We start from the raw sequence: 144,179 nt of genomic DNA, 5'->3' as shown, positions 1-144,179 counted from the left end.
TTTTTTTTAGGAACCATTCTGAGCTTATTTTGTAGACTATATTTTTTTTTTAAATATAGTTACACCAATTTACTTTTGAGTCCATGTAATGGGTTTGCACTGACCTCTAAACAATCCATGATTCTTTAATTGTAACGGTTTATTTCTTCCTCTGTGATATTTTATCCTAAGGATAATTTGTCCCGGTAATTTTTTCCAGGCATGGTATTTCACAGGTTGATTTTTACCAGAGAGGTGAAAATCCATCTGTGTGATGCGGAAAGTATGTACCGGTATATATTTGCCGAACTATATTTCACAGAACCATGTGAAATAGAGTCCCATTAACTACTATGTAAGTTACTTGCAATCAATATATACCTGACTAAAATTATAAAATGTTTCACAAAGGTAGACCAAATTTGCATAATTTATCAAAGGGAGGTAATTATGAGAAATTTATATTTTAAAGATATTAATATAATATATTTCTGAATCTATTTTATAGCGAACGTTTTCCTTGAATCTTATTTTTTAAAGTCATAAGAAACGAGTGACCGGTGAAAAATAATGTTCTTTCAATTCTTGAACCAATGCATACAAACATCATAAACTTAGTCTTCTGTGCTCGAATTTATCATTTTTTTCGTGTAAATTTCGTATAATCGTCAATTTTTTTTTCAATCGGTCAGTGTTGTTGTGAAAATATGGCAGGTAATTAAAGTTCGTGTTTTGAAGCCGAAGTTTAACGATTGTCACCTGTTTGTCAACAATTGACGAAAAATAAACAGAAAAGCATGGAAATTGAGCACGGGTTTAACATGTAAATTCAGATAATAGTTTATTTTAAGAACATCCATGCGTATTGTGGTCACCGGATTTTTACGAGATGGGTCACACTGAGGTCACCTTGCATACGGAAAATATGTCGGGGGAATTGCTTGCTGGAAGGAAGCAATTCAAATAAAGTAAACTTCTTCTAAATATGAATAAATTAAAGAATTTTCTTCAGAAAAAAGTATATGTACATTAGTTTTATAATGAAAACTATCCATTGAGTTATAAAAAACATATGCATTATTTTTTTTTGATTTGAGGTTTCTCATGACTTTAAATATTCATTTATATAAAAAGATGACTTACAACTACGACAGATAACATTTCACAGGTAAAAACTATCCAGCTGTAAACATGCTTTTGTTTCAATATATTGTTATGCTATGATTTATCTGATTTCCATATAATCCTCAACTCCCAGACAAAACTATTCATATAGTTAAAAATATTATCATAAATCAAATTCTTAATTACTGTTAACAGTAGTAATGCAACTATATTTCTACCTTACTTTTTATTCGTACTGAGATCTGACAACAACTCACTTTCACAAGTATTTCACTAACCTTATTTAATCATGATATTATTTTCACAATTACGATCTTTGAAATTACTTCTGGTTATCTTCCCTATGTTTCATGATAATTTTCATTTGAAAGGATGATATTGACTTGAATATTTCAGGAAATTTGTTCACGGTTAATTCGTGAAATTGTTTCCCATTATAATACATTTTTTTTTACAATTTCGCTTTATTTCAAATACACTATTATTATTTCATAGTACTTCTAAAGGATAAGGTTTTTTTTCTAATTACTATTCAATAAGTTAAGTACCAAGATAGAATTTCACAGCAAAGGAAAAAATATCACAGGGAAATATTTTCCTCTGGATAAAAAAAAAACAACAGCCACTGTGACATTTTTTCTTCCGGATCAAATTTCACTTTATATAATGAAGTCAGTACCAAAATTTCTTACATCATTACATGTTTAATTTCAAATCCTTAAAACTGGAATATAAACAGATGTTTTGTTTTATATTTTCAAATATTTGAACAATTTGACATTATTCCATACTTCAAATATTATTTTTTGAAGAAGAAAAGGATGCTGGTAACAGAGTTAATTTTTGTTTTACAATGTGATATCAGTGCCTTTTATAGCCGACTATGCGGTATGGACTTTGCTCATTGTTGAAGGCCTTATAGTAAAGTTGCTTATGTCTGTGTGATGTTGGTCTCTTGTGGATAGTTGTCTCACTGGCAATCATACCACATCTTCTTTTTCATAAATAAATTTGCTCTTTTTATAAATCTGATAATTATATAACTTCACATGGTGAAAAGAAGCTTAATTGGTAATATATCTAGAACCAATTCCGTTAACATTTTGGATATTGTTTCTAAAACTGTTCGTAAAAACCGTTCTCACGGTTGTAGAACAAATCGCAATCAAAGAAAATTTCGGGCCAATCATACCAATATTTCGGACCTTATTTCTATTTCAAAAAACAACGGCAGACATTATCTGTTAACAAAACTCTGTTCGTTACCGGTTAATAAGTTAAATAAAATTTTGGAGGATTGCAACACAATTTCATATAGCAGTCCTAAGTATGAAATTGTTCAAATTATCATGGCATATTGTTATTCTAAATTATTTCCCAAAATTGATCGCCCTGAAGATCATAAAAAACATTTTATTAAAATTAAGTATGTCAACAAAGGCTTTGATTTTGTAAATATTGCCGGTATATTTAACGACCATTCTGTTAAAGAACAAATTCCTGGATATTTTGACAATACTGAGCTACCTCTTATTTGTTATATTTACAAGAAATCTACCCGGAAATTTGTGTTTAATTATAGTCAATTGTGTAAAGATGTTAATATCAGTGAAAATACACCTACTTCATGTAATTGCAGTAATTCCGAATATATTTATGGACCCATTTCCCATGTTATAACAGGAGATCTTAACATCGTTCAAGACCGAGAGTTAAAATCATTTCTCAGTAAAGGACCTAAATATCGTCCCCCGTCAATTATTAATTGGAATGAGTGTCGTAATATCATCCACGACTCACTCCTTACTTACTGTATGAAATGGATAAAACGGGAAAAAGCTGACAAAAAATCTTTGGACTCTTTTTTTAATTCAGTAATGAAGATAGTTGATATACGTATTCAACATTTTAAAGAACATTTTACTATTAACAATAACCACAATAAACCTATTTCTCGTATCAAACATAAACTAAAAGAACTAGCCAAGGAATTTGTTTTTGTCCCGGCCGATAAAGCTGCTAATAATATTATTATTGTTTGACGTAAATTTTACATCGAGGTTCTGAAAAAGGAAATCACCAATTCACCAACATTCCAACTGACTCCATTTTCAGAAAACGAAATCTGTAACAAACATAAACTTTTAGCCACCGCTTTACAAGCAGAGCCAAATACAATGAAAGTTCCAACTATGTATTGGCTTCCGAAGCTACACAAAACCCCTTACAAATATAGATTTATTTCGTCTTCAAGCCATTGTTCAACTACTAAATTGTCTATTATTCTTACCAGCACACTTGGTACAATTAAAAACCTTATAATAAATTGTTCAAATAAGGCCTTCGAAAATAGTGGAATAAATTACTTTTGGAGTGTCAAGAACTCGTTGGAAGTACTTGATAAATTGCATGCTTATATTGGTGATTTTGAATCTGTTCAAAGTTTTGATTTTTCTACCCTGTATACCACATTGCCTCACATTCTCATTAAGAAAAAAATCACACATCTAATTAAATGGGCATTCAAAAAATCAGAATGTGAATATATATGTTCAAACTCTTTTAGGTCATTTTTTAGTTGCAATAAACAAAAAAACTATGTTAATTGGACATGCTTTGATACTATATATGCCCTTGAATTTTTACTAGATAACATTTTTGTTCGCTTTGGGGATTCCGTATATCGTCAGATTATCGGAATTCCAATGGGGACTAACTGTGCACCACTTATTGCGGACCTCTTTTTGTATTGTTACGAGTTACAATTTATGACAAAAATAAGCAAAGACCCATCAAAACAACATCTGATAAACAAATTTAATAATACTTTTAGATATTTGGATGATATTTTGGCTCTCAATAATGACGACTTCAGTATGTATATTAATGAAATTTATCCTGGTGAACTCACTTTAAATAAAGCTAATACTAACAACGACCACTGCCCTTTCCTCGATCTTGATATCTATATCACTAACGGAAAGCTGAATACTAAAATTTATGATAAAAGGGATGATTTTTCATTTCCTATCGTTAATTATCCGTTTTTAGATGGTGACGTTCCCTTGTCACCATCTTACGGTGTTTATATATCTCAACTTGTACGATTCGCTCGTGTATGTAACAATGTCTTAGATTTTAACGAGAGAAATTTATGTATTACTGAAAAATTATTACACCAGGGTTTTCGATATCACAAACTAGTCAAAACATTTACTAAATTTTATCATCGGTATAAAGACATCATTCGTAAATATAGCTCAACATGCAGACTTTTTATACGTTCAGGTATTTCACATCCAATTTTTTATGGAAATATTCTTTATAAAGCACAAAGGTGTCAGTATTCACCTCATAAACTTACAAAACCTTTGAATAGACTTATTAAGAAGGGATATAATTACGATACTGTTGTCAAGTCATTAAAGATTGCATATTTTGGCGTTAATATTGAGTCACTGATAAGGTCTTTGCGTCGGAACTAAACACATTTATTCTAAAAACAGTTGTTGGCATGACACGGGTTATGTTCTTCTCATATATGTTATGATGGTATGATACTAAACCCCTTACGGGAAGGATTGTGCCTGATGTTCATATGATGAAATCATAATCTTTCAGTCAGTTTAATTGAAGTCTGGAGCTGGCATGTCAGTTAACTGCTAGTAGTCTGTTGTTATTTATGTATTATTGTCATTTTGTTTATTTTCTTTGGTTACATCTTCTGACATCAGACTCGGACTTCTCTTGAACTGAATTTTAATGTGCGTATTGTTATGCTTTTACTTTTCTACACTGGTTAGAGGTATAGGGGGAGGGTTGAGATCTCACAAACATGTTTAACCCCGCCGCATTTTTGCGCCTGTCCCAAGTCAGGAGCCTCTGGCCTTTGTTAGTCTTGTATTATTTAAATTTTAGTTTCTTGTGTACAATTTGGAAATTAGTATGGCGTTCATTATCACTGAACTAGTATATATTTGTTTAGGGGCCAGCTGAAGGACGCCTCCAGGTGCGGGAATTTCTCGCTACATTGAAGACCTGTTGGTGACCTTCTGCTGTTGTGTTTTTTTATTTTGGTCGGGTTGTTGTCTCTTTGACACATTCCCCATTTCCATTCTCAATTTTATTGAAAGATTTCTGCAGCTTTTTTTGTTGAATACATGTAGGTGCAATTTGGTTACTGAGTGCAATTTTGGTACTGTGATGTTATATAACCAAAGTGTGTATTGCCAAATAGGTTGAAATGTGAACCTGATAGTGATATAGTACTAGGTAGATTGAAAATGTTATGATCAGGTTTAAACTGATGCGTAACATATACAGGCCACTGCTGCAGCTTATGTAATGTTAATGTAAATTTTAGGATGTAGTCCACACACTTCCAAGTAACATGCCCTGTATATACCTACCAAAGTCATGGTATTCTCATGAGTTATCATAATAACTCCATCTTCCCATAAAATCTAATTTTGGACAATATGGGAGTATACAATATACATGTACAAACTGTATACAGTCAGTTCTATATTAGTCCGAGATTACTCTGACGTGCAACGGCTGTTATGCCAGACAAGCTTGGGCCGTGGGACGTCAGAGCTTGTCCCGTATCAAATAAAGGCAACAGTAGTATACTGCTGTTCAAAACTCATAAATCCATGGACAAAAAACAAAATCGGGGTAACAAACTAAAACCGAGGGAAACGCATTAAATATAAGAGGAGAACAACGACATAAAAAAGTGGATATTTGAAAAGTGGATATATGCCCACCCAAAATTGATGCGCTACTTCATCGCTTCTGGAGCCGACTGAGGGCCTTGGAAATATATAAATCGGGCATCAATCTCTTAATCTTTCATTTATCTTTTCATATATGTAAGTTTCACCTACCTGCCAAACTTTATTTTTCTATATTTTAACAGTTTTTACAGAGACCCGTCGGTTTATGCATTATGTCTTTCATTTTCAAAGATTATCACGTGACCACGAGAAAACAGTGCAAATAGCCATAATCTAACACCTCGTTCATTTACGATGCAAGTTACCTAAATTTCCGAGAGCTTCCCATTGTTATCGTGGTCGGCACTAGATGCTTACTACCGACCTCCTATAAAGGAGGTGAAAAAACGTGGTTGCTTCTAAATGTTAACACATCAGTCTCCTATAAAGGAGGTTAAAAATATAAATATTTGCATATTTTAGTCTCGAGGCCACGAACTCTCACGTAACTTGACGTCCATTTGAAAGTGAAAGTCAAAATGTATAAACCGACGGGTCTCTGTAAAAACTTTTAAAATATAGAAAAATAAAGGTTGGCAGGTAGGTGAAACTTACATATATGAAAAGATAAATTAAAAATGAAGAGATTGATGCCCGATTTATATAATTCCAAGGCCCTCAGTCGGCTCCAGAAGCGATGAAGTAGCGCATCCATTTTGGGTGGGCAAATATCCACTTTTTGATACGGGACAAGCTCTGACGACCCACGGCCCCAGCTTGTCTGGCATAACAGCCGTTGGACGTCAGAGTAATCTCGGACTAGTTCTAAATGTACTACTCAGACTCAAGTCTCATTTTTTTTAATTATGAAACTTAGAGAGAGAAAACCAAAAAAACAGTGTCCATCTCCTGGGACTTATAAGACAATAGACAATTGATATGTGACATAATCAATAAAAAGATCTGTTGAGAGTTTGCCAAAGGAAGTACAGATTTGGAAGATTGTGAATTATTTGAATGTTTCTTTTTTGTTTTAATTTTTTCTAAGTTTTGAATTAGTCTGTGGGTTACAATAGGCGGATCCAGGGAGGGGGGGGGGGGGCTTTCGTGGAAAAAAAACCTGTTGATTATATAGCCTATAGGGCATGACTGGACCCCTCCCCCCTTTTCCCTTTTTCAGGTCATTCAATTCTGAAAAGTTCTGTATTCGCCAATGGCTACATGAAAAACCGTGATCACATTCAACAGTATAACCAACGTCATTGTCACTGTTCCTTGGTGTGGGGAATTATAAGTAGTCAGTGCATCGGAGTTTACCCCGCATGCCGCATGGCCATTTAAAAAAAATATCAAAATGCATAGCTTGCGGAGGTTTTTCTGTGTTCCCATGGCTGGACGGAACTTTTACGCTAAATATATTATCGTTAATTTTGATTTTGTGACTTTTAAAGGAAGTACCTGTGATTATTTAAGTAATTTGTTTCGACCTCACTGAAGGTCGAAGCAGACGAAACATGGCGTCAAATGTTGTTGTCCTAATTTCGGTAATTTCCGTGGTCATTGTGGTACAATAAAATTTAAAATTAACTACACAAGTTACGAAAATTTCTGAATTCTTGCTTTTGAAAACAAATAAAAATTCATGTCGTATTTAACATCGAAATTCTTCCAATCTGTCCCGTTTTTTTCAAGTTCGCGTTGAAACGTTAAATTCGGTCGCCATAAAAAAAAATCGTACGAGATTTCACGAGAGTGACGAAACATTTTAGAGGGGTCGTGTAGAGAGAGTTATCGTTCTTTATTTCAAAACGATGCTTCTACCATAAGTGCCAGCTAAAGCTGGCATATTAACCCTTTTTAGCATTCTTGATTCTAGCATCACTGGTGATTTTTTTTGGGAATTTGTTGTCGAAACGCACGTCCGACGTAGACATTTGTAGTCCTGGTATTTATGATGAGTTTATCTAAGTATCTAAATGCTTTTAAGAAAGAGTATATATAATTTTTAATAAATACAATCGACTAAACTATTGTTAGTTTTAAACGTGTTTCGTTCATTACCTTCATCAACAATGCTATTTACTAATTATTTGGTTAGCAAAATAAAAAAAAAATAGAATATATAATGGAAACCAAAATGGCCACAACTCGAAAGTCGAAACTGTTCAAAAATTGTCATAGGAAAAAATATATATATATATAAAAGTCAAAAGCCAAAGAGGCAATGTAAAATATTTTGGAGTGAATCTTATGCTTTAGTAATATCCTCATTTTTTTAGTAATCTTGTAGATAGCTATTCATAAGAGGTAAATTTGGAGATTTATTTCCCCGAGGGTATCACCAGTCCTTTTCGTGCAGACATGAATTATCATTGATATGTTATATTTATAAATTAACTGTTTACAAATTATTTTATTTTTAAATACTAAGGCTTTTCTACCTCAGGAATAGATTACCTCAGCTGTTCTTGGCAAAACTTTTAGGAATTTGGTCCTCAATGCTCTTCAATTTCGTACTTTATTTGGCCTTTTTTCCTTTTTCTGAAATCGAGCGTCACTGATGAGTCTGTATGGCGTACATACAAAATTTAGTCCTGGTATCTGTGATGAGTCTATTTATCATCCCAAAAACAGTAAGATTGCACATATTACATACTTTGGGGTAATACCTTTTTTATAACTTCCATGGGGTATAATCTTAGGATTGCAGTTACCTCTAGTTTGAGGACTACATATATCTCCGCCTAAGAGATCTTCATAAGAATTAAGTATCTTTTCCTGTGGGACGATTATATGATTGCAGATATCTCCCTAGGAAATGGTATTACCTTTGAAAATACCATACTATTTCAAATAGTCTAAGGGATACAGATATCTCCGATTTCGTTGACAAATATGTTAGTTTTTTTTTAATAGTCAATAGGATTATAACACAATGTTGACTGCTGTACGCTTATTTTTGATTGTTTTACCTATTATGTCTGTTTGTTTTGTTCACACATCGTTGTCTATAAAATGAAATTGTATGCCACTGTCATACAAGTGAAGGTTTAGCTAGCTACAAAACGAGGTTTAATCCACCCTTGTATTTACAAGAAATGCCTGTACCCAATCAGGAATATGATAGTTGTTATTCTTTCGTTTGATGTGTTTTGGCATTTGATTTTATCACTTGATTATGGACGTTTTTTTGGGTATTAATTTTTAACTTTCAATTGTAAATTACCGTCTCTTTTAAAATAATCTTATTATTGGAGATAATATAACGCTTGCAGTTATCTCCCTTTTTTATATAGTCTCAGGTACCCGGCCACGTCCACTTGTGTTTTTGTCCATCTGATGAGTTAAGCCTTTTTCAACTGATTTTCATAGTTCTTTCTTATATTTTACTGTTATAACACTGGCTCAGGTTAGGGGAGGGTTGGGATGCCGCTCACATGTTTAACCCCGCTACATTATGTATTTATGTGCCTGTACCAAGTTAGGAGCTTGTAATTCAGTGGTTGTCGTTTGTTTATGTGTTACATACTTGTTTTTCGTCAAGTTTGTGTACATAAATGAGGACTTTAATTTTATCGTATGAATTGCTTTACATTGTCATTTTGGGGCCTTTTATAGCTGACTATGCGGTTTGGGCTATGCTCCTTGTTGAAAGCCGTAAGGTTTCTGTATGTGTCATTTTCTTGTATTTAATGCGTTTCCCTCGGTTTTGGTTTATGACCCGGATTTGTTTTGGTCTTTAGATTTATGAGTTTTGAACATCGGTATACTACTGATGCCTTTATCTATAGTTGTTAATTTCTGTGCTAGTTTTGGTCTGTTGTGAACAATTGACTCATTTGCAATCATTCCACATTTTCTTTTATATATCGCCATCCTTAGATTTATTCGTAGGCTAAAATGACCATAAGACATTTTTCCAATTATACACATTATATTCGTTAAAGTTTTTGTAACGGTTGCATTGGTGGACATATGGTATAAGCACGTGTATTAAGTTGAAGAATGTACACTCCCTCAATGTGTCTTTTATCTTTTCATGTCGTTCGGACGCTGTCCAATTGCCATATATCCAATAAATCTTTTTATTCATACTATAATTAATAGGCTAGATTATTTAAATTGTTTTCATCTGACTTCATTAGTTCAATGTTCTTTCTTTTGTGCACAGTCACACCCGCACTATTATCAAATTTACCATTAGTGCATTGTCGTTTTTCATTTTCTTCATTAATTTCAATCGGTAAAAAAATCTTCAAAGTGTAAAAATCCACAAGAAAAAAACCCATCAATATGCGTGTACATCAATCAAAATACTCATTGATTCAGATACACCCTTGTACAAATTGTGAAAGTTTGTAAAATATTAATGGTAGAATTGGCAGCTAAATAGATAATGTTACTACAACAATCTGTGCAAGAGCTTCTAATAGAATTAGATTACTCGCCTTTCGCGTCCTAATAGTACTGATAGCGTCTAAGTCAAGGATAAAGAGATCTGACGGGCAATTAAAATGAATTATTGCAACTTTTAATGAAGGTGATTTACTGACAAAAGACAATCAAATTGATAATGTTTTACTGTTATGATATATTAATGGATATTTATATCATTTGTAGCGTACTTCTCGTAATAAAAAATCTTTAAGAAGTAATTTAGGCTATTATATTTCATAACCGTCTTATTAACAGAACAGATCTAGTCAGTCCGGTTCCAGTATCAGCTCTCCAATAAACCGTATGAATTGAAAAAAGAAGAAACATATCTTAGATCTAAGAAGGGACACACTAGTTAATATCCAGTGGCATTTCGTAAGTGACAATAAGACATGAAATAAATATGAAACGAGAAAACAAAATTCAACCACTGCATCAAGTGTGTACCGATAATTCTCCACTCGAGACAGTTAGATTTTAATATTTAAAGCGCGAGGCTTGTCGACCAATTTACATAATTAAATTTTAGCTATTGAAAGTGGAGAAATGTCATAATAGACTAATAAAATTAGTGGAATATGTTTTTCTTATGATTATTGATGGATGACTAAAACAATTTTATCCTAAAAGCCCTTCCTTTTCTTTTGTGTGCCAACTTAGATGAGAGAACAGGAACTGAGTGAAGATTTTTTTAGTAATCTGTGACATTAGAAATCTAAAACGAATCAACTCCTCTAAGGAGTTCATTGACGATTTCTATCAGATAAATATTTTGGTTAACCTTAATTATCCTGTCGTTCAAACTAGGGGTTTTACAGTGTCTCCATCATTGCTTTCAAGATAATCTCCCAAAAAAACGGCAGACAGGGACAAACTCACTACTACAGGACAACAAATTATACAAAAAATGGAACAATTCGGTTGTGTTAACTTATATTAAGAACGGTTCGTGCTGTTAATTTCAACAGCTCACAGTTCCTCTTTTATTTTAAGTTATCTAAGTGAAAAGTATTTATTTGGTATTCCGATCAGTAATAAACGAATTTATAATACATTCTATATATATGTCGTATTAATGGAAACAATCCACACGAACATTTCGATTTTGTGATGGACAGTGGCGCTTACTATCCTAACAGTTTCTGAAATAGAAACACAGGCAACATCAAGAGTAATCATTAGCCATCTCGTATTATTTATTAATAGAAACACAGGCAACATCGAAAGTAATCATAAGCTAACTAATATCATTTATTCATTTGACTTTTTGTAGTCAGAGAGAGAGAGAGAGAGCAACAAATTTTGCCGACCTTCATAATAAGGAGAAACATTTTAGAAAAATACAGCAACTGAAACTTTTTTCTCAATTTTTTCTATAGTATCTCCTTAGTCTTCTATCATTCAGTGTGATAAAGTTATAACATAATAACGTAGTAAAAACTTATTTAATAGTAAAGCGACATTCTTACTGACCTTGACCTACACCATAATATGCTGACTTTTTATTACATCCTATGAGTAATAAATTTGTATGAAAAGTAATGATAACAGCCAATTACTCGAGTTTACACGGATAAAAAAAAAGAAAGATGCACCATTAATTTGCAATGTCAAAGACAAAAGATTTTTTTTTAATTGTCTACTTTCTAGACCATAATGGGGAAGAGCAAGAAATTTACTTTGTTGTTATCTCGTGAACTATTTGCCTGGAATACAGTAAACTAAATTTATATTTTCAAAAGTATGTGCGAAGCGTTTGTGTGTGGAAAATAAAAAATAGTAGAAATATCTCCGATTAGGTCTCTTTGTATGAAAAAATCAACAAAGTGAGAAAATATAGAAGGCAACTTTTAACAAGGACGTTATAGTCCAGTCAGTCTAACATAAATTTGACCCTAACTCGAAAGTAATTGCAACAGAAGATTTAAAAGTTTTAATCTTTAGCATTATACCCCAAATATATACAGAAAAAGTCCCATAAAATCTTACTGGAGGAAGACTACACAAATCATCATTAAAAATTCCTACAGAGATTTGCATTGAAAAGGGAGATAACTCTTGCAAAAAAGGCAGAAATATCAAGAAAAATTGATACAAAATTATAACTCTACCGCTTCTATTCATCAGAATGTATTGATTCTTGATTTTTAGCTGTCTTTAGAGTATAACAAACAACTCTAAAGGTGTTTTCATATATTTTATCTAGCAATAATCTAGATTTCGTAATTCATTAGTTGACCATTTATTAAATTTTTCAACATGTCAAGGTTAAGAATCTCAAATTTAATAGAAATAATTAAGCATGTATTTTTCTTTTTGTGGTTTAAAGTTTCTTTAGATAAGTAAGTTTCTGAAAAAATATAATAAACAGATATAAACAATACCAAATTTTCACATTATTTCTTCAAAATGGTTACAAAGCTTCAAATTTGCAATTTCTTTAATGAAAAATGCACGAAAAAAAAAAAACTACTCATAACACTTCGGTTTTTGACATTTCATGAGCAGAAGATTATATTATTTAGTCAAATACAAACTTATTACCCCATCAAAGTATCAAACTTTACAAAAAAATAAAAACAAACCCACCAAAAATTGATAAAAAAAAAAGAATTTTTGCAAGATTTAGCTCCCCTTACACTGTTAATTTCCATAAGAAATTGAAAATGCTGACTTTTAGTGTTCCTCAAGTTAGATTTTATGGGACTTTTTTCTGTGTATATTAAGGGCATACTGCTATAGAGCAGAACAAAAATATTTTCTGTTGCAATTAGTTGGAGGTAAAATCTTAGTTTGACTGGACTATTAATACGTGTAAAAAGTTGAAAGGTATCTAGGAAACATAGTTGGTTTACCAATAAGCTCTCCCCTAATGGAATAGTCGAAACCGTATAAGGTGAAGACAAAAAGAAGAAAAAATATCTAAGATCTAAGAAAGGACACACTAGTTAATATCCAGTGGCATTTCGTAAGTGACGATAAGTCATGAAATATGAAATGAGAAATAAAGATTCAACCACTGCATCAATTGTGTACCGATTATTCTTCACTCGAGACAGTTAAATATTAATATTTAAAGCGCAAGGCTTGTCGGCCAATTTAAATAATTATATTTTAGCTATTGAGAGTGGAGAAATATCATAATAGACGAGTAATAGTGGTGGACTATGATTTTCTTATGATTATTGGTGGATGACTAAAACAATTTCATCCTAAAAGCCCTTTCTTTTCTTTTGTTTGCCGACTTAGATGAGAGAACAGGATTGTTAAAACAACTGGATGAATAGTGTTTTAGTAATCTGTGACATTAGATATAAATGAAAACTCCCCTAAGAAGTCCATTGACGATTTCTATCAGATAAGATTTTGGTTAACCTTATCCTGTCGTTCAAACTAGTTTTTTTAACAGTGTCTCTCTTATTGCTTTCAAGATGATCGCCCCAAAACGGCAAATAGGGACAAAATCACTATTATAGGACAGCAAATCATACAAAAAATGGAACAATTCGGTGGTGTTAACTTATATTAAGAACGGTTCGTGCTGTTAAATTCAACAGCTCACAGTTCCTCTTTGATTTTTACGTTAGTGAAAAGTATTTATCAGAAGCAAACGAACTTATATTACATTCTATATACATGATATATATGTCGTATTAATGGAAACAATCCACACGAACATTTCGATTTTGCGATGGACAGTGGCGCTTATTATCCTAACATTTTCTTAAATAGAAACACAGGCAACATCGAATGTAATCATTAGTCATCTCATATCAGTTATTCATTTGACTTTTTGTTTTCAAAGACCAAAGTGAGAGAGAGAGAGAGAGAGAGAGAGAGAGAGAGAGAGAGAGAGAGAGAGAGAGAGCAACAACACGTTTGCGACATCAATCAAATTTTGCCGACCTTCATAATAGTGAGACACATTTTTGAAAAATACAGCAACTGAAGTTTTGTTTTCAATGTTTTCTATTGTCTCCTTAGTCTTAAATCATTCAGTGTGATAAAGTTATTACATAGTAAAACCTCATTTAATAGTAAAGCGACATTCTTACTGACCTTCACCTACACTATGATATGGTGACTTTATATTACATCTTATGAATAATAATTTTTTTATGAAAAATAATGATAACAGCCAATTACTCCAGTTTATATTGGTAAACAAAATTGCATCATTAATTTGCAATGTCAAAGACAAAAGATAAATTTTTGAATAGTCTACTTTCTAGACAATAATGGGGAAGCGCAAGAAATTTACTTTGTTGTTATCTCGTGAACTGATTGCCTGTAATACAGTAAACTAAATTTATATTTTAAAAAGTATGTGCGAAGCGTTTGTATGTGGAAAATAAAAAAATAGAAGAAATATCTCCGATTAGGTCTCCTTTGTATGAAAAAATCAACAAAGTAAAAGAATATAAAAGGCAACTTTTAACAAAGACGTTAAAACGGGTAAAAAGGGAAAAGGTATAAAGAAAACATAGTTGGTTTACTAATAAGCTCTCCAATAATGGAAAAGTCAAAACCGTATAAGGTGAAAAAAAGAAGAAACAGTTAATTTCCAGTGGCATTTCGTATGTGACAATAAGTCATGAAATATGAAATGAGAAATAAAGATCCAACCACTGCATCAAGCGTCTACCGATAATTCTCCACTCGAGACAGTTAAATTTAAATATTTAAAGCGCGAGGCTTGTCGACCAATTTAAATAATTAAATTTTAGCTATTGAGAGTGGAGAAATATCATAATAGACGAGTAATAGTGGTGGAATATGTTTCTCTTATGATTATTGGGGGACGACTAAAACAATTTTATCCTAAAAGCCCTTCCTTTTCTTTTTTGTGACGACTAAAACGAGAGGACAGGATTGTTGAAACGGCTGAGTGAATTGTTTTATAGTAATCTGTGACATTAGATATCTAAAAAAAAAATCAACTTCCCTGATAAAGAGTCCGTTGACGATTTCTACCATATAAATAATTTGGTTAACCTTATCCCATCGTTCAAACTAGAGTTATGTTTACAGTGTCTCTATCATTGCTTTCAAGATAATCGCCCCAAATCGGCAAATAGTGACAAAATCACTATTATGGGATAACAAATCATATAACAAATGGAACAATTCGGTTATGTTGACTTATATAAAGAACGGTTTTTACTGTTAATTTCAACAGCTAACAGTTCCTCTTTTATTTTACGTTAGTTAAAAGTATTGACTGGGTATTACGCTCAGGTATTATGATCAGTAGCAAACGAATTTATATTACATTCTATATATGTGTCGTATTAATGGAAACAATCTACACAAACATTTCGATTTTGTGATGGACAGTGGCGCTTATTATCCTAACATTTTCTGAAATAGAAACATCAAAAGTAATCATTAGTCACCTCATATCAGTTATTCATTTGACTTTTTGTTTTCAAAGATCAAATAGACACAGTGTGGGAACGGAACTGTACGGTTTTCTAATAATTTAGTCATTCGGGAGACTGTCAAGCGGTGCTCCGACATTCGAAAAATAACAAGTTGCTTGATGGAAACTTTGACGAACTCTTATGTTCCTATATAACGCTTCTGCATCAAGTTTTGATAGCTAAAACATTCTTTATGTAAATATGAACCAATAAAATAATAAGAAAGATATATGCATCGAAACGTTTTCCTTAGAATGGCGGAGCTCCGTGTAAAAGGATCAAAATTGTCACACAACAGCGATCAAAAATGTCAAATAAACATCGAAAAATCAATGTTTGCTACCTGGATTTTCACATGTACCTTTTCTGATATATAGTCTTACCTGAATGAAAGTTTCAAAGCCATTGTCCCAGTAGAAATCCAAATATATTCAATTTCTCCATGTCGGATATTTTTATTGACTGTACAATCGCTCGCAAGTTGACTGTAATATCACTCGGAGCCTTCCTGTACAATCACTCGGAGCTTTTCTTTTCATCGTTTGGCCAACTAGACTACTCCGATAGGAGGGTAACCTACTTAACCTTCTTATGACTTCACGGTCCAGCTAGCAAGCAAGCTAGTCAATGCATTTTGCTGTAATAGTTTCTAGTGGCATATGACTAACTATAACTCTTAAGTAGATAATGCTAAACTTCTTTAGCCACATTCATGATCAGTTTATGTTTTCCATGATACTTTTGTCATCTAAATATTTATTAAAACTACTGCAATCCATTGCAATATATGTCTGTTATGATTTTTCTCTCCTTTTTCTGTTACGATTTTTGGTATTGTTATCGATTTTTGTTTTAACCTAAATTACACACTCAAAAGTGTTAATGATTTTTGAACGTTTTATTTGAATGGCTGCAGCCTGCATTAGCGGATCTGGTATGCGGGGAGAGGGAGTTTTTGGTGGTTGAAGCTAACCCGAATAATTCAGTCGTTATATTCCGCTGATCTACGAAGGCTACATTAACGCCTGAACGTCTTCCTCGATCAAGTCCGTCAACCGGAAAATTCATAACGCTATGCAATATGGGAATTTTGATTTAAATTGGCAGCTAAGGAAGGAGGAGTTCCAGATGTTAATTGATGTTAAATGATGTTAACTGATGTTGATTGATGTTAATTAATTATTATCGGGTTTGTGTTAATTGAACACACGTGCTTGGTAAGACAATAACAAGACAGTTGCGCAGACTCATTATCCTGATCGCCGCCGATTGTCTCTCTCTCACAGAGAGCAGGCGACGCGGTCAATGATCACGAGGAGTTCAAGCCCTCGTGTAGGAGAAAATCGGACACGGACAGGGCTTGAATTATTCGAGTTAGGTTGAAGCCTATTTTTTTCGAATTTTATATGTTCCGTGGTTTGGATCCCCCTTTGTAGAAAGTCGGGATCCGCACCAGGTCTGATATCGTCAATGATAGTATGATGATCCGATTATTCATCTGATTTTTATAGTTTGGTCTTGTGCTGTGGTAGTTTTGGGGAGAAGTAAGCGCACTCAAACATTTTTACCCTTGCCAAATTCTTTATGTACCTGTTTTAAGTCAAGAGCTCGTAGTTCAGTGGTTGTCGTTGGTTCGTGTCTGTCATATATGTTTTTCGTAAATTGTTTTATTATGAATTAGGCCGTCAGTTAAATTCGAAAGGTATTGATCCTTATTTTTCTTTTCGAGACCTTTTATAGCCGACTATAATTGCTTAAATCCATTTATTTTTTTAACTTTTACAATCATATCACATGTCCTTATTTTTATGTTGAAAATATAAATGTGGTTTGATAAAATGTTGTTTTCCCTAAATAAAAACAACTGTTTCGTTCGTTTGTCGGATGCTATAGTTGGGAATATTAAAAAGTTCCTGAATCGTGACATTGGTATAAAAAAAAATGTTGAAGAATTTTATGTTTTCTCTGTCTTTCAGATAACAAGTCCTCTCCCATCCTTGATACCATTTAATTTTACTGGAGCTTTTTCTATCAGTAGCTACATGTATAGCTTGTAATAAACAGACATTTCATTTGTAATTATACCACATCTTCTATTTTAATATCATGTTTATTGACATATACGTGTCTTTTCTTGGGTCAGTGGCTAGCTACCACAATTCCACATTCGAATTCCTTGTTATACCAAATTAAAAAGTGTTGGGTATGTGTAGATCTATACACCATAAGAGAGGCTAGATTTCACGATAAAGCTTTGCTTTGAAATTTAGTTCATCCTATGGTGTATCTACACATATAGCCAATCACTTTTTTATTTGGTAAATGACATGTGTCAAAGTTCTCAACTGATATCACAGGAAAGAAAATGTATTACAATGAAGTTTCTTGCTAAACGTGTGAGGTATCTAACATACACCACATGACCATTTTCAATCTTCTGGTAAACCAATCAGAGGGTCGATATGGAACTGTGGTGTATGTGTCGATTCCCTCACACTTTTTCAAACAAACTATGGTACATGACTATTTGCATCCCTACAATAAAATAATAGTATCTTTTTTAATTTCCCACAGACAACATCTCATTCCCGTTGTCCAGCATTGAACCGAAGTGTGAGATGTGAACGTTACCCAAAATTTAATCAAGTTACAATATCCCGATCCTGTGCTGACAAATTCTTTATTGTATTGTTCAAATATGTATTCATTATTTTTCTAAAATTGCTGGTGAATAATAGATTAAGTAAAATTCAAAATATGCCTATTAATTTTCCAGAGAATCTTTTCAGTATATATAAATATTTATTTTGTACGAGGATTATTTTCATTCTTATTTAAGATTAGACTCTTAACATATTTTGTACTGTCCTTTTCTTTTTGTCTTGTATACTTATTCAGTGGTTGTTTGTTTATGTGTTACATATTTTTTTTTCGTTCATTTTTTGTACATAAATAAGCCGTTAGTTTTCCGAAGTCGTTTTCCATTGTTATTTCGGGACATTTTAAAGATGACTATGCGGTATGGGCTTTATTCATTGTTGACGACCGTACGGTGACCTATAGTTGGTAATTTCTGTGTCATTTTGGTCTCTTGTGGAAAGTTGTCTCTTTGGCAATCATACCACATCTTCTTTTTTATGTGTAGTGTACACGTTTTGTTTTTGTCTCTGATATAGTCACCTTAAATGGGTTCCTTGATAGAATCTTAATTGTCAACATGACTGGTTTTGTGCTTATTTTCACTTCAAATACCATAGATGAACAAATAGGACGACAGCAATAAACAACCAATGCAATGCATATGCAATGTATTTAATAAATTTGGCCAAGCAATTCTACAGGAAGGCTCCAAGTGATTTACAGGAAGGCTCCGAGTGATATTACAGTCAACTTGCGAGCGATTGTACAGTCAATAAAAATATCCGACATGGAGAAAATGAATATATTTGGATTTCTACTGGGACAATGGCTTTGAAACTTTCATTCAGGTAAGAGTATATATCAGAAAAGGTACATGTGAAAATCTAGGTAGCAAACATTGATTTTTTAATGTTTATTTGACATTTTTGATCGCTGTTGTGTGACAATTTTGATCGTTTTACACGGAGCTCCGCCATTCTAAGGAAAACGTTTTGATGCATATATCTTTCTTATTATTTTATTGGTTCATATTTACATAAAGAATGTTTTAGCTATAAAACTTGAAGCAGAAACGTTATATAGGAACATGAGAGTTCGTCAAAGTTTCCATCAAGCAACTTGTTATTTTTCGAATATCGGAGCACCGCTTGACAGTCTCCCGAATGACCAAAATATTAGAAAACCGTACAGTTCCGTTCCCACACTGTGATAGAAAGAGAGAGAGATGGAGAGAGACAGAGAGCAACAAAACGTTTGCGACTTCAATCTAATTTTGCCGACCTTCATAATATGGAGAAACTATTTTGAAAAATACAGCAACTGAAATGTTTTTTTCAATGTTTCCTACAGTATCTCCTTAGTCTTAAATCATTCAGTGTGATAGTTAGTATGTAGTAAAACCTCATTTAATAGTAAAGCGACATTCTTACTGACCTTGACCTACACTATGATATGCTGACTTTTTATTACATCCTATGAGTAATAAATTTGTATGAAAAATAATGATAACAGCCAATTACTCCAGTTTCTATGGGTTAAACAAACAAAAAAATGCACCATTAATTTGCAATGTCAAAGACAAAAGATTTTTTTTTAATTGTCTATTTTCTAGACCATAATGGGGAAGAGCAATACATGTGCTTTGTTGTTATCTCGTGAACTGATTGCCTGGAATACAGTAAACTAAATTCATATTTTAAAAAGTATGTGCGAAGCGTTTGTGTGTGGAAAATGAAAAATAGTAGAAATCTCTCCGATTAGGTCTCCTTTGTATGAAAAATCAACAAAGTGAGGGAATATAGAAGGCAACTTTTAACAAAGTTTTTTTAAAAGGCTTAAAAAGAGAGGGGTATGTAGGAAACATAATTGGTTTACCAATTAGCTCTCCAATAATGGAATAGTCAAAACCGTATAAGGTGAGAAAAAAAGAGAAGAACAAATATCTTAAATCTAAGAAGGGACACACTAGTTAAAATCCAGTGGCATTTCGTAAGTGACAATAAGTCATGAAATATGAAATGAGAAATAAAGATTCAACCACTGCATCACTTGTGTACCGATAATTCTCCACTCGAGACAGTTAAATTTTAATATTTAAAGCGCGAGGCTTGTCGACCAATTTAAATAATTAAATTTTAGCTATTGACAGTGGAGAAATATCATAATAGACGAGTAATAGTGGTGGAATATGATTTTGTTATGAATATTATTAGAGGATGACTAAAACAATTTTTATCCTAAAAGCCCTTCCTTCTCATTTGTGTGCCGAATTAGATTAGAGAACAGGATTGTTGGAACAACTGAGTGAATAGTTTTTAGTAATCTGTGAAATTAAATATCTAAAAAAAATCAACTTTTCCAAGGAGTCCATTGACGATTTCTATCAGATAAATATTTTGGTTAACCTTATCCTGTCGTTTAAACTAGGTTTTTTTTTACATTGTCTCTATCATTGCTTTCAAGATAATCGCCCCAAATCGGCAAATAGTGACAAAATCACTATTATATGATAACAAATCATATAACAAATGGAACAATTCGGTTATGTTGACTTATATAAAGAACGGTTTTTACTGTTAATTTCAACAGCTGACAGTTCCTCTTTTATTTTACGTTAGTGAAAAGTATTTACTGGGTATTACGCTCAGGTATTACGATCAGTAGCTAACGAATTTATATTACATTCTATATTTGTATCGTATTAATGCCAATAATGGAAACAATCCATTCGAACATTTCGATTTTGCGATGGACAGTGGCGCTTATTATCCTAACATTTTCTTAAATAGAAACACAGGCAACATCGAATGTAATCATTAGTCATCTCATATCAGTTATTCATTTGACTTTTTGTTTTCAAAGACCAAAGAGAGAGAGACAGAGAGAGAGAGAGAGAGAGAGAGAGAGAGAGAGAGAGAGAGAGAGCAACAACACGTTTGCGACATCAATCAAATTTTCGGACCTTCATAGTAAGGAGAAACATTTTTGAAAAATACAGCAACTGAATAAAATTTTCAATGTTTCCTATAGTTTCTCCTTAGTCTTCTATCATTCAGTGTGATAGAGTTATTACATAGTAAAACCTCATTTAATAGTAAAGCGACATTCTTACTGACCTTCACCTACACTATGATATGCTGACTTTTTATTACATCCTATGAGTAATAAATTTGTATGAAAAATAATGATAACAGCCAATTACTCCAGTTTATATGGGTTAAACAAACAAAAAAATGCACCATTAATTTGCAATGTCAAAGACAAAAGATATTTTTTTTTAATTGTCTACTTTCTAGACCATAATGGGGAAGAGCAAGACATTTACTTTGTTGTTATCTCGTGAGTTGTTAGACTGAAATACTGTAAACTAGATTTATATTTTTAAAAGTATGTGCGAAGCGTTTATGTGTGAATTTTCGGACCTTCATAATAAGGAGAAACATTTTTGAAAAATACAGCAACTGAATAATTTTTTCAATGTTTTCTATAGTAATTCCTCAGTCTTAAATCATTCAGTGTGATAAAGTTATCACGAAGTAAAACCTCATTTAATAGTAAAGCGACATTCTTACTGACCTTGACCTACACTATGATATGCTGACTTTTTATTACATCCTATGAGTAATAAATTTGTATGAACAAAAAATGATAACAGCCAATTACTCGAGTTTATACGGATTAAAAAAAACCCAACATTGCACTAAAATATGCGTTGTCAAAGACAAAAGAGAAATATTTAGAAGTGTCTTCTGTCTAGACCACATTAGGGAAGAGCAATACATGTGCTTTGTTGTTATCTCGTGAACTGTTTGCCTGGAATACTGTAAACTAAATTTACATTTTTAAAAGTATGTGCGAAGCGTCTATGTGTGGAAATTAAAAATAGTAGAACTATCTCCGATTAGGTCTCCTTTGTATAAAAAATCAACAAAGTGAGAGAATATAGAAGGCAACTTTTAACAAAGTTTTTTTAAAAAGGGTTAAAAAGAGAAAGGTATGTAGGAAACATAGTTGGTTTACCAATTAGATCTCCAATAATGGAATAGTCAAAACCGTATAAGGTGAAAAAAAAAAAAAGAAGAACAAATATCTTAGATCTAAGAAGGGACCAACTAGTTAATATCCAGTGGCATTTCGTCAGTGACAATTAGTCATGAAATATGAAATGAGAAATAAAGATTCAATCACTGCATCAATTGTGTACCAATAATTCTCCACTCGAGACAGTTAAATTTTAATATTTAAAGCGCGAGGCTTGTCGACCAATTTAAATAATTAAATTTTAACTATTGAGAGTGGAGAAATGTCAGAATAGACTAGTTATACTGGTGGAATATGATTTTCTTATGATTATTGGTGGATGACTAAAACAATTTTAACCCAAAAGCCCTTCCTTTTTTTTTGTGTGCCGACTTAGATGAGAGAACAGGATTGTTAAAACAACTGAGTGAATAGTTTTATAGTAATCTGTGACATTAGGTATCTAGAAAAAAAAATCTACTTCCTTTAAAAGGAGTCCATTGACGATTCTATCATATAAATATTTTGGTTAACCTTATCCTGTCATTTTTACAGTGTCTCTATCATTGCTTTCAAGAAAATCGGCCCAAATCGGCAAATTGGGAAATAATCGCTATTATAAGACAGCAAATCAAACGAAAAATGGAACAATTCGGTTATGTTGACTTGTTTGAAGGACTGTTCTTGCTGTTAATTTCAATATAGTTTCCTATAGTATATCCTTAGTCTTTGATCATTCAGTGTGATAAAGTAAAAACTTATTTGATAGTAAAGCGACAGTCTTACTGACCTTGACCTGTACCATGATATGTTGACTTCTTATTACATCCTATAGCATCCTCTGAGTAATAAATTTGTATGAAAAATAATGATAACAGCCAATTACTCGAGTTTATATGGTTTAAAAAAATAAGTATTGTACTATTAATTTGCGATGTCAAAGACAAAAGGGAAATATTTTGAAGTGTCTACTTTCTAGACCATATTGGGGAAGAGCAATAAATTTAATTTGTTGTTATCTCGTGAGTTGTTAGACTTGAATACAGTAAACTAGATTTATATTTTTAAAAGTATGTGTGAAGCGTTTGTGTGTGGAAAATGAAAAAAAGTAGAAGTATCTACGATTATGTCTCTATTGTATGAAAAAAAATCAATAAAATTAGAGAATATAGAAGGCAACTTGTAACAAAGTCGTTAAAACGGATTAAAAAGGGACAGGAATCTATGAAACATAGTTCGTTACGGACATGAATTATCATTGATATGGTTATATTTATAAATTAGCTGTTTACCCAATATTGAATTCTTGTAATACTAAGGCTTTTCTACCTCAGGCAAAGATTACCTTAGCTGTATTTGGCAAAAACTTTTAGGAACTTTGGTCCTCAATGCTCTTCAACTTCGTACTTCATTTGGCCTTTTAACTTCGTTGGATTCGAGCGACACTGATGAGTCTTTTGAAGACGAAACGCGCGTCTGGCGTATATACAAAATTTAGTCCTGGTATCTTTGATGAGTTAATAACTACCACTGGGTCGATGCCACTGCTAGTGGAGATTTATTTCCCCGAGGGTATCACTTTAGCGCGGACATGCATTATCATTGATATGTTTATATTTATAAATTAACTGTTTACCCAATATTGAATTTTTGAAATACTAAGGCTTTCCTACTTCAGGCATAGATTACCTTAGCTGTATTTGGCAAAACTTTTAGGAACTTTGGTCCTCAATGCTCTTCAACTTCGTTATTTATTTGGCCTTTTAACTTTTTTGGATTCGAGCGTCACTGATGAGTCTTTTGTAGACGAAACGCGCGTCTGGCGTATATACAAAATTTAGTCCTGGTATCTTTGATGAGTTAGTTACAATAAGTTACAAACACAATCGTAGGTAAGAGTATAACTTTGAAAGTCAGGGGGGGCAACCATTTGTTAATTTTTGTCAAGTATTTTTGGGGGGAACAGTAAATTAATTTTCATCTGTTGCTAGTTTTGCCAATTTTTTTACACTTTAGAATTAATGTTATTATTGTTTTATTCAAAATGTGAAATTGAAAAAGTCGGTGTGATACGTTTAGATATCTTCACCATTGTTCATATCTCTTTTAATACTGACAAAACATTGTTTCTGCTGTAGTAAAATATATTGTAAAAGAAGACATTTTAGTTAATACGGTAAAAATACCGAAATCCCGATGAAATTTTAAAACTTAAAGTTCAAAATCAAATGCTCAAAGACGTCATACGAATGGATAACAATTGTTATATTCCTGACTTGGTACAGACATTTTCCATGTAGAAAACGGTGGATTTAAACCTGGTTTATAGCTCTTCCATAAAAGCATGCAAAAACAACAAAAAAAAGACTTGCTTGCTGTGTTGCTTGGATGTTTGCAAACAATAGGTAAGCAGAGTTTCAGTCTGTTTTATGTATACTGCTTTTTTATTAAACAATAAAAATTTACCTGAAAGGAAGTTAATTTCTATTGTCCAATCAAATTCAAGTATATAATAAACAGACTGAAACAGACTACTGTTGTTTACAAATACCCCAAAAAAATCATAGCAAGCAATTTAATCAAAGATTTGCTTTGCATGCTTTAAAAGAAGACATATAACACCTAGCTAAACCTCTTACTTATATGACAGTCGCATAAAATCCTTTTCATTGACGACAATATGTGAACATTAAAGCCAATAGTAATATACTGCTGTTTAAACATACATAAATAAAGGCAACAGTAGTATACCACTGTTCAAAACTCATAAATCCACGGACAAAAAAAAACAAAATCGGTGTAACAAACTAAAACCGAGGGAAACGCATTAAATATAAGAGGAGAACAACAACACAACACCGAAACGCAACACACACAGAAACGGACCAAGCATCAGACAAAATCCCACGAGAATAACAAATATAACAGCTAACCCAAATACATGAAATAAATAAATGTCAAAAATAGGGATACAGCAGTCAACATTGTTTTATGATACTGTAAAATTAATAAATATTTAACAAAGAAATACAAAATGACATATATGCAAAAAAGAAAGACAATAACTCAAAATTTACCATTAAGCTATCTAATAACACAATGGCGGGATAAATAAGTACCGAGCCACGTAAATGATGAATGTCAATTAAGTACAGCAAAAAGGCATATGGACAAAGCACATTAGCAAAAACGAGAGACAAAGTATATCTTCTTTCAAACGCGTCATAAATAGTAGTTTTAAAAGTTAGAAAATGATCACTTGTTCGACTTACCTTTCTTACTCAAATTTTCTGAAGACAAGTACATTTCTAATTAGTTATGTAAAACACTTGGAAAAAAACACCCTATGCAACTTGAAAAGTTTATACCCGATAACTTAAGTGATATCTGAAACACCCCATACTACAAAAAATATTTTCTTCTCTACAGAGTTTGATAAAAACTAATGAATAAAATAAATACGTAAAATTCGCAAGATGAAAACATATTTTACATAAACAACAATATTCGTATTGGAGGTATTTAACGACATTTCAATTGTAATACAATCTGCACATCTTGCCTTATTATTCATTAACTTTAGATTTAACTGAAATAAACACCTTTTCAGCTGATTTATAACTATTTAAAATCTAATTTTAACAATCCTTCAATGCAGTACTATCATTTTTAAAGTACATTGATATTCTTATCATAATTAATATCCATTAATTCATGTTAAAATTTATACCATTCTTTAGGTCGAATGTAAGATCTAGGTAAGAATCCATACATCTCTCTGTTTAAAGCTTTTTGAAAATAGGTCTCCGATATGAGGATTACAAGGTAAGGAATACATGTATATTTAAGTTATCGTTATCACTGAAATATTAGCAATATCATACAAGTGAGAGGTTTGGCTAGCTATAATAACCCGGTTGAATCCATCATTTAATACAAAAAGAAATGCCTGTCCGAAGTCAAGAATATGACAGTTGTTTTTTTCATTCTTTTGATGTGTTTGAGCTTTTTGTATTGCCATTTGATAAGGTGCTTTCCGTTCTGAATTTTCCTTGAAGTTCCATAATTTTGTTACTTCTTTTATTCTTCACCATTGTTAATTTTGGCTTATAAATTAACGATATCGGTGCAAAAAGTACAATCACAAAAATACTGAACTCCGAAGAAAATTCAACACGGAAAGTCCCTAATCAAATGGCAAAATTAAATGATGAAACACATCAAACGAATGGACAACAAATGTCATTTTCCTGACTTGGTACAGGCATTTTCAAATGTAGAAAATGGTGGATTGAACCTGCTTTTATAGCGTTACACCCCTCACTTGTATGACAGTCGTATCAAGTTCCATTATGCTTACAACGATGCGTGAACAAACAGAAATAATAGGTAAAATTGTCAAAATATGGGTACCAAATAGTGACCTGATTAAGATACCGTTTATGGCTCTGTATGAATCAAAATGAAATGGTGAAATGTCATTGACAAATATTAACGGATATGTCATTCAAATTCTAAAATAGAAAATCGGGTCTAATGTTTGCAATATGATCCAATATTTATAAACGAAAAACGTTACTTGATGCATGAGCAGTTTTATTTAATCTTAAATTTTATTTTTTTTTTTTGCTTTTGAGTTGCAAAAAGGTTAATGCACTGTATTAGGTGTTTTAATCAGACAAAACGTCAAATAAATCGCATATGTTAGCTCTTGTTGAATTATATTGTATATATATTACATGAATTTATTTAAACATCATTATCGTTGAAGCATGAAATGTATTACAGGTATAATTTCAGGTGCATTAAATGTTATATTAATAAAGATAACAGGATTCTGAGCATGACAAATTTCTTCAGGTGTACTAGAAGTTTTTCCCACGATCGAAAGAAAAATTCTTTAACATTAAAAGGAACAATCAAAATGTTTGTCGTGTGCTTTTGAAATTATTTAACAAGTGATAAAGTTCGAATAGCTACATGTCAGTCACGGATAGTATATCGCTAGACGATCTTTTAAATCATTTCCAATGACCTGCCGTATCAAGAAGATACAGCCGGTGATTAAGTGAAACATATGTGATCTTTTTAATAGAAAAAAATATAATATTGATAATAATTTCTTTAAATGAGGCTTTATTTTGTGACATTGTGTGGTTTTCAATCAATATACCGATGTATTTCTGAAAAAATCATTGGATACCGCCTTGTGTGCTAATTCAATATAATTACAACTGGATATGTCCGAGTCGTGCAGTCGCGCGAACAACGCGTGCCAAGAAAAATCTATACTTAGGTTTGGATTACTATAAATACTACGATTTTACTACGAGATCTTGATTGTAGTAAATATGTGAAACTTTTGATAAAAATTTTACAAATATGTGTAACACATGGTGATAGTAGATAAAACGTTACTGGGACAATTGTAAAAAGAGTTTTGTTGTTGGACACAACCTAAAATGATGACAGATTTAATTATAAAATTATATTTTCCACAGTTAGATACAAGGTAATGATTGACGAGGAAAAATGTTGTTTAATTATTGCATAAAACCATATACTTAATGGAAGTGAGATACAGAAACTTCAAACGGACAGGCTTTCCAACAGCATTAGTTTGTAGGAATGGTTTTCGAAGATTTTTGTGGATATGTGCTTGTATTTCACCCAAGTGTAACTTTGCTAACAGTTTTAATGGTTTGTAGAAGAAATACATGTATGCAATCCATTTATAAGTTTAGAAAATATGTTCCTCTTCTATTTGAACATTTTGCTTGTTATTTTAGAATTTGTACAAGGATCGGGCTATTTTGAAATACAAATAATAACAATTCATAACCCCCGCGGGGAAGTGATGGAGGGTGAGTGTTGTGACGGGGACAGGAACGGGAACAATAGGTGCGTTAAGGAATGTAACACAATGTTTCGTGTGTGTTTAAAGGAATACCAGAGTGTTATAACTTTTGATGGAAAATGTACTTTTGGAAATATAACGAGTTCTGTATTTGGCGGGAATTCATTCACATATCCGATAGGGAGTAACAATAGCAGGCTAAAGCTACATTTCGAGTTTGCTTGGACGGTAAGTTCAATATTTTTATGTTCATTAGTATAGATATACATACCACAAAGCCTGTTATACAAGGTCTCAAAACGTATGCAACATTTTTTGTGCCATGTAAACGCCAAAACCAAAGTTTTTTATTTACTAATTTAAACTAACCCTTAGATATTTGACACTGTTTAACCGAAAACTTCTCGAATTGCTATAATGCCGTTGATTGTCATATGAGCCATCGTTTTAATATGAGTCTTTTAGTTTTAACTGTCAATGCATGGTCCTAATTCTCGGTATGTGTTTTGCTTTTTGTTTTTCGCCTGGAAGAAACATGTTGACGAAAGGGCAACTTGATGCTTACTGTAGAGATAGATTTGTTATTGTTTATGTCCATTTCGATTATATAGCTCTTCATGTTATAGAGTCTAGGTTAGGGTCGTAATACAATCTTGCTTGGTTTTCAATTATAAGGGTACGATCGTTCTTTATGAATTGAATTAAATGAATATATGAATGAATGATATGTAGCTGTAAATTTTAATGAACTTTTGACATGATGGGTATTATATTTTTCCATATTGCCAATCCATAACACCATATGACGCCAACTAGTCAAAGACATTACGTGCATGCTCATGAATTCCATCACAGCAGATGCATGTAGTGAATGAGAATGCTAAATATCGTCATTATTTTCATTAAAAGCAAAACTACGGTCATGTATGTTTGTTTATAGCATAATTTAACTGGATCATGATTTAAAATATTGAAATAAAATGCTTCCAAATGATGCTCACATGTTTTCATACGAGCATAACTTAACTGAATCATAATTAATAATATTGAAATAGAATACTTTCAAATGATGCTCACATGTTTTCATACGAGCATAACTTAACTGGATCATAATTGATAAAATTGAAATAGAATATTTTGAAATGGACATTTTCTAACCCACAAAATTCAATTCATTGCGACGAATTAAGTAACCGTGGGAAAGTGACTTAAGATTGTCAGGTAAAACTTTTAAAGGTGTAAGTAAGGAGTACCGGTGTACACTTTCAAATGATAATAGGTTTCTAAATGGGTGAACGCTAGCCATAGGAGTTAAATGTAATACAAACAATAGTATAATACAGGGGGTACGACAGTCAGACTGCTATCATTACTAACAAATCATTTCTATTTCAATGAATGACAGTTCAATTCTTAAATTGCTTTAATATCCTATAATAACCAATACAGATGGCCTTGGTTTGACATGGTTTTGATATTAGAGAATATTCAAGTACACGATGGGCGTTTTCTAACTTTATAAAGCATTTAATTTTTTCTCCCATATAAATATAATATGTTATTAATAAGGACTTCAATTTTTTCTCTTTATTTGATAAAACATCCTTTCCTTCGGTTTTAGTTTGTTACACGGATTTGTTTTCTTTAAATCGATTCATGACTTTTGAACATTGCCAAATGAAAAAAAAGACGAATAAACAAACAATAGTACACAAAAAATAACATAGAAAACTAAAGACTGAGCAACATGAACCCCACCAAACACTGGGGTGATCTCATGATCTCCGGAAGGGTAAGGAGATCAACTTGTTGCACCCGTCAGCAAAATTAGTGAACGGATTACCCCAACTGACAGCGGGCAATGGATACACCTGCAGATATCCGTCGCGAGTAGTGGATGAAAAGGTGGTAATATGCATATCAAACTAAAATACCATAAACTCTCAATTTATTAATCTAATAATAACATTATACATGTATATATGCACCTGCTTATCTTTTATTAAACCTAATTACCGAAATGAGATTTTCGTCGAATAAAAGGTACTCGTCAGATTTAATAAATGCTTGACACAAATAAAAGAGAGACGAAAGATATCAGAGGGACAGTCAAACTCATAAATCGAAAATAAACTGACAACAACATGGCTAAAAATGAAAAAGACAAACAGACAAACAATAGTACACATGACACAACACAGAAAACTAAAGAATAAACAACACGAACCCCACCAAAAACTAGGAGTGATCTCAGGTGCTCCGGAAGGGTAAGCAGATCCTATTCCACATGTGGCACCCTTGATTTTCACATTTGTACCATATCATGTAAGATATTAATATGAGTCTAAACAGTTCAAAATATCATTTGGTCATAAACATTCAGATAAGCAGTAAACTTCAAATTTAATGATTTATCCTGTGTTTCTTTGAATATGGAAAATCATTAAAGGCAGATCAGATTTCCAAAGTACTTATAGGATTCCTTTTAATTTCACGTATTATCTACACGATATAAGGTAATTTTCTCGAACTTCATGTCGTTTAACCAAAAACGTCCCAGAAATTGGGCTGGCAATTTTTGTGTTCGAATGAAGGCAGGAAATACAACTATCTTTGTTGGCTTCATTTAAGTTGGAAAATACTCAGGGACTGCAGAATAAGTCTTAAATTTTACCAAATCTGAATAAAGACTTGTTCAGACAAAGTTGACCCGAAGTGGTTTGAACTTTTTGAGCCTACTATGGGTCAGAACTCCCGATGTATTTTTCAATGGTCCAAAGATGTGGCTAAGCATTTGGTTTTGCTCCAAAGATGTGGCTCAGCATTTGATTTTGCTCCAAAGATGTGGCTAAGCATTTGGTTCTGCTCCAAAGATGTGGCTTAGCATTTGGTTTTGCTCCAAAGATGTGACTAAGTATTTGGTTTTGCTCCAAAGATGTGACTAAGCATTTGGTTGTGCTCCAAAGATGTGGCTAAGCATTTGGTTGTGCTCCAAAGATGTGGCTAAGCATTTGGTTTTGCTCCAAAGATGTGGCTCTTGGTGATCCTAATGAAGACTTATCCAAAATTGGAGTCGTTCGTTATACGTGTACAACAAAACCGGTACCACTGCTGATTAACTGTTTATTTCCCGATGGTATCATCAACAACCGGTACCACTTTTTGTTGTGTAAGTACTCGTCGGATAAATTTAAGGAGAACTAAAGGTTTAAACTACCTCAGGCAATTTTTAAGTTTGACTTGGTTATGGAAATTCTTTTCAGTTTCTTTTAGTTATGAATAGACCTATTAGATTTGTCACGTTTTACCGTCCTATATCGTTTGTTTACAGATAGAAACATTGAATTACTGGTAAACGGAAAAAAAGTCACGGGAAAAAAAGTCACAATATCCGTAGGAAATAAAGTCACAGGAAAAAAAGTCACAAGAAAAAAAAGTCACAGGAAAAAAAGTCACAATTTATATGTGTTTGAGTAAAATTGATTATCAGAAGTATGTTTGAGTGCATATGAAAAAGTCACTTTGTACATGTATGCATAAAAATTTAAACAAGAGTTTTTGAATGTTAAGTGCTAAATTAAAAAAAAAAACATAAAGCCAGGGACAATTTTATTTTTACTCATTACATGTGACATAATATAATAAACTAAAAAAAGTGCAATAGAATCTGACAAGTTCTTTTTTTCAAAACTGACTTTTTTATAAGCAGGAAACTCTGATTGTTTCGTTTTATCTAATATTGAGCTTAAGTTGTATTTCATTGAAATGGTTTCCTACCAAGACAAGAAGTGATAGGTCTATCAAAAGGGTTATTGTGTCACTAGAAGCCACTAATCAATATCAACAGTCCCTATAAATACTAAAATATTATGACAATGAGTTGTTTGCATGTTTAATACTAAATTGAAGGATTCTTATCTTCAAAATTCAAAATAACATGTGGTCAAACCATATACTGAATTTCTTATTCTAAATCAACTTGAAGGAAATTGTTGCTGTTTAACTTGTATCTCCTTCTTAAGAGATATATAACAAAAATATTTATAACACATTCATATATATATGTGGGGCCATATGACCATTTTCATAAAAACAACTATTTATATGGATTTTTTCTCCTATTAATACATGTATGTGCAGACCATATGACTATTTCATACAATTATATATGTATTGTGACTTTTTTCCTGAGACTTTTTTTCCTGTGACCTTTTTTCCTGTGACTTTTTTTCCGTGACTTTTTTCCGTGACTTTTTTTCCTGTGACTTTTTTTCCTGTGACTTTTTTTCCGTGACTTTTTTTCCGTGACTTTTTTCCTGTGACTTTCTTTGCTACATTCGAATTACTATAACACTGGTTCATTATCATCGATTGTGTTATGTTATTTCCGTCTCATATTCTAGTATATAGATTGATTGTTGATTGCTCAACGTCCAGTGGCAAATATTTCATGCATATTCAAGACGCCTTCTATCTGAATTCTAGGTTATGTTTCAACATAATTACATACAAATTTTCAAAAGCTTCTCAACTGCTATGTTTTTTTAAACATTTTACGAGAACGTTGGCCAAAGTAAGACATTGTGTATTTCTATTCAGTTTATTTCAATATAGACTCTTGTCGATTACGAGTTTGAAATATGGTATATAACTGTATTTTGTTGAAGATTCTGTTGCCCCGTATAATATATATGCCTTGTTGGCTATGTGCGTCTTTCGGTCGCTATCTCATGAACGTATACCTTAAATCTCTTAATTCATATTTTCACAAATATCTTCTTTATTTTCTTTTTTGTAAATATACACGCCATAGCATTGCGAACGTTTAAGTTGAAATTACAACATTTTGATCCGCAATGTTTTTCGGAACCATATATACGCCCTATAGTTTTGGTGGAACAATTTTGTAATATGTTACTACATTTTAGTTCGAATAGGAACTTTTGGGATCGACTTGCTTTTTTAACTGATTAACCTGGCGAAATATCTTCTTGCAGATTTATTTATGTCAGTTGTCCCAAATAAAGGACAACTAAAATGTTACCTCATTTCATGACAATCATAGACAATCGAACTGTAAAATAAAGAACCAGTACAATACAAATATATTATATTCTTTTAACGTGATTGTATAGGATGGTATACAGTGAGAATAACCGCAGACTTGAAGCAATTCGTCTTTTATTTCCAAGTGCTATTTTGCATTTCAAAAGCACGATATTGTAGTTTTTCTTCTGATCCGACAATAAAGGATTGTACAATAGAAAGAAATTTAAATTTATCGATGCCATGCCGCAGATAGCAGTAGACATTCTGAGTTGACAAAACGTTGGATAGGCCCAGACAGATTAAAAGTTAACGAAGTGCTATAATAGGGTTTGGTCTGTCTGGCCTTGAACATATCAGTGCTCCGATCGATCAAAAAGGCATTCAACTTTTAAATATGCAAAGTAATCATTTCAGATTTCGCAGCAAAAATAAAACTGTGCTTATGGAAGATAAAATTGAAAATTGAAATTAGAAATCATGTCAAAGAGACAACAATCCGACCAAAGGGTCTACTTTTTGCGCAGACTCACAGTTTTTCTCTCTCCTGATTATCACTTGTTGTATTGCGGTCCTAACAATGAAGGATTGTCACGTTTCGTGAATGGGGACAGGGCGCTATCCGGGTGTATCGTAGATTGCGAGTGAACTGATAACGCATTTTACCAAGAAAAAACTCCAGAAAAAAATCGTTTATTCCTTAACATATATATTATAAATTCATTGCAAGTTGACCAGTCGATATTTTTTATGATTTATAAAATAATGACTCTTTTGTCTTTCCGTACTTACAATTTCTCTCTTGAAATTCACAAGATAAGCGCATGTAATCTCATATTATATTTGATAATTTGAGTGCCTGGATAGAACTATAGGAAAACTGACAATCTTACAGTCAATTAGAATATGAGTCGAGCGCACCTACGATATGTAAAATTCTAGTAGGCTGTTTTCTGCTTTGGTCGTGTTATTGTCTCTTTGTCTTTGACATATTCCTTATTAATGATTTTCATTTTCAATTTAAACCAACAACCCCAGTGTTGACAGGCTAGGGTCTTAAAATGCATAACGAAATTTAAGTTAAAATGGACTTTCATGAAATTTTGTATGACGATTTCAATGAATATTTTGAAATCATAGATTTGTTTAATGTGATATTCTATTCAGGAGTGTGTTGTTGCAAAAACGCTTTATGGACGAACGTTAACTTGAAGGAAGATTGAGGCTAAGCTCAAGCTTCTACTTCTAGCTTTAAAACACATGTCCGTACAGTAAACCGTTGTCAAAAATACAAATGGAACTATTCATTTAAAGGCTTTTAATAAGAAATAAACAGTAATAATCAAATAATAAAGAAAAGAAAAGAGTACTGCCCTATCACTATAAATTAAACATGACACAGTTTGATACTCATATCTATTCCTAATCATTTGATCAAAGTAAACATTGGTATCAGAATAATTATTGTTCTTTCTTCGATCATCAGGAACAGTAATATTTGTTTCAGGTGAGAATATTGATTTGAAAATGTATGACAATAATTAAACTTATTCAAAATCGACGAAGAATTAATGATTTCTTTACAAAGGGCGGATTAACATCTCAGTCGATTTTCATTTCCGGTATGACAACTTTCCATATCCGGTATGACACCTTTAATGACAAGATTAAGTCTTCCCATTTCCTTTTTCTTAACTAGATTTACCTTTATTTCCACGTTGTGTCATCTAAAATCATCAAATAGAATAAGTAGCATGTGATTAATGGTAAATCACTTTATTCTGAACTCGTTTTCATCCTTTTTTTCTTATTTTTGATCCGATTGAGATACAATGTCTGGGAAGGCTTTCACTGTCGGATTCCTAATCCTTTAATGTAGTGCATTCAATAAACTTAGTTTACTATTTTTTGTACCGAAACCAGGACACAATTGGTCCGAGTACACAGTTTTTTCGTAGCGCATTTCTTTTAGACAATTAAATGGTTTCTTTACAGAGTGTGGTACAACTTTTGGGACAAATTATATCAAAATTATAGAAAACTTCATCGGCTCTAACTCAAAATATGGATAACATTACGTTAAGGGGTTTTTGAAATCTTTGGACCACTAAATCCAAAGTGCTAATTTAAAAAAAAATCAGCTGTACCCAATCACTTCTTTACTGAAAATTAACGACCCATATTTTTTTTACAGTGTCATTTCTCCCCCCCCCCCCCCCCCTACTTTCTATTCGAGGCATAAATGTAGAGAAATAAATATGGAAGGGGTATAAAAAGTGGCTAGTAACACACTGTCCACACTAAAGAATATGGACAAGGAAAATCAAAGGACGACAACTGTACACATACTTAGAACTTATTAGTAAATATAGGAAAAACGGGCATTAAAGCAATATATGTATGTTCTCTCAGCTTTCAAAAGACTTTTTTTATATACAAAATACAAAACGTCTTGCATGGGCAACACGACGGGTGCCACATGTGAAGCAGGTTCTGCTTACTTTTCCAGAGCACATGAGATCACCCCAATTTCTTGGTGGGGTTCGTTTTTCTATGTTGTGTTTTGTATACTATAGTATTTGTCCGTTTGCCTTTTTCTTTTTTAACCATATGGCGCCATCAGTTTATTTTCGATCTATGAGTTTGAATGTTCCTCTAGTATCTTTCATCCCACTTTTGAGGCGATTATGTTTAATTAATGTTAATAGCCAGGCTTCTGTACCAAAATATATCGAATCCAGCTGTGTAAAGTTTGAGAGCAAAACGAAAAGATATAAAAGTAAAACATGGCAGAACATAAAGACTAACACGTGTGTCTTGTATACTATTATTTGTCTGTTTGTATTTTTCTTTTTAGCCATGGCATTGTCAGTTTATTTTCGATCTATGAGTACGACTGTCCCTCTGGTATCTTTGTCCCCTCTTTTGCAATGTAGCATATATTTTTTATACGAAATTTGAAAATCAATTGAGGACATATTGTAGTAAACAAAACGAAGACGACGTTTTCTATGCACGGGCAGACATGACAGATGAGCATTTGAATGGGAGCATATAGCTGGAACCCCCCCCCCCCACCTTTTACTCTGGGTTAGGAACCCCTTTTTAAAACGGCTGGATCCGCCCCTGGATGAATTGAAATAAAAAAGACTAAACTAGAACAACTATATATACTTGTTCATTTATGTATGTATTGAAAGGCAGGTGTATCAACAGCCATTAAACATGTCACATCATTATCTATCAGTTGATATATACCCATGAGTCTTTGTTTAAGTATAATAGTTCCGTCATCGATATTTTCCGTATAATTCAGTCTTTCTATGTTATATTGTTATACTATATTGTTTCAGAAACGGGAGATTGTTTGGTACCATTATAAAGTTTAGTTCCGCTGCAAATGTACAGTAGTTTTCGTCTGTTGATGTAGTTCATAAGTGTTTCTCGTTTTCTCGTTTTTATATTGCCTAGACTGTTGGTTTTCCCGTTTGAATGATTTTACACTGGTAATTTTTGGGGCCCTTTATAGTTTGCTGTTTGGTGTGAGCCAAGGCTCCATGTTGAAGGTCGTACATTGACCTAAATGGTATACTTTAATAAATTGTGACTTGAGTGGAGAGTTGTCTCATTGGCGCTCATACCACAATTTCCTATATTTATACTTTATTATTTGCCAATCGCTTACTGACTGCCAAAACATACATTTGCACCAGGATAGATACTTCTGTTGAGGATGTGGAATTATTGACCTTTCCGGGGCATGTGTTTTCATCCTTTGTTTCGGTTGGACTTGTGCTTTTATTGTCGTAAGTATCATCTATAGCACAAGGGCTCGTATCAGAGATGTTTTTTGGGCGGAAGGAAATATAATGCCAGTCGACTGTTATTATATATATGCGTTCTATAAGAAATCCGCGAAAATCACCATGTAGAACGCATACCAGTCGAATGGCATATATTTTCGCCCCAAACATCTCTGATATGATCCACTGCGCTATATATGAGCAACTGTTTTGTCGGTTACGGCTTCTTGTTAGTTAACGGCTATATTTGTGCAGCACCATTCTTAACTAACAACCAATCAAAACTTCAGCCTGCGCATATCTTCAACTAAGGGGGCAACTTTTCCTCTGGTATATGTACTAAATCATGACTTGAACATGGGTAAGGGTCGGGAGCAGTCATTTTGGAGTAAATGACTGTTGGTGTATTCTGAAATAAAAAATGTTGTTGAATTTCCACTAATGTGATTTTATTTGCACATAGGATGAGAATCCCGCAGTTTCATATACTTTGAACTGAATTCTATAAAGTCAGTAATCACAAATTAGAAATTATTACATTTCATACATCATTTGACAGAAGCTAAATAACAATTTCTGTTTGATTAACTTTAACTAACTTTTTCATTTTTGTGTAATCCTCTTTCAACAGATTAACCGAATATATCTTTAAGTTCATAGGATAAAAAAAACCACATCTGATAAACATCGAGTTAATATTCAAATTACGATTTTGTTTTGTATCTAGATACCTACATGTATAACAAAGCTAGAAACTGTTACCTTAAATTAAGACACCACATACTCAATATTTATAATTACTACAGACTACTCAAAACTAATAGTTCTTTAAATTAGAACCGTTCACCTCTGAACTTTCTCGATTTGAATTCCACTTGTTGGTCTATTCTAATACTCAATTTATCAATCAAGTCTGGAATTAATAGATATAAAAGCTTAAATAATTCCTAAAAATAGATAGACAAATAAAATAAATTTCCTACTGTAATACCCTATACAAACTTCTTTTAACATTTTTTTTAAATCAAAATTACTGTTTCGAATAACTGTTATTCCAAACTGGTTGTGTGTAGAAAGGCGGAGCGAGGGAAGAAAAAGAGGGGGAAAATACACTTAAAAAATATACCATCTGTTCACTCCTATTTTGGTAGGGTAAAAATACGTAGAACCAAAAAATATATATGGTCTGGCCTTCATGTAAGTTATTGTGTTAATAACATATTTATGCGATCATTATTAACACATATCTGTCTGCGTGAATAAAATGAATGGAATATCAAGGAAGTGATTAGCTCACGTGCTCACGTGAGTGCAGATTAACTTAAATATGTCCGATAAAATCACATAATACCTGACTGCATGTGATGCATTAATAGTAATGAGAACCCCTACAAAGAACTTTATCATTTACACATGTCAAGAAAAATGAAAATTACCAAGATATTGGAATGACACCTCGCATGGAGATTTAGCATTGATTTTGTTGTGAATGTGTATTACAGAAAACCAAGGGGATCTGAATATTTAAATAATAATGTACTGAAAAGATTTACACCAATTAGATATGTATTCATAAAATCAAAATGTTATTCAATTTAAAGGCATAACGTGACATTCACATTGAAGAAAATTCCGTTACTTTTAAAATGTTGCATATTTTAAATTTTTGTTGAATTTTGCATATAATTGATTGATGCATGTTTAATGTCCAGTGGCAAACATTTCCTGAACATTCAGGCCGAAACCAAATGAAAGGTAGATCGACAAGAATTAAAGTCAGGAAATTGCGGAAGGCAAATAGAAAATGAGGGCATTTTAACCAGCATAAAATACCTAGCATCAGACACCCTACAGACACCAGAAGAGGGCGTAGCATTCACCTTACTCGGGACATTGTATTTTATTCCGATCGGACGTGGCTTCGTAATTATGTGTCCCGCAATGATCAATCTACGCCCGACTTTAGTAAAGGTGTTACTGCCGAACGGAAGAAGTCAATGAGTAACTATATTACTTTACCAAAGTTAACCCTTGGGGTCTTACATCGAAATACCGAAAATACATAAATTATCTTCTGGTAGAATTTGAAATTTCGTTTTGAATAGTTTATTTTTTCTTTGATAAATACTCGATTTTGCCTGCTATCAAAATTGCATCTTAAGGCTATCCTATAATGTTGCATCTGATCATTACTCCTTATATGAATTCTGTAAGTGATGAAAATGAAGTCCGTTATATGCTTCGAATATTTATCAATGGACGTTATAAGGATGTATACAAACTATATATAGATATGACACCTCGCATGGATATATATATATGAAAAGATGAAAAGATGTATATACCCACTTCATATATATCTTAACAGTTCGATTGATTGATTGTTGGTTGCATCACTTCCAGTGGCAAATATTGCATGTAAAGATGATCATGATATTATATATCAATCTTTATAAATGCACAGTCAGCGTATGTGCATCTCAACAGATGTACAGTTTACGTGCATCTCAACAGATGTACAGTTTACGTGCATCTCAACAGATGTACATGTTACTTGCATCTCACCAGATGTGCAGTTTACGTGCATCTCACCAGATGTACAGTTTACGTGCATCTCAACAGATGTACAGGTTACGTGCATCTTAACAGATGTACATGTTACTTGCATCTCACCAGATGTGCAGTTTACGTGCATCTCACCAGATGTACAGTTTACGTGCATCTCAACAGATGTACAGTGACGTGCATCTCAACAGATGTACAGTTTACGTGCATCTCAACAGATGTACAGTGACGTGCATCTCAACAGATGTACAGTGACGTGCAGCTCACCAGATGTACAGTTTACGTGCATCTCAACAGATGTACAGTGACGTGCAGCTCACCAGATGTACAGTTTACGTGCATCTCAACAGATGTACAGTTCACGTGCATCTCAACAGATGTACAGTTTACGTGCATCTTAACAGATGTACGGTTTACGTGCATCTCAACAGATGTACAGTTTACGTGCATCTCAACAGATGTACAGTTTACGTGCATCTCAATAGATGTAAAGTTTACGTGAATCTCAACAAGTGGAAGGTTAGGCGGCCAGTAAACTTTACATGATGCAACCCTTCGCTTTCATTCAAAGGTGCTTGTACTAGTTTAAGACAGTGTCAGCAAAAAGTGTAATTATTCCAATGAAGATCGCGTGTATGAAGATATTTCTCCCCTGAACTTCCTTGTTTAAATAATTATTATAATAAACCTTGAATTTCAGACTGTTTTAACCTTTACATCTTTGCAGACACTTTCAGTTTCGTTGACTATCTCATTTACATTCATAGATGCAGAGTACACAGAATGTTTGTGTTTGATATATTGATGCATCAAACTTGATTAGATATACTAATAGTACAAATTGTCTCGCAAGGTTGCAAAGTAAATATATTTTGTTCTGACATTTTACATTTATCGTTTGATTATCAGTGCAGATCAGCGGACATGCACGCAATATTTCCCGAGCTTCAGAGTTATATGACTACATGAGAACGAAAATACAATGTGTTAAACAATTCCGTTGATGTTTCAATATATTATAATTGTGTTTTTATGCCCCACCAACGATAGTAGAGGGGCATTATGTTTTCTGGTCTGTTCGTCCGTTCGTCCGTGCGTCTGTCCGTCCGTTCGTCCGTCCGTCTGTCCCGCTTCAGGTTAAAGTTTTTGGTCAAGGTAGTTTATGATGAAGTTGAAGTCCAATCGACTTCAAACTTAGTATACATGTTCCCTATGATATGATCTTTTTTATTTTAATGCCAAATTAGAAGGTTTACCCCAATTTCACGGTCCACTGAACATAGAAAATGATAGTGCGCGTTGGGAATTCGTGTACTGGGGACACATTCTTGTTCATGTATTTGTTTTTCGTCGATTATTCATGTAGTTGTGTTTTTCGTCGATTATTCATGTAGTTGTGTTTTTCGTCACACGTTTACTCAGAAAATACCAATGAAAATTCATAAGTGAAAGAGGAACTAACTATGCCAGGGCATAAAACGAAAGGCGACAAAGTCAACAAAACCTTATATAAACCCTGGAGTGATCTGCAGAACGGCAAGCAGACCCTGTTCAATTAGTGGCACCCGTCATGTTGCTCATGGCTAGCACAAACTATCGGTGCAAAGTCCCAAATGTCAATGTCCTAAACGTAGTTGTGATAGTTCGTCACTTGTTTCCACCGGAATCAATTGTACATATAGATAATTGACATATATCCCGTCGAACTCTATTGAAACAACTGTTAAAGAACGTTAAAACTTAGTGTATAATTGACATATATCCCGTCGAACTCTATTGAAACAACTGTTAAAGAACGTTAAAACTTAGTGTATAATTGACATATATCCCGTCGAACTCTATTGAAACAACTGTTAAAGAACGTTAAAACTTAGTGTATGAAAATAAAGAAACATAAATACCGTCAGCTGTTATATTCAATGACCAGTTCATGCTAGTACATCCATTCAATAATGTATTTGTTCAATTATTTTCTACTCTTAACTCTATACTCTAATATTTACAAATACATAACGACAAAAATCTGTGAAATTTCAATCTATTATTCGTGACCATATGTTACATTCAATTAGAACTGTAACAATGTTCTCTTGGTATTACAACCATTCAAAAGGCCATTATAGTTGAATTTACATAGATTTTCTTCCTGATTTATTGTTTGATAAATCATTAAATATCTGGTATAGTTGTATGTTATGACTTATTGTATATACTTACAATACTATAAGCTTTAAAAACAAATATGCCAAGAAAGAATTGTTATTATGATGCAAAAAAGGTAAGGTTACAATACCATAAGCTTTAAAAACAAATACGCCTAGAAAGAATTGTTATTATGATGCAAAAAAGGCAAGGATCTCTAAAATAAAAAAGTTTGTCATAGTGGTTGTCACACAGATAATCTTCTAGTAATATTGTTGACAATCTATGTAGAATAAAGGGATCATACTTATACTAATGTTAACAATCTTTGTTAAAAAATGTGACCCCAATATTGTTGATTTTCTCCCTTTTATGCATTTCCACCAACTGTTTCCCACAATTTTTGGATTTTGAATTAATAGATATAGGAAGATGTGGTGTGAGTGCCAATGAGACAACTCTTCATCCAAATAACAATTTATAAAAGTAAACCATTATATGTAAATGTACGGCCTTCAACACGGAGCCTTGGCTCACACCGAACAACAAGCTATAAAGGGCACCAAAACTACTAGTGTAAAACCATTCAAACGGGAAAACCAACGGTCTAATCTAATACTCCATAGTTTCATTGTGATTGAAGTAAAATCATATTACGTGACTACTTCGAGTTTATATTATATTTTTTTCTCGTTTTAGTTGACTTACAGTCTTACATTAGAAGCCTGGGATCAAGACGTGCGTTCAGGTGAGTTTTTTCCTGGGCCGCATTTAATATCGTAGCTGCTACGTAGATTTTGCCTATCGAACGTGTAGCTGTAGACTAGTTGATACATAGATATTGACAGCAGCGGTTACGTAGCTGCTACGATATTCAACTCAACCGTGTACGCATGTTTACATGCATTGCATGCGTTTATGTCTTAAAAGAAAATTATATAATTATAAATCATCCTTCTTGGATAATTTTGTATTTATCACATCATTAGAATATGACGGGTGTCGTTTGCGAATCAGGATTTGCTCACCTTTAATTCCGAGATTTTCTACTGTCGAAGGCTTTAGCTAGTATACTTAGTTTTAGCTATTTGATTTCCTTGTCTTTGTTCTTATTAATAAATTTTATCGTTAAACGCATGACAAATGACAAATCTTTTTTTTTGTGAAACCGACTCCTGTAATCTATATATCCTTTTGAGGGGAAGCGGAGCGTAAATGCATGTATCCGGAATAACATGGTTGGGAGGCTGGAGCAAGTCCGAAACTACATTTTTATGTTTCCTAACAATTCTATCATAGAAAACTGAAAACATTGATGTTCCTTATTATCAATTACTTGATCAGTGTGGCGTCATAAAGCAATATCGCGTTTAGGGAATGCAAACACAGTCCGGTACGTGATTTTTCATGGTATAAAGTTTACCGTGAGAATTCTAACATCAAGTTCCAATAAAGAGGACAAAACATAATTTTTAACGTTTGATTGAAAAAAAGTAAGTCCAGGGTTATAAAGAAAAGGATGTTTTTAAAGTTTTGGAAAATTACGAGAGAGAATATCTATGTATATGTTTTTACATTTCTTGATATATATAATAACTTATCCTATACAGCTGGTTAAAACTGTAAACTGTCGATAATATACTCAAGATTACATCATAACAGCATTTCAGACATTTCTTCTATGCAATCTCACCATTTTTACGCTATCGTACTTTGAGGGTCTAGAATTTATTTCTTTTTTTTTTTGGGGGGGGGGGGGGGTCTTTTAATTGTTATACCCTTTTCTTGTTGTCTGTATTTTAAGAGTGGTCTACAACTCTTTATGCCTATTTTCTGTTGTCTTTATTTTGTTTAATTTGCAGATTACTCTCTTTTCTTTAATTTCGGTCTATTTTTGTTAATTCTCCATTTTTTAGCCATAAATTTCTATTGATCAAACCCCACCTACACCCTCTACGTTGCATGTAGTAAATTCGTTGCCAAAGAAATATATGAATTATTGATACAGTTGTTTGTTTTATTCATTTACATGATACCGTTAACACTCAAGATACAATTTGCACTCTCAGAAATTTATTTCGAGTTATTCAGTATATATCGTAAAATATTGTAAATATTTCGGATAGGAATTCAGTTGATACCGAACTTGTGTTGTGGCGTACATTTCTTACTATAAGGAATGTAACGTTTTGTGTCTCAAAAAGACACAAAAAACATGAAATACATATCTAAAGCATAGGATTGCGATGTTATTGCAATATTACATCCTCCTCTATTTAAAAGGAATTTTCCATATCACACTGTCGCGGGGATATGCAGCTATTAAAGCTGAAGGTTTAAAAAAAAAAATACGATTTAATTACAAAATAATGCCTCAATTTTCGATATACATGTACGTGTATTCTATGATCGCCTTATGATCAATTTCACACATTAATAGAAATTTGTAAGGAATTTTACAAAATTGTGTGATTTTCTAAATACCAACGTAATAATGTCAAAGCTTGTCTTGAAATCTAGAAAAAAGTGGGAGTGTGATATGAAGATAGAGATGTGAAGCGATGCTGAGATTGGATTTCATATTTAAAGGTGTTTATACTTAAGAATTGAATGCTTCTTTTTGTAGCTTCAATGGAGTGTAAAAACGTTGACCGAAGTACATTTTGTACAAAGCGCGGAACTTTTTTTATTTAATTCACCTGTGCACTTCAGTGTTGGACCTCGTGTTATCGTGCATGATAAGTTTTATTGAGTAATGCAATAGCTTAAGGAATAACACGTGATGTACGCTTAGCCAATCAGAATAATGTATTATAATGAAGCATACATCTTACGTAATTATTAATCCTTAAAATAACTGGTGTCTTTTTTTTAAATTTGTTAGATTCCTGGAGTCTCATTGATACGGATGTTTAACCTGTAGCTAGTTGTACTGAGAACTAAATACATTCCTACAAGGCAGCACTCGCACCCGCAAAGTGGAAAGGGATTAATATAAGTTGCAAAACTTGTTTCACCAATCCACTATAAATAAAAATGTTTAAACTAAATGCGTTCCTTCAAAATGAAAAAAAAATCATCAATTCCAATAGATCGCCGTTTCATATTAAATTCTTAAATACAAGAATATGATTATATCAATATTATTTCCGTTTGTAAATAAAAATAAGCACTAAGCAAATATTCAGAACAAGAATTAATCAGTTTAATCCCATTAATGTAAACAATGATTTGCCAGATAAAACTAAAGTTATAAATGATATGTTGTCCGCCATTAATTTTGTAATGTTATAAATGTCAGCTTTTTACATGATGAACATCATCGCTTGTTACTAAACTGACATATTCATTTTATCTTCCAAAATTATGAATGAAGGATTCCCCTAATGCAGTAGTAATTTTCATTTTCATTTATCAGAAGAAAAAAAATCGTATAGTTAACTTATTACGTTTGTCATGGTGACGCACTTTGAAAATCTTTGAATAAAGGATCATAGATTAGAAAGATATAAAATGATTAAAAACTAAATTCTGTTTCACCCGGCAGGTAAGGCATTGGGGGGGGGGGGGGGGGGGGGGGGGTCATGGAAAGTTCAATTAATGTTAGAAAACTATATTTATTGATCACAACCTTTAGTATTCTTCTAATTATCGAAAGAAGTTGTCTTCCAAATCCCCCCCTATGAATTTAACATTACAGTAACTTTCCACTAAAACATCCAAGGATTTTAGTGGGTACTTTGAAATTAACATACGAGTGTTGTTTTCGTTCTTTTGGCCATTCCGAAGGGATGATAGTCAAAAAAGTAAACGTGCATCTTTTTTTTTTTCTTTTTGTGTAAGATCATGGCAAAATTATTGAACGCGCATCTTACTGGTTTTTATTTTTGCTGTTTTTCTGACCGTTGATGGTAAAATTATCGAAAGTTCTTTTTCTTCTTATTATTATCTTTGTTATCTCTCAGTTGATGGCCAATGTATAAGATATGCTTCTGACTTTTCTTTTTTTCTATTTTCTGACAGATGATGGTCGGATTATCGAACGTGCATCTTACTCGGGTATATTACTACCAGGACCAGACTGGTACACACGGACACACAATGGACCTACAGCTAGTCTTATCTATAGAATACGGGTGGTTTGTGATATACATTATTATAATACAACGTGTACAAAATTCTGTCGACCACGAAATGATACATTTGGACATTATAAGTGTGATTCTCATGGTGACAAAGTGTGTATGGAGGGCTGGATGGGATCGGAATGTGATAAAGGTTTGTATTCTTATGGGGATAGAGTTTGTATGGAGGGCTGGGATGGATAGGAATGTGATAAATGTTTGTATTCTCATGGGGATAGAGTTTGTATGGAGGGCTGGGATGGATAGGAATGTGATAAAGGTTTGTATTCTTATGGGAATAAAGTTTGTATGGAGGGCTGGATGGGATCGGAATGTGATAAAGGTTTGTATTCTCATGGAGATAGAGTTTGTATGGAGGGCTGGGATGGATAGGAATGTGAAAATGATTTGTATTCCCATGGTGATATAATGTGTATGGATGGCTGGATAGAATCAAAATGTAATAAAAGTTTGTATTCTTATGGGAATAAAGTTTGTATGGAGGGCTGGATGGGATCGGAATGTGATAAAGGTTTGTATTCTCATGGAGATAGAGTTTGTATGGAGGGCAGAATGGGACCGGAACGTCAAAATGGTTTGTATTCTTATGGTGATATAAAGAAATGTGTATGGAGGGCTGGATGGGATCGGAATGTAATAAAAATTTATATTCCCATGGTGATATATAATGTGTATTGAGGGCTTGATGGGATCAGGATGTGATACATGTTTGTATTCTCATGGGGATAAAGTTTGTATGGGTGGCTGTCTATCCTTCGGAGTTCCTGTTTCATACCAGGCCCACAACATGTGTACTGTTAAACTTATGTTAATCAAAACTTGGTATGCAATTGCATCATTAATGCTTGTAAAGATGTATTGTAAGTCCCGCTATTCCAATCATAGCAAACAATAAAAGAAATGACCCTCAATAGACAAATCGTGTGATTGTACATGACTTGTTAATGATTCCTATCGGATTGCTCAACTTTTATGCCCAACAACACTTTTTTTTAATATTCGTATAAAATTGTATCTAAAAAAACCATAAATACTTTTTCAGCTATATGTAAAACAGGTTGCAGTCACGGGTCCTGCGACACTCCTGGAGAATGCAGGTAGGGGTTAAACAATAGTAAAATTGAGCACTTAGTTCACATTAATATTCCACTATTTTGTAAAGAATAACATGAATATTTCAAGCCTAAAGTGAAAATAGCAATTATCAAAAAGACCAATTATTTATGCTACTAAGTAGTATATGTCTTTGTTATTGGGATGTACAAGTACCCAGCCACGTCCAACTTCTAGTTTTGTTTTTTGTATTTCTATTTGTATCCATCTGATGAGTTACGCCCTTTTCAACTGATTTTTATAGTTTGTTCTTATGTTGTACTGTAACACTACTGTCCAAGATTGGGGAGGGTTGGGCGCCCATTAACATGTTGAACACCGCCACATTATGTATGTGCCTTTCCCGTGTCAAAAGACTGTAATTCACTGGTTGTCGTTTGTTGCTGTGTTATATATTTGTTTTTCGGGCGCACTACGTTTGCGCGCATTTGGGAATTAAAATATTTTACGTTTGCGCGCAGCTTTTGATTACATTTGCGCGCATTCATTTTACAGGTAAACTCAGGTAAAAATATAAATAAGAATTAAATTTAATCATAATTTACTATAATTTCGTTTATCTTTAAATAAATATGACTATCAATTATTAATTTTGAAAATATTTTTTAATTCAAATTATGTATTGTTCATCTTGAATAAAGTGATCATGACAAATCCCATTTTAGCTAAAGGCATACATATAACTGCATTGCAAATACTTCAGAGTGAATAAGGTTTTAACGAATAGTGATCGCTTTTAAAATTTGTAAATATATTGTTATTTAAGTTAGTTTGTAAAGTTGCACAACAATGGAGTTGCGTTTGTCTTAAACAAATCGAGGGAAAAAATCATTAATATACGTATTGATAGAACACTGAAGTATGGGGATATATCTTGTAGATGCACTGTTAAGGATTGCAAAGGCAGAATAAAATTTGATGAACATTCAACAGTCATTCTTAATGCCAGACCCGTTGCTCGAAATCCCACTTCCATCTCCTCGTTAGTGAGCAGGGGACTTAGACTAACGGAAGGGGTTCTTATATACTTAAATAATTTAACGAATTAATAAATAAATAAGTGTTATTGTCTGTATTTTACCTGAGTTTACCTGAGTTTACCTGTAAAAAAAAATGCGCGCAAATGTAATTAAAAGCTGCGCGCAATCGTAATGATTTTTTCGCGCAAATGTAATGGTAATGCGCGCAAACGTAATGCACCGTGTTTTTCGTTCATTACTTAGTACATCAATTAGGCCGTGAGTTTTTCTCGAAGGCCATACGGTGACCTAAAGTTGTTGATTTCTTTGACATTTGGTCTTTTTGAAGAGTTGCCGCATTGGCAATTATACAACATCTTTTTTTTCTATTAGAAATAAATAACAAAAACTACGAGGACTCTGAAAGGGAATTTCCGTTTAAAACCATTCACTTGTCACAGAGAATTTAAATTACTCTCGTCTGGAATTCTTTTGCAATATCATGTCGGAATAATCTGGAAAACAAATGGTTCTCTGTATGGTTGACCATTTTAATTATCAATAAATCTTTGTTTTAAAAATCGAAATGTCACATCATTTTAAATTTTTATCATCATAATTTGGAAGTATACAAATTGATGTCATTAGGATGAAATATTTGCTGATTTATAACAAGAAAAAACATCCATCATTGAATATATAAATATTACTAAGATAATTCAATTAGTTATTAATTGAGATTGTAAATAACTGATCAACAGACTGAATTGGAAAAGTTCTTTATGCAAAAAAGATGGTTGGGGTATTCTGTTTGATTCTGATGCTGAAATATCTTGAATGATTTTGTTCTCTAATATATTTGTTTTCAGTGTTTTTATAAGTACAAGTAGAGTCATTATGATTTGCCAATGACACATTCACCATTAAAGACCAATAAACAAATATTTGGTCCAGTACAAGCCACTATACCGCCTTCCACAATGAGCAAGAAACAAACCGTATAGTGAGTTTATAAAAGTGACATGATGACAAAATTTGAAACATTTGAAAAAATCAACCCACAAATGTCACGATTTATACTACATCAATCGAAGAAAAACAATTATTGGAAACAACAAACAAAGACAACACCATCTATAACAGGCTTCTGTCTAGTACATAAAAACTGAGGTGAAGTTAATCGTTGTGAGATTTCTACCCATCTTATAAGCCAGGGACTATGATGTAACAACACAACACAATAAACTTTAATAATCAGTTAGAAATAAATTCATCAAAGATAAAAACTAATTGTGAGCAGACACCGATCTGTGACACTGGATCTGAAAAAATAAAAAGGCCAAATAAAGAACGAGGTTGAAGAAACAAAACTTCTGAAAGATTTGGTCAAATACAGCTTTGGTATATAGGCTTAAAAAGGGAACAGCTAGCTTAGGCTCCGTGTTGAAGACCATACTTTGATCGATAATAGTTTACTTTTTACTAATTGCCAGTCAGTGGCGAGTTGGCTCATTGGTTCTCATACCACATCTTATATCTGTTTACTTATCCAAGCACAAACACAAATATCGATAGACACAAATTATCGATTTAAGAATGCTAAAGCTAGTTCAAAGTTAAATTTTAACTAATGATTAAATTTAAGTCTTCATGATTTAATATTCCAGGAAACGTGTCTTGCGCACAGACATATGTATCCGATATGTTTCTATAACTACTTTTAGGTTTAAAGGGGACTAAACCAGGTTCAAACCACCATTTTTTCCCCTTTAAAAATGTCCTGTACCAAGTCAGGAAGATGGTCATTGTTATATTATTGTTCGTTTCTGTATGTGTTACATTTTGACGTTGCGTCGTATGTTTTCTCGTATTTTTTTAGTGTAAATTCACATTGCGATAAGACGTATCACGGTACTTGTCTATCCCAAATTCATGTATTTGGTTTTGATGTTATATTTGTTATTCTCGTGGGATTTTGTCTGATACTTGGTCCGTTTCTATGTGTGTAACATTTCAGTGTTGTGTCGCTGTTCTCCTCTTATATTTAATGCGTTTCCCTCGGTTTTGGTTTGTTACCCCGATTTTGGTTTTTGTCCATGGATTTATGAGTTTGAACAGCGGTATACTACTGTTGCCTTTATTTAGCATAATTCTGGTCCACGTGGGTCAAGTTATATGTTTCTGTAATGATTTTGACTGTCAAATGCAATTTCGTTTTTAATTGTGATATTCTGACGGCTGAATTTAATGTAAATAAACCTCAGACTTTGTTTTGTGAGTTAGTATGATTCCGTAAGATTGAATAATCAGAATACCGGAAACCATATTTCTACAATTGATTCTACAAAATGCACATAATGCAAGCAAACAATCTCAAACTTGAATTTCGATCTTCTACCGCTCAGCTGCTTGACTACATTTCGGTTACTAGTCTTTGCGGACATTTCTAGATGTAATTCCAATTCTGGTGTTCAATATCGTGATATTTTTAATCGAACGCTCTTATCAATTTTGTGCAGATTTAAAAGAAAACATGAAAATATATAAGATAAAATCAAAATCTTATTTAAAGTTTACTGTTATAATTTTAAATCCTTTTTATATGCCAAAAATGACGAGTATGGCACCTGATGAAAAAATATGAAAATTTTAATTTACTACTGAAAGCAGATGACATGTTTATAAAGATCTTAACACTAAACATCTTGTGGTTACTTGATGCAGATCACTTCTATTGAAAGCAAAGACATCTAACTCTGTGTGTTGTTCATGTTAGTAAAAATAATATATTCAAATTCATATGATAATGCATTCCATAAGCCATTTTCTGACCTTTTCCCATGCTTCTTTATGCTAATTTGACACCTGAATGCTTATATTATTATTACCTATATATGTAAGATGCATACATTTTAATGCATTGAATGCAACGAGTATTTAATAAACGAAGCTCTGTTAAACATCGAACTTTCATTTTATGATCTACTTTATAAACATTTAAAGTTTTTAGAGGAATAAAGATAATGCTAAACATTAAGTTGGATAATTAAATTGTGACACCAAAAGGAATTCAATTCAATTCAATATTTTATTTACGTCTCATTTTATGCATACACATATACAACATCATCATAACATATAATACATTATTTTATCCATAGCCAATTACAAAGATTTATGGAAGACTGTATAATACATATTACAAAAGGCAACAATAAACAATATTAGCTGTATTTGGCAAAACGTTTAGGAATTTTTGGTCCTGAATGCTCTTCAACCTTCGTACTATATTTAGGCTTTTTTTTGTTCGAGCGTCACTTGTGATTCATTTGATGTAAATGCAAAATTAAATCCTGGTATCTATGATGAGTATTTATAACCACTGGGTTAATGCCACTACTGGGGGAGTTTTTATTACCGAGAGTATCACCAGCCCGATAGTCAGCACTTCTGTGATGACATACAAGATCATTAATTTGATCATAATCATAAATTAAATGTTTACAAAACTTAGATTTTTTTAAATACTAAGGCTTTTCTACCTCAGGAATAGATAATCTTACCTGTATTTGGCAAAACTTTTAGAAATGTTGGGTCCTCAATGTTCTTCAACTTTGTAATTTATTTAGGCTTTTATATTTTTTATTCGCGCTTCACTGATATGTATTTTGTTGACTAAACGCGCGTAAATACAAAATTTAATTCTAGTCTCTATGATGAGTTTATTTAGTTGTCGGTGGTACTTTCAACAAAGATTCCCTATCTATATATTTTCAAAACACATTTAAACTAGTTGACTTCTTATAAATACACCAATAATATAATATACTCTTAATTCAAAATGAATTCAGTTCTCATCAATTTGAAAAATTCATCTATGCTTAGCCAAGCAATCTTGTTGACCATCCACATCTGAAAGGAAAATCTGAATCATCAATCATTTGAATTTGAATTAATACTCTTCTAAGAGATATAAAGATTTTTTTTTTTAATGAAAACAACAAATTTAAACAGTTGTTACACCGAATCTGGTGCGTTCAAAAGACATATTAATGTCGGTCGTCTTTGGAACCTAACGTTGGGCCGATACCCCTAAATTTCTTATTCTCAGAATCGAGCATTGCAAAACATTTCTATACAGAACATAATGTTGGGTAAATACATTTTACTCGTTTGTCCTCAAAACTTAAAGTTGGGGAAGGTACCTCAAGTTCACACACCCTCTGATCATTGCATTTGGGAAACATTCCTAGGTATCTTGTCATCGCTGTTGAACGTTCGTTTGAAAAATAAAGACAACAGTAGTATAAAGTTGTTCGAAACTCATAAATCGATTGAAAAAACAAATCCGAGTTACTTACTTTAACTGTGGAAAACGCATCAAATATAAGAGGAGAACAACGGCACAACAGAAAAAATTGTAACACACAGAAACAGACTATTTTGGGGCCCTTTATAGCTTGTTGTTCGGTGTGAGCCAAGGCTCCGTGTTGAAGGCCGTACTTTAACCTATAATGGTTTAATTTTTAAATTGTTATTTGGATGGAGAGTTGTCTCATTGGCATTTACACCACATCTTCCTATATCTATATAACAGAATAATGGCCATTTTCCTTACTTGAAAAAAGATCTTTAATACATAGAGAAAAAATGAAAAAAAAAGTAAAAGAGGCCATCTAAACTAAAATCTAGCGTTGGAAATCAATTTTGACTTGCTTTAGTTGCAACCATAGATTTACAAAGAAAAAGAAATTGAACGAAAAAAAATAACAAAAACCAACGTTGAAACAACACATTGTATAACAACTTCCTCAGAAACTCATAGTCTCAGTTCCATTCTCAGTTTAATAAAAGGGAACCTTTATTTTGCAACTGATTTGGGAACAGAAAATTTCAATTATACAATTTTAGAGTTACCTCCCCTTTATATATATTTTTTTTTTATTAGTAATTTGATGAGTCTTTTCGTAGACGAAACGCGAGTCTGGCGTATACTAAAATTAGTCCTGGCATCTATGATGAGTTTATTTTCATTCCTGCATTGATATTTGTTGATCGGATTGAAAATTAAACCTATTGTTTCCTGCTATTATGGCGGAAGCCTCTCATACTACCTGAAAGAAATTATGTATGTACATTTTTGGCATTCATAATTGATTTGAGCTTCCTTTCGTTAAATATTTTTATTGCTTTATAAATGCGTATGATTATTTGATGTGAATTGGGATATCGCTATAAAGGCAAACAGAAGGCCTACATAATTATTATTTTATTTATGCAATTTAGTATGCAGAAAGGTATGATTAATTAGGAGTGATACACATAATTAAATCCGTATAATAGTTTGAAAGAAGTGTCACGCTATTGATATTATTATCATTTTCGGGGGTAAAGACAATAATAATTGTTTAATTTTACATTGAAATGAGTATACGGCTGTCATTTGTATACCTGTTTATATTTATGATTTATCATTTTCTGCCAAAGATAAACAACAGCATAGTATTAAAGCCATATTTTCCCGTGTGAAAGTTTGCTGGTGCGTGTACGATCTAAGCGTGAAAGTCTACTACCTAAAATTAATTACCGTATAGTGTGTGGCTTTATCAAATTTGTCTATACATTATGTTTACAAAAGACATCATTCCGGTTTTACATGTCAATTTTAACAGAAGAGCGACTTTCTGATCTGTATAGTTCTTCATTTGTAGTTAATTTGCCTTATAAACAGGATAATTTGTAGTGTTTAAACATGACCTTTAAATTGAAAATATGACGTTTTGTAAAAAAAAAATTGAAATTAATGTATTTTCTTTTGTGATGATTTACTTTTGTTAATAAACACATGGCGCCATTTTCTGTCTAGATGATAAAAATAACCATATAAAACTATGTAACTATTTGAATAAAAATAAATAAATAAGAAATATGAATAGGAACTATAAGCAATATATCAGAATTTCTTATAAAAACATGCAATAAGAAGCAAAAAAAATAAATAAAAGCAATACATCAGATTTTCTTATAAAAACATGCAAAAAAAACCAAAAAAAAAAATCAATACGAAATAAACATTCTGGTATTAAAAAATCTAAACCAAAGGAATATCATTATTTCTAGGCTATGTTAAAGCAATTGTGGAAATGTGAGTATTTGAGTTTTCCCTTTAAAAACCTCACTTTTTATCTTTTTTTTAAATACTTAAGAATAGACCGAAATTGGACCAGACATCCATCTGTTCCGGGAAGGTGTCCTAAATAAAACCGACTTTACATTATTTTGTTCATTTAGTCCAGTATGAATAGCATGTGAAACTTTGCCAAAATCTTTCTTTTACTTTTATAGGTGTGCCTATGGGTGGCAAGGTGAACTTTGTGACCAATGTATTCCATATCCCGGATGTAAGCACGGGTCATGTAACGGATCACCATGGCAATGCTTTTGTGATTTAAACTGGGGTGGAACTTTATGTGATCAAGGTAAACCTGAGTTTGTTTTATGCCCCATCGACGAGATAAGAGTGGCATTTATGCTTTCTGGTCTATTTGTCCGTTCGTTTGTCCTTTATTCTATTCGTCCTTCCGTCCGTTCGTTCGTCCTTTATTCCATTCGTCCGTCCGTTCGTTCGTTCGTTCGTTCTTCTTTTCCCCTTCAGGTTAAAGTTATTCGTCAAGGTAGTTTTTGATAAAGTTGAAGTTCAACCAAATTAAAACTAAGCACACAGTTTTTTATGAATTTTGTTTACGGATAACAATCAGGACAAATTCGCTTCCGCGAGCTACATTGAAAAAGTTTTCATAGCTTTCAGTCAAATATAATAAAGTGTAAACAATATTTTTCAGACAACCTCTATTTTTGCTTTTGATCCACAAATTAATAACGATTTTTTTTTTCCAGTTTTATTTGCGAATCCCTCTCGACACCGTTACTGAGTGACTGGCATTGTTTTATGTAAATTGATGCAGTATAACTTAATTAGTAAATGAGGGCAAAAAAATACCAGAGTGACAGTCAAACTCATAGATCGAAAATAAAGTGACTACGCCATGGCTAAAAAATAAAAAGACAAACAGATGTGACCGTTTTTATATATTTTTTGTTTATCTGAAAACTGATTGGAAGCAAATTTACAAAAAAAACAAAAAAAACACGTAAATGTTTACATAATTATTTTATTTTTATGCTCTCAAACATAATATGATTTGCCAAACCAATGTATTCCAGTAACAACCGTCTAGAGTATCATAGTTTAACTTTTAAACACGGAAAACTTATGACTGCTATGCAGCGTTTTACCCTTTGGATTGTGTTATTTTGGAGGTTTTTTTAGACCCTTTAGGTTTTCATGTCCTCAAGCATGTCATATTTTTTGTTCTTAAACCATATCAAAATGAAACTGAAAAAGGTTTTCGTTTGACAATTCTAACTTAAGAGAGAAAGTTTATATACTTTTTTATGTGTATTAAATTTTGTTTTAATGTTTATATGTTTAAAAACGAACATAAAAGCCGAGTTTGGTTTTTGTTTTCAATTTATTTTAAATATTTATGTTTGATACAAAAATAGGAGAAAACATGTTTCTTTTGTTTTTATATTTTTGTTTAATATGAAAAAAACAAAAATCACGTAAATGTTAACATAATTATTATAAATCATAGCTACGTTTTTATTCCATTTAAAATTGTAGACGATTTTTTTACTTTTGATAATATTTATGTCTTTATTGTCTGAAGGCTTTAAATTTTCTATATTTGTAACTAAATAATCGTGATTGTATCTTGGTTATTGTTTCAAAATTCAACAACTCGTTTTTGCAAAGTGAGCATTCAAAGTCGTATATCATGTTAATTGCCAACATAAATTTCAATAGAGAAATAACTAACCGTGAAAAAGTATGATATTATCGGAAAAGTTTTTAGTTAAATTTTTAAAGCAATACAGCAGTGCAGATGTTGTTTCCTGTTTTACAAAATATTATTTGAAATTTTTAATTTACAAAGTAAGAAGTATTACTCAAACTCAAAAAAAGAAGAAAAAACCACGATAGAAATAAGATTTTGAAAATAAAGAATGCAACAACATGAATTCTTTTGAAAACATTAAGACTAATATATTATACTCATTTGCTGTCAAAAATTATCTAATTAAGAGGCAATGATAGTAGTTTATCGATGTTCAAAGATCGCAAATCAATTTGAACATACAAAACAATTGAAAACAACAAGGAGAACCACACGAACTTCAAAAGAAGCAAGACAAGGTATGTCGACAGGACAAGCGGATCTTGCTAGGTATTCATTACCCGCCATGCAAATCCAATAGATTAAGTCAATCTGTTCATTCAAAGAGAGGGAGGGTGCGGAGGTGGTCCTGATCCCGAAATCCCGGCCTAAAAATCATGAAAGCCCGAGGTTCCGAATTAAAAAAAAAAAAAATCCCGACATCCCGAACTTCGAAAAACGGATTCACGGATCCCGAAAGGTTCACTCCCGAAATCCAGAGCGTAAAAACACCCGATCCCGACGACCCGAAAAAGGTCATCCCCCTCTTAATAGACATTGAGTCTATTTCACAAAAAATACTTACGACTATGATGTATTGTATACTGAATTGTTCATGACATTCGATCAATCAATTTTGACACCGCCTTAAGACGACTAATCCGGTATCTTTAGTTGTAAGAAGGCGAAAAAATACCCGTGGTGATTTGAGACACGGGCACATCGCTTCGGTCAACCAATTAGTGCATGTGATGTTGACCATAAAATGTGTGTATTGACGATTTCTGTCGCTCGTTGTCGTATCATTGTTGGAGAAATTTGACTTGCCCCTGAAATATAACGGATCAGATGAACGTTACACGCATTTCCCATAGAAAGTGGTGGGTTAAACTGGTTTCCATACATGTGTACATACACGTGCGTCACATATCAATTGCAAAATTTAAATGCCAAACGATGGATCGAGTAACTTATCCAGAATGTTGAAAGGGAGCGTAAATCCCAAAAATGATATATAAATACAGTTCGGTATAGCGCATACCTAATTCGCCCTACATATATGTGATACAATTAAGGCATCCACTTTCAGTCCTGCCTTGTTTAAAAAGTGCATATCTATTATCTGCTTTTTTAAATATATTGGTTTTAAGGGCACCAGAATAATCATCTGATTTGAAAAAATACCGATTGCGTCATATACCCGGATATTACATTTATACGTCACTTAAGATTGGCTTGGTGGGTGATGGTTGCATAGAAAAAGAGACATACACCACTAGCTCCACAATCTTTTGAATGCATGCATTCGTGCAGGTTTTCCCCCTTATTCACATGATGCAGTTAGAGAATTCCGGAAGAATTAAATAGCTGAGAACAATGGTAAACTACTATTGCCTCTAGCTTATTACGTAGGGGCCTATTGTTGCGTCAAACTTTTAAATGCATTTGATACTATTTTGCTTATTTACATTTTTGTTATAGACCTGAATTTCTGTGGTCGTCACCATCCTTGTACAAATGGCGGAATTTGTTTGAATTCTGCACCAAATCAGTATGATTGTAAATGTCCGCCTGGTTATTCAGGCAATAACTGTCAAAGAAGTAAGTAAATAAACTCATCATAAATACTAGGATTACAATTTCATATTTACGCCAGACGCGCGTTTTGTCTACAAAAGACTCATCAGTGACGCTCGAATACAAAAATGTGAAAACGGACAAATAAAATACGAAGTTGAAGAGCATTGATGACCAGAATTGCTAAAAGTTTTGCCAAATACAGCGAAGGTAATCTATTCCTGAGGTAAAACGGCCATTAGTATTTCAAAAATTCAAAATTTGTTAACAGTAAATGTATAATTATGAACATATCAATGATAACTCATGTCAACACAGAAGTGCTGACTACTGGGCTGGTGATACCCTCGGGGAAATAAATCTCCACCAGCAGTGGCATCGACCCAGTGGTTGTTAATAAACTCATCATAGATACCAGGATTGAAATTTCATATTTACGCCAGACGCGCGTTGAGTCTACTAATTATATAAAAGTACTTATATGAATTTGAAGTATTTTGAATAAACATTGAAACTTATCATAATACCAGGCTTAAAGTCGCATGTTTCGTTTCGTCTACAAAAGCCTTTCAGTGACGCTCGAAGCAAATCATTCACACACAGAATTAAGTATGTAAATCTAGTAGAATTACCTTGCAAAACAATGATTTGATTTGAGAATGATTTGCATTAATTTTGAAATCCGTTATGTCATCAAAACACAAGTGCAAAAAAGTACCTTCTCTAAGATAAATTTAAAAAAAGTCTGACAAAATCAGATGCAAGACTATTCAACCGATGGCACGAATGGAATACAACTGTCATACTCCTTACAACATTTATTTACAACACAGTTTTTATGTTAGAATGTAGACATTTATATAACAAAAAATACATAAATCAATTAACTACTGATTGAAAAAAATATTGTTAAGAAAATGGCTCATGTATAATGAAGAAAGCATTTCTCTACAAGTAATCTTTGAGTTAATACGATGACGAACGTGAAAGGAAATTTCAGAAGTAGAACAATTTTCGCGGCTGTTCTTGACCTACTCTTCTCAAAGAAGGTCAGGACGGATGAACAGACAGCTAACAAAACAATTTCAAGTTAGGAAATAAATAAAACGCAACTCAAATAAAAGCTTTCTCAGGCAGGTTAGCCTTGCTTGATTGCTTGCTGCACTACCCTTGTAGACGATATCAAACCAACGTTAAGGGAACGTCAAATCTAAAAATAGGCAAACAGGTTTTTTGGTTGTATGATATGAAAATCAAAAGCCTGAACACATCAAACGTTGTGGTATAATCATAATTACCAGAACAAAAGAAATATAATTAATTATCTACTATTTTTATAATTATTTCAGCGGATTTGGCGTGTACTTCTAGTCCTTGTTTAAATGAAGCTACATGTGAGAATGAAAACGGCGGATTTAGATGTCATTGTCTTCCTGGCTGGTCCGGAAGTTTATGTGAAGAAAGTAAGCCCAATAACTGATATATTCTTGTCTCGAACAACTAATTTTTTAACCTGAATGTGTAAAATATAAAAAAAGAAGATTTGGTTTGATTGCCAATGAGACAACTATCCACAAAAAACTTTTTTATGGTAATATAAAGTATATCAGTTAAAATTTAATACGATAAAAAACTACATTGGGAAAGGAAAAAGAAACGATCGCAGATTGGAAAACGTTGACAATGATCAAAGAAGGGGTTTATAGTGGACTTTGACTTTTTCATTTTAAATGTATTGATAAGTTCTCCAGTTTCTAACTTTGGGAAGAAGTTCCTATGAGTATTTGATTTATTGTGGTTTGCTTTACGTCCAGCGGCAAACATCATACATGATCAGGACTAGGACACATTTAAAATCAACACAACAGGTAATTAGTGTAAATGGGGTCGACTATAACAGTCGAGAAACACTGGAAAATGATAGTTAGACGATGTTATGGCAAAAGTAAAGAAAACAAAATACCATAAAAAGTATGAAAAAATTCACGATGAATATTTTTTTGCAATTGTGATTCCTTTGCAAAATGATATTTACCATCTTTTTCTTTACAGATATAAATGAATGCCAATCTAATCCTTGTTTACATGAAGGCACGTGTGTTGATGACGTCAACGAATATCACTGCCAGTGTATATCAGACTGGCAAGGTCCTCAATGTCAACTGAGCAAGACTGAGTGTAGTGGAAGTCCATGTGTAAATGCTCATACTTGTGAGGATATGCTTGGAGATTATATATGTCATTGTTTGAAAGGCTGGAAAGGCAAAAACTGTGATATAAGTATGTTTAATTTTTAACAAGAAAAAAGTGAAATAGCAAAACTATCGAACTAATGGCAAAATCAAACGATTGAATAACAACTTATATATTTCTGACTTGGTACAGGCATTTTTTTATGTAGAAAATGGTGAATTCAACCCGGTTTTATAGCTAGCTAAACCTCTCACTTGTATGATATTCGCATAAAATTACATTGACAAGGATGGGTGAACAAAACGAACAGACTTTTAATACTTTTAAACTAAGGATTTATTTATTCCAGGAATAGATTGTCTTAGTCGTATTTTTGGGAATTTTGGGCCCTCAATGCTCTTAAACTTTGTACTTTTTTGGCTTTATAACTATTTTGATCTGTTCGTCACTGATGAGCCTTGCGTAGTCGAAACGCATGTCTGGCGTATTTAATTATAATCCTGGTACTTTTGATAACTTTTTAATAGATAAAAATTGTGTAATTATCTTAATCAAGAAAATATTGTGTCTTTACAAGAATCAATAGTTGCCTCTGATGTGTTTGAGAGTTTAGCTGTTTTGAGATGTTCATCATATACTTATTGGTGAGACACGGGTCATAGATATTGTATTTTTCTAAAAATTACGGCTTAATTTTTGAAACTGATCAAATTTTTTTGAGAAAGTTTACCGTTAAATACAAGTGCATTTATTTCCTAGAAATATTACGCGTTTGAAAACAATATACTAATAAACAGAAAACAGCCTTATTAAGCAATTGAAATTACCTTTTTGATAACAGGATAAATTAAGTCAACAGTACTTTACAATTGTTCTAATATCTGAATATATGTCTCCTGCTATAATTGCATCATCTGCCGAACGACGTTTTCAAAATATCACTATTGGAAATAGGACATTATTGGTAACGTTGAAGATAAGAAGACAACTTTGGTATCTAAATATTTAAAGAAACCCCATTTCAATAATGTAGGAATAAAGAAAAAACCCGGGATTTAGTATTTTGCATACGCGTTTTTCTACACAGTGCTTAGTATTGGTCGAATCAAAACATTTAAAAACTCAAATTAATTGAGCAATTGAAGAGCTTTGAAAACCTAAAATTCCAAAACAATTGTTTAAAGTGAAAGATGCTACTCAAAGACACAATATTCATAGAAGGTATTTTACGGTTTTCTACAACAGACAAGACTTGAAGTGTCTTTGCCATATGCAAATCTCTAGTTTGTCATTCCAAGTGTTTAATAAAATTTAGGTACCAAGTCAAGAAGATGGACATTGTTATATTATTGCTCGTTTCTGTGTTTGTTACATTCTAACGTTGCGTCGTTTGCTTCTCTTATTTTTGAGTGTAAATTCACATTGCGATAAGACGTGTCACGGTACTTGTCTATCCCAAATTCATGTATTTGGTTTTGATGTTATATTTGTTATTCTCGTGGGATTTTGTCTGATGCTTGGTCCGTTTCTGTGTGTGTTACATTTCAGTTTTGTGTCGTTGTTCTCCTCTTATATTTAATGCGTTTCCCTCTGTTTTAGTTTGTTACCCCGATTTTGTTTTTTGTCCATGGATTTATGAGTTTTGAACAACGGTATACTACTGTTGCCTTTATTTAGGAACAAATTGACCGAGCTTTCAGACAGATACCATGAATACCAATTCCATCGCATTAAGATAAAGCTGAAGCCAACCAATGACACGATTGCTGACTAAGAACCTGCAATCTTAATCATTGATGATTTAGAATAGTACTCCAACTACTTTCTTCTAATACTCAAATCCTTGTATTCTCAATGACGTGCACTTGTTGTAAATATTTCATATTTGGCTTTTTGGCTGTAAACAATTAGAGTTTATCAATAAGTAATCTTTTATTGGCTGCCGGATTGATCAATTCAATTGCGGCATTTAGTATGATAGAGTTTTGGAAATTGCAAAAACATGTTCAACTTAAAATTTGTCGTATATAGATGTAGACACAAACAGTATGCGTACTGATTATTGCATAACACAATTCTTACCAGAGGTACAGATTTCTTGTTTGCCTAAAAAAAATGTCTATTTCTTCAACTTCCTGTATGTGGAGTGCAAGGGTAAAATCAGCCTTACTTGATATGAAGACCTAGATGAAAAATGACTAAATGTTTTTATGCATGTACTAAGAAATGTTTTATTTATGACCTGCTATTTCTTTGTAATTTTTTATTTCTCTGTGGTCTTTTCTTGCTTAAGTCATGTGCTGTCTATTATATCATGTATAGTTTTCAAAAAACATATTATTTTTGTCGAGTTTTTCATTTCAGCAATAGGTTTAATCTGATACTATTTTGTTTAATTTGTGTAAAAATATTTTTAGCACGTTAATTATTGTAGATATCAACGATTGTCAATATCAGTGTCAAAATGGTGGACGATGCATCGTAAGTAGATAATATTTGGTGAAAATAAAGCTAATTATAGAATGTTCTTCATCTCAATAACAGGAGATGTAAGGATAAAAACAATGTCCATGTATTTGAAGGGAGAACTCTTTAGAGTCCAGTGGTCTAAGCTTTTTAAAAATCGGCTTATGATTCTTAAATTAATTATGTTGTTTACCTGAACAAATGATTCTCACACACATCCATATTTTGCAATATGTATAATACCGTGCCTAAAAACTCACAGCACGAATCGCAGAATAAACTTAGACAATCGTAATTTAAAGATGTTCAAATTTCATGAATCGGCGTTGAGAAGATGCATTAAGTTAACGAACAAAAAAATGAAGGAATAACAAAAATCGAAAGGTGCAAGATTAGTTGCGTCGACAGAAGTAATTCATTACTTCTATGCACTGGTATATCCACCGTTCGAATCAAGACACAATATATCACAAACTGTTAAAGGACACAACCAGGGAATTACATATTATATTAAGGCGACAGAAGGTTACTGCTGTTCAAAACTTATAAATCGATAAAGAAGAGACAAATACAATTTAAAAAACAAACCTGCTGGAATTGCATAACCTCCAATCGGATGGGCGAACACATGTCTCTTGTGCGGTGGGACATACATATCGTAACGGTCACGTAACGGTCAACCCATTTGTGATGTGAAGGTGACAGTAAAAGATTTAGACACGATATCAAGATATCTGATCCATAAATAGACCAAAGAAGAGTACAACATTCTCGTAGAAGAGATTTGAGAGTTACCAAAGATGCACAATAACCCAAAGTGACATACAATGATACAAGCTCAAATGAAAAAACGGACCTGTTATGCCAAAAAAATGAAAACACGGAAAAACAAACAATTTTGCACAAAACACAACATAGAACGCAAAAGACTTAGTCCAACCAACCATATCCTAAGGCTTAGCTGAATTGTTATATATCGTGTTATATTTCCTTCTAGTCGATATATAGTGTCGTATTTTATTCACGTTAAGACATGTTTTCGAGTCGATGAATCTTGTTTCCCAACATGACGCTATTATACGACAAATTTATTTATTCCTAACTTTTATTGTCACGTTTATGATAACAATGAAACATTTGCAGATGGGATTAAATAGCAAGCAGTATTGCATTGAATAACTGCTCGATGCATTGTTTTTATAATTTTGTAATTATAATTGCTCTTTGCCTGTACCAAGTCAGGAATATGACAGTTCTTGTCCATTCGTTTTTGATGCGTTTTGTTATTTAATTTTGCCATGTGATTATGGATTTTCCGAATTGATTTTCCTCTAAGTTCAGTATTTTTGTGATTTTACTTTTTGCAGGATCTTGTTGCAGATTACCATTGTTCATGTATTTCCGGTTATACAGGACGTAACTGTGAAAATGAAATAATGGAATGTAACAGCAACCCGTGTAAAAATAGAGCAAAATGTCATGACAAAATAGCTGGCTATAGTTGTGAATGTGTTCTTGGTTACTCGGGCTTTAACTGTGAGGTAAGTGCAAAAATGTAATAAGAATTTATAAATCACATTTATGTGGAAGGATCGAAATCAAGAGTTTGGGAAGTTTACAGAACTTCAAAAACACATAATGAATGACAGATTTTAAACTGAACACCACACAATCGTGAACGGTCAACGGCAATAGTAGTTTTAACTTATTCAGCATTGGCACAGGTATACATAAATACTTAAGAACCAGATGGGTTCAAGTGCACGCGTCGCCAAGTTCTTGAATAATCTTCATCAGCTTTAAATTCATATCAGTTATTGAGTTGGATCATTTCTAGTCGGAAAATAAATCTACTAATACACTCTTCATATATACCAGGATTGAAGTTTTGTATTTGCGCAAGACGTGTGTTTCGTCTACAAAAAACTTGTCAGTGACGCTCGAATAAAAGAATGTTGAAAATGTAAAATAGTGTATGAAGGTGGAGAGCATTTAAGTCCAAATATTCTTAAAAATTCTGAAAAATACAACTAGGAAATTAATTCCTAAGTTCGAAAAACCTTAGTATTTAAAAAATTCAAAGTTTTGTAAACAGTTAATTTTCAATTATGACCATATCAATGTTAATTATGTCAACACAAAACCACTGTGAGTTGCTAGTTATGAATTTTAAAACTTCATAATGTTTGAAGACAACAAGCATCTAAATGTGTTTCATCTAATTTTGTTTTTAATTCAGATTGACATTGACCCATGCTTTCCCAATCCGTGCAGAAATGGTGCTAGTTGTTTTAACGTTCAAGATGACTTTTACTGTCATTGTACTAAAGACAGGAAAGGGAGATTTTGTGATGAAATCAAAACAACATGTGACTCAGATACATGTCAAGGTATAAAACACTACTGTCCTGTAAAAAGGAGGCAGGCAATACACAAGGAAAATCTAAACACAAAAGTCAAAAAGATACTGACAAAATCACGGCCAAAAAATCTCAACAGTCTACAAAACACTGCAGTGTTAATTTTTTGTTTTAGTTTTTTTTTTGTGATAACAGGAATGAGGAAAAGAGAACAGTAGTGTGACCACTACAATTTTAACATATCCATGGTCGTCTGTGACACTCACATTTCAAAGAGTTTGATGTACACAAAATACTAGCATATCTGGCGTACCAGTTTTACGCCTGGTTTCTTTGATAGTATTTTTTAGTCGACATATTTGGTTAGTCCGGATGATGATTGAAGTATCTTATAAAAATACAAAAATCGCTTGCATAATAAAAAGACACTTTACTGTGTACAAGAAGTGTTTATTTTCTTTTAACTTCAAATATTTACCAACTTTAATTTAAAAGAAAAAAACATTTTTGTTGTTGTAGTGATTGACAGCTGTACAATAGCTTTACCAAATAACAATTCCATAGGAGGAGTGCAACTGATCTCATCAAATGTTTGTGGAAAGCACGGGATCTGTATAAGTAGACCTGGCGGCCAGTACAGCTGTGTTTGTGATACAGGATTTACTGGAGCATATTGCCATGAAAGTAAATACAAAATATGTCACTTAACGCGTTATTCTTTTATTAGAATATACTATTATATATCTTGCTTTATAAATATCAATTATTCTGAAAATAAAACCCGAAGCTTTTTGCAAAATTTACAAGTAGACTTTTGAACTCAAAAGCGATTACTTAACTTTTTTTTGTTTTTATTCAAACTTGTTATAATCTTGATTCACATTATTATTGTTTAAAGTATATTTGTTTAAGTGGTACTGACTACAAATGATATACTTATCTAAAATTGAGAATTGAAATGGGGAATGTGTCAAAGAGACAACAACCCGACCATTGAAAAAACAACAGCAGAAGGTATCTGTATGCCCAGAAACTTCATGAGCTTATTCATAGCGACCGATAATGTTTGCTTATGTTTTGTAATCATTGATGTAACTAAATACATTTTGATACAAGCCATACGACAAATTTTGTTTCCGTGCACGTGGTACTGCTAGAGATGCAGAGGTCGAAATTTTGTAAAACAAATACTTCTGAACTTCTTTATACATTCCTATTTTTTGTCCCCCCCCCAAATAAAAAAGTCCAGCAGTTTTTTTTGGGGAGAAAAAATAGAAAATTAGGGTTGATAAAGATTACCACAGAAATTATAATATGTGTTTTTAGAAAAAAAAGTCGAACTATTACAACATTTTTTATCTATCGATGTAACGGATAAAAGCCATCTTTTAAAAAGATTCCACATGTATTGTCAATCGATCACTTTATTTATAAGAAATATGGAGGTAGTTATTTTTATTATTAGTTTGTTATGCTTTGCATTTCTCAAGCAAAATAGTGTAATTTTCTATAGTTGTATCACCAATATTTATCTCATTTTCAGATATCAACGACTGTCTCAGTAATCCCTGTCAGAATTCTGGCACTTGTGTAGATATGGTAAACTCATTTCAATGTATATGTAAAGAGGGATACGAAGGCCTACTGTGTAACAACAGTAAGTAATACATGTTTTAATTTTTTTTAGAACTATCCATTGACTTAGGTTGAGTTTGTTCTTGTTCAGAAATATGATAAAACCCAAAACTGCAGGTCAAAGTCTGTTTCTAAGTTTTGTTACAAGTCTTGCACAAGAAAACAACCTCTTGGAAGGAACAAACTATCCTGGTTCTGCTAAATCACGTTTTGCAATTATAGATCAACCTAAGACTTAGTTATAACACATAGAATACTCAGGATGAAACGTATTTGTGTTATGAATATTATTTTTATTAGTACTACAAACGATATTTCAAAAGGAACGTTAAGAAAAATGGTACGGATAATCATAACTCGACTTTCCCGATTTTCATTGAATAAGATATACGAAATATTTTGGCGGTTATTATTTTGGCGCATTTAAAACTTTTATGAAGACCTTTGCAAATGCACTTTTAAATTAACGGAATTTATTTTGGCGATTGAGTTCTATCCACGAAAGCAGCCAAAAATTACACCCAGCGAAAATAACCCGCTATACGGTATATAACCTAGTAATAACACTTTCGTTGATGACTAAACAGCTTAAAAGACGCGGATACAAAAAATATTTGTATATGACATAAGCACTCATACCACATCTTCCTATATCTATTTACTTCAGGGGTTGTTTTTCGTGCTGTGTGGATGCAGTCGAGTGTGTCCCCGTGCTGTTTTTTCTTTTTTCAGTTGTGGGTTGTTTGTCTGTGAGAGAGCTCTCACATGTTTGTTTTACTTGAATGGAGAGTTGTCTCATTGACACTCATACCACATCCACCTATATCTATGAATAAACAGAATATTTTCTTCAATATAACTACTTTTTTTACTTGGTTTATTTCAATATTTATTAAATCAACATTGCTTTTTTTTTTTATCAATGATTGACTGTATTGAATACATTGACTCTTTTTGTCCCTGAAATATGTCGTTGAACTTCTTATAAGATTGTCTGTCTACTGCATAATACTACCATCCCAGTAGCAAGTGCATCGATAACGGTTTTGTTCATTTGGAACATTCTTATTGTGTGTTTTATTATTACAATTTATGTGATGTAATTGTATTTAAACTTAAGCATGAAGTAACAATTGGCGTCTAGTCCACACACTTCTACGTCTGTTTTTATCTTTGACCTTCAATAAACATCATTCCTTGTTTGTATTGTTGACCATGATTTTTTGATAACCATCCCAGTTGTAAGTGCATCGATACTGGCTTTATTGAAGTGGCACCTGGATATTATTCTTGAAGTTTGCTAAATACGTGTAATTAAGGAGAGGCGAAAGAATCCAAAGGACATTCAACCTCGTAGGGAGAAAATAAACTGAACTCGTCATGGCAAAAACAATTACAGACCAACAGACAAACAGACAAACAACAGTACATAAAATATAAAACAAATATTTGCGACGATTTTTCTTTTCGCGAAAGTCGTGAAAAAAACAAACAAAATCGCTCGCGAAATTATACGGTTTTTAGAGAAAACGATTTTGCATCATAATGATGTTTTGTTTTCATTGTATTATTTCTGACATTTATTCAACAGATAAAAACGACTGTTATCCTAATCCATGTAGAAATAGAGGATCGTGCTTGGATCTGGTAGCTGACTTCATTTGCCAATGTTCAAACAATTGGAAAGGGAAGACATGTGCCCTGAGTAAGTATTTTGGTCAATTTTAGTAACGAAGCTACAAAAGAAATGCAAGCGATATATATCGTCTTGATGATGCAGGGAAAAGTGTATCTTTCAGTTTCACGAAATGCAAGCATATTTATTTTAGAAACAATACCAGGATTATAATTTAGCACGCCATACGCGCGTTTCGTCTTCACAAGACTCATCAGTGACGTTGATAACAAAATAATTATAAAGCCAAACAAGTACAAAGTTGAAGAACATTGAGGATCCAAAATTCCATAAAGTTGTGCCAAATACGGCTAAGGTAATCTATGCCTGGGATAAGAAAATCCTTAGTTTTACGAAAATTTCAAAGTTTTGTAAACAGGAAATTTATAAAAATGACCACATCATTTATATTGATGTCAACACCGAAATGTTGACTTCTGGGCTGGTGATACCCTCGGGGACGAAAGGTCAACCAGCAGTGGCTTTGACCCAGTGGTGTAAATAGTTATCAAAAATAACAGGATTATAATTGTAATCATATATTACAGTGGGTATTTGAAGTTTTGTGAAAAAAATATATCCCAGAACGGAGATTTGATATGCAAAGGTCAAAATATAGGGCTGTACGGTATATTTTCAACATTTATATGCCCTGAACTTCTAAGAGTTTAAACTTATACTAATATTCTATACTAACCTTACTTACCTTTTGGACCTCCTAAGAATAAAATTTTAGGCGCTACCATGGTTTTCTATACTGGTGACATTTCAAAGTGATGTCTCTATGAGACTAAACACAGAGATTCTAACTGGGAACCAGTACTTAAACAAAATGAATTTTCTAAGAATAATACATATCTTCCCAAAAGAGGCGTGGTTTATGAAACAGCTGTATTTACAAAGTGCAACCAATAAGCAGCGTGTTGATACATGTATAAGGTTGGGTTTTTTACAAAATTTTGTCATTATTTATAAGATTGCTAAATGAATAATATGTCTATGGATCTTCTTTCCTTCCAACTCATGTACGATCTGTCCCGTTGTGTATTTGTTTTGTTGGGGTTCATGTTGCCCAGTGTGTGATGTTCTGTATGGTATTTGATGGACTTGTTTGTCTTTTCATCATTTTCTTATTTTTTTTATTTTTTGTTTGTTCACTTACAGGGGACTCACATTGTGATAATTCCACATGTCTTAACAAAGGAAAATGTATTGACTTGGAAACAACTTTTACCTGCCAGTGTCCAGATAATTATGAAGGAAGCACTTGTCAAATTCGTAAGCTACTTCTCCTTTATTATTTTCAAGTGCTGAATTTTTGAACGCGGTTTGCAATGATAAATGTTTTCTTCGTTGATACATATTTATTCATTCCTTTAATAGGAATATATTGATGCATATACTTTACGAAATTAAGGAATATCTACATTTTGATTGTTATTAATTTACAAATTCTTCTAAAAAGCAATAAATCCTTTAGAAATATATTTAGTTATTTTGAAAAAGAAAACTAATATATATAGTTCGTTATAAAAGTTGCTATCAATGGATCCATTATCTTAACCATGAACACAATTTTGAAATAGAGATTAGAAGAATTATAAGTTTTGTTTTAATTAATATTGTCCAGTTTGAAACACGTGTTTTTTTCAACATGTAGGATCAATCAATGCATGTGATAATTCACCATGTAGAAACCATGGAACATGTGTGAACAGTGGAGATACTTTTACTTGCTTATGTAAGGAAGGATTCGAAGGATCTATGTGTGAAATCAACATTAACGATTGCAATCCGTTTCCATGGTGAGTTTCTAGATTCCTTAGTTACAATGTTATGTTACATTTTCCACAAAATTTGCAACAACAAAAAACAACAAAACCAAGTAAAATCTTCAAAAAATTTTTTAGTTGATAAAAATCTTTAACCTTCAAACTAGTTTGTTACAGAAAACTACTACAATATGCGATTGCCAAATGTATTCCTTCGTACTTACATAAATTCTGCACATACTGGATTATCTATTTAGTCATTTCTGTGTGCAGTGTAACCAGTAATAAAGTTAAGTAATAGGCTGATTCATCAACGGCGAATTTTGGAACCACATGCATATATTACTGATGCGTTTAATGCATCAAGCCAGTACCACAGTTTTGTCTCAAATCACACGTTAACATATGCTGATTTTCAAAGTACTGAATAAATGGTAATTTGTATGTCACTCATAGTTATATTTAAAGTTTTGGTTATTTTATTATTGTTTGCTAATTTCTAATTTGTACATTTGAAGCTATAATGGTGGCCGATGTATTGACGGAGAAAATTGGTATATTTGTGAGTGTGCAAATGGCTTTGCCGGACCAGACTGTAGAGTCAGTAAGTGTTAAGACTCTTTGCTCTGAATTCCACCAGCTATATTAAATACAAGTAATTTTATTTCAAATGTGCTATTCAGGGCAATCCTCATCTGAGACACATTTCAAATTAAATGGTAATTTAAGTTAGACACAAGCTAAATAATAATGACCACTATGTATACAGAGCCAATATTTCTGAAAGAATGTACAAATGTTTTATGAATAAAGGTAATATTATTATATCGCTGTTAAATAGTGTCATTGTTTGTTTGGTTGATCAACTTTAACCCAACCAAAAAACCGGGGATGAATTCAATTACTGCGTAGTGGTCAAGGCTTTATGCTATACAGTGGCACATGCATAGCGGTTACTCTTGCAATGTGTAAATATATATCTACCGGTAGTTCACTTTCACAAATTGTGACTTGGATGGAGAGTTGTCTTATTTGCACTCATGAAACACCGTCGTCAATTTATTTTCGATCTCGGAGTTTGACTGTTCTTCGCCCCTCTTTTCTTGTATCTGCACATCATTTTGTTTCTCCATATTATCCGTTATTTACCGTCAAGTTAACATTAATGAAAGATAAACCAGTGTATGATTTCTTGAGAAGAGTCTATGAATATAAAATGACATTGTTTCAAACTGTTTCACCGTTTAAGGATGCTCCAAAAAATCAGTAAAAATTTAATACTTTTTATTTTGTTTTCTACTAAGTACTAGTATTGCATAAGGTTTATCTATAGAAAAATATATCAAAATCCTATATATCCTTTAAAAAAAATTATACCCGCGAGCCCCATTCAGCAACTTTAATACTTCTTTAATATTACTATGAAGGTTACATTACTTGTATAAACGGCAACTACTTTTATCCAATGAATTATTGTCCTTTACTATCTAACAGATATGACAATATACCGTATTGTGCCTCAACAAACATATATAGCAGGAATAAATGAATGAGAGAATGTACTTTTTCAGAAGCATATGCTTGCATTGCCAGTGAAAACAACAAATAGAAACAACTACTTCTTCTCGGGAACCTAATCAGATTATTCGACGAAAATGAATTTTATCATGATATGAAATTTTCTTTTATATGTCATCGTAATTCTTTCAATACCTCGAGAAAACACATGCCACAAGTTTTTCTCATTTTTTTTTATAGATATAAATGAGTGTATATCAGATCCATGTACATTTGGCAGTACATGTGTTGATGGTATTGGATCTTTTAAATGTATATGTCCACCTGGTAGGACAGGAACATTATGTGCGGAGGTGGCGGGAAAAATGCCCTCACCATTGTCTTGTCTGTTCAATAGACGCACATATCCTGATAAATCAAAATGGGAGCATGAATGTAATTCTTGTAGCTGCGAAAATGGTCTAGTTACTTGTAGCCAGGTAATAGCAAAACTTTAATATTTTGTCGCTTAGATTTATTTGCTTGATTTTTCATACAACATAATTGTTATAAATGTTGCCATAGCCTAGATCATCCTTAATGTAAGATATCAACATTATGCCAAAATTGTAGTCTTGTAATTATTTATTGGATATAATTTACATATATAAAATATTGACATGTGGTATGATTGCCAATTACCTAAAAAAGCCCAAAGGACGTGGATGTAAGCTACTATATGTCATAGAACGGTCTTTTGATTAAGCAATTATGTCTTTCCTTTTGAGTGTCATATTTCCACAACAAATGTTGACATTTGCACAGTTTTTTTCTTATTAAAATCATATAAATTCAATACGAATTAAGTAAAACAGGCAAAATCGTCAGTTCCACCAAATGCTTATGTTTTGAACAGAGGATTAACATTATCAAAAATAAGAAGAAAAAAAGACAACAGTAGTATACTGGTGTTCAAAAGTCATAAATTGATTGCGAAAAAACATGTCAGAGTAACAAACTAAAACAGAGGGAAACACATCAATTATAAGTGGAAAACAAAGGAACAATAGGAACACTGAAGCGCAACAAAGGGGAAAGCAAAATGAAATAGAAACGAAATGTTCGATAACAAATGCCCTATTCCTGACATTTACGATCGATATAACAGGAAGACAAAACGTTTTTAAATAAAAATGATCGTATACATGTAAAGAGCTGATAAACTAGTCCATGGTCAATCAATTTTTATTTAATCAATTGTCCTTGTTTTACAGTTTTGAATAATGATGTGAAGTTTGAGGCTAACGCGTTATCATTATTGTGTTTCAGATTTGGTGTGGACCATCGAATTGTCTCAATAATTCGAGATACGTAGGAAATGTTTTAGAATGTTCTGAAGGTCAGACCTGTGTTATACAGACAGATAAAATATGTTTTACTCCTCCGTGTATTCCTTGGGGTCATTGTGAAGACCTCAGGGAAAACAAAGACACCATTCCTTATCATGTGGATTCAAATTGTGAAGCGAACAGTCCTCAACTATCTAATAATTGTGCCAAGATTTCTTTGATATTTGACAAATCAAAAACGCCAGCGGTAAGTTTAATTCAAAAACATTTCATATTCTGTTCTGTGCAATTTTTGTATACAAAATTATCCCACTTTAATATTCCCTTTGTTCATTGTACAATATTTAAGGCGGTAAAGGAGAGACTATACTGAGTGAGACGTCAATCTTGTTTTTAATTAGAACGAGGCACCACAATGCACGAAAAAAACCGATGCAGAGGCAAATAACAGTAAGATACTGCATAGGAGTAAATCTTCCGCAATACGAATCCTATTAAAGGGATGAGATAAGTTGCTACATAGAAATAAATATTTCGCATTACAAATCCATAAAAAGGGTAAGCTCAGGGACGGGAACTAATGCCTGCCCGACTAATGACAAATTAATTCTGACAATCTCAGCTCAGGAAGGGTAAAAAGTTATAGAGCCGTGGTGTAGTGGTTAGTGCATCGGACTACTAACCCAAAGGTTCCTGGTTCGATTCCCGTTTGGGATGAAAATTTCAGGAACTCAATTTTCGGCTCTCCCTTGACACCATTTGCGAGTATGGTCTTGAGGAAACGATGATAGTCCGTCGGACGAGGACGATAAATGGCTGGCCTGTGTTAAGAGAGAGTCACATCTCTTGCACGTTAAAGACACCCTTGTAGATTTCGAAAAAGAGTAGGCTAATGCCGCTACAAGGCAGCACTCGCACCCGCAAAGTGGAAAGGGATTAATATAAGTTGCAAAACTTGTTTCCCAATCCACTATAAATAAATATGTTTAAACTAAGGGTAAAAAGTTCCTTAAAAAATAATTGAAGATAAGTGAAAATCTGTGAAAATTGATTAAATGAACGTTATCTTATTCAAATCATATACTTTTGGTAACATTCGAATTGGTTAATTAAACTTAATTTTTTCTCCTCACATATTTGATCAAGGAGAGATGTCGAAATTCCAACTGTGTAATTTTAAAATACATGTATTTGTATTGTAGGGAGTATCTGTTGAAACAATTTGTAATACAATTCGAAGGTTACCTGTACTTAAGACATTGTCTAATGACCAACATGTATATGTTGTCTGTAATTTACATAAAGTGCGTCTGAACGCTGTAGATATATTATTGGTAAGTTTTTCACATCGGTTTTATCTTGAGCATATATTTCGGTTAAAATGTTCTTGCTATAGTTGTACGCATCACAATCAGGGCTATTCACACACTGTGTTCTTTGTAATTATGGCGTTGAGCTCGAAATCAAAATATCATAAAGTTTATGGACTATGAATTAAGTTGGAGAAGAGGAATAATAACATTGTCTTTGATTTGTTTTTCTTACCTTTACTAGTTTTATTAAATATTTATCAATACAAAAAAAAGTGCTTAGTACTAAATTCTAACCAAACATAAATTTAGCACATGCTAAAAAAAACAAGGATGCAAGCAACCACCTACCCGTAAACGACCTGCTTCGATGTAAACCAGGTGTTCCGCAGGGCGCAGCTTTAAACGACCCCAGTGTTCGAACCCTGAACAGTTGTGGCAAATTTGGTAACAATATTCAAGCTTGATACTATCTGAATTTTGGTTGTGATAATATTTTTGACATAATATAGGTTTATGTCACAACATTAATGTGGTCAAAGATCTAACAAATATATTGCACAATTGTGCAATCGAAGATTTCTTATTGAACTTTTCAAATTTCGGAATTTGAAAAATTTTGAAAAAAAAGGAATCCCTTAAAAAAAAGGTAAACAAAAAATTCCCCCAACTTTTTGAAACCTCTCTTGGAGCAATAACCCTTAAACTCAACTTTTGTAGTATTGAACCTTGTAGTACAATTTCAGAGAGATCCATACACTTAAATACAAATTATTGTCATGATTGTTTGGAAACTAGAAACATGCTTCTTTTTGGCCTTTTTTTTTGTCCCTTATTCGCACATATTTTGGGGAATTAACCAGAAGTTAATCCCAGCCTCCCCTTTGTCATATGGTACAATTTCAGAGAGATCCATACAAATACATACAAGTTATTGTATGGATAATAGAAAAATGCTTGTTTTTTACCCTTTTTGGCCCTTAATTCCTAAACTTAGACTCAAATTCCCTAAAATGAATCGCAACATTCTTCTTGTGGTTTAAAACATTGCAGTATAATTTCAGAGCAATTAAAATACTTGTGCACAAGTAATTATCCTGAAACTAGACAAATGCTTGTTATGGGTCACTTGTTGGCCCTTATTCCTACACGGTTGGGACCATCATTCCCAAAATCAATCCCAACCTTCCTTTTGTGGAGTTGAAACTTTTGAAGAAAAAAAATGTTGGGGTCGTATAAAAAACGAGCCCTATTTAGTATTGAAGCAGTAAAAGTCTCGGATAAAACTTAATATAAAACAATTAATTACAAAAAAAACCAATTCCTGGACCCATAGTTTTGCCATAATAAAAAACAGAAATTTACATCATTTACACCTGTTTGAGAGCCCTGTATATATGTAAAGCTCATTTCTGCTTCTACAATATTTCAGTCAGTGGAAGCAACCAAGTCAAACAATCAGATAGATGCCACGCTTAAAACAGCTATCGACAACATAACACAAGTCATTAGTCATAAGCAGACAGGAAGTAGTGCTCTGGCAGCGGTAGTAGAAGTAGAAGTGTTGATGACAGTGTCTGATAACACACTTACTATGGGTATAATAAACTATTAATTAGAATATTATATAAACAAATGCGAAGGATACGTGTTTCTGTTGAGTTCATGGACTCTTTAATTGTTATGGTCATAATTATGAATTATCTGTTTATAAACTTTGAAAGTTTAAAAGTTTAAAAATAAAACTAAATACTTTTTACCTCAGAATTGATTACATTAGCTGTATTTGACAACACTTTTTTCAGAATTTTGGATCCTCAATGCTCTTCGACTTGTATTTTTTTTTTTATTCGAGTGCCACTGATGAGTCTTTTGATGGCGAAAAGTGCGTCTGGCGTACAAATTTAATCCTGGTACTAGTATCTATGATAAGTATTTAAATTTACAGAAAAGGGAAGAATGAAGTATAATATAGATAAAACATACCAAAGCAACCAACCCAGCTTGTATCTAGGTATGTCATTTGCGTGTTTTTGTCTACATTAGACTACTCAGTGACACTCAGTTCAAAATACTTGAAAGGTCAATCGATAAGGAAGTGGAGGAGCGTCAACAAATTGTTCAAATACGACTAAAGTCATTTATGTAAGGGAATTAAATTATTAATACTTATTTTTTTCCCTTTTTGATATACATTCAGCTGTTAGCTCATTGTCTGAAATGACCACAATTCCTTCCCAACCATACTAATTTTACTTGTGGGTATTAGGATGATTTAAATGAAGTATTATATACTTATGACCCATTCGCAAGATTATGTTTTGGGACTTAAACCGTAAGACAAAAATAAACGTAAACAATTTTGGTAGTTTTGACAAGGCACTAATTAGTTGAATGCTTTCAAGAGTTTTATATTTTTGGCTTTCAATAATTTTGGCGAACCAGATAGGAGTTATTTTACGATAACGATTAATGTGCATGGACATCACATCGTAAATTTTGTTTTCACATTTAAACATTTTTAAACTGTTAAAAATTCAAACAATAATAACCCTGTGTTAACTAACATATAATATTTGTAATCAAGATGTATATACATTTTATCTTTCAGAATCCGTTTACCTCATTCCAGTTATTTGTTCAGCGATTGGACTTCTTGGTATTGTGATAATTGCTCTATTAGTTGTGTTTCATGTACGACAAAAGAGACGATTTGAGAGATCAAAAGCACATGCTGGGTATATTGAACAAAGAACAAACAACGAAAACGAAGAAAATTTAAGACGATATAAGAATCCATTATTCTCAGAAACTAATAAAGGTGCTGAACAAAAGAAAACGAAGTTAGAAAAGGAGTTAGATAAAATAGAAAAAAGTCCCATGCAAATCATATCAAAGTCCGATTCCATTAACGAATCATCAACAGTGACTCCTCCAAAAACAAAGGTCAAGGACATCAACATAGAACTTTCAAAATCTAGAGCAAAAGCGGCGGAAAGACAAAAGGAGCTATTTGAAATTTCAAAGACAGTGGGCGTTGATATGGAAAGCGAAGTTATGGTTTAGTTTAGTACTCTGTATACATGTATTAAGGTCTTGAAGTAATGTTGGTACACTTAATACTATGAATTCATTGATGTACCTCTGATATTTGGTAGACATTAACTAGGCATGAATGACATGCACAAGGCATGCATTTTACTTTCTATAATTACAAATGTATTTCATTTTATCACCTTTTTCCTAAACATTCTTGCATTGTGATCCTGATTTAGTTTTAAAACTTATCGTAAATGAATTTAACATCCCAATCGACAATTTATTTGTTATCCTTTAAAAAAAATGGAATTGAACTATTTCTTTTTACCATTAAACATGAGATTATTGACTGAATTTTGTATTTGACAATACCTGCACTATTACCAACCGAACAAATTACTGTATTACTTGTGGGTATTTGTTGAGAAATAATATTCATACCCAAGAAAATCGTGTCCTTAATTGCCACTTTTATATAGTGAACGTGTGCTTTTTTCCAAATAAAGAAAGTATTTCGATGAAACATGAAAAAAATTGTCATAAGACTTCTGAATTGTAAGACTGTTAATGTTAAAAATAATGACAATAAGAATGATGTCTGTTGTTATTAAATTGCAGCTATGCTATATTTAGAGTATCTGAACGTTTTTCTTTAGGAGAATGCTATAGAGGTCTTATTGCTGCTTGCTAAAAATATAAACAACAATATGGTTGTCATTTTATCCATTAATGTTGTGGTAGAATCACGTTTTCATGATTGGTATGAATTTCATCCCCCAATGCATGACCATGCAACGTTTTTATGTTTTTTAATCAATAGAAGAGAATATCAAGGAACTTATTTGGTGTTTAATGATAAAATTGAATACAAAACACTTATAACATTTGATAAAATAGATTGTAACTTTTTACATTTTAATAAAATCAACTGTTATTATACATCCAATTTAATTTTAGAACTTCTTTTTACAACTTATTTCAGATGTACCTAGGATTTTGATTTTCTTGTTCATAGTCTTTGTGACGGACGTTATTTATTAAACGCTGTACACAATTTTCTTATTTTAATCAAAAGAGTATAAAATTATTTATTTTGATGGTGACCTGTGTTAACAAATTAAAGATTTTTCATCTAGTGGCCTCATTTAAGTAATTTCTCAAAACATATGTTTTGTTCCTAATGTCTTAACAATACAATGGAGACATAATTATAAAAAAAAACATTTTTTAACGTTTCTTATTCTTCTTTACACAAAAAGAACTATTGTAAAGTTAAAAGATTTAATTTAAAGTTTCCTTTTAATTTTGATGAATTGCCCTCTCTAATTATTAATGATTGGTTAAAATATTGTTTTTTTTGTTTTTTTTTACATAAACCTTGGCATATTATAGTTTTAAGAAGAATTTGACGTTCCACTTTTAAAAAAATCCTGATTTAATAAATTCTAACTTTCATTTCATATTTTAACAACTTCAAACAGATCAGATTTGCTGGACTGATGGTGTGGGACTCTATATTAATGGTCGAAATAAAGTTCATAGGTGTATCATTCACTCATTAATAAATTGTAACTCCTCTTCAACGTATGCGTATACAACAACAAAAATTCAAAAAAAATAAATCAATTGTTATAAATTCCAATTAAATTTTCATTAATATGCTCAATAATTTTATTTTATCAATACAAAATATGTTCCATCCAATTATAAAAAGGCAGCATGTATAAATATCATATATAGAAATCATTTTTACTTGATCTATATTTATAGAACAAAATCATCGTATCAAAACATCATCATTCTAAAAAATCAAATAAAGAATTAATAAGGGCGACAGTAGCTTACCGGTGGTCGTATTATTAAAAACCTCTGCATAGATTTAAAACTTGAACAGCATATGAGTATCCGAATATTTCTTAAGATATTAGAAAACAATTTGATATAAATAGTACCAATGTTTTCCAGTTAATTACAAAATTCTAAAATTTACCACTATTTATGCATACAAATGGGCGGATCCAGGATCTAAGGGTTAGATTGGGTTTTATTAACCAAAAATAAAAGATGTAAGGCAATTCTTGTCTGATTTTATGCGAAAATATTTTTTTTCAAAGGTGTTCACACGACCTCTGCGCCCACTAGGATACAGGATAACTATTGTAAAAACCTAAATGTTAGTTTGATAGTCGGAAAAAAAGAAATTAAGGAACCATCTTTGAGGGTGCTCGCATCATATTATTATTCCTGTCGACTTAGAAGCAACATCTATTATTATCCGTTTACTTTTTATCTAACTAAACTTATTAGAAAAAACACTAAACTTGCTAAATGTGAAAAATCATCTCCTGGTAACAAATTTGGATCGATTATTATTAAAATAAGGTAGACAGTTTTTCATACATACGCGTATATGTGTGCAACTTATCCAACAAATAATTTTAAAGATTTATGTTGATTTTTTTATTAAAAGTATGACAAAATTGTTTATTGTCAATATTGTTGTGGTAGCATCACAATCGTTGAAGTTTACGAATTGACAGGATTAAAGACAACTGGTTATTATCTGCATCAGATTCACTTACAATTACATATACTACACATGTTTCAACGCATCTATATATTTCATATTTAGTAATGTATTTTCTTTATTTGTTATGATTACAAATAAATAAATTATTCTGTTGTATTAAAATCATGTGATTTGTGCTACCATATTAGCCCTTAAATACATTTTTCATCTGTGTAAATAAAAATTGTCATAAGAATGTATGTGCATAAATATGTCATTACTGTTTTTATTTTTTTCTATTTGGTTGTATACTCCCATTTGGAATTGTGGCGATGTATAATAGTGCTCTTGCATCCGCAAATATCAATTGATTCAACAATTATTTGGCGTGTAACGAAATTGGCGAATGTGGCACCTCGACAATTTTTATATATTCACTCGAAAACAATTCTTGCGATAGAACTTGTGAACCTTTGAAGACTACTAGTATGCTAAACCATAACTGTATTCTAGGTTTTTTTTCTCTCTTCTTGGCTTTCTGTCTAATTGACGTATACCCCAGATTTTCTTGCAGTCGTATTTAAGAATACTTCTAAAATTATATTTAGTGTAGTACAAAATGAAGTTCTATTTTTTTTTAGGAAAACGTTAAAGGTTTTCGATTAAAAGAATAAACAGCTGCGCCATGAGCGCATGATGCACCCCTCGCATTTTCAAACAATAAAGTTCAATATCTTCCCAGTTTTATACCAGAATATTTTTTTGTACAATCAAGGAATGTTATCTTTATAGAAACAAATCAGAGACCAACGTTTAGGTAAACTGCTCAAAGAACTTTAAGGATATTTTCAGAAAACCTGAATATCACCCCTTTTTATGAATAAAACTCCATAAATAGTAAATATAAAATCTGAAATTTATAAAAATTGGAGGGGAGCTTATGTCAATAGATAAACACAATACATCAAAGGATCAGGAAAATTGTTCAAAGCGTTTTAGAGTTAATTTACTGAACACTGGAAAATTCCCCTTTTGTAATGAATAAGATTTATCAAAAACGAAACGGAGGTCACGTCAAAAGATATAAACTATTCACTAAAGTTTCATACATACATGACATAAAACTCCAAACGTTTTATCCAAACACAGTTTGCACACTCCTTAAGAATAAAATCCATCGTGCAACACTTAATTTATAATTATTATCATATCAATGATAAAAGACTTTTTATAAGCGATCTACATATTTCATTTCTTGTGCTACGTCGGAGAACTTCCGATTTTACACTAAAAAATATGTTGAATTATATATTCACATAACAATTTACTCAATGAATTATTATCTAACACACACTTACGGTAATACATTATTTTTTGTGATATTTTTTTATTCAGTTTCGTATAGCGTTGTTATATTTAAGCATTATCTATTGTGTTATACAGAAATAAATTTGTTTTATTTTGTTCCATAAAGTTACTTATTTGTCATTAAACAAATCATAATATTTCTACACTTCTTTTTTTAAATGTAAATTGCACTTGATTAGTTTGTTTTGTCTATATCTTGTTATCTGCAACCCTCGACTTTTTCTAAAAAAATAGAAAGAAAAAAACCCTTTCCATTTCATTTTTTGTCCTTAATTCAGAGAAATGTGGGTAACCTGTATTCCGACTGTTTTGATTGGCATTTAACTATTGTTATGCGTTTAATTTTCTTCATTGGTTAGAGGTATAGGGTGAGGGTTGAGATCTCACAAACATGTTTAACCCCGCCGCATGTTTGTGCCTGTCCCAAGTCAGGAGCCTCTGGCCTTTGTTAGTCTTGTATTATTTTAATTTTAGTTTCTTGTGTACAATTTGGAAATTAGTATGGCGTTCATTATCACTGAACTAGTATATATTTGTTTAGGGGCCAGCTGAAGGACGCCTCCGGGTCCGGGAATTTCTCGCTACATTGAAGACCTGTTGGTGACCTTCTGCTGTTGTGTTTTTATTTGGTCGGGTTGTTGTCTCTTTGACACATTCCCCACTTCCATTCTCGATTATATTTAACTAATAATATTGTAAAAAAATAAGACAAAATAGTTAGGTCTGAATCAATAGGTAGTCAATCGAGACAACGTTCAGAAGGATAAATTAAAAGTAAAATCGGAGGAAATTCAAAACGGAAAGTCCCTATTCAAATGGCAAAATCAAAAGCTCAAACACATCAAACGAATGGATAACAACTGTGATATTCCTGATTTTGTAAAGGCATTATTTTATGACTGTAGAAAATGGTGGATTAATCCAGGTTTTTATATGAACAAAACAAACACAATATGTAATAAACGGTTATAACAGAGACATGTCTCGCCATTTTGTAATTTTGATTATGCAAATGTTGAAATCAAAATAGTATTTTTTTTTAAATATCCTGCACAAGTTTTGCAAATATTAAAAGTCAATAAACCATGACTGTGAGTTACATGGCTAAACAATCTCCATGTAAATGAGATGTGCCAATGCTAATACAACTGCATGCCAAATACCATTGACTCACAAGTCGTTCCAACTTCTAAATACAAACATTAACTTGTAAACCTGTAAAAGTTTAAAAGTCAATGAACCATAAAGAGGGGGTGGGGCTATATAATCTCCATGAAAACATAACTTGCAAATGCCAATAAATTTGCATACCAAATATCAATGGCTTAATTTTTGCAGTTCAACTTAAACTGATCTAATCACAAACAAAGACAATGTAAACTAAGATAAGTTTAAAAGTCATAAGACTGTTACTGAGGGGCGAGGCCAAATATTCTCCGTAGAAATAACATGTTCAAATGTTTAAACAACTGAAAACCAATTAACATTGGCCTACCACTTATGGTTCCCATTGAACTGACCTAATCACAGACTAATACATGATAACTTAGAAAAATTAACCAAGTCAATAGACCATGACTAAGGGCGTGGAACCAATTTATTACCAATGTTATTTCAACTGATCGGGCGGAGCTAGGTTTTAATTTGCATATGGACAGTCTATTTGAAGATGTGTGTGGTAAGGATGAATGCCGTTATAATTATTACTGATTTTTAATAATCTATCAGTGTCATCAAAGGAATTTACAAAATAATCATTGGACACTTCATTGATGAGTTTATCCTAATACACCTATCTATAGATGGACTGGTTTATTATGAGCAAACCGGTTAAACTCCGCCCAGTCAAGTGAAATAAATCGAGTAATATCTCCATAGAAATGAGATATGCCAATGCTTATATAACTGAATACCTATTAACATTGGCCTTCCACTAGTGGTTCCCATTGGACTGACCTAATCACAAACTTATACATGATAACTTAGAAAATTTACTAAGTCAATAGACCATGACTAACGGGGGTAACCAAACTATGTCTATGGAAATGAGATATGCCAATTCTTATACAAATGCATACCAATTGTCATTGACCTACCACTTTTTGACTCCGTAGACACAAAAATGTCACAAATAGGGGTACAAGAGCAACAAGAACGCCACCAATAACGGGATGATCGCGGGTGATCCCTTAACCATTACCTGTACTAAGATTTTTTTTTAAAAGGAAGATAACAAATGTACTGATCTTCTAAAAACTATCCTTCATATGTAAAAGATCATCGTCGGAAATAAAATGATTGATTTAGTAGCTAGGTTTAACGTGCAAATCTCTTAAGTTATGTATTTTATCAATATAGAAACTCTTCATCTGTAACAATATATATAACCGAATGAAGCGTATTGGGGTCGTAATATCGATAAAAAGTTTGACAATCTCGATGGAGTTAAGATTTGTAATTGCTCATAATTCATTTCAATCAATATTAGCTCAGTACAATTATGAAATATTTGCTTCCAACAGTTGACTTATACAAAATAGTCATGACCTAAATATTCTTTAGGTAAGCTTGTGATAAGTTTGAAAATAAAACTGTCAAAACGATGCATTGACGTATTCGGAAATTGAGCATAACTTGGACCATATTAATGAGGAAATTAACTCTACTGATTAGGTCAGCACATGCAATATAATATACAGACTAAAACTAAACAATTGTTTAATTTTTATTTTATTTGATTGCTGAATGTACATTATAGAGTATTCTACCGGTTGTAGAAGCTACGACATGACTCGAAATTACCACAACTGCACAAAATATGGCTGGCCATGAAGGACATAAAACTGAAATAGAAAATAAATCTTAATGCATTATAAGAATTATTCATGTATATAACATTAACGTTGCAATTATATATGTGTGTTCGACCGCATTTGACTATTAGAGGAAGAGTAAAAGAAGAGAACATCTCACCAACGAAAGAAAAACTTACAATCTAGTAACCATGGTCCATAGCAACAATATCAATATATTTTTTTCATTTATACATAAAAGTGTATTAACTGACTAAGTTTGAAGGTTTTCGGAGACTATGCGTGCCACAACCTATATGTGGCATGGTTGATATTTACAGAGAATCCATGTTAAGATGGAACATATCTGGCTAAGAACAATATTAAACTGTCGACTTATCTGATCTTGACCTTTTTGTATTTATGTTCCATTTTTGACGTGTATGGAATATAGGTAGGTTACTACTCTTGTCACTTTTATAAATAACATTTTAACAAATATTAATTGTGTCAATTTCACCAAATCTATGTTTGATCTCCCTGGTGTTTTAAACAAATTTTTAACGCTTTTCAAAGAATCTTTATCCAGTATCCTTTATAACATTTTTAAAACTTAACTTCTCCAAGTTGAATTTAAAGTGTAAGACATCTCTCATTGATTTTTTTAAATGTTCAACTATGTACATTTGTCTCGCAATATTTTGACAGTTGATTTACTTTTTCGCACTACGACTGTAAGTTTTTTCATTACACTATATTTGATTTGTATTGTTGATAAATATATATTGTCTTGAAGAAAAAAAAATAATCCCCTCATCAAAACCAAATGAATGTGAGAGCCTTGCATAGAAAATGCAAAACCTTAAATAATTTTTAAAATTCACTTACCACGGAAAGCTTGAACATTTGATGCACATACAAAAATTGCTGACAACCATACGTACATTTCATTATAACCCCATAATACAGCAGGTATCACCAGAATTTTACCAAAATTTGACAATAAAATGCCCCTTACAATTTCATATAATCTACAAAAGAACATTACATTTTAGTTTTTTTGTGAAAAGGACAAACTATACATTTTTTTCAATTATTTGCTTTCTGTTTAATGTTCAAATCTCTTTTTTTTACTCATGGTTTTGATTGTAAGCTGAATTAATCCATCTCTTGTCGTTCAATTAGCGATTACGTCTACTGCGTCTCTTGTGCAAAGAAATGCGAATTGTAGTGTAAACTTTTATCGAACAGATAACAAAAAGTAAGCTGGGTTACACCACTGTCTCATGATAGATAAGGCATTCACAAACAAACCCAAAGTATTCTATATGTAGTTTAAAAAGTCCATGCCATTTAATTGTTTCTTTATATGAGTAGATTTGCAATAAAAATATGAACAAGGAAAGTTGTTTTGAAACAGACCACTCTGGTGACATTGTTAAAAGAGATCACAATAAATCTCTTATTTAAACAGTTTTAATTACATCTGTAAGTGAACTGACAAATGATAGGCCCAGTCGGCAATACTATTAATATATTGAAGCAAGTTATTTCGATTTATTATCATGTTTGACTGGAATTATATTCCTTAAATCATATTCAAAAGCTGTTTCCCATCTTTGTAAATGAATTCATCATGGATACCATCACTTTTATAAATTGAAGCTTCATCAAAATCCTTCAGGAACAGACAAATAGAGTGATTCTTATATACCCCCTCCCCCAAAAACAACACCGACATACAACCAAATATGTTTAAAGTGTTTATAGTACATACCTTAGTTTGTCTGAGGAAGGCCTAATCTTGCTAACGATGATAAATGCTGTCAATATCACTACTACACACAAAAGTAGTTCTGAAGAAGAAAATACATCCGTCCATTAAAATTACGGTCCATAAAACACGTTTCTAGAATAACTTAAAGTTTGGAAAGCCAAAAAGGTTCAAAGATTCAGAAGTGTGAAACCACAAGTACGTTAACAGAACAGTCAATATCTTCGCGATATAAGCTTCAACAAAGCTACATTCTTCGATGTTTCGTGCTACATTTACAGATAAAATATTTATTAACACAAAATGATAGTGTATAACAAACTATCGTTTTTCTCTCTTTCATCGTATTTCTTCAATTGTATTTTAAGAGTTATTTTCAATGTTTTTAATACTTAGTATAAATCAAATTCTGGTTTTTGCTTGCACCGTAACAATTATAAATGCAAATTTAAGACTAGCTACACTAGTTATAGAAAACAAAATCAAATATGTTTTACCTATCAGGGCCAAAAAATAGTTGAAGTAGAGATCCCATTCGAAAGCAGAATATAAAACGCTATCTGGCATAGGTCTGTTGATCTGGTCTCCGTTTTGTCTTTGATGAACAAGTTTGGTGTAGGCGTCGAATAGTAGCAAAATGGAAGTTAGTTTCCACTGAGCCTGGAAGAAAGTTGAAAAAAATGTTGTAGAATTACAAATGCTCCATGTATATCATGAACCATATCGAGTGTCAAAAGTTCATGTTCTGTTATACTTTACTTTATTCGACTGTAACAGTTTTGTTAATTTATAAGATGAGTTACCTTTCAGAATTGTTCTCAACCTTTACTTGAGACATAGATCTGAATTGTTCTTGACCAGGAATGATTAATAGAGTTGGCAAGTTCTACCCATCACGGTCAAAGGTGCATGAGCTGTCATAGCATTCATGTTCACCCATTCGAATCAAAATCTCATATCTGATTTAGAACATACTAAAAGTAAAACGTCTTTCCAAATTTAAAATAATTCACCAAGAAACAATTTTCTATGCAAGAACGTTCAACATTTCGTGTGTTTTCTTTAGAATAGACGCCATCAAATTAAACAGCAAGATGATTTTCGAAGAACTTAGATTGATAGATTGATTGTTGGTTGCTTTACGCCGCATTAGAATTTAGAATTTAGAAGATCAAATGATCATATATAAACACTAATATGAACAAAAATTCACATTCAAGCATGTGCAATAAAATAGTGACGATGTTTTTTTTAAATCAGTTTGATTTCATGTCATAGATTTCAAATTCCCATAAATACTGATTGAAATGAGTTGAATAGTTGACTTTTAATCAAATAATTTATTATCGATGTTTTTTTGCTGATTTATTTTGAGCAGCCTGGCGAAAATACAAAGTTTAATTCTGGTTTCTATGATGAGATTATATAAACTAAATTGAACCAAAGCTGACTGCTTATAGCGAAATTTAATTCATGCTCCCGCGTTTTTAACTGCTTTAAACAAAAACAAATCCTGTTAAGATATTTTTCACTGTTAATGCCCCTAAAAGTTCCAAAGTCGTTCAAGTTCCAGTATAGTTCATTGACAAAAATATATATTCTTTTTTTGCGACTTACTTACACAGAAATGTTTTTACGGTTTTTGGTAGCTTTTGGTAGCTTTTGAATTGTTGTCTTTTTTTCTAAATTCAGCTTGATATGTTTGATCTCTTCAAGCGCAATATCTGCAATCTATTTGATTTTGCATGGTTCTTTTAAACTTTTTCATAAATGTGCTTCATCAAATGAAGACAATATATCGATGACAATCAAATTTTCCATTAAATCAAAATTCAAACACGCATAATGCTAGCAAACAAAAACATTTTAAACGACGCTGACTATCCAAATCGTCCGTTTTCTACCTTCGATTATTTTTAATAAAGATCTGACTAGAAATGTAGGATTGAAAACACATATAATGTAGTTTTTCATAGAAAATATTACGAAACGCATCTAACCATGAATTCAACCAATGAACCATGGAATTCAGTTAATGAGCATATGATTCAAATCAATAAACAAGAAGAGCCGACTTTATCACAAATCTGTACGCTAACCAATGAAAATGAGGTCCAAGACAACGGTCATTTATAAAAATAAGACGATATGGTATGATTGCCGATGAGACAACTCTTCAACAGAGACTAAATCATATAGGGGTTAGCAACTTTATCGTCTACTAGAGGTTTCCAGATTTGCTACCGTACCAACCGTAGTACGAAGTGGGAGCCGTCATTTAACTTTTGAAAATTATTGATGCATACAGTTTTTATCAACACATGTTTTAGGAATCATATGCAGAACAGTTTTTAGAATTTTTAGCTGTAATTTGAGACTAATTTCATGTGGTTTCTTCTTGTATTCGAAGGAAACAATAGTGTGTGCACTCGATTATGCTTTCAAGCAACCGTTGCAAGTAACCGTTGGTACGAAAGGTTTATAGTTAAGAGTTATTTCCCCGTGAAACTACGTAGATACAAAGAAGCTAAATTACAAAACAAATTTAAAACTATATAAATTTTGTTTGCAATAACTTTATGTATCATTGTAAAATGTTAAAGTTTTGTATTTATTTTGGTAAGTTTTTAGAAAACATGATCAAATAAAATGAATTTGAACAAAATAAATTGACCTCAATAACAAAATAAAAATGACAAAACTAATATAAAACCAAATTGTTGTTTAATATATACGCGTGAGGTCTAAAACCCTTGTCAATGGATATCAAATCAAGATAATAAAATAAATAAAAAAAAGTCCAGGGAGACATACTTTATGTAAAGTAATATTCTGCTACAAAAAACCGAAAATGTCAAAACGTTTGATTTCTAATTATTGTACTGATTATGTACATGATGTATGTCATTATACTTTTACCTTTTTTAGTGATAATGTTGTGTTATATGTAATATATATGTTGTATATATATATATATATATATGTTGAAGAATTAAATAAAGATAATAGAAAAAAAATCAGACGTCCGGAAAGAAATCATAAAAAATACAAGGTCGTTTACATCTTCAATTTGAACAATTATGCATAAAGATATGGCTGATATCGTATTTACTTGACATCCTTCCTTTTTGGACAATTGTCTTTACCGTCGGGCTTAAAGTTTTTCTATATAAAAAAATCAATATGTTCTATAAATTTTAGAAACATGTCCTTTTTATTAAAACAACTGTTCATATATCTTTTTCGCAGTTAGCCGAGAGAGAAAACTCAGAAAAACTGGAGTTAACTATTTTAAGTAGTATCGTTTTCATGATACTAGTACATATAAACCTGAACAAATTACATAGAAACATTTACCAACCGATGAAAATGATCCTTAATTTTTAGTCCATAAATCAGTTGTAAATGGTGCAAAAGACATTATATAGCAACATAGTATTTTCCGTACAACATTATACGAAGAGTTAGAAAGACATATTCATATTGCATTAGACTAAGTGTAAATATAGCGTTAAATTATTGCGGTTATCAGTGAACAAAATACGCTGTGTTGTATGAAGTTTTTTTGGCAATGCTGTACGACAAAAGGATTAATGGATGGATATTGGTTTAACATTACCCCTCGTAGATTATATTATACTACTCACAGGCACGTGCAATACACAATTTTACTCGCGACAATATTTACAAATATTAATGTAATAACAATATCTAGTGACATAATAATAATAAGCGAACACGATGAAGTAACATCGTGATGATAAATATTTCGACTCAAAAAACGGTTTTCGTTAGTGTCATAAAATTTATATTTATTCTTTTACGTGATTAATATAATCAACAATTTTATTAAAAAGTTCAGTGACAAAATATAACATAAAAGATAGATCGATGGTTTTACAATGTGTGTAGCGTTTTATGAAAAAATGTTGCTCCAATTTCGAAAAGATAGCTTAATTAATAAAAAATTATTTTAATGAGAAATCAACACAATTTTGAACTCATTTTTGCCATAAGCCCGTGCACTAGTTTAGTGACGCATCCAGAACTTTTCATTTAGGGGTGGGGGGCGCTCCATCCATGCTTCAGTGATTTCCTATATAATCAACCAAATTTTTGCCACAAAAAGAGGGGCGGGCCCAAGGCTCCTCCCCTGGATCCGTCTATGTAGTCATTAACGATACAAGTAAGGTACAAGTAAGATATTATTAATAAGTAATTTCTAATTATTCCAATTTATATTTGAGTATAAGAAAACATTCTTTATTCTAATCCTTTTCTTAATATATACAGAAAACAAAAACATAGCCATACAGAAACGCAAATCTATCTTTAGAATATAATGGTCGAGGCAACTCTGTTCCAATAAGGACTGTTTGATTCATTCTCTTGTGCACAAAATAAATTTGATCGTATAAAATCACGTGCAATGTTTTCTACACTGTAAATAAAAGTGTTAAGAATCTGAACACTTTTTGAACACCCTTTTGTAACACTTCTGGAACGCGTAACAGTGTTCTAAATATTAACATTGGTGTTCCAGTTTTTAATAGTATGTGTGCATCTTTCGAACGCTATGTGTGTTATTCTTGAACGGATAGTGTGTACTCCTTGAACGCCGAGTGTTTGAATCTGGAACGCGTAACAGTGTTCTAAATATTAACTTTGGTGTTCCAGTTTTTAACATCATGTGTGCATCCTTCGAACGCTATGTGTGTTATTCTTGATCGGATAGTGTGTACTCCTTGAACGCCTAGTGTTTGAATCTGAAACATGACCTTGTGAGCAAAATTGTATGCCGTTACGCGTTCCAAGCCTTGTAACACTTCTGGAACGCTCGGACTGTGTTCCAGAAGTATGTGTTAATATCCAGAACACATAGTGTATACATATGCATGTATTAGTGGAACACAATTATACATGTTCCAGAAAAAAGTGTTCTATTCTCTGAAACATTATTGTGGTCTTGTAAAACACATAATTAAATTGATTAAAAACATCTTTAATTGATTAAAAGAGGCAAAATTAACAAAAAAAAGTACAATACAATGTGAAATATTGAAGCAACTTTAAAATGACAAGTTAGACAAATTAAAAATATAACATTTGTAATTTGCAAAAATTAATGTGTTCAAATATTTAACCATAAACAAATTGTTCGTCATATTTGAAATTAGTATGTAACAACAAAGTTTAGTGACTTATGAACACAGTTTAACTCATCGTTTGCAACTTCTCAAGTCAAGCACTGTCCTGAATTACAAAATACTTATGTCAATGACTCGTTTATCACCAATATTTTCGATGATCAACAGCTTTCATAGCACTCAGATAGTCAATATCAAACATAAAATACCCTGTGTATATGCTGCTACTAGTCGAGTCGGTGTTCATGTAACACTGCTACCTTAGGTACTTTTGAACATGATTTGAGTCGTCTACAACTGATTTTGAGCTGCCATTTTTTAGAACATTCGTCTTTTGAGCTTCCATTTTTTAGAACATTCGTCTCCTTGGGTTATAACTACTCTTTAACCTTGTTATCCATCAACTGTGAGTTCTAAAATATGAAATATAAAGTGTATGAGTAAACAAGTTATGGATCATGTCGATATTCCTTAAGAATTAGAATTAAACTCTTATTTCGTTTTTTTAATTCCATTATACTTGTCAGCATTATTAGATAAGATACATTTGTTAAAGAGTGGTATACATGCATTTTCAAGTATATGGGCTCTCGTGTTCTATAGCTTTTAAAAGAAGAAGGTAGGAAGTGTCCAGCAAATGCTCATACAGTAGGTGTTTTAGGCAAAACTTTGTCGTTAGACTTGTCACTAAACTAACTGCTCACATTTCTAGAAACTAACTACCTTTTGCCTCTTTTTTTTTTAAGATATGTAGTAATTTCACTTATGATCTGTATACGGTAATTCCAATTTAAATTGATGTTATTATATCGAATTTAGCTCAAATAGTTTTCTGATTATAGTGTACACCAGTGAATGGTGCACATTTTATTGATAAATCTGCAATAACAAAACTTGTAAGAAGTCAATGGGCACTCCTAAAATTCTTAAACTTACATATGAAAGTACTTTTATGGTGCAGGATAAGTAGTCATCTCTTGAACTGCGAAATTTTCTCTTCATTCTCGGCGAGGTATGCACGAACAATTACCCCTCAGTACTGTAGTTGTGTTTGTACCCTATAAAAGTAACATAAGAATACATAACAATACATGTATGAACGGTGGACATTTGCTAAAATGAATTACTAAGATTTAAGTATTTAAGAATGAGAAAGCTATTAATATAACATATACATAAGAAATTTAAAATTAGTGTTGCAGTATGCCTTTTTACAAACTTCTGTCTTGACATTGGAACACATGGTGTTCAGAGAAAACGATTAGCTGGAACGTTTCATGTTCGAAACTAGAACACATTTACAATAGCAACGATATCATTAAACATTTACGTATAAATTTACATTGGTTATTTTTTTTTATAGCATGATCATCTAAATATATTCCCTCAACGAACCTCCTACTTTTTAAATCGAATTATGGCATAACAGCACCGTTATGTGTTGACACAAAATGTTCTACTTCCATTTATACTTCAGTGTGTCCTGTGAAAGTAGAAATTTGTTGATTTAATATTTAAAAAAAATGTGTGATAAATATAGATAATTAAACATACCTATTAAATCAAGCTTTGCTGTAATTTTCTTCAGTGAAGCTTCTTCAATCACGATCAAAAACCAAACTTCCGGTACATTAAATACGGCACGCGCTGTTATGTACGCGGGCATGTTTCGAACACATGGCGTTCGGGGGGAAATGGTAAATTTGAACGCATCATGTTCGACGCCAGAACGCTTTTACAATAGCAACGTTTTCATGAGCATTTACACATTTACATTGTAAACAAATATACCCAAAGAACTTTTAAAAGTCCTTTAGAAAGAAGATTTATAATAAAAATCAATCATTTGCACGCTTATATAAATACGCTCTTTCATTTTTTTTTTACCAAACTATAATTTGCTTATGTTGATACAGCTAAAATACATTTATCGTCAAATTATAGTGCGAATCACCCTTATTCATCGTCTGTTTGACTCTGAAGCGATGAAATATTTTTTCACTCCCCATTACAATATTAGAACATTTCTAGTGTTCAATTTAGAACACTTGTCTTGAACATGTGCGTTCAAAGACTGAACACAATGTGTTATATTCTTTAACGCTGGCGTTCAATGTGGAACACGAATGTTAATAACTGAATATATTGTGTTTAAAAATGGAACGCGCCTAGACGCGTCAGGCGTCCGCAATATTTGCAGTGTAGAAGCAGAAATCGTAATAAAATAAACGATTAAGGTTTTTATCACTGATATGCAATTTTGTTTCTTTATTTTCATCATGATACATACAATAATCTCATGCATTAAATGAAACCTCCCAAACAACACCAACGGTTGTGTTACGTACCAACCGTACCTGATACGTAGCAAATCTGGAAACCTCTAATTATCATCTAGCGGAATGTACGTTTGTCTGACGAAAACGTTAGAGCATAAGTCATCTGTAAATTGAGCAAACAGTAGTTTGACGATTTTCGAATCAATAAAAAACATATAAAGTATTAAGGCCTGGTACCTTCTGAAATAAACAGCTTAACCCGACGATGGATTAGTTATTGACATGTTCTCATTATGTGACTTTCGCCATAGTCGATTCAAAACTAAATAGCGAAACTACTTTCATTTTTCTAACTTTCTTAATCATTTACGTTTGTTAGATGCATCAAAAACATGAAAAAACAGTATGAATTATGCTTTAAGTCATACGTTCATTTCAATACATAAATCTTTAAAGAATATTTGCACAATTATTTATGCCAAAATAACGGTCATATTTCATAGGTGCTACTGACCCAAAAAAGTTAATCGATTGACTTAAGATTATCAATAAAAGAAAAAATATATACAGATAAACAACCGGTTTTTTTTCAAAAGTGAGTTGTTAAATATTGCCATGGCTTTGTTTGGACTTGTTTGTTTGATTTTTGGCCTTCAATGTTTGTCCCTAATATTTTATTATTTTTGTATTTGCATTCAGGTATCGCAGATCAAATTTATTCGTTCAGAGTGTTTATTTACGTTTTTTGATTTAGTTTAGCCTTCCAATTGATATGTTATCGTGTGTTTTTCTATGTTGTGATGTTATACTATTGTTTCAGAAAAAAGTTTTTGGTACTATTAAAACGTTTACTCCCGCTGCAAACGTTTGCACCTGTCCTAAGTCGGGAATTTGATATAAAGTAGTTGTCGTTTGTTTATGTAATTTATATGTGTTTCTCGTTTCTCGTTTTATATATAGATAAGACGGTTGGTTTTCCCGTTTGAATGGTTTTACACTAGTGATTTTGGGGCCCTTTACAGCTTATTGTTCGGTGTAAGCCAAGGCTCAGGGTTGAAGGCCGTACATTGCCCTCTAATGGTTTACTTCTATAAATTTTTGTTTGGATGGAGAGTTGTCTCATTGGCACTCACACCACATCTTCCTATATCTATAAACATGATAAATGAAAACTATTATTTTATATATCTCTATAATTATCTAGGTTCATGACGTGAAGAGTTGAAATTTAAGTGCATAATATAAATAAATAAGTTAGGGCATGTACTTCCTTATATTGATAAGCTGTTTGACACGATTTTGATTTTCAACAAGAAGGTAATCAGAAAACAATGTTGATATTTTTACTGCTAGTGCTAGTATTTCTGGAAAATGAAATTCACGGGGAAACAGTCGATAATGAAATAGTATCACTTCGAAATGAAGTTTCACGCCTTGTGAATGAAAACAAAATAATGAAGGCACAGCTGTCCGAATTTCAAAGGATGAAATCGAAAATGTTTGAATTTGAAAGGAGTTTAAATGGACTGAACCAAACTCAAATAGATATCTTAGACGATATAGATGAATTTCGCTCAACACGTAAGAATATTTACTGTTATGTGCATTGAGGTTGACAGATAAAAAAAACCCGCTTATTTCAGAATGCCATTTCAGACTTTTAGGGACTCCCGCGGCCGTTACTAAAATGTCTTTATTGCATCTCTTTTATTCACTGTATCATTCTTAAAATGAAATTTGAAGGTTAGATTGAGTTGAATGCCGCAACACTTGATAGTACGTGTCTTTTCATTAACGAATTCCATGAGATTCTCCCAAATTTTGTGACCTACCTTTTAAATGAATAAATAAAAAAAATCACTTATATAAAAAATCTGTATATGCGTCTTATAAGTTGGGATAAATTCTTTAGAATATGAAAAAAGAATACATTCTATCAATTATCTAAAAAGAAAACGAAAAAAGAAAAAGAAAAACACTATTGTCAAAATTAATAAAAAAAAAATATATGCGCAGAGAGACAAAGGATACTAAAGCGACCCTGTTTTACATGTGAGAGGTTAAGCTAAATAAACTTCCAGATTATATCAACCATTTTCTTCATGGGGAAATGCATTTATCTTACCTCCTATACATTTCTAGGAATATGATTGGTTAAAAGCGACCTCGTGGAGACCGTGTATATTCAATATTAGGTTAGTAGGGAGGCGGGGCTTATTTCAATATTAGGTTAGTAGTGAATTTGCGACTGTTTGATTATTTCAAATATTGAAAGTTCTTTTTAATATTGTTATATCAAGGTTGTTTATTATAAATATCTATCGTTTACATTAGTTTTTTTAGTGCATATCAATTGAAGAAGGTTCTTAAAATTGAACACCTGAACACTTTAATACAGAAATAAGGAGATGTGTTATAAAAGCAAATAAGACAACTTTAGTCAAAATTCAACACATAAAGATAGTCGGTAAGATAAATTCGTTACATAGTGTGCTAGTGACCTAATATGATATATACAGGGTAAGTAAATTCCATATGGGGTTCGAGCTTCGCTCTCACCCCATATGGAATTTACTGACCCTGTATATATCATATTAGGTCACTAACACACTATGTAACTAATAATACCATGTCAGGGATGTAACACTTGTTTACATTCATTTGTTAAAATTTACTGTTTGCAATAGCATGAATCGTTCTATATAATAGTGTTCTTATCCCGGGCATAATACAATGCCGTATTTAGCAAAACCTTTTCAACTTTTGATCTTCAGTGCTGTACAACTTTGTACTTTTTTCACTTTCGATCTTGTATATCTGGGCGTTATGTATTCGGGTATAGTTTTCTGTAATCAGTTTTTACTTCAGTTTCATTATGTATATCTCTTTCATATTCATTTGTTAAAATTAACTGTTTGCAATAGTGTGAATTGTTTTATATAATATGAATGTTCTTATCCTGGGCATACAAACAATGCCGTATTTGGCAAAACCTTTTCAACTTTTGATCTTCAGTGCTGTACAATTTTGTATTTTTTTCGTCACTGGTGAGTCTCGTGTGGACTAGACGCGTTTTTGGCGTATTGAATTTTAAACCTGATGCTTTTTGTTATCTATTAATCATGCTTTTCTTTGTCTAATATGTTCTGCTTTTTATTTGTATTGTAGTCCTGTAATTTTTTTGTTTTCATTTCAATGTTATATTTAACTGTGCCATTAAAGTGCGAGGTTTGGCATGCCTTAAAACCAGGTTCAACCCACCACTTTTATTCCCCTTTAAAAGTGTCCTGTACCAAGTCAGGAAGATGGCCATTGTTATAATATTGTTCGTTTCTGTTTTCTCTTATTTTTGAGATAAGACGTGGCACGGTACTTGTCTATCCCATATTCATGTATTTGGTTTTGATGTTATATTTGTTATTCTCGTGGTCTGTTGCTTGGTCCGTTTCTATGTGCTGTTGCGTTTCGGTGTTGTGTCGTTGTTCTCCTCTTATATTTAATGCGTTTCCCTCAGTTTTGGTTTGTTGCCCCGATTTTGTTTTTTGTCCATGGATTTATGAGTTTTGAACAGCGGTATACTACTGTTGCCTTTATTTAAGCTTTTGATTTTGCCTTTGTTAATGGATTTTACGTTCGGAAGAATTGCTATTTTACTTTTTATTCATTAATCCAAAGGTTACCGTTACACATAATCCCGATTTTCTTCATTAGAGCAAACTTATTTTACAGAAAAAAGACAAAGTAGCAACAGTGAAGTGATCGCCTTCCATGCTTATCTTGCGAACTCCATTTCTTCATTAGGATATCATCATCCAAAACAGCTATGCGGGAAAAATACGCATTTCAATTATCCCTTTTACCTTCTCACGAATGTGATCTACCGAATTCAACATTATTACCGGGTTTGTACTAGCATGAGCAACACGATGGGTACCACATGTGAAGCAGGATCTGCTTACCCAATAGGACCATCTGATATCACCCACAGTTTTTTGTGGTGTTTTTGTTGCTAAGTCTTTTTTAGTTTTCTATGTTGTGTGTTCTATCCTATTGTTTATAGATATAGGAAGATGTGGTGTGAGTGCCAATGAGACAACTCTCCATCCGAATAACAATTTAAAAAGTAAATCATTATAGGTTAAATAGATAGATATATGAAGATGTGGTGTGAGTGCCAATGAGACAACTCTCCATCCAAATAACAATTTAAAAAGTAAACCATTATAGGTTAAAGTTCGGTCTTCAACACAGAGCCTTGGCTCACACCGAACAACAAGCTATAAAGGGCCTAAAATTACTAGTGTAAAACCATTCAAACGGGAAAACCAACGGTCTAATCTATTTGTCTGTTTGCCTTTTTTTTTTATCCTAGGCGTTGTCAGTTTGTTTTCGACTTATGAGATTGAATTGGCCTCTGAAATTCTTGCCTCTCTTTTAAGCTGAACTACTTAAAAAGTAATAAAAAAGTAAACATGAATCAAATGGGAAATGTGTCCATGGGACACAAACGATGCTAACATATAAAATTATAAAAGGACATAACTACTCTGAAAATTCAGCAAGAGGTAAAACTCTAGAACGATAACAGAAACACGAACTGGATCTGTGTATTTGTTAATATGCATTTTGTATATGCTTCATAAAAGGCAAATTAAGTTGAAAAAAAAAACGGAAAAGAAAGCTCAGCAATTATTTTCATTTGTAAAGGGGGGTTAAGGTGGTGACACCTAAATTCGAACTTGATCTGTTTTTGTTGTGATTAGCTCTGTGTATTAATTTCATAACATGAGGGTCTGGATGGGAGTCTGTTATTCTGTAAACATTCAATTTCACCCCTTTTTTTTAATCTTTAAAAAATTTACCCCTTTTTTTCTCTAATCTTCCAAAAATAAACCCCTTTTTCTTTAATCTTAATTTTTTGGCCCGTCATTCTCTAATCTTCATTTTTTGGCCCGTTATTCTCTAATCTTCATTTTTTGGCCCGTTATTCTCTAATCTTCATTTTTTAAGGGCATTATTCTTTAATCATTTAACCCCATCCAACCCCTCATAACATTGGGTTAAGGCAAACTAAAGTTAGAGAACTTTGCGACGTACGGACGGACGTTCATACGGACAAGTTTAAAACTTAATGCAAAATAAGGCGGGGTCATAAAAAGCAAATATTAATAAACACTGAACCATGACTGAAAATTCTTGGTGAAATTCAGACATATACAGCATTGACTATATATAAAATATCATTGAACTATATTAAGTATTTCCCTCTGAACTGACTAAATCACTGTCAAAATTAAATAAAATCATCTTATTCGGAAAAGAGATCATAGTCACCACCTCTATTAGTCCATAAAATACACACTCAAGCAGCATGTTATATGATTGGAAGACACTGTCCGCTATATTCTCTTACAGACCACATGCTGATCTATGAATTTCTGATTTATTGGATTAGTATCCCATAGATAAACATCCACAATCACCTTTTATTCACCTACATTAACTTATCTTCTAGTCCATGGCGAACTTGTATTGAAATCAAAGATACCACCCACACCTCACGATCCGACACATACTTCCTTGTTTCTTCTCGTTTATCGAAACCAATCATTTCATCACGTACGGTCAGAAAGAAGGTCAAGTTGGATTCCTCGCGATGGAATAGAGCAATGTTTATACACACTGCCTCATTTCTCAACAGTGAAGAAAGTCCACATAAAGAACTATTACAAAAAGTCATGTAAATAAACTCATCATACCAGAATTAACATTCTGACGCGCGTTTCGTCTCATCAGTGACGGTCGAATCAAAAATATTTTAAGGGCCAAATAAAGTACGAAGTTGAAGAGCATTGAAGACCAAAAATTCCTAACCATTTTTGATAAATACAGCTAAGGTAATTTATTCCTGAGGTAAAAAAAAGCCTTAGTAATTAGAGTCTGTCTCGAACTTATTATAAAGGGGAAGGGGAACCGGGAATGTAACAGAAACCACAATCTTTTTGTCTCGCTACAGAACCCATACGTACCCTCGAAAGAGATGGTGCAAGGGTTCTTTTACATGCAACAATCACGGCACTTTTTTTATACCAGTCATTAAAACGGAAAGTTGCTTAAAAATACATATATAAGTAATCAATAATTGTGGTTGTTAAATTTGATAGATGCTTTATGTGCGTTTGTGTTAAATACTGGTTTGTTTTTGTACTCATTGAGATATCTACACAGTTATGACTGCAGTACCCCTATTTTGACAAGTTTACATATAATGTGTTTTATTCACGCATTGTAAAAAATTGAACCGCTTTTCTGAATTTACCTTCATCCGGAACGCTCAAAGTTCAACATTTGAAATAAAAAAACTTACCTGGGTGGAGTTATTGCTGAGAACATGCTGAAATGCTTCTCTCTTCAACAGTAAAGCATCAAGACAGATAATGACTGGGTCAAACTCTATATATTTGTCTACAAGTTCTTTACAATGGATCTAAAAATTCATATATAAAATAATTCCATTATTACGTCCAATAAATAGTTAATTTTGGCACGGAGATGAGTGGATTACTTTATTTGATCTTCCCCCGTGGAAAGATTTGATTCATTGTCACAATTTGGCTATCATTTTATGTCCTTTTTCATTGTTTTTGGTATGATAAGATCGCTGACTTTTGAATGAGGTTTTTTTTTTGGTCTAGAGTATCACTGAAGAGACGTTAATAGTCGAAATACGCATCTGGTGCAATGGAATAAGTACCTTTAATGTTATTTATACGATGACACATGACTAATGAAGGAGGTTAAAAATTATAAATGAATACTTATTGCAACATATATATAAGTGTGCATTTGCAAAGAATGTCTTGATTATTCTTAATGCTCCTTGCGTTTCTACGAATGTATGCACTTGGCTTTAAAATATCAGGATATGAGCTTTCCTTGTGAAGGTGAATATAGTAAAGTACTTATGGCGCTTGAAACCAAGAGTGTCATTTTCACTTTTAAAACAGACTTTATATATAAAACAAATATTGTCAATTTATTTGTTCTTACCATTTGAAATTAAAGACAATAATATACAAATTTACCTACAATAACACAATTACGGGATGTATAAGTGCAGACCAAAGTCATATATGTATCAAAGGAAACATAAAAAGGCATATAGACAAAGCACATTAGCAAAGTAAAAGACAAGAATACAAAAATGGTTTACAATATGTCCAGTCAATCTAGCATTAATTTGACCCTAACCTTGAAGTAATTGCAACAGAAGATTTTTAAGTTTTAATCTTAAGAATTATACCCCAAAAATAAACACAATAAAGTCCAGCAAAATCTAACGTGATGAGATTTGCATTGCTCTGCCAAAAAGGCAGAAAAAAATCATAAAAAAATGATACAAAATTATTACTCAACCGCTTCTATTCAACAGAATGTAATGATTCTTGATATTTTCGCCGTCTTTAGAGTATAACAAACAACTCTAAAGGTGATTTCATATCTTTTAGCAAGGTACAACCCACATTTCATAACTCATTAGTTGAGTAAACATTTATAAGATTTTTTCAACATGTCAAGGTGAAGGATCTCAAACTAAATAAAATTATTAAGCATATTTTCTTCTTTTTGTGGTTAAAAGTATCCTGAAACAATGAAGATGCTAAACAAATATAATTTTAAGACATAAACAATACTAAATATTCACATTATTTTTTCAAAATGGTCACAAAGCCTTAAATTTGCAATTTCTTTAACATGTTTAACGAAAAATGTGCAAAAAAATAATAAATACCCAACATACTTCGGCTTTTATCGGTATTTGTACATTCAATGAGCATGAGATAATGTAATGTAGTCCAATTCGAACTTATAAGCCAATCAAAGTATCATACTTTACATGAGTGTCAAGAAAGTCACCAAAAAACTGTCAAAAAACGACTCATTTTTGAAAGAGGGACGAAAGATACCAAAGGGACAGTCAAACTCATGAGTCTAAAAAAAAATCCATGGCTAAAAATGAAAAAGACAAAAGGACAAACAATATAACACATGACACAACATAGAAAACTAAAGAATAAACAACACGAACCTCACCAAAAACTAGGTGTGATCTCAGGTGCTCCGGGAGGGTAAGCAGATCCTGCTCCACATGTGGTACCCGTCGTGTTGTTTATGTGATAACAAATTCGGTAAAAAGTCTAATTTAGTAGGTCACATTCATAAAGGGAAGTGGATTGTGGTTACGACGTAAGGAACATATCCGATATCATTTTTAAACATTTATTCTATAACGGTCAACCAACTCGTGATGGCGTCCGTAAAATTTACGAAGGGATCATTTCACCTTCACCATTTAGAACTCTTGGTTTAATAGCTTCCTTGTGAGCAGCAACCCTCTATCAAGACAAGAGTTCACACACTGAAATGTCTAGCCTTCTTTATTATACATTGATATTATGTTGATAGTCCTAAATATAAAGCCTCATTAAAACTGTCACATAAACTTAACATGAACCAAGATAACTAAACATATACCAATGAACCATGAAAATGAGGTCAAGGTCAGATGAACCATGGCAGGCAGACATGAACAGCTAACAATTTTTCCATACAACAAATACAGTTGACATATTGCTTATAGTTTAAGAAAAACAAACCAAAACACAAAAAGTCAACACTGAGCAATGAACCTTGAAAATGAGGTCAAGGTCAAATAAAACCTGCGCTACTGACATATAAGATCATAAAATATTTCCATACACCAAATATAGTTGATTTATGGCATATAGTATTAGAGAAAAACACCAAATCTGAAAAACTTTACTTTGACCACTGAACCATGAAAATGAGGTCAAGGTCAGATCACATCTGCCCGCTAGACATGCACTACTTCCAATCATTCCCTATATAACAATTATAGCAGACCTATTGCATAAAGTATAAAAAAAAAACGACCAAAACACAAAAATCTAACTATAACCACTGAACCATGAAAATGAGGTCAAGGTCAGATGACACCTGCCAGTTGGACATGTACACCTTACAGTCCTTCCATACAACGAATATGCTAGACCTACTGCTTATAGTATCTCAGATATGGACTTGACCACCAAAACTTAACCTTGTTAACTGATCCATGAAATGAGGTTAAGGTCAAGTGAAAGCTGTCTGACGGGCATGAGGACCTTGCAAGGTACGCACCTACCAAATATAGTTATCCTATTACTTATAATAAGAGATAATTTAACATTACAAAAAATTTGAACTTTTTTTTCAATCAATCACTGAACCATGAAAATGAGGCCAAGGACATTGGACATGTGACTGACGGAAACTTCATAACATGAGGCCTCTATATACAAAGTATGAAGCTTCCAGGTCTTCTACCTTCTAAAATATAAAGCTTTAAAAAAGTGAGCTAACGCCGCCGCCGCCGTCGCCGGATCACTATCCCTATGTCGAGCTTTCTGCAACAAAAGTTGCAGGCTCGACAAAAATCATGATAGGAAATGTAAGCACGGGAATATCGTATCAATTGGGAGATATATATAATTCATCTCTTGTCAATATTAAGATTTAAGTCAAGATATGAATCCGACTTGACTGTATCTGTAGCATCCTTTATCTCTAGTTCAATGGGATAGATGCGTTCCACATAGTCACCAAATTTTGAATTGTTTAGTGAAAGAACATCATCTATATAGCGGAAAGTAGAGTTACAGGATACTGCTATTTTCTTATCTTTCTTTCTAAGAAGTTTCTGCATGAAGTCAGCCTAATATTAATGAAGAAATAAGTCGGCTAGTAGAGGAGCACAGTTTGTTCCCATTGGAATGCCGACAGTCTGTTGAAAAACACATCCTCCGAACGTAACAAATATGTTGTCATTCAAGAAATCAAGCATCTTGATAATATCAGTTTCAGAGAATTTAATGTTTGAATCAGAGTGGTCCTTTACAAGGTAGGATTTATTCCTCCCTAAGACAAGATACTTTGGCCATTCTTTTTTATGAAGCAAAGCAATACCAACTCTTTTAATTTGTCTTTAAGTTTGGAATGTGGAATACTTGTGTAAAGAGTAGAAAAGTCAAATGTGTTAATACTGTTACATGATGAAAGAGAGTTAGATTGTATGTACTCTAAAAGATCTTTGGAATTTTTAAGTATCGACATCAAATTCACGCCATCTCTAGAATAGGCAGTTTCACAATAACTTTGAATCCCGTCTTTGATTGCTGATAAAATAGATGTTAATAATTTAGAAAGAGGTTTCGTGGAGCACTTTGAAGACCCAGCAATATACCGTTGTTTGTAAGGACCCTTACGTAGTTTAGGTATCCAATACAGTGATGGAAGATCCAGTTATTCATCTTTGGTTGAAATTCCAAAGGAACAAAAAACAGACCTTTGATTATCCAGGATTTCCTCTTTGGTAAGTGTCGTGAGGGTATATGTTGAGTTTCCAAGTGAATTGTCAATAGCTAATTCGTTCATCAAGCAGTTTATGTAATTACTTTTTCACACAAAAACGATGGTATTTGGGGCTTTATCTACGGGGACAACAACATGTTTGGCATGGAGGTCGGATATGTGTTTTGCAACATTATGGGATTGACGTAGCATGGGCATTGATGGATCCATTCAGTTTCTTAATTCTGATTTGTATCAACGACCTCACTGCCTTAATCCATTCGGAAAGAGTGTCTACGTCTTCCTTCTCACGCTTAGTCCATTGCCTGGCATAATCCTCGACTGAATCCATCCGTGAACATTTTAAAGTTGTGTTTCCAATTGATGGACTTAGGCTCACGATATTTCGGACCTTTCGATAACACATTTCGTAGAGAAAAGTTATTAACAATGTTTAGTTCACCGGTAATAGCGTGACCAGCAGGATTATATTTGAATTGTGAATTAGCACAAGTGCAATCAGGAGGTTTAGACTTGAAGTCGCCAATATCGAGATCCTGCTTTCCAATGTTTAATTTCCATAGTGTGCTGTCGTCTTACATATGAAGATAAATAGTTCCACATCTTATTAGTATCAGGGATGTATGCGTGTTATATACAACAACTCTGGTACTAATTTGCTTGATCTTGTAAGCTTGGGAACACCGGGTCCTACTGGTGGCGTTTCTAGTAGGTGTTGGAAAGGGACGTTACAAAATTGTAGGTGATTTGAAAGAATAAGATGATTCTATCTCTCACTATTTGCTGTTTAAAGATTCCAAATGTAATTGATGAAGCAAATAAGTGACCATCCAGGGTTTCGCGATTTGTAGTGTCTGAAGTAAAATACTGCTGCTTGGCATTGTACATTTTTGTGTTATTGAATTCGATTGTAATGATATGGTACCCAGACTACTGAGGACTCTGCTACAACTTACAGGACAATACTGGTTACTGTGGTAATTGCCAAGTATTTACTCGCTGTGGAATGTTCCTGGTGATGCGTCCCGAGAACCCAAATGGTCTTGGAGCCTTTGCTGTTGTTACATCAATTTGATTGTATCATGATATATCTCGGCTGATGGTCCACGGTATTTGCTTACAATTCCTGTCTCTATGGTGTGGTCATAAGGATGGTATATTTTATGGCTCTCCAATTGTGAACTTTTCATTTTTAAGTAGCAACATTCCAGCAGCACCTGTATACGGTGTAAATATACCTCCCAATTGATACGATATTCCCGTATTTGCATTTCCTATCATGATTTTCTTGATCGAAGGCTGTTGCTTACAAGGAATCTATTAAATCAAGAGTTCCAAATGGTGAAGTTGAAATCAAATATTCGTAAATTTTACGTACGCCATCACGAGTTGGTTGACCGTTATGGAATAACCGTTTTACAAATGATATCGTATATGTTCCTTACGTCAACTACAATCCCCTTCCCTTTCATAAATGTGACCTATCGAATTAGACTATTTACCGGATTTGTTATCTCATAAGCAACACGACGTGTGCCACATTTTGAGCAGGATCTGCTTACCCTTCCGGAGCACCTGAGATCACCTCTAATTTTTGGTGGATTCGTGTTGTTTATTCTTTAGTTTTTTATGTTGTGTCATATGTACTATTGCTTGTCTGTTTGTTCTTTTCATTTTTAGCCATGGCGTTGTCAGTTTAACTGCCCCTCGGGTATTTTTTTGCCCCTCTTTTATAGCTATGTGGTCACTAGATAGAAATCATTTGCCCGATTTCCCCAACTTTTGCCTTGCATTTGGTTGGCTGTTCGAGTTCTTTGTTGTTTCTATGTTCTTGGGAATCAAACATTCATCATCATCAAACTGCTTGAAAGAAGATGCCAAAGTTCAGTTAGTTCATTATTGAAAAGGTCGGACATATTAGGGTCATTAATGCGTCAGAAATAATAGATCATATGACGGTGACATGTTCCCTCTCCTTGGACATGTCCCCCTTCTTCAGCGTAGGAAGTTACCATATCATTTCAGTGCTGAACCGCTGATTCTACAGTATTGGAACAAATGTGGAACAATCTTTGATCAGGTAACTTGGCGGAGGCATTTCTAAAATCAAGTATTACGGTATCCGTCTTTTATATATTTTTTTAACTTTTTTTTATTCTATCGTCACTGATGAGTCTTTGTAGACGAGACGCGCGTCTGTACTTCATTATAATCCTGGTACCTTTGATAACTATGTTCACCACTTGGTCGATGCCACTGCTGGTGGACGTTTCTTCCCCGAGGGTTTCACCAGCCCAGTAGTAAACACTTCGGTATTGACATGAATATCAAAAAGTTTGTCATTTTTATAAATTTCCTGCTGACAAAACTTTTAATTTTTAAAAAACTAAGGATTTTCTTATCCAAGGCATAGATTACATGTACCTTAGTCGTATTTGGCACAAACTTTTTGAATTTTGGATCCTCAATGCTCTTCAACTTTTTACTTGTTTGGCTTTATAAATATTTTGATTATGAGCGTCACTGATGCGTCTTATGTAGACGAAACGCTAGTCTGGCGTACTAAATTATAATCCTGGTAACTTTGATAACTATGTACATGTATATACAAAGTTAGGTCCTGGTATCTCTGATGAGTTTATTTGCAAAATCTTGGATGGCTGCAATAAGCTATGTTTCACTAGAATGTCTACTCAAGAATCTATTCTGAGCATCAATAAGGGATTGTTTTGTTTTTACAGTGCTGTCAATGATGAGGATTTTGTAGACAAAACGATCCTCTGGCGCAAATACAAATTGCAATTCTGGTATCTATGATGTGTTAATTTATTGTAACTAGAATGTGGAATATGCCCACCAGGCACCAACAATATTGGAAAATGGAAGTCAATGAAACCGCCATGTAGATGGCAGCTTTGCTCTGTTTCCTTTTTAAGACATGTTCAATGTATCTTACTAAGTCGAGTCATTATGCTTTGTGTGGTTTATAAAGACCCTTTAGAAGCGTGTACAATAATGTATAGTTACATTTATAGGAGAAATATTTGGAAATGTGCTTGGTCCTTTGTCCTTCTCTTGTGAAAACAGACTTTAGGGATGTTTGTGTTTGTGATTTGGTCGCTATGTACATGTATATATATAAGGCCTTCTTGGACTTCTGCACTGCCCAATTGTGCTACTTGATAAAGGTCTTAGTGTTACAGTTTGGGTTTGAACTTGTGAGGTCATGAGCATAGTTTAAAAAGTGGTGTAAGCTTGACGAATACTTATCTGGAAATTTAACATTTAATGATTGTAGCGTTGATAGATATAGAAAGATGTGGTGTGAGTGCCAATGAGACAACTCTCCATTCAAATAACAATTTAAAAATTAAACCATTATAGGTTAAAGTACGGCATTCAACACGGAGCCTTGGCTCACACCGAACAACAAGCTATAAAGGGCCCCAAAATTACTAGTGTAAAACCATTCAAACGGGAAAACCAACGGTTTAATCTATATAATTGATACACGTTTTGACAACTTTCTTTTGCTTTTTTGATGTTTTCTCTGTCTCTGACTTATTGTATTAGTTTGGGTCGTTGTTAGAGATGGCAGGAAATATATAGTAATTCAATTATCCGTCAATCTAAAATGCACACTCTATACTTGATTATTATTGTACCAGGAATCAGTACCAGAAGATTGAAGGACTGTACAACCAACATACATGTAGTCCCAGTCTTTAAGAAAGGTGGAAAACACACAGCAGCAAATTACAGTCCAGTGTCCTTGACATCCATCACATGTAGATGCTTGAGTTAAGTTGAGCACATTAGTCCTCAGTTCTATCATGGGCCACTTTGACCTAAACACCATACTTTGCGACGGACAACATGGGTTTAGAACCAAACTATTATGCCAGTCACAGCTGGTAATAACTATACACGAAAGCTAAGAATATGGAGGACGCCGATCAGACAAACATCATCCTGCAAGACTTCGCCAAGGCCTTTGATTAGGTACCACATGCCAGACCACTTCATGAAATGGATTACTACACATGCTACAGGGCAAGAGGTTCCCAGCTTCAATGGAAAAAACAGTTTCTGTCCAGCATAGCTCACTGTGTGTTTCTCGAAAATCACAAGTCCGACCCTCTTGACGTGGTATCTGGAGTACCCTGAGGGTATTAAGATGTGCCCCTTACTCTTTCTAGCCTATATCAACGACCTCCCAGACATCAAGCGCTCAACTGTTTGCTGATGACTATCTACTCTTCCGCCGCATTTGGAAATCAGAAAATACAAACTTGCTGCAAACAGACCTTACCTCGCTAGAACAAAAATGAGCCGCTCATGTCTGTTTGAGATGCACCCGAGTCAATTACACTTTAGATCACTTTAGTACAGAGTTTGACTCGTAACCGGGAAGAAGAATTAATAAGACATGTGAATTGTGTTGCAACAAATCGGAGTGTATTATGTGATGCATTCAGTGTTTTGGTATGCTACATGTTATATATTGTCTTCTAAATATGAATTTTTACTTACGCAGTGTTCCAGTTGTATTATATCTTTAGAGTAATGTCTATAAAGACTATTACACTTTGTTCCGCAGTTGATGCATTTCATTGTTTATAGCGGATGTTTACATTAGTAGAATAATAAACGAAAGATGTATGGACAGTCCAAATTATCCGTATTTTTATTGTTCACTTATCACAATCAAGGAAAAACACATATGACATTAATTGAAAATCAATATTTTTAATACGAAATGTGCATTTATCTCAAAATACAGTGAAAACTTTATACAGATTCCTTGTTCATGCAATCCGTATCTAACCCGTTTTTTCCAACAGATCTTTTCCGATTTAATTAGTTTTATAATTGTTTCGGTATTTCCGGTACTGATAAAAACAAAAATGATTTCTGAAGAAGAAGTAAAGCCAAAGTAAGTAATACTGTTACGCTATTAACAAAATAAGCGATTACTCATAAGTGAATTACAGATTAGTTTAACAAATCTCTGTATGTTTAAGGTGATCATGTGGCCAGAATGTTTTTTTTTGTGTTTCGTCGACAATGTAAAACATGTAAAAATGTGTACTCTGTTTTTCTCTCTTGATAAAAGTAAACTGTCCAAATGATTACAATCCTTTTTTTTCTTTAAAATATTAGGAAACATAGTCACTGTTATTTTTTTCTTTCTTTGGTACTAAATGGGAACTTAGACTGTACATTAAATATTTGAGTTATCTCCAATTATTATTTTATATTTATTGATCAATAACAACAACAAAAATTACAATAAGGTTCATCATAACAAATGGACAAATATGGCAGGCTGTATTTAGTATTTACACCTCAAATACTACGCTGTTTACACTTACCTGTGCAGTTTGGAAAGTTTTAAGACCGGGTATCCACTGGCACTGGATATACATGTATGTACATGTACATGTAACACTTAGAAACGTGTCCTTTCCCCAATACGTGTCCAATTTCCCCTAAATGTGTCCACATTGACATCACTGAACTGCATAAAATGTCTAGTTAAAAAAACATCGCCAAAGTGTATGAATTGTATAAACGTGCAAACGCGGCCATTTCTCAACAAACATAGATAACATAAAAAATATAGATAAGGTACTTTTTATAAACCTGCCAAAAAAACTGCGTACAAGTTGGGGCGTCATTTTTTATGTCGTATGTAAATTGTAAACAAACATGTTTAGTTTAGCTGTACATTTAATGGGTCAAAGTGTCCCTTTCTTGCACATTAAAATTTGTATGTTCTCTCTAAATATTGTGAAACACCGGCATCTGGACAATCAACAACAGTCTAAAGTAAATTTTTACAGTACAAATATAAAAAAATTGTCAATAAAAACTTGTAACCTACATGTATGTTCTCTCTAAATATGCATGAAATACTTGCAACTGGACAATACACAATCGTCAGTTTAAAGTTAATTAAAACAGTACAGAACAGTAAATCATTAAAACATGTATGTTCTCTTAATATGCATGAAATACTTGCAACTGGAAATACACCATCAACAGTCTTAAGTTAATTTATACAGCAAATGTAAAACTATTTCGCTCTAAATATGCATAGAGTACTTGCAACTAGACAATACGCTATCAACAGTATAGAAAGTAAATTTATACAGTGCAAATTAAATTTGCAATTACGGTAACCACTAATAATATATTTTATCCTGCAGATAAATATAAAAAGCAGCATTGGAGTTTATAAGTACAAAATAATTTACAAAGTCACCATTTAATTGAACTCTATAATTATGTGCAATTGGCTCTCAATGATTATGATATACTTGCAACTGAACAATAATCAATTTCAGTCAAAAATTATTTAAACATTTACAGATTAAATTTGGAATTACGATATTCATCAAAAACCTACATTTGATTAACTAAAGCTAGTAATTGAAAAGTTTGTCACCTGTGTCCCCATCATATAATTGCCATAAACGTTATCAGTGATTTTATTTAAAAGATACATGTAGTAACACTTAAAGACGTGAGACGTTCTGGCGTTAAATACTGGACAAGTTTTGGCGAATAACATTTATTGGACACGTTTGGGGGTTATGAATTCGGACACGTCTGGGGAATATTGTACATTTTGGACACGTTTAGGGAGAAAAGACATGTTTGAGGGAATCGGACACGTTTTGCGGGAAGGACACGTTTGGGAGTGTTACATATATACTGAGAGAGACTACTATAACTGTGTTATAGTAGTCTCAGTCTCAGATATATATATTAACAGGTAATTTTTTTAATTTATTTTGCATATCAGAACGATAAAATCGTTTTAAGATTTTGATGGCCTCTGGGCATTTTTTTTTCCTTCCTGCAGACAATGTAAAAATAAACAAGCACCTGAGTTGCATTTGATACCGTCCACTCAATTCCTACCTTTAACTCACCTATAAATGTGCAGATATCTATTGTCCATGCCTATTAAGGACAATCAATACAAAACAAACCAGTTGTTACCTGAGAGGAAGCATTTCAAAGTTGTTTCCCAACTTAGTTAATTGTACACCTTCTGTCATTCATTTGTCATTGTCTGTATGAACGGAAAAAAAATGCACATCATAATCCAAACAAGATTTTGTCACCTCGCTGGACATTCCATAACATTCAGCTGGCCTCACTCTGAATGAGGTACTTCTTCCAATTGCATCAGAATATAGTGTGATATGTGCAGTAGTGATTTCACATCAAATACCTGTCCTCCTTCATATTAAAATAATATGTTGATGCATATTCTTTTAAAGTTTCTTACATTTTTATTATTTTAGGAGTAAATTTGCAGAAATAAAAGATTTAATAGATAAAGAGGAATTTTCTCTTCGTAAAAGATTGCCAAGAAAACTACCAAAGAGAAAAAATGATGTGTATGTGTCAAGAAGAACTAATTTCAAACAACAGCTGGAGAGATGTCATAAACTAATGAATTCTGGAAATGAGGTGTATATTCATGGCTTAGGTGCAGCTATAAACAGGGCAGTAAATCTTGCATTAGAAGTGAAAAATTCTTCCATAGGAAATGTGGAAACAGAAACACAGACCTCCACCGTGGAACTTGTGGATGACTTAGAACCGGAAACAGATGATCATGAACCAGAAATTTTTATAAGAAATAATTCAGCAGTTCATATAAAAGTGTTCAAAGTTACAGGGACTTCTGTAGAACCTGAACAAATACAGTTAAAATAATAAATTAATAAATCATCTTTTTAATTCATTTTATTGGCAGTTCATAGATCTCAATACAAGTAAATAGCTAGAATAATAAATAAGAGCTCCACAAACCCAATATTTAATATATTTTCAATTTCATCATTAAAAATTCCAATTCATGAAAAGGAGAACCAATTTTTTGGTCAAAACTATATGCTATTAACCCTTCTGAACATCTTCTAGTTCATGTAGCTGTCAAATGCATTATTTACAATAATTGATAAATTGTTGTTGTATGACTTATCTGTTTTTGCCAATTTAGGAAACATACACCTCCAGGTGCGGGAATTTCTGGTTACATTGAAGACCTGTTGGTGACATTCAGCTGTTGTTTTTTCTTTGGTCGTGTTGTTGTCTCTTTAATACATTCCCCATTTCCATTCTCAATTTTATTTCATTCTACAATGCTGATCTTGGTCCCTGTTTGAATTTTGAAATGGCTTGCTCAAATCTTGTTTCCACCTTATGCAAAAGAGTATAGGGAGTAAAACAGTACATGTATACGAAAGACCCTATTGTTTCACCTTGTTCACAATGGAACTGATTTTTATCTATAAAATGTCAGTTGGTCGTCATGGTCTTTCAAATACAATTTTCAAAACTGGCACAAGGCAGGTGTTCTAAAATAAATAATTGCTCATCAGTGTATAAACTAAATATGTCTCTTATGTACTGAAAATTTGTTTTATTTAACTCAATATAATTTAATTTTGGATGTAACACGTCTTCTGATTGGCTGACATTATTTTGTTATGAGCCCATAGACAAAATTTAGTCATGTGACAGTGACGTCATCAACGTTTTTTCATGGTTTTCTACGGTTTAAAATGGAATTTAGAATTAAATTATAAGAAATGACTAATATTTTTTGTGTCTATAAAAATTTGGTGCTACCCGCATTATTAAGTGTTCACCAAATTTTTTATGTTATTTCTTCATAGTCAGAAAAAAAATTACAGTCATTTTTTAAATAAAGATGACACTGGATGACAATGATTGTCACATTACAGTCCTAGATCCATGCACAAGAAAGAGAAAATTTCATATCTTTTCTCAATTATAAAATGGTTAAGTAGTGCTATAAATCTGTCATTTCATACTGATAAGGCGACTGATAATATTACTTAACAAACAGATCTTTTAAACACAAAATGGTAAAACTTTAAAAGTTATAGGAAAATGCACAGGCACATTGGAATTGAGCCCCCCTTTATTTTTAAATTAATTTTTATACGACCGCAAAATTTGAAAAAATTTCGTCGTATATTGCTATCACGTTTGCATCATCGTTGTCCAAATACTTTTAGTTTTCGCACTCTAACTTTGGTAAAAGTGAATAGAAATCTATGAAATTTAAACACAAGGTTTATGACCATAAAAGGAAGGTTGGTATTGATTTTGGGAGTTTTGGTCCTAACAGTTTAGGAATAAGGGGCCCAAAGGGTCCAAAATTAAACTTTGTTTGATTTCATAAAAAAATGAATAATTGGGGTTCTTTGATATGCCAAATCTAACTGTGTATGTAGATTCTTAATTTTTGGTCTCGTTTTCCAATTGGTCTACATTAAGGTCCAAAGGGTCCAAAATTAAACTTTGTTTGATTTTGACAAAAATTGAATCCTTGGGGTTCTTTGATATGCTGAATCTAAAAATGTACTTAATAGATTTTTTATTATTGGCCCAGTTTTCAAGTTGGTCCAAATTAGGGTAAAAAAATATGCGAAATCTAACTGTGTATGTAGATTCTTAATTTTTGGTCCTGTTTTCAAATTGGTCTACATTAAAGTCCAAAGGGTCCAAAATTAAACTTAGTTTGATTTTAACAAAAATTGAATTCTTGGGGTTCCAAACATGTACTTAGATTTTTATACGACTGCAAATTTTGAAAAAATTTTCGTCGTATATTGCTATCATGTTGGCGTCGTCGTCGTCGTCGTCGTCGTCGTCGTCGTCCGAATACTTTTAGTTTTCGCACTCTAACTTTAGTAAAAGTGAATAGAAATCTATGAAATTTTACCACAAGGTTTATGACCACAAAAAGAAGGTTGGTATTGATTTTGGGAGTTTTGGTCCCAATATTTTAGGAATTGGGGGCCAAAAAGGGCCCAAATAAGCATTTTCTTGGTTTTCGCACTATAACTTTAGTTTAAGTTAATAGAAATCTATGAAATTTAAACACAAGGTTTATGACCATAAAAGGAAGGTTGGTATTGATTTTGGGAGCTTTGGTCCCAACAGAATAAGGGGCCCAAAGGGTCCAAAATTAAACTTTGTTTGATTTCATCAAAATTGAATAATTGGGGTTTCTTTGATATGCCGAATCTAACTGTGTATGTAGATTCTTAACTTTTGGTCCCGTTTTCAAATTGCGCTACATTAAGGTCCAAAGGGTCCAAAATTAAACTTAGTTTGATTTTGACAAAAAATGAATAAATGGGGTTCTTTGATATGCCAAATCTAACTGTGTATGTAGATTCTTCAATTTTGGTCCTGTTTTCAAATTGGTCTACATTAAAGTCCAAAGGGTCCAAAATTAAACTTAGTTTGATTTTAACAAAAATTGAAATCTTGGGGTTCTTTGATATGCTGAATCCAAACATGTACTTAGATTTTTGATTATGGGCCCAGTTTTCAAGTTGGTCCAAATCAGGATCTAAAACTATTATATTAAGTATTGTGCAATAGCAAGTCTTTTCAATTGCACAGTATTGTGCAATGGCAAGAAATATCTAATTGCACAATATTGTGAAATAGCAAATTTTTTTTTAATTAGAGTTATCCTTCTTTGTCCAGAATAGTAAGTAAGAAATATCTTATTGCACAATATTGTGCAATAGCAAGAATTTTTTTAATTGGAGTTATCTTTCTTTGTCTAGAATCAACTTAAATCTTTGTTATATACAATATACAATGTATATTCACTTTTTACCACCAACTGATAAATTAAAATAATCTTTACCATTCAGTGATAACAAGCATTTTTTTTACATCTTAATATTTTATGATGTATTTAAATGAGTAGTTATTGTTGCAAACTCCATTAGAAATCTTATTTGAGATTAGTTTTGGAATATGGGAAAGGGGGATGTGATTCAAAAAATTGGGTTCAATTTTTCTCATTTTAAATTTCATAAATAAAAAGAAAATTTCTTCAAACATTTTTTTGAGAGGATAAATATTCAACAGCATAGTGAATTGCTCTAAGAGAAAACAAAAAATTTAAGTTCATTAGAACACATTCATTCTGTGTCAGAAACCTATGCTGTGTCAACTATTTAATCACAATCCAAATTTAGAGCTGAATCCAGCTTGAATGTTGTGTCCATACTTGCCCCAACCGTTCAGGGTTCAACCTCTGTGGTCGTATTAAGCTACGCCCTGCGGAGCAACTGGTTGATTATGGGCCCAGTTTTCAAGTTGGTCCAAATCAGGATCTAATCTTTACCATTCAGTAATAACAAGCACATTTTTACATTTTGATATTTTATGATGTATTTAAATGAGTAATAATTGTTGCAAACTCCATTAAAAATTTGAATTGAGATCAGTTTTGGAATAAAGGATAGGGGGATGTGAAAAAAAATGGGGGGGGGGGGGGGGGGGGGGGGGGTTCAATTTTTCTCATTTGAAATTTCATAAAATAAATAAAAAGAAATTTCTACAAATTTTTTTTTGAGAGGATTAATATTCAACAGCATAGTGAATTGCTCTACGGCAAACAAAAATTTTAAGTTCATTAGACCTCATTCATTCTGTGTCAGAAACCTATGCTGTGTCAACTATTTAATCACACTCCAAATTTAGAGCTGTATCCAGCTTGAATGTTGTGTCCATACTTGCCCCAACCATTCAGGGTTCAACCTCTGCCGTCGTATAAAGCTGCGCCCTGCGGAGCATCTGTTTTTTTTATTTATTTGGAAATATTCTTTCATGTTGTTTATCATGACTTTCAAGATACATTTGAAAACTGATTATTTTTGTATATGGTTTTTAAATTATTCTTATCTTGCAATTTATTGAAAAAATAATTTTGTAAAAAAATCAAAATCACATAAAATATAATGAAAAAAAAGATACTTTCTTGATTGGTATTGTGTATTTCATTTTTATCCCTTCTTGTAACAATTGTCACCTATAAATTGAGAGAGAAACCATGTGGTATCTGGGAACTAACATCAGTGATATAATTGGTGTGACAGTTAAATTTTAAAATATGGTGTTTTCTAAGTGGTGCAGGAGATAAGTTCACTTTTTATTCAACATCATTTTGATGCAAATTCTTGGGCTTAGTTCATAGACTGATAAGTAATACATGTATGTCTCAATTCAATATCTTGATGTTAAAACAACTCAATATATTCAGGATCTTGGTTGTGAAACCCCCAATTCAATCTGATGGAAGGACAAACTCAGAACTGAAACCAATATGAAAATTTAAAAAAAAAATCATTCAATTACATACATGACATAAAAAATGGTGAATAAAAATCCCAATTTGTAAACTTTTTATCTGGAGCTCTGTAGATGCAACTAATGTTCCCTGCATGATCTGCACATTTATGGAGATCAGCATTTCTATTTCTAGGGTTCTATTTAGTACTAGCATGGAAGTAATATTTCAATATTACTTCCATGGTACTAGTTTGCTTAAAAGGACAAATGAATATATTGATTTGTCAACAAGAAAATTTGCAGTCTAATTTACATGTATGTTCAAAAATTAAACGAAAAACAAATATGTAACACATAAACAAACAACAATCACGAAATTACAGGCTCCTGACTTGGGACAGGCACATACATACAGATTGTGGCAGGGTTAAACATGTAAGCGGGATCCCAAGCCTCCTAACTTGGGACAGTGTGTGACAATATAAAGAACAAACTATAAAAAGCGGTTGAAAAAGGCATAACTCGTCAGATAAATACAAATACTACACACAGAATGGACGTTGCCAGGTACTTGTATATCCCAAAAAACAAAAAGAGACTTAAATTGGAGTTACTGACAGCTAGTTCAAAGCCACTGACTGGTGGATCCAGGGGGAGGGTTCCGGGGTTGGAACCCCCCTTTTTTGGCCGATCAATGCATTTGAATGGGGAAATATGGTTGGAACCCACTTTATCCTTGGTTGGGAACACCCCCTCCCAACTTTATTTTTAAAAGGCTGGGTCTACCCCTCATTGTATCGTGCATCTAAGACTAAACAATCAATACGAACACATCCAATGAATTTAGTATAAAGACGCCATAAACAGTCAGAGAAAAAACATGACATTGTGCAATGCCAAGATACAGGTATCGATAGTCCTATAACATATGACATCGGGGGCATTATTTACTATTTCTATTTACTGTTCTGATAAAAAAAAAATACTATCCGATGAATGTGCATTCAAAAAAAATAAAAAATGAAAATATCAGTATAAAAACGTTAAAAATTGAATAAGAATGCGAAGTCATATGTTATAGGACTACAGGTATCGACAGATTGTAGTTCATGAATGTGTATACTATATGTATATATAAACAATAATATTTAGTTTGCTTTTAATTTACTGATAACAAAATCAATATCAGTAATACCAAAGAAACAATATCCAATGATGATCTATATATACAGTGTTAAATTGGTAACCTTTTAAAATAAGTTTATTTAAACGATCAAATCCATAAGTTTATCAGGATCGCTTCTACATTTATGGGCACAGTAAACAACATATCTGCGAAACTGGATGTGTCGGATGTGCTATCGCATGGGTTTCATTCCATTTTCAAGCAAGAGAAAATTTTGTTTTCTCTAAAAAAATACTCTTTCAATCAAATTATATCTATCAGTGTCCATGACGTTTTGTACACAGCATAAATCTACATCATCTGTAAATGTATCATTGCAAGCAAAGAAGAACTCACGCTACTATCAAGAAATCATATTTATTTATTTTCTCACTCTTCTGTTTTCAAAAGTGTCCTTGACCTCTTGACCCGAAAATTATATAAAGCTTCTAATTTTCAACATTTTTAATTTGTAGAACTTGAACTTAAATCAAGCAGGATTGTCAAAAAATATCCGTAAACATTATTTTCGTTCCCTATATCTGCCATCTATGTGAATGTCATTCAAATCAAACAAGAGATACTGCATAAAAACAATTTTTCAAAACCAAAAAGTGTTTTGTTAGTAACAATTATGGCATTGACCTTTGACATATTTACTCAATGATCAATATGTCTTTCACCTATCCGGCAACAATTTCCATCTGTTCACCAGCCAAGCAATAACATTGTATTTTTTAGTCAGTGTTTTTTGGTATTTGAACATGTCATATCCCAACATCTACGGATACTCCTTTCTCTGTATCTTCTATTTGTTCAAGTTTTATTGAAATTTAACCAGAACTGAAGTTACCATTTAAAAAACATTTTTATTTCAATCTGTTAACAGTGACCTTCCCCTACCTTCCCATTAATGGAAACAAGTGCCTGTCGTATATATATAAAGTAAACTACAGTTATTGTAAAAAGTAAAAAATCACCAAAATTCTGAACTCCGAGGAAATTCAAAACGGAAAATCCTAATCGACACATGTCAGAATCAAAAGCACAAACACACCAAACGAATGGACAACAGCTGTCATATTTCTAACTTGGAACAGACATTTTCTTGTGTAAGAAAGCTAGATTCTATTGATAACGGTAATCAAGAACTAAGATCTAATTGATTATAAATGTGTTGTTTTATTTTTACGCAATGTTATCTTTACAGTGTTGTTAATTTGTGTACTTGTCATGCATTTGTCTTCTTTTATATATAGGGTGTAATTTGTGCTAAATGATATATTTACAAAGTGAAAATAATTTGAAATATGAAATAAAATCTTTAAAAAAAATAAAAGGTGATTTTGCATCTCAAAGCAACCTGACGCTTGATGTAAACCCGTGCCACGATTGTAGAATCAGTTGATCACGCAAGAGTATTAACGATACCAAAATTTGTAAAATCATGCTAAGAAATTATGCTTCAGTCCACACGTAATTCGAATTTGATTCGCATTAACTAATTCAAATTAGTTTAATTCGCATTCGAAACGTTTTACGTCATAACCAACGTCAATTCTAATTCGATTTGCAATGCGCGTCAAATTCGCTTTAAATATTTACAACCGTGAGTTAACTTTTAATTCAAGCATATTTCTAAGGCGAATTGGATAATTCGAATTAAAAAAGAAGAGTGTGTGCACGTAATTAGCGAATTCGATTCGCATTCGATTTGATTTCAATTCGAATTAAACGCACGTGTGAACGAGGCATTATGCATTAAGTCCATTGGCGGATTCATGGGTGTGATTCCAGAGGTTGGAACCCACCATTTTTTTTGGTAGATCAATGCATTTGAATGGGAGAATATAGCTGGAACGCCCCTCCCCCTCTTTAACTCTGGGTTGGGGACCACCCCCTTTTTAAAATGGCTGTATCCGCCCCTGAAGTCTCTAGATAAATTTGTTACAAGACATCAACCAAGGCGACTCAATTAGTGCATCAGAGAACGATGCTGTTTTTCATTGCTTATATCATGGTGTATATATAGATATAGGAAGATGTGGTGTGAGTGCCAATGAGACAACTCTCCATCCAAAAAAACAATCTAAAAAAGTAAGCCATTATAGGTCAATGTACGGCCTTCAAGACGGAGCCTTGGCTCACACCAAACAACAAGCCATAAAGGGCCCCAAAATTACTAGTGTAAAATCATTCAAATGAGAAAAAAAACGGTATAATCAATATAAAAAACATGATTTTCAGGTTTATCAATAGCTACATACGGGTGTATTCATAAAACGGACTAAAAAAGATATTTTATCACACTCTAGATAAATAGCATATAATTTACTTAAAGGTATCTGACCCAGTTTGCATAATACTTTATGTCTGCCATTCTTCTTTTCAACTGCTATGATAACACATCGGAGTGTAAGTATAATACTAGTAACCCTGGGAAAAGTATAAATATATGGTGTTCCCCCCGAATAAATCCATTTCTGTTTGAAGTTTGAATTTATCTATATAATATCGCAGCGTTGTGAAATCTGTGAAATTAAGTATGGGATATTCCTCTTGTTGAAAAATACTATTTTACATGTTCACATGTTTCAGACACGGGAAAACTTACGACAATATCGGGTTTTTTTTTTTTTTATCTTTGAAATTTTTTAGTAAAGCATGAACTGTTTTGACACAATCCTTAGTTTTTCGAAATACTAAAATTTTTGTAAACAGGACATTTATAAAAAAAAAAGAACACATAATTGATATTCAAGTATGGTGTAGATGAAGACAGATTTTTTTGGTAACTACGTAAGAGTGTTGAATCAGGATAGGGGTTCTTCATTTCTGTACCATTTCCCCGTCAACTTGATTCTTTATTTATAAATTGTGCCCGGCGGGCTGACCCGTTATTCATTTCCTTATCTTAATTTTTTGCCTGGGTTTCTCTTTTCATAATATTTTAACCCATTCTTCTGTCCACATGATGTATTCTGTAAACCCTATCTCTGAAATCATTGACGTTACTGGGTCGATGCCTCTGCTGGTGGACGTTTCGTCCCCGAGGGTATCACCAGCCCAGTAGTCAGTACTTCGGTGTTGACATGAATTATAAGAATATCAATTATGTGGTCATTTTTTATAAATTTCCTGTTTACAAAACTTTGAGTATTTCGAAAAACTAAGGATTTTCTTATCCCAGGCATTTGATTACCTTAGCCGTATTTGGCACAACTTTTTGGAATTTTGGATCCTCAATGCTCTTCAACTTTGAATTTGTTTGGTTTATAACTATTTTGATATGAGCGTCACTGATGAGTCTTATGTATACGAAACGCGCGTCTGGCGTACAAAGTACCTTTGATAACGTTACTATTTACGGGCACCACTGAGTCGATGCCTCTGCTAGTGGATGTTTCGTCCCCGAGGGTATCACCAGCCCAGTAGTCAGCACTTCGGTGTTGACATGAATATCAATTATGTGGTCTTTTTTTATAAATGTCCTGTTTACAAAAATTTGAGTATTTCGAAAAACTAAGGATTTTCTTATCCCAGGCATAGATTACCTTAGCCGTATTTGGTACAACTTTTTGGAATTTTGGATCCTCAATGCTCTTCAATTTTGAATTTGCTTGGTTTATAACTATTTTGATATGAGCGTCACTGATAAGTTTTATGTAGACGAAACGTGCGTCTGGCGTACAAAATTACAATCATGGTACCTTTGATTACTATCTTATTTCTGAAATCACGTTAGTATTGAAACACGGAACTGATGATGTCCGTTGTAGGTTTGGTAATTACTCATCCATTCAAGATGTCTGCGCCCATCAAATACTTTTTGGCAGACGATCCTCAATTCTTATTCAAGATACTTAGGATAAAAGGATAAGAATGAGTCAATTTCTTTGAATTTAAACATAATTCTCCCTTTAGACATCAGGTAAAACATTAATAAATGCAGAAAAGTAATGACTACATTTACGTTTCTTTCCATCGAAAAATTAGTGTGCACCGGTGCATATAATTGCATTGTCTTATTGCTCGTGTTTAATTGATGCATGTCTGTGCATTTAAGACAATTTCCTAAAAGAAACATTTAACGTGACTGTGGGTTTGATTCGTGACCTTTGACCTGTAACCTTGAAAATATAAATAAAATGTTATAATCACAACTGTGCCTGTGGATACCCATACTCAAGCCCAAGTCATCTGCATTGAGATTGATGCATTTAACCATTTGATCAATTTTAACCAAATGTTATTAAACTTATACACAATGTTTGTTACTAAGAAATTGAGATCAAGTATAAAAAATGTGTGTACTTTTCTTGAGTTATGTCCCTTTATAGGGTTGTATGCATAATCTGTGGGGGCAAGGGTCCAGAAACGGTCATACATGCCAGTCTTGTCCTAAACTGAAAGTATGTTGTCCTAAGTAAGTGAGTAATTGGGATTTTATAGGACAAATTCTATTTTTCAACAGGAATAATTTCGGTCATTTCATTGATTTGAGTTTTGAACTTGATTTTGTTTTGCCATCCACATACCTGTCAACTCACCCGTTTTTTGCGGGTGACACCCGTTATTTTCACCTCTCACCCGGGAGTTTTTCTTTACCCGGCGGGTCCCGGGAATTTCTAACATTACCCGTTTCACCCGGATTTCTGACCGGAATTGTTTCCGGTATTTAGAAGTAATACGACCTTCGGTTTTATCGGTCTTTTTCAATGTAACCAAAAGTCAAAATGTAGGACTGTTTACCTGAGCTACGTAACGATATTTTCAACAAGCTACAAGATGAGTTCAGTGACTATCAGTTGACCCCATTAGATGAACTTCCACTTTGCACTTCCCCTGAAACTGACATTGGTACATTTTGGGGAGAAATGTCCAAGTTGCATGACATTTATCTTAACAAGCCAAGATTTTTTGTTTTGTCAAAACTTGCTAAAACATTACTGGTTTTGCCAAACAGCAATGCAGACAGTGAGAGGGCATTTTCTTTAGTAAAGAAAATAGCTACAGAGTTTAGGGCTGATCTTAATAAGGATACACTGTGTGCTCTTCTTTCTTGTAAAATGAATACACATTTGCATTGCTATGAACTGAAACCAAGTGCAGTTCTTTTAAAGAATGCCAAGTCTGCTACTATGGAATATAACAGTAGTCTGAAATAAACTTGTATACATGTTCTAACTGTTTCATATACATATCATGCATATTGACTATATAAATTATATGTAAACATATTTTTGTTCTTCAATTGAGCCCGCAAAATGTCGTACGCGTTATGACCTGAGATTTTTTTTCTCAATGCAGGTCATGACCTGACTTTTCATTTTCAGAGGTTGACAGGTATGCATCCATTACCTGTAATTAAGCTGCCACTCCAGTAAAGTGTTATAATGAGGGCCCTTCTTATAACTTTATTACTGCCTCTGGTAGCTATTGAATCTCTTCAGCGTTTTACGTTTCCGCAAATTGATCTTATTTTTCCGGAAAAAAAGTAACTATTCCAGAAAAAATAAATTATTACTTTTCCGCAAATAATTAAGGAATACCTATTGATCGAAAGCAAAGCTATAATAAAAAATATTAGACATTTAATCGTAAGTTTGAAATGATTTCATGCTAAATAAAGCAAGTGAAACTATAATCATGAATATTTAAACACTATCGAATGTAAAAGATTAAAAGCCGATGATTTCCAGTGAATTTGATAAACAAAACTAATCCTGCAAATGAGTCTCTACTTGTTTGTTTAAGTAATGTCTCAAAACATCGGGTTCAAATTTTGACTGCAAAATCGAAAGAAACGTTAGCAATGTCTGAGAAAATGATCTTTTTAAGTCATTAAAATCCTTTTTATTTTTAAACTGTTGTCATCTTCTTATGTCTGCTTATTAATGGTTATATAACATTTGGCAGTCTTCAGAGGTCACCCTGGTGTTAAATTAGATTGAGCTTAGACTAAACTATGCAATATATGCTGATGCATATTATAGAATTCGTGCATTGTAAATAAAATTGTTTATTTTAGACATTATTATAGTGGATATTCGTTTTAGTGTGTTATAAACATTGTGATAAATCAAATAGGAAAATTTGAGTCAAATAGGTGAATATGGATTTTTCATCTAATCTGTAATGCCCCTTTAATAACTTAATCAATTTACTATACTGATATCTTTTATTTCAGATAATTTGTTACTATCGAAATGAGTTGCAGACAGTTGATTCAACGTGTGCAGCTCTTGTATTCTATGAAGTCTCCCTGTCATACATGTATTTGTGGAACTATCAATAGGAAATTCCATCTTGCTGGAGCATTAAATGTAAGGAATGAAGATATTTCTTTGGTCAAAAATTATAAAATTAAAACTTTAAGACAGTTTTAAAGTTTTTTGAGATTTTAGGATATATCTTTGCACCCTGTTTTGTGTTTGTTTGAATTTTTTAATTAATAAATTGAAATTCTAATATTGAGCAATAATTACCATTATTTGATTGATTGATGATTAGGTCATATATTCTAAAGATGATTGATTATTTGTTGTTTTGTTGAATTAAATTTTAAATATCAATATTTTACCATATTTTTCTTTAAAAAAATATTGAAAGTGATTCAGTACAACAAAAAATCTTTTTGGTGTATCATCATGATTTTTTATAGATATTTATATTATGATACAATAAATGTGAGTGTATTTAAAAGTAGTACTTATGATGTTCTTTTTTTGTTTCAGGGATCTGCTCCTGTGAAAGGTAGAACCAAAACTTTTGAGGAAGCTCAACAGGATCTTCAGAAGGTAAAACTGCATATAAAAATGAACATGATAATTGCTAATGAGACTACTATCCATAAAAAAAGCCCTTAAACATTTGTTAAATGACCTATTTCAGAGGAACAGTCTGCAGTTTATTAACTGAAACTATAATTTCATGAAAATCTGTGCATACATATACAAATGATCAACTAGTTATGAGGAAAAACAGGGAAAGAGCTTATAATTTTGACTTAGCTTGTTTCAATTCAATAACTGTAACAGCTGAATGTTTTAAGCTTGTGGCAATCATTTCATGCATAATAAAGGATTCTATAGTTTGAATAAATATTATATTTGTTTCAGGCGGAGAAAAAAATTGCAAAAAAGAAAAAGACAAAAGTAAAAGTGATACCAATTTACAGAAATATGACAGTGAGTCAGATTGCCACTCAGACTGGTAGGACTGTAGGTATGTGATCAAAGATTAATTTCCTTGTTTTAAGTCTAGCAGAGTTTGACAAGTTATCTCCCTTTTGAGTTCGTACACTTTTAGTGGAGTTAAAAGTTTGTCAAAGTCCTTCCTGGCAGAGAATCTTCATCTCTCTTATGTTGCGTAATATAATCATATAATAATGATCATTAAACTTCCGTCATCTGCAAAAATGGGAATTTCCATTAAAGTTACCATTGAGTAACTCAGATTAGTTGGATCATTAACCTGGGACAGTGGTCTAACAGTAAACTACATACTTTTAAATATGCTGACTTCTAGGTATTTTTGGTTATTTGAATTTTTGCTGCCTTATTGACCCATACCCAATACCATATTTTTTCTCTCTCAAAGGCACAAAATTGAGACAAATTATTAACCATAGGTCACTTAAAAGTTTCAATTTGCTTTTACTTTTAAATACTTTCTGCTTTTTAGTAGAAGAAGCGAATATCAATTTTGATGTCTATAATTTGACTATGTATCACCTTACTTCCATATTCACTGCAAACTCACTTCTATAAGATGAATAAGTCGGAAAACAATTAACAAAACTCTTTGGTAGACTCCAAATGGGTCTCCCTAATGTGCCTGAAATGGAAGAACTCAAAAGTTGTTTGTTAACAACAAATCTCTGTGTAGTGGTATTGGACATGTTTTCAATTTTAACAAATGCCATTTGTGCTGATTTGGAAAGTAGAGGACCATAGAATAAATGTTTAAAAACTAGGGAGTTATTAAACGTATGCCAAGACTTAAATTTTATTATGTGAGCAGAGGAATTGAGGAAATGGCTACTATAATTGCCTACTGAATGAATTGGCATTGCCCATATGTCCTCAAATAAGCATACTGTTAACCAAACTCTTTTATTGCATTAGCTAAAAAAGTTTTACTGTTTACAACAAAGTTTTGATAATACAATGTTTGAATACTTTTTTTTAATGAACAAGTAACTCAATAGTGTTTTACTTTTTTTCAGTAGACTGCAAATCAAAAGAGTTTTTTTATAGCATAATTTTAATAATACAATTTTTTCTGTAGATAATATCCTAGATGCTATGGAATATGCTAATTCCAGACAAGCATTTCGTGGAGGCAAGACAGAAAGTAAGTTATAATAGATTTTGTTAATTAGGGCTGTTCCAGAAAATACTATGTCAGATTGTCCTCTTTGTGACTGAATGTTTTGGGTATTAAGATTGCATGAAATGCAATCAGAATCCTATGTTACTGTCAGACTTGATATCTAAATCTTCCAAGGATCATAACTACTTTTGATATACACAAAATATAGTGCATTGATCATAACATTCTATACATCCTATCCATGAACATTTCCAGAAGTTTGTCAATGAAATATATATTCAGATATTAATGATGGTATTCTTGTCACAAATATTACATAACACACCTTATAGCTTATCCCCGCTGACCCGGCTGATTGAACTTTTGACGCATACAACAATCACTTTTTCATTGTGGCATCAGATATTTTGTTTTATGACATCAAAATTTTACGGGAACCTGTGTGGTATCCAGTAATGGCGAACAAATAGTGATAAGGTGTATTTGTGCAAGTTGCAGGATCTAATATTTGTTAAATTTTTTTTTCTAAAAATGATTTTTAAATTTGGAGTTTTCTTCCTCTTTGTCTATTATTGTCATGATTATAGTTGAATCAAATACAATCAATAGTAGTACTTCATTTGCCACAGCGGCTTAACCCATGTTAGCCCGGTTGACGCTACCGATATAGGCACAGTCGCATCATTTGCTGTAAATTCAGCCACCGGCGGAAATAGATATAGGTTGCCTCGCCGGTCTTAACTCACCGGCAAGCAATCAGCGGGTCATAAAAGCATGGCGGAAAGCACAATTTTAGATAAATTATCGAAATTTAAAAGGTGAAGATTTATTTTGTCAAACAGACTAGTATATTACATGACACTGCATTTGTCCACTATGACGATATTAAATTGCCATGCTATATTTTATTTTCATATTTATAAAATTATCTCGGAGAAACATTTTTATGACTTTTTGGAATTTTGGATCCTTAATACTCTTCAACTTTGTACTTGTTTGGCTTTATGAATATTTTGATATGAGCGTCACTGATGAGTCTTATGTAGATGAAACGTGCGTCTGGCGTACTAAATTATAATCCTGGTACATTTGATAACTATTATGATAAATAAGGCCTCAGAAAAAAAGATTGCATTTTGAAAATATATATTTATTGTTAATAAGATTATCTTTTATATTCCCTAGCTTAGAAAGCAAAAAAGTTTAAATTTGAACTTCTGTCGCCATCTGATCTGACATCTTTAAATCAGCCGGTTCCACAAGTTTTATTTTACCCGGTCACATGATAAGGCGAACTGGGCATAGCCCGACCTAGAACAAATGAAGCAGCCCAATGCTTTATACAATACAATGTTTAATTTTGCCTCCCACTGACAAATTACAGCAATCTTTTATCCCAAGCACTTTGATTTTTAACAACCACCAACTGCAGAAATAAGAAATAATTAGAACAAAACTCCCTTTGCATTTTGGTATTTCAAATACAACCATCCACATATAATTTTAAAAAAGCCTTTCCTAGGGGGACATAGTATTTTCTAAAACATCCCTTTACATGAAAAAATGAAAAATTTCAATCCTGAAAACTAGTCAGATTTAAAAAAATGGGTAGAAAAAAAGATTCCAAAGATTAGTATTACCAATGTTATTTCAACTGATCGGGCGGAGCTAGGTTTTAATTTGCATAAGGACAGTCTATTTGAAGATGTGTGTGATGAGGATGATTGCCGTTAAAATTATTACTGATTTCTAATCACCTATCAGTGTCATCAAAGGAATTTACAAAAGAATTACTGAACACTTCATTGATGAGTTTATCCTAATACACCTATCTATAGATGAACTGGTTTATTATGAGCGAACCGGTTAAACTCCGCCCAGTCAAGTGAAATAAATTGAGTAATATGTAATATTCGCAAACCAACTACAACAGGCAAATGTACTGGTAATGATAAATTTTTTATATTTAAATCTTGGAAAATGATAGTATTTATGTCTTCACTTTTATTCTTAGCTTTACATTTATGCACATTGAATTCATGTCCTTCCTTAGAATTAAACACATCTTTTTGTAATTGGGGTGGTAAAGCAATGACCATGTCCAAAGCATATTTTGTATGAAGCAAGGAGGTTACAAAAGAAGATTTCAAAGCATTATTATATTTTAATAAACAACATTTTGAAATTGCAGCCTTAATAAAAATTTTCATTTTTTTTTCATCATGATTCCCTGGCTTTCAAGAACAGATAAAGACATAAATTCTAATTTGACTTTTCTTCTTCTACTTCTTTTGTATTCTATTCCCAATCATATACATGTATCTTGGCCGACACTTATTCATTATATTTGAAATCAACTCATATATTTGGCATGCACAACTAAAAGATAGTTATTTGTTGTGTTTTTGTCGAGCCTTCGACTTTTGTCAAAAAAGTGATCCTACATTCCGTCATCGGCGGCGGCCACAAATGTTCACTATGTGGTTAAAGTTTTTGGAATTTTAATAATTTTCTTAAACTAAACTGGATTACTTCCAAACATGGACAGAAGCTTGTTTATGATCATAAGATAGTATCCAGAAGTAAATTTTGTAAAAATAAAATTCCATTTTTTCTGTATTTTACTTATAAATGGACTTAGTTTTTCTACGGGGAAACATTACATTCACTCTGTAGTTAAACTTTTTAAAATTTTAATAACTTTCTTAAACTATCCTGGGTTTGTACCAAACATGGACAGAAGCTTGTTTATGATCAAAAGATAAAATACAGAAGTAAATTTTGTAAAAAGATAAATCCATTTTTTCCGTATTTTACATTTAAATGGACTTAGATTTTCTGCCAGGAAACAACACATTCACTCTTTGGTTAAATTTAAAAAAAAAAAATAACTTTCTTATACTACTTTTCAAATTTGTACCAAACTTAGACAGAAGCTTGTTTATGATCAAAAGCTAGTATTTAGAAGGACATTTTGTTAATATTTTGTACCTGTGTATCTGTATATATTTAACCTTTAAATGGACTTAGTTTTTCTTCCAAGTAACATTACATACAGTCTGCAGTTAAAGTTTCTAAACATTTATTAGATTCATAAACTATCCTGGATTTTTAACCGGATTTTTGTGACAAAAATGTCGGTTATTGATTTGGGAATGCTCGGCGGGTGGCAATCAAATGTTGTCCATGCATTAACAACATGAACCGTTCAACCAAAGCTTTTTTAATATGTTGTTACTGACAACTAAATGAAGGTCAAGTTCAATAATGGCAATTTTGACTTTTTGCCATTCAGGAGTTATGGTTCTTGAAAGATTGAAAAATGGCGTTTCCAGTCGTGTCCGTGCATTTACGCATGAACTGTTCTACCAAAGCTTCCCAAATTTTAATATGTTGTTACTGGTGACAAAATGGAGGTCAAGGTCAATAATGACGATTTTGACTTTTACCGTTCAGGAGTTATGGTTCTTGAAAGATTGAAAAATGGTGTTTCCAGTCGTGTCCGTGCATTTTCTCATGAACCATTCAACCAAAGCTTTTCAAATTCTAATATGTTATTACTGATGACAAAATGGAGATCAAATTCAATAATGACGATTTTGACTTTTACCGTTTAGGAGTTATGGTTCTTGAAAGATCGTAAAATGGTGTTTCCATTCACGTTGTTGCATTTACTCACAAACCATTCAATCTAAGCGTTTCAAATTTTAATATGTTGATACATGTACTGATGACAAACTAAAGGTCAAATTTGATATTGACGATTTTCACTCTCACCAATCATCAGTAATGGTTCTTGTGATATTGCCAGGACACAAATAAAGGCTAATAAATCCGGTTTGCTGTCGTTGTGACAGCCTCTTGTTACCAAACTTGGACAGAAGCTTCTTACAATCAAAAGATAGTATCAATAGGAAAATTTTTATTGATTTTTTCCTCATTTTTGTTGAGCCTGTGATTTACAGCAAAAGTAGGCGAGACACTGGGTTCCGCGGAACCCTTACAATTTTTTTTATGTTTTTATGGCATTATTGACTATTTTTTGTTTGTTTTGATAGTTGTTTGTATTGTTAGTTTTCTTTTACAAGCTGATTGTTTAAGATTGAGATTATAACACAATGTTGACTGCTGTACCCCAATTTTTTATATTTTGACCTATTATGTCCACACATTGTTATCTATATAATGTCATTTTATGTAAAGAATGGAAATGGGGAAGTGTCAAAGAGACAACAACCTGACCATAGAACAGACAACAGCAGAAGGTCACCAATAGGTTTTCATGCAGCTAGAAACTTTAGCACCTGGAGGCGTCCTTCAGCTTGCCCCCAAACAAATATCTATACTAGTTGAGTGATAATGGACGTCATACTAAACTCGGAATTATACATAAATTAAAAATCATACAAGACTTACAAAGGCCAGAGGCTCCTGACTTGGGACAGGTGCAGAAATGCCGTGGGAGTAAACATGATTCTTTTAACCCTCCCCTATACATTGTACCTCTAGTAAATGTAGAAAAATTAAGGCATAACAATATCCACAGTAATATTCAGTTAAAGAGAAGTCTGAGTCCTGACTGTGTGACTGTCATAAAAAAGTATAATTGGAGTTTGTATGAAATCTTTTATCTATTAGACTTCTGATGTTATTGTATTTTCTTTCAGTCACTGATGTGTATAAATGTATTCCGCATAAAAATCTTCTATCCATTAGACCACTGATATTATTTTCTTTTTCTTTCAGTCACTGATGTGAAAGTTATTCAGAAAACTCTGACATTCCTTGGCTACAGATCACAGATTATAGCTAATCCAGAAACGGTGGTAGCAAAGAAAGAAGAAAATAGTAGAGATATTGAACCACAGTAGGTCAATGTAAAATTGTATAAATGATTTTCTAGAAATTTATTGAAGAGCTACTGGTGAACTCAATAGTTAAATTTGAAAATGGAAATTCTTGGATAAATTAACAAAGTCTACTGTTTTAAGTTGTTTGCTACTGATATGCTTAGATGTGAACAAATTAAATGTGAAAACAGTGTACGTTGCATTAAACTAATTGTAAACATGTTTACTGTACATGAAGTTTGGAGTGAACAAGACCTTATTTACCCATGTATTTCAATATGACATTTAGTTATGTTATAATGTAAATGCAAAAATAATAACTTTTTCTCTGATGTAAGAGGTTTATTTGATCTTTTTCAATAGCAATACAATTGTATACTGCTAATGATTTAGAAATTGAGTGAATGGTAGAGAAAGAAAACTTAAGTTGTGTTAGACTTGTGGATTCATTTATTTTCATGGGTATCAATTAACACGGACTGATAAACACTTCCTTTTTCATGGATTTTTTATTTCGTGGTTTTGCCAATCATTGCATTCAAAACCTTTAGAAAAATTTTAATTTGTAAAAAAAATTGAATTTGTGACATAAATGTATCCATAAAACCCACAAAATTTGATATTTAAAGAATAGTAATGAATCCACAGTATGATTGCAGAAGTAGCTATTTCTATTAAACTATTTGTCTTGAAATTGCAATTTATTAAAAGTATTAAACTTTTCATAGGCCACCACCAGATCCTAGTGTTTTGGTCAGACGTCCGCCTGTGGTGACCATTATGGGACATGTAGACCATGGTAAAACAACATTACTAGATGCTCTCAGGAATACTAATGTTGTTGCTCAAGAATTTGGAGGAATAACACAACATATTGGTGCATTCTCAGGTAAAATGATTGTTGGCATAATAGTTTCTTGTAAAGGGTTTAAATCTATTTACAGCCTAAGGGGTGAGATATTGGGCAGTTTGATTCTATGTCTGGGCCCACAGTCCTGAAGTTTGAAAATGGAATTGATATTATTTTCTTATGTATATAAAGAAAGAATATGTAAATTAATGAGCCAAAACTTTTATCATGTTTATATAACTTTTAGATCTATATTCCTAAAAAAGAATTTGAAGATGGCAGGATTTTATTTTCAGTATTTTTTGCTGATTTCCCCATAAATTGCAGAGAAGTTTCAGGAACCTGTAGAGAAGTAAAAAATAATCATGATTCATATAGGAGCAAAGATTCTTATAAAAAATAAATGTCTGTTACCTTCTAGGTTGCACTGTTGTAAATATAGACAATAGAACTGCCAATAGGAACCTTTGCTGTTAAAACTTTTGCTATGAAGTTTTGTAAAAAAATTACATCCTAGAATGGAAAGTTGATTCCCAAGTTATGTCCCTTTGAGATCATAACTCGTAATCAGTATGTAAACAAAATAAAACAAAATATCTATGAATATAATATAGCTCCCTAAAAGAGGTTAGCTTGTGAAACAGCTGTATTTACAAAGTGCAACCCATAATATACTTATTCATAACAAATAATCACATGTCCACATGAATATTTTTACTTTGAAGCAGTTTTGCTAAACAATACACTTTTGTTTAAAATATTGTATGACTATTGCTCATATTGCTCTGACATAACAATGGTACTCATTGTTTCTTTCAGTAAAATTGCCATCTGGTAACACAATATCCTTCTTAGATACCCCAGGACATGCAGCATTCTCCCATATGAGGGCACGAGGGGCATCCCTTACAGACATAATAATATTAGTGGTAGCAGCAGACGACGGTTTAATGCCTCAGACTGTGGAGTCCATTCAACATGCCAAATCTGCTGATGGTATTTATTTATTTATAACGAATAATAATGAACCCACAGTATTTCCGTTATTTGAACCATGAAATTAAATGTTCCAACGAATAACTAAATTTCTATAGGCTTCTATGCAAACTTCGAAAAAACCCATGAAATTCAATACCTACTAAGTTAACAACTATTATATAGTATTTGATCATTTACATTAATGAATTTTTTTTCAGTTCCTTTAATTGTTGCAATCAATAAAATGGACAAGCATACAGCTGATGTTGTAAGTTTATTTTAATATATTTGTCTTTATTCTATATTTTATGCCCCACTTGGGGGCATTATGGTTTTTGGTCAGTGTATTACTTCGTTCTTTCTTCGGTCTGTCTTGCATCATGGTTCAAGATTTTGTTCAAGTTAGTTTTTGATGAAGTTTGAGTCCAATGAACTTGAAACTAAGTTCACATGTTCCCTAGGATATGATTTGTTACCTCAAATTAATGGTCCACTAAACGTCATAGAAAATGATAGTGCAAGTGGCCATTGGGGATCCATATACTAAGGACACATTATTGTTTTGATTTAAAAAATTGCCATCTGTCATCAATATTTTGTTTATAGGAGAGTTGAGGGCTGTCTGAGGAAAACAAATATTTCATACTTTCCGTTCATCCATCTGTCTTGCTTCAGGTTAAAGTTTTGGTAAAAGTTTTTGGTCAAGGTAGTTTTTGATGAAGTTGAAGTCCAATCAACTTGACACTTATTCCAGTTATTTGGTTTCAATAGGCCGTAAGATAATTTTGGTATAAATTGTAATTATAATGTTCATTCCATTTTGGTTTCCATTTATTGTACAAGTGTGCTTTGATCAAAACATTTGAAATTTGAAAATACTGATAGTGGGTCTCATTGGGGTCTAAGGGTGACGTGGGAGTTGCTTACGTACAAAGTATGAGCGGGATGCGGGAATCTGACAAAACAGTAAGCGGGATCTGGGATCAGAACCCCCAAATGAGACCCCACTGATAGGATCATCAAACACATACTATAATATAGATCTCTTGCTTATCTTAAATTGTCTGTTCAATAACTTAAGTTTGCAATTAAATTGACATTAATTTTGCCAAAAAATTGAGGATACTGTGCCATATCCTGATGATAATACATGTTTTCCTTTGCATTTTGTTATTTCCATTGTAAGAGTAGCTTGGATTGCTGAATCAGTATCAAGCTATTTAAAGATTTGAACATTGTTCCATAAATGTTTGTGAATATATTTTTTCTTTGTTATATCAGGAAGGCACAGAGCAGATGTTGTTACAGCATGATGTTATACCAGAAAAGTTTGGGGGAGATGTACAATGTGTTCCAATATCTGCTTTAAAGGTAAATACAATGTGTTCCAATATCTGCATTGAAGGTAAATACAATGTGTTCCAATATCTGCTTTGAAGGTAAATACAATGTGTTCCAATATCTGATTTGAAGGTAAATACAATGTGTTCCAATATCTGCTTTGAAGGTAAATATGATTACAATGTGTTCCAATATCTGCTTTGAAGGTAAATACAATGTGTTCCAATATCTGCTTTGAAGGTAAATACAATGTGTTCCAATATCTGCTTTAAAGGTAAATACAATGTGTTCCAATATCTGCTTTGAAGGTAAATACAATGTGTTCCAATATCTGCTTTGAAGGTAAATATGATTACAATGTGTTCCAATATCTGCTTTGAAGGTAAATACAATGTGTTCCAATATCTGCTTTGAAGGTAAATACAATGTGTTCCAATATCTGCTTTAAAGGTAAATACAATGTGTTCCAATATCTGCTTTGAAGTAAATATGATTACAATGTGTTCCAATATCTGATTTGAAGGTAAATATGATTACAATGTGTTCCAATATCTGCTTTAAAGGTAAATACAATGTGTTCCAATATCTGCTTTAAAGGTAAATACAATGTGTTCCAATATCTGCTTTGAAGGTAAATACAATGTGTTCCAATATCTGCTTTGAAGGTAAATACAATGTGTTCCAATATCTGCTTTGAAGGTAAATACAATGTTTTCCAATATCTGCTTTGAAGGTAAATATGATTACAATGTGTTCCAATATCTGCTTTGAAGGTAAATATGATTACAATGTGTTCCAATATCTGCTTTAAAGGTAAATATGATTACAATATGTTCCAATATCTGCTTTGAAGGTAAGCAGAATGTGTTCCAATAAGTGCTTTGAAGGTAAATAGAATGTGTCCCTATATGATATCTGCTTTGAAGGTAAATTATAAAATGTGTTTCTACAATGTATATCTGCTTTGAAGCTAAATACAATACTGACAATTCGGAAAGTATTGAGTCATTTATTTTTGTGATTTTATCATTTTAGATTAAATTGTGAAATTTAACTTTTGCATTTTATGAGAAAAATCATGTTAAATTCATATAAAAAAAATCAAATTGCAAGTTTAAATTATTGAGATTACAACCCTGTCACATTTTTCGCAAAAATTAAACATCGCAATAACTTCTGAATTTACAGTAAGTACATTTTTAGCCTTGATTATTTTGGGAGATGCTAATTATATGCTTAAAGATCAATGCCCCATTTAAATTTTTCAAAAGAACAAAAACATAGCCAGTAACTAAATCATATTGTCAAAGGGTACAGAAAAATTAACTGTGGATAAGTACACAGGCCAAAAATTAACTACCAGGAACTTGATATTGTTGAAAATTAAAAAAAAATCTGGCATCATTTATAGGGAACAAACCTGCAGCAATTACAAGAGGCAGTGATAACTCTTGCAGAACTGATGGACCTTAAAGGTGATCCTGTTGGTGCAGTGGAAGGCAGAGTGATAGAAAGTAGATTGGTCACCGGCAAAGGGTAAGTCTTAATAAGTTTATTGTATACTGTGGATTCATTTATTTTATTGTTAACTGTGGATTCATTTATTTTATTGTTAACTGTGGATTCATTTATTTTATTGTTAACTGTGGATTCATTTATGTTATTGTTAACTGTGGATTCATTTATTTTATTGTTAACTGTGGATTCATTTATTTTATTGTTAACTGTGGATTCATTTATTTTATTGTTAACTGTAGATTCATTTATTTTTGTGGGAACCAATTTTAGTGGATTGAGGAAAACTTGCATTTTCATGGACAATTTTGTTGTTGTGGCAAAGTCTACAGACATTCCTATAGAAATTGCTTTTCATTGAACAATTGAATTTGTGGTTCCCCTGTACCCAAGAAATCTACAAAAATTGGTATCCAATTAATGAAGGCACAGTAGTAAAAATTTGCAGTATGCTTTTGCTGCCTTTAATAGTGGCAGAGTGGTCTAAATTGTTCGTTAATGTATCACTACCCTATCAACAATGAGTTCATGAGTTCACACTTGACAGGTACTTTCAAATCCAATTTTAATTGACTAGGATTGTCAATTTTCCTGCAGAAGGACAGATGTTCTTTCTTTGCTTTTTTTTTTAGGAACAAGGCATCCTAGATTGACTATGGCAATGTACAAAATTTTCATCACAATTTACCTTTGAATTATTAATCATAACTCACTGTAATTTTCAAATCCCTTATTCATGAACTTCCTATAGCAGATGCATCATTATTTATAATTTAGCAATAGCTCACAATATATATCATGTTTATTCATTTTTTCAGGAAAGTTGCTACAGTAATAATAGAAAGAGGCACACTGAAAAAAGGAAATTTGCTTATTGCAGGAACTTCTTATGCTAAGGTATATTTACTTACTGTTGATTCATTTATTATACCCCCGTGTTGTAAATGTGTGTTTTGGTTATTTCCAAGTAAAAGAATATTGTTATCTATTATAATAAGAGAGTTTATATAAGTTGACAGAAGTTATTTCTAGTGTTTAGTATATGGAATGAGTAATTAACGTACGTTTTACTTTATGTTATTAGTTATATCGATAACGTCGTATATGGCGCAACTTTGTCATGTATTGTTCAGAACGTTACCGTTGGGTCAATATTTTAAGCGTGAACCCAAAAGTGTTCATTTGCGAGCTCTTAACTGGAAGAATTAATATGTCTAGATTTGATTATTCATAAGATTGTATTATTATAAGCATTTTGAGTCGAGGACTCCTATACTTTATGTAAGCGTTTTACGTTATGTTTTTCTTCCTGCTTAGAATATTTACTTCCGGTAATTTGAAATAAATACCAGTGCAACGTCACGTTCGTGAGTCTTTGCTGTGTTTACGTTTGGCTTGCAGCAAGGCTCATCCCGGGGGGTCCTAGAGGTAAGAAGCAGCGCATTAGCTGTATGCCTTGCATTTTATTTATATTATCTTTGAAATATGTAAGATAATCCCAGTTGACCTGTACGAAAATACATGAGAAAGATTATTATTTTAGTAGCTTCGCCCCGTATGTTTATTATATATTATTGTTGGAATATTGTACTTGTATGGAAACATTTTGGCTGTTTAATAAAATTATCATTTTTACTATCATTTATTCAAGCTACCAATGATGAGAGACAACAGACAACAGTTTTGACGTCCGTATTTATTTATTACCCTGTGTATTTACTAGTTTTATGAGTATTCGTATTTGCTGGCTTTAATAACTATATCAAATCATAGCAAGAAGCAGAAATTACAACACCCCGCTTTAAAAAAGGGGGGTATACTGTTTTACCTCTGTCTGTCCTTCCGTCAGTCCATCAGTCAGTCCGTCCGTCCGTCCCATGAATATTTTTCGTCGCATTTTTCTCAGGAACTACAATACAAGGATTTCTGAAATTTGGTTTCAGGGTTTATCTATACCGTGTGATGCGTTTTCAGATTGATCACTTGACAACTTCCTGTTTACCAAACACTTGTATGATTTTACACATGATAGCCAAGTTGAAAATTTTCGTCACATTTTTCTCAGGAACTACAATACAAGGATTTCTGAAATTTGGTTTCAGGATTTATATAAGTCAGCTATACTGTGTGATGCGTTTTCAGACTCATCACTCAACAACTTCCTGTTTACCGAACACTTGCATATTTTTACACTATTTATATTATCCACTTGCGGAGAGGGTATCATCAGTGAGCAGTAGCTCGCAGTTTCAGTTGTTTTTCTTGGGTACCAATTTTCGTGGATTGCTGAAAACTTGCATATTGGTTAATATTTGATATCGTGGTTTGCCAATATCTGTATACTAAGCCTACTGAAAATATGCTATCTGTTGAATATTTTAATTATTGGTTCACCTGTACCCACAAAACTCATGAAAATTGGCATCCAACTAATAATAATGAATCCACAGTATGTTGTTAGTTCGTTAAGGCTGTTGGCAGCAAAACTCTGCATCATTAAGATGAACTTGTCAATTACAAAAAAAGTAAAACATTTATTGGGGCCTTGGTTGCAAAGTGGTATAAGTAGTGCACTAGCCTCTCTTCACAGAGCAGTTCAAAATTTATTCCAGTCTTTATTGACTCAAGTTGTCAGTTTTTTTTCAGAAAGTGAGTGGTTATTTCCTATTTATAGGGCTTAATTCCCTTACCACAAAATTTGACCACCCAGTGGCGGATCTAGAAATTTAGATAAGTGGGGGCCCGCTCCTATCACGCTTTAGAGATTCCCTATATACCGGTAATCAACCAAATTTTTTTCTCAAAGGACCTGGGCCCCTCCTAAATCCGCCCCCGACCACCACAATATAGCCAATAGGGGTGTCAATCAAATAATAATTAACAGCTAACATATTATAGATTTCCTAGAACTCAAGCCATGACTTTGTAAAAATCTCTATATTTTGATGGAGAATTTTATAAATAGCATAACAATGTTTTCACTTCCCTAAGCAATTAAGTTTTTAATGCCTCCATTTATTTTATGTTTCATGGTTTACAGGTACGTGGTATATATTCTGATAAAGGAAGTCAACTGAAGGAGGCTACATTGTCTTCACCTGTTGAAGTGACAGGCTGGAAAGAATTTCCCTCAGCTGGGGACCAAGTATTACAAGCACAGTCTGAGGTTTGTATCACATTTTTGTTAGGGCTATTTAATTAAAAAGGATGTGGGGTGTAGGAAGGGACTTTCAAAATAACACCCCACCCCCTCATCTTTTTACATTATAATGCAATAGCTGTAACATCTTTATTTATCATTTCTATGGCTTCATCCTCTCCATATCTTTTCCAGCTAATATTTAAAAGTTTTAATTTCTTTATTATTTAAGTTGTACCAGCATTTGATAAAGACTTTTTTAAAGATCTTAAGGTAGCAGAATAACTTATATACAGTAAGGAAAACACTTTAAAAGAGCAGTGCTACTCCTAAGGTAGCAGAATACAGTAAGGAAATAACTTTAAAAGACAACTTGATTTTGATTGCTTTATAGCTGGTTCATACTATGTTTTGTGTTGTTGCAAAATAGAAATGGACTTCTGGTACAGATACATCAGCTTTTTTCATTTGATGAGTAAAATCATCTGTGTGATTTTTGACATATTTATCTTAAACTATACTTTTTAAACATTTTTTTATTCGAGCATCACTGATGAGTTTTTAAAAGACGAAACTATTGCTGGCATAAGTGTAAAACTCTAGTCCTTGTATCTATTTTAAACATTTTTTTATCGTAATCCCGAAAATCGTTAACATATTTTCTTATCTTAAAAGAGGGCAAGAAGGGTTCCATTAATAGGCCAATAAATAAGATTACAGTTATTTTAAACATGATTCTTTTGTAGACAAAACGCGCGTCTGGCTTAAGTGTTAAATTTTAGTCCTGGTATCTATGATGAGTTTATAAAAAAGAAGATGTGGTATGATTGCCAATGAGACAACTATCCACAAAAGACCAAAATGACACAACATTGTTTGTTTATTTATAGAAACAGATAAAGGAAGCAATAGATTGGAGAAATTCATTAAAAATGGAAGAGAAAATGGAGACAGATCAAGAAGCCATCAATGAAAAAAGAGAAAAACATGATGCAGTATATAAAAAACAATTACAATTAAGACAATCATTAGGGAGACGAGAATATAACTTTGTATTAAAAACAATTAAACCAAACAGAGCTAAAGAAGAGGAAGTTCATCATGAAGGACCATCACTGTCTATTGTATTGAAAGGTGGGGTTAATTTATATAATTTCATGGAATTTTACAAGGTACTACAACCAAATAAAAATGTCATATGTTTATTCTCAACCTTCAAACTTAAATTATTCATTTTCAAAAGTACATAAATGAAAGGTATACAAATAAAGAGCTATGCTATGATTGCCAATCAGAAAATTACCAACCAGAGACTGGAAGATGATCAGAATTCATATGGTTTTTGAAAGCTTTAATATGCTGAAACAGCAAAAAATGTGAAACAATATAAGAGAAAACAAGTCTGACTCATTCTGAAGAAAATAGATAGAAAAAGAACTGTTGACCATTCTTCTCCTTTCTTGATAATTTTAGAAACCTATTTTTCTCTATACATATATTCTTATGACACATTTCCCCCCCCCTAAGGTGATGTGAATGGCTCTTTAGATGCAATACTCAATACACTAGATACATATATAATATTCTTATAACAAATTTTTTTCTTTATTTTTCCCTTAGGTGATGTGGATGGCTCTATAGATGCAATACTCAACACATTAGATACATATAAATCTCAGATATGTCGATTAAGTGTTCTTCATCATGGAGTAGGTGAAGTGACCATGAGTGATATAGACAATGTCAAATTGTTTGATGGTAATTATGTTTAGCTGATATATGGACTAATAAGACAGTTGTAATATTTTAAATAAGTTGGGTTTTTTTTGGGGGGGGGGGGGGTAGAAGTTTTTATAAATAAGCATCCGACAGAAAGTTACTTTTTGAGTTCTTGGTTTCCTTCTTTTTTACGTAGTTTGTAAAGATTTTTGTTTATTTAATTCTAATTTTCCGCCTTCATTGCAGCCTAGTTTATGGGTTCACTACAAAGAATTTTATCACATGTTTATTGTACATTTCTACCTTCTTTTAAATGATAAGCTACATGATAAAATTGAATTGTTCTTCTTTTGGTAAATCCAGTACTGTCAGATTAAAAAGTTGGCAATATTTGTAATAAAGGGTCTTGAAGGAAAATTAACTCATTTTGACAATCTTCTACCATAAAATTGTGAAGCAGTGAAAAGGGAGGTATTCATCAATAACCCAATTACATAAATAACTAAAAACATCTAGAGGTCATCCATCCTACATTCTTTATCAACTGTTTCATAAGAAAATGTGATTGAATTATTGTTAATAATAAGGCAGCATAACTCATATTTTGCAGAATTTTTTCTTTAAATCTTATTATTTTTTTAGGTGAAATATTTGCTTTTAATGTGCCAGTCTCTGAAACTGTGAGGGAACATGCCAAACTTAATAATGTTGTGATACATGAAGACAATGTAATATATAAACTGTTTGATAATCTAGTCGATAGCTTGTCCAAAAGATTGCCATTGAGAGAGGAACAGGAAATTATGGGTAAATATTTACAGCTTAAAGGAATGAAACTGCTAATTCATAGCCCCATTATATTTCAAGCTTTCATAGCTTAACCATACCTGCCAATGTCACTATTTGTGGTGGATTTCCCCCATGGAGGCTCCCAAATTGAAATTTTGAAAGAGCAATTTTGTCCACAATTTTACAAATAACAATTAATTTTACAATGACTTTAGGCTTATAAAATTATGAAGAAGCCAAAAAACAACATTAAAATGTATTCGAAGGCCCCCTTGGAGGATTTTTAGGACTACGACAGCCATCTTGCACGCAAAACCCCCATGGGCATTTTGAAAAGTTGGCAGGTATGCCTTAACCTAAGAATAAACAGTAAAAATAAGTTGCAATTATTGGCTCCAGTCAAAAGATCAGTATGAGGAACAAAAACAACCAAAATTTAATAAAAAAAAACCTTTCCAGGGCTCGCGCTTCCAGGCGACTCGGGCGAAGAAGTCGCTTTCCCGACCATCACTTCGCTTTCCCCGACCCTCTAAAGCGAAAACAAGTCACCCTGTTCTTGACGATACTCGCTTTCAGTCGCTTCCGTCATCGGACATTTTCAATTTTTACCAAGTTGATGAAACATCAATGTTTTATTGATAATTAAAGAAATTAAGACATAAATGATTCATTATCTTAAGAAAAAAGGTTGAAGCATTGTATTTGCAGTGTGTAGCAGGTGATTCGATAAAAATACAACTTTTTATCACTTAATCCGTTTTTGCAAGTTCCGGTGCTTGTTACTCGAAAACGTACATCAACCTAAATTTCGGTGGCAAAATAAGTTTGTTACTTCATTTAAACGTGATAAAAGTTGCCTCCAGTAAATGTTTAATCCATTTATTGCATTAAAAACGTCATGTAACTTGTCAAACAGTTTATTTTTGTAAATTTTCTTGCATTCGTCCGCCATTGACCGATTTCTAAACTACGAATCTGAACAGGACCAGCTATGACCGAAATCCATACTTTTACAATAATTACTACGGACGCACGGATGGAACATTTGACAGAAGAATATTGACCCCTCATGGGAAAATTATGTATTCCACACACATTAAGAGACTTTTTGTTACTTCTAATTGATTGATGTATATAATTCCCTATATTTTCTATGGATTGTTTCAAACTATTGATTAAAGTTGCTTTAACTCTGAGACTATTACACTAATATCAATATATAATGGCCCAGCTTAATTACTTTTATATTTTTTAATATGGAACACTGAATTTCAAACATAAGACAGTTTTGAATTAAAATGTAATTGATATATTATAATTTCTTTACATTTTTTAAAATAAAAAAAATATTTTTTTAGTGCTAGATATTAAATGTTTAGTTGAAAGTTTCTCACAAGAACCTTAGTAAAACTTAACAACTTTTAATTTGAAATGTTACTTTAATTGTATACTCAGATATGAATTGAACAATATAAAAAGAACCTTATTTACATATGACCATTTATACCATAGTAAAATCCAAACATTGTAGTGTACCGCGCGAATGAGCACTTCTCTTTCAAATCTCACCACTTCTCTCTATCAGTTTCAAAAAGAGAAGTCACTTCTCCCTTTAATTCTGAAGTAGTGTGAGCCCTGCTTTATGGTATCATTGCCAATGAGACAACTCTCCACATTGGCACAAGAGACCAAATGACACAGAAATTAACAACTATAGATCACTGTACAGCCTTCAACAATGAGCAAAGCCCATACCACATAGTAAGCTATGAAAGCCACAGAAAGGCCTCGAAATGACAATGTAAAAAAATTCAAACGAGAAAACTAACGGCCTAATGAAAATAAAAAAAATGAATGAAAAACAAATATGTAACACAAAAACAAATGACAACCACTGAATAAGTTTCCTGACTTGGGACAGGCACATATATACAGAATGTGGCTGGGTTAAATGTGTTCTCTCAGACTAAATTATCAATCAGTACATGATTGAGGGCAAATTCAATTTCTTAAACACAGAACTTCTTGTATGATAAATATTTATTGTGTTTATTTTTTGTACCTTTCAGGTGAAGCCACAGTAATGGATTCATTCAATGTATCTTTTAAAAAGAAGCCAATGAGAATAGCAGGCTGTCGTGTTACGAGTGGAGTTCTCCAAAGAAAGCATAAATTTAGAATTATTAGGGAAGAGGAGGAAATATATAATGGTATTAAAATTATTTTTAAAAAAGAAATGAAACAAATATCATTAAGAAGGGTAAACTGTATATAGATATAGGAAGATGTGATATTAGTGCCAATAAGACAACTCACCGTCCAAATAAAAATTTATAAATTTTAACCATTATAGGTCAAGGTACGGCCTTCATAAACTGTATACATAGAAATGTTTAGTCAATATCAAGAAAAGAAGATCGTGTGTTATATTTTTAATTTGGACACTAAAATATCAAAAGAAACCTTATTCAACAATCATAGAACTGTCATCAACATCAAATTCCCTACCTGATTAGGCAGAGGCGGATTTAGGGGGCCGGGCCAGGGCCCCCTCTTTTCTGGGAAAAATTTGGTTGCTTATATAGGGAATCACTGAAGCATGCCTGGAGGGGGCCCCCTCTTAGGCAGACAACGGGCCCCCACTTATGAAAATTTCTGGATCCCCCACTGTTAGGGGCTAATACCACTCATATGATGCAGGGAAAGCAATTGGCCACAATCATTAGAGGTGAAGCACTGTGGGTTCTTTTATTTTAATGTTTTTGATTTCATGGTTTTGTCAAATTTTGCAATTGTTATAGCAGTAAGTCAATCACTCAGTTTGGTCATTTGCAGAGCTGACAGAGAGATTTTTAAGTCATCAAAAAAAGTAAATAAACTTCCAACGTTGCAAAATCTATTTTAATTTTCAACATTAATTTTGAAATTTTAATTGAAAACACATTATTATATTTTTTTTTCTTTTCAGGTCCTATTGTGTCTTTAAAACATCATAAATCCGAAGTAGAAACAATAAAACAGGACTCTGAGTGTGGATTATCTATATCAGACAATGAAATCAAATTTGAAAGAGGAGATGTGATAATCTGTTATAGAAACTATACAGCAGAACAAACATTAGACTGGACGCCAGGATTTTAATATAGATATGCATTTAATGTTGATAATTGGTCATTATTTATAAAAAATTTGAATCTGCAGTTTTAGATTTATTAAAAGAAATTCAGGGTACATGCCAATATTACAACAATCAAACAATAAAAGAAAGAAAGGAAGTACTTCACATCTTACAATGACAAGTGATCTGACTGTCAACCTAAAAAAGTTCTGAGTCTAGAAAAGTCAGGAAAAAATTGATCGATTACTGTGGATTTATTAATTTTTGTTGGACACCAATTTTTGTTGATTTCTTGGGTACATTTAAATTAAAACCACAAAATTAAATGTTCAACAAATGATGAATTTTCTATAGGTTTGTATGCAGTCTTCAGCAAAACCAGGAAATTAAATAGTCATAAATATGCAAGTTTTCCTTAATCCACGAAATAAATGAATCCACAGTTATCGGTTTATTGTCACATTCATCAATTGCTTTATCATGGGGCTTGTTTTTATTGACGAGGAAGCCAGCTTTTTGTATAAAATCATACAATCCTAGTACATTAAGATTAGATGTGAATGCGCCTGCCAGAATCTCAGTGTTGACAGGCTAGTAATCACTGTAAATGATCTACAACTCAGTCACTGTGACAAAATTGATAGAAGATTACCAAATATCTTCTTTAAAGTACAAAGATAAACCTCTTCAGATATATAGGGTTAACAACTTTGAACTAACTAATTATCATGAGCCAGGGTTAGAATAGAAGTTTTCTGTACTCAGAGTCCTCATTTCGACTCAAAGTGCAATAGTGACTTTGAGATGAAGAACCATGATAAAAATGTAGTTCCTTTTCTTTTTAGCTCACCTGGAGCAAACAGAACCAGGTGAGCTTTTCTCATTACTTGGTGTCTGTTGTTGTTGTCTGTTAAGTTTAACAAAATTCTTCTCATCTGAAAATACTGGGCCAATAAATTCAAACTTGGCATAAATCATCCTTAGGGTATCTAGTTTCACCAAATGTATCTGATAACCTCCCCCATCAACCAAACAGATACTGGATTATCTTAACTTTTACCAAATTGTCAAGCTAAAAC

At 32.6% G+C, this 144,179-nt stretch overlaps 4 protein-coding genes and 1 long non-coding RNA gene across 5 annotated transcripts; 3 read left to right on the top strand and 2 right to left on the bottom strand.

The window, feature by feature from the left end:
- The first annotated feature begins 28,048 nt into the window (after positions 1–28,048).
- On the top strand, positions 28,049–76,913 carry LOC134701389 (protein jagged-1-like). Its single transcript, XM_063562540.1, has 22 exons — positions 28,049–28,427; positions 42,455–42,503; positions 45,779–46,033; positions 46,943–46,997; positions 54,318–54,451; positions 57,455–57,574; positions 58,900–59,013; positions 59,603–59,830; positions 62,178–62,224; positions 63,577–63,750; positions 64,449–64,599; positions 65,089–65,253; positions 66,113–66,226; positions 67,796–67,909; positions 69,044–69,157; positions 69,540–69,684; positions 70,170–70,255; positions 71,410–71,648; positions 72,478–72,744; positions 73,700–73,831; positions 75,240–75,405; positions 76,419–76,913. Exons 1-22 carry the CDS (start codon positions 28,092–28,094, stop codon positions 76,871–76,873), a joined length of 3,660 nt encoding a protein of 1,219 aa, XP_063418610.1. The 5' UTR covers positions 28,049–28,091; the 3' UTR covers positions 76,874–76,913.
- Positions 76,914–83,436: 6,523 nt separating this feature from the next.
- Positions 83,437–107,927, bottom strand: LOC134701394 (protein ARV1-like). The gene is made up of 6 exons (XM_063562545.1): positions 107,680–107,927; positions 99,083–99,202; positions 85,787–85,949; positions 85,293–85,371; positions 84,404–84,546; positions 83,437–83,566 (listed from the first exon to the last, which is right to left on the bottom strand). Exons 1-6 carry the CDS (start codon positions 107,758–107,760, stop codon positions 83,454–83,456), a joined length of 699 nt encoding a protein of 232 aa, XP_063418615.1. The 5' UTR covers positions 107,761–107,927; the 3' UTR covers positions 83,437–83,453.
- On the bottom strand, positions 90,477–92,110 carry LOC134701396 (uncharacterized). The gene is made up of 3 exons (XR_010104107.1): positions 91,991–92,110; positions 91,373–91,494; positions 90,477–90,849 (listed from the first exon to the last, which is right to left on the bottom strand). It is a non-coding gene; the product is annotated as an uncharacterized LOC134701396 (long non-coding RNA).
- Positions 107,927–110,900, top strand: LOC134701395 (ribonuclease P protein subunit p20-like). The gene is made up of 2 exons (XM_063562546.1): positions 107,927–108,082; positions 110,466–110,900. Exons 1-2 carry the CDS (start codon positions 108,054–108,056, stop codon positions 110,881–110,883), a joined length of 447 nt encoding a protein of 148 aa, XP_063418616.1. The 5' UTR covers positions 107,927–108,053; the 3' UTR covers positions 110,884–110,900.
- A 9,357-nt stretch (positions 110,901–120,257) lies between these two features.
- Positions 120,258–143,169, top strand: LOC134701408 (translation initiation factor IF-2, mitochondrial-like). The gene is made up of 18 exons (XM_063562556.1): positions 120,258–120,395; positions 122,655–122,790; positions 123,202–123,264; positions 123,586–123,691; positions 124,757–124,822; positions 129,548–129,668; positions 130,380–130,540; positions 131,321–131,497; positions 131,698–131,747; positions 132,761–132,850; positions 134,232–134,356; positions 135,154–135,232; positions 137,376–137,501; positions 138,365–138,608; positions 139,095–139,232; positions 139,836–140,000; positions 142,052–142,192; positions 142,951–143,169. Exons 2-18 carry the CDS (start codon positions 122,674–122,676, stop codon positions 143,121–143,123), a joined length of 2,142 nt encoding a protein of 713 aa, XP_063418626.1. The 5' UTR covers positions 120,258–120,395; positions 122,655–122,673; the 3' UTR covers positions 143,124–143,169.
- Positions 143,170–144,179: the final 1,010 nt, after the last annotated feature.

This window comes from Mytilus trossulus, unplaced genomic scaffold (assembly GCF_036588685.1).
Source record: "Mytilus trossulus isolate FHL-02 unplaced genomic scaffold, PNRI_Mtr1.1.1.hap1 h1tg000244l__unscaffolded, whole genome shotgun sequence".
Taxonomy (NCBI): domain Eukaryota; kingdom Metazoa; phylum Mollusca; class Bivalvia; order Mytilida; family Mytilidae; genus Mytilus; species Mytilus trossulus.
This window is presented reverse-complemented; position numbering and strand designations above follow the sequence as displayed.

What these genes read in the sequence shown, in the direction of transcription:
- LOC134701389 (XM_063562540.1), top strand. Translation starts at nt 28,092, where the DNA reads ATGTTCCTCTTCTATTTGAACATTTTGCTTGTTATTTTAGAATTTGTA. An exon ending in ATTTCGAGTTTGCTTGGACG is followed by an intron (nt 28,428 to 42,454) that starts GTAAGTTCAATA and finishes TTCTCGTTTTAG; the next exon opens with TTGACTTACAGTCTTACATT. An exon ending in AGGCCTACTGTGTAACAACA is followed by an intron (nt 66,227 to 67,795) that starts GTAAGTAATACA and finishes TTTATTCAACAG; the next exon opens with ATAAAAACGACTGTTATCCT.
- LOC134701394 (XM_063562545.1), bottom strand. Translation starts at nt 107,760, where the DNA reads ATGAAATGCATCAACTGCGGAACAAAGTGTAATAGTCTTTATAGACAT. An exon ending in CCTTCCTCAGACAAACTAAG is followed by an intron (nt 84,547 to 85,292) that starts GTATGTACTATA and finishes GTTCTTTTGTAG; the next exon opens with ATTATATGAAATTGTAAGGG. An exon ending in AAATGTTCAAGCTTTCCGTG is followed by an intron (nt 83,567 to 84,403) that starts GTAAGTGAATTT and finishes TTTCTATTTCAG; the next exon opens with TTTTATGTCCTTCATGGCCA.
- LOC134701395 (XM_063562546.1), top strand. Translation starts at nt 108,054, where the DNA reads ATGATTTCTGAAGAAGAAGTAAAGCCAAA. An exon ending in GAAGAAGAAGTAAAGCCAAA is followed by an intron (nt 108,083 to 110,465) that starts GTAAGTAATACT and finishes TTATTATTTTAG; the next exon opens with GAGTAAATTTGCAGAAATAA.
- LOC134701408 (XM_063562556.1), top strand. Translation starts at nt 122,674, where the DNA reads ATGAGTTGCAGACAGTTGATTCAACGTGTGCAGCTCTTGTATTCTATG. An exon ending in TCAGACTGGTAGGACTGTAG is followed by an intron (nt 123,692 to 124,756) that starts GTATGTGATCAA and finishes TTTTTTCTGTAG; the next exon opens with ATAATATCCTAGATGCTATG. An exon ending in AGAGGAGGAAATATATAATG is followed by an intron (nt 142,193 to 142,950) that starts GTATTAAAATTA and finishes TTTTCTTTTCAG; the next exon opens with GTCCTATTGTGTCTTTAAAA.